This window comes from Aulonocara sp. 'chitande type north' Nkhata Bay, linkage group LG4, assembly GCF_057382095.1.
Source record: "Aulonocara sp. 'chitande type north' Nkhata Bay isolate Kocher_YH1m ecotype deep benthic linkage group LG4, A_spYH_male_GT1.1, whole genome shotgun sequence".
Lineage (NCBI taxonomy): Eukaryota > Metazoa > Chordata > Actinopteri > Cichliformes > Cichlidae > Aulonocara > Aulonocara sp. 'chitande type north' Nkhata Bay.
This window is the reverse complement of record NC_141347.1, coordinates 19,905,654-20,028,153: the sequence shown is the minus strand read 5'-3', so window position 1 is coordinate 20,028,153 and position 122,500 is coordinate 19,905,654. Positions and strand designations below refer to the sequence as shown.

Here is a 122,500-nt window from a genome sequence, read left to right as displayed (position 1 = left end):
TCATTTTATAATTGGAACCTAACTAACTACGCTTAAGCTTAATCTATGTAATATTTATGGCTAACCTTTAGCAATGTAGTCGGTAACTAGAGGAATTCTCAATACCTATCAGGACCAAAGGAAAGTGGTTCTCGATCATCTATTTAAAATGTTAACATTAAAATGTATTGTTAACATTAACACAGACTGATATGTTAGGTTTGTTGGTGACTAGCCTGCTAATGTTACAGTTACATTATATTTGCATTAGCATTTAATGTTAGCTGATGCAAACATTTTAGCCTGTGGAACAAAGTGGATTTCAGAATGGCAGCTCTCTTAAAATGTTAACATGTATTTCACGATTTCAACTGACATAGCAAATAATTCAAATAATTTGGATGTTGCTACTGTGAAGTGAAACATACTCAACTAGAATTCTTCAAACAGATCTGGACATCGATATTTTAAGTCCTTCGTTAAATTGCTCATCTTCTGCGTGTAGTTTTTGGTGCCCCATTCATGGTTTCTCCTGTGCTTGTGTGTTTCTTTCATCCTCCTGTGTCTCTTTAGCATGTAAGGACAGACAAGAACCCCTTTTTAGTTGCAGAAGAAAATTTGATCACATCACTCTGATTTTGGCCTCTTTACACTGGCTTCCAATTGAATTCAGGATCCGTTTTAAAGTCCTTTTATTGGTTTTTAAATCTCTAAATGGTCTGGCTGTCATGGTCCTGGGTCAGTGACCCAGCGCTTTTAGTTTGTATTCACTTTCTAGTTGATGATGATGATGATGATGATGGTTTGAGTTCTATGTGTTATATTCAGTCTGCCTTTGAGTCTGCGTCTGTGCCTCTGTCTATGATGTCACCCCATCTGTTTGTGAATCTGTCTGTTTAGTTCAATGTCTTGTCTGGTTCCATGTGTCTAGGGTTTCCTGTTTTACTTTGTAGGTCTGCCTCGTTATGCCCATTAGTTCCAGCTGTGTCCCCTCCTGTGTGCCATTTCCTGATTACCTGGTGTGTGTATTTATAGTTGGTGTCTGCCTGTGCTCCTCGTGGCGTCGTCTGCGTTTCTCTGTGAACCTCTCGTGTAGTCTGCTCTGTTCCATGTTTCTTCGTGTCTCTCTGCCCCTCGCCTCGTGTCCTCCATTTTGCATTAGTTTTCCCAGTTTAGGTTTATGTTCGGTTCTGTCCACACCTTGGTTTTCTGCACTGTAAATAAAACCCACTTGCACCTCCGCCATTGTCTGCTATTGGATCCTCCTTTCTCACCCTCCACACGACTGCCGCCCCAGCCGTGACACTGGCACCTGTTTATTTGTCTGACTTGTTGAAGCCCCACGTCCCCACTCCTTCCCTTCGGTCAGCTGAGCAGTTGCTGCTTTCGGTCCCAAATTCATGGCTGAAACTTAGAGGAGACCGAGCGTTCTCTGTTGCTGCGCTTTGGAATAACCTTCCTCTTCATATTAGACAGGTTACATCAGTGCCAGTTTTTAAGTCTTTATTAAAAACCTATTTTTATTCCCTGGCTTTTAACTCTGTGGGTAACTGATATTATTATTGCCTTACAGTCTTAAACACGTGTTTACTAGTATAGGTCCCTCCTAAAGGGAAAGAAGTCCAATTTAAAAATTTGAATAAAATTTACCCGACAAATAGACTCCTTGATGATAGATTCAAAATAGAAACTGGTAATTGTGTATTTTGTGAAACAGAAGAGGAGGATTTGGACCATCTATTGTTTTTGTGCAATTTTATACAAATATTTTGGTTGGATTTTCATACCTGGCTTTATTCCAGTGGGATTCAAATTACCCCATTTACCTTAAATATGATATTGTTTGGCGTGTTGTTGAAAGAAAAAAAAAAGCTAATTATGGTGTTAATGTGTTATTAATCTTGTGCAAGCAATTTATACAAAGCTTGTCGTTTTTATAAGACCAAACCAACACTAGCTTACTGGAGAAACAACTTAAACCTGTTGGTTAAATCTTTGACTTTAGTTAAAAATAAAAAGGCTGCTTTTTTTTTCCTTTTTGGAAGATTTTGATTTAGTGAGTTGATTTAATCTGTTAAATTATATGACCCCATCTTTATATCTTCTTTTTCCTATGTATGAAAGTTGCTAATATGTAAGGAATGTCTATTCTTTGAATGTGTAATATATGGTGCATTTTGTTTGTATGTTGATCTTGCTAATTTAAAAACAAACAAACAAACAAACTAGTATCCGGTTGTTCAGTCTGACGTCACTAGCCGTGTCTGGGTCTAAACTCCGCTGCAGGTCCATATATCAAACGATCACTGTGGCATTACTGAGAGTTGAAAAACTGTCTAAAGTCTTTCATCTTTAATAAAATGATCAGCGTTTTGCTCTACCAGGTGTAACAATTGAGTTTAACATCCAGGCATCCATGAAAACGGAATTTATGACATTTAACGGAGTTAGAAGTTAGCAGGGAGTTAGCTCGCTAGCTTCTATCTAAATACAATATAGCATGTCCTGACTGCGGGGTTTTGGAAACAAATTAAAACATACAGCTTTCTTATCACTTCCAGCATAAATGAAGACAGAAAACTAAACAGCAGTGACGTTTGTAGGGTTACTGAAGTTTGGCTAGCTGGTATATAATGATGTGCTACGTGACCGCTAGCGACATAGCTATGTTAGCATAATATAAACAAGCTAACTTTTTTCCACTCTATAAAAGTTAACGTGAGTTTTCTCGGTGGTCAGAAACAAATGTAATCGCATGGCAGGATGCTGTAAAAGGACCAAACTTCAGCCAGGAGAACAACTGAGATAATCCATCCACAATACAAAGTTAGTCATTCATATACTGCAGCATGGGCTGGGCTGTAGTTATATCCTAAGGTTTTAAAAACTGAGCTTAAATAAATGATTAGTGGTAATAAAAGCCGAGGGAGGTCAACAGGGATCACTGACTGTTTTAGGAGCTTTTTGAGATCAAATAGAAGAAAATACATAGCAGTTTTTAAGTCTTTATTAAAAACCTATTTTTATTACCTGGCTTTTGACTCTGTGGGTAACTGATATTATTTATTTATTTTTTTTATTATTATTTATTTTTTTATTTTTTAAATTTTATTGCTATGTCTGGTTTTATTACTATGTGCATATTAGTATTGTACAGCACTTTGGTCTACCAGGTGTGTTTTTAAAGTGCTATATAAATAAATAAATGATGATGATGATGATGATGATGAAGAAATGCCGCCTTAACGCCAAGACTCACTGAACATGTTGTAAAAAAACAAGACGAAACAACACTTGTTGTGTCCCTTAACCTGCTAAGACCTGAACTCTTTAATAGCATGTATTTTTAATTTCTCTTTGCCATTTGGGCTGATTGGGAGCTGATGAATGTAAAAACAAAGAATTACCTGATTTTTTTAAAAGAAATTTTTAACTGAGTTTTGTTTCTGGGAAAAATGAGATACATATAAGAGGACATGCGTTTTAAATTTCCATAGAACATGGTTCTATAGAATTTCATGGTTTGATCCAGGAGTTGAGACTGTGTCATGACCACATGTTTCAGGATGTCAGTGGGGCAGTTTGAGCTCTTGTTGGCAGAGTTGGAAACACATCTGAGGGGGCAGGGAACTAATTTCAGAGCATTGTCTAGCTGTTTATCTGAGGATGAATAACATTACTTTACTATTTATATATCCAGTACTAGTGTGGGGTTTGAGCTACAAGGACACTTGCAGCTGTCTGGTCAGTTTATTCAGATCTGAAAAATCGAGCTTTGTTTAAAAAGAAAAAAATGAATGAGAAACTCTCCAGCGCTTGTCCTACGTTTATGTGACGCTAGTGTGAGCCTTGATGTCATCAAGAGGTGCTGTATTGTTTAGATAAAACTCCCTCTGTTGTTGAGCTGGCTGGATGGTAACACAAAAACAGGGTTTTCTGACTAAACAGACTGTTACTTTCACAAATATCCACTGATTTGTCTCACTCATATTAGCCACAGATAAACATTGAAATATATTCTTCTTGCAAAGAACTAGATTTGGATTTTGTTTTCCATCACTTACATTGGAAGCACACTAGGAACAGATTTCAGCCAATCTGGACAGAAGGATTGATTACAGCAAGCAATAGCTGTTCAGTATTCATATGGCACCTAATTTTTTATTTTATTTTATTTATTTATTTATTTATTGCTAGATATTGAAAATGTGATATTTATTGGGTGCTAAACAAAACTTTTGATGGCGATCGCCAGAAAAACAGAGATGCTATTTATTAGATACAAGGTTTAAAGTATACATGCCTGAAGTGAATGACAGGGACACATCAAGTACAATGAATAGATTGATTACGGCACAGCCATATTATATATATATGAATAGCATGTTTTCTTTGTTCCTATTAGTCTTTTTTTTTCACTATTTCTTGCTCTTTGTCACCTCCCTGCTCGTTAGTCTTGTGTCTGTTTCACATTTTATGTTTTTCCTCCATAACCTTCCTCCCTCTCCCTTCCTCTTCTATACCCCCTTTCTTTGCCCTCTTTCCCTGCTTTAGTGAATGCAGACATGGCAGATGCAATTCCAATATGGATACATCCTGTGCATGAAGTGTTGGCTTCAGTTTCACTTCCTGAGCTCCTGTGGATATACAACATATGTTCAAAAGCTAAATCTGGCCATTTTTTAAAAAGTCACCGGTCAAGTGGCTGTATAGCAGTGTGACACACTCAGTTTTACTTTGCCACACGGATGCTTTTCTGAATGTTTTTGGCATGCTGTCGTCAGTTCTTTCTTTATTTTGCTTCGACCTCATTCATCTTTTCACCTGGCTTTGTCTGCAGCGCAGTCTTTCAGTCTCCATCTGTCTCTTTCGCTCCTTCCTTGCCTCGTACTCACCCACCAAACTAGCTCTGTCTGTCAGTGATATTGTCCTTGTGTAGATGCAGTCACAGCCAGGACAAAAGGCAACATTTGCTACAAAAAAGAGCCAGGATGGCTTCTTGATCCGGCCTTCAACAAAATGCAGGAACATTTGACAATCAACATGTTTGCAGCAAAGATGACGAAGCGTCTCTTTCTTACCCACATGTGCAGTCCCACACATCAGCCTCCTAGGTAAACAGGACAGACAGGCTCTCCAGTGGAGAAGAAATGCTTTTCCCAGTGTGGGCCTACATGCTTAGCAGAGTGAATAATTACAGTGATAAAAATGAGGTGATGGAGAAGGGAGATAAAAAAAAAACTCGTAAGATTCAACCTGGCGAGGCAAAATTCATAGAGATTAAAGTAAAAGGCACCAAACGAGATAAAAAACACAACTTCCAAGCGCAACCACAACGCATGACAACGTGATATTGCTTCTAAACAGCGCGCTGATTCCGGCGTGTTAGTTTCAACATGCCTGTGCATTTCCAGATTTTCCAGAAGTCTTACACATTACATGATACGAAAAATAATTGAAATCCAGCCTCGAGAGGTTTTATGGGTATAACAGGAAAAGGTAACATAATTGAGAAACATTTGAAAAGGAAGCACTGAGTAGCATAGAGCAGATGAACTGTAAAAGTGAAGCAAAAGGCCAAAAGAAAGGAGGATTAGGAACATTTGTACATTAATAGTAATTCCTTCACTAGGTTTTATCCTTTCAGAATGACTAAACACATAAGTTAGTAGTTACATTAAATGAGAATTTACCATGGACACCTGGTGCAGTCTCTTTATATATGAGGGCAACAAAAAGTTCACGTTTCTGAACTGCAGTTCTGATTGTAATTAAATGAATAAGCATGATGAAGACTATATCCCATTCCGCATGTATGCATGCAAACTTAAGGTGTTTGAAATTCATGAGCATCTTCATAGTTTGCCCTTCACTGCAACCTTGTGTCACGCGTTATGCAAATTCACGTGTGTCTGAGTTCAAGCTGATGTTCTGCCCCGTACTTTCACTCTCAGTGGGCTCATATCGCTGCATGCATGAGAGCGTACAGCTGAAAGCTCTTAACACCAAGGCCCAGGTGTAAAAAAAAAAAAAATGAAGCTTTTCAAAATGCAACAGGCATCGAACTGAAACGTCATTAAATGCACCTCTGGCATGTTTCAGTAATACTGGCTCAGTATTGCTTCACTTTAACCTGAGACAGAAGGTGGGCTCATGCATATTGATTTAACTATATTCAGTGCATAGAAACACAGTTCAGTCGTACATGTTTACAGCACCGGAGGATGCTGAGATAAGTAAAATGTCAACAAAGCTAAAACCAAGAGGTCCCAGTTTGTAGCACGCCCGACTTTGAAACAACTTTCATGTGCGATTGCTTTGAAGTGCATAATGATTGCCAAGGTTGCCATAATTAAAGGTTCAACTAAATATGAAATAAATACAATGCATGAATAAAAAATAAAACAAAAAACAACTGCCGCCTTTGTTGCTCAGGATGCGCTGTGATGTGGAGAACTTTTTTTATTCACCAGTTATTCATTTAATTAATCTTTTAATCAATTGTTATATGCGTTTCTGTATATTTTTCTTCTGATGCTTTAGCTTCGTTAACAACCATAGAGACTAAAGGTAATGTTTTGCTTGCATGCAGTCATCTGTAGAGTAGGTAAGCAGTGTCAGTGAAAAGATGTAGGACGTTTTAGAAATGCAAAAGATGAAGGACACACTTCCAAAGTATTTCCGATGAAACATCTAATCATTTTCACACTACAGCGAAAGACTTTAGCTTTTTTTTCACAAAATATTTGATTTGGACAAATGAATTACAAGTTTTGGGCAAGTTAAAATCATTTGCAGATTATCTAATGGTTTTCTGAATGTTTTGGGAAATGCAACTGAACTGAGAAATGTGCCAAAGAAACTGAGATAAACAACGACTGCACATTATTGCAAACTTAAGCTTTAATCAGCATTCTTAAGAAAGAAAGAATGAGACTGCACTCAGACATCCTGTGAAACAAAGTCTTCGAAAGGTCACTGTGATTTCAGCTTTTCCATTTACTCATGAAACCGCTACCCAGAAATGTTCGTCTGAAATTATAGCTTGTATTTCCAATCTTTTGGCTCGTCCCCCCCCCCAAAAAAATCCTCCTTTTGCATGCTGTTTAAAGGCAATATGTGAATGGCTCGAAACTGATATCGTGAGCTTTGCTACATGTGAAAGTAAAGAGATGGAAAACAGTCTGTGTTTATCTAAAATTAATCTCACATGTTGTCATAAGAAAAACACCAAATCGCTTCTAATGCATTAAATTGTGGAAACAAAGGAGACAAGGCAATAACATATACTTAGAAATAAAATATTATATTTAAATTTTGTTGATCTACAGAAAAGAGAAAGAGAAATTGAATAACAAGCTCTATATAAAGGAAGGCCTATGAATAAATACATTTACCCATTTTATAATCATCTTAGTCTTTGAAGAGCTGGATTTGTTTATAGCTCAAAAACCTTTAAGGAAGGCTCCTAGAATTAATAATTTACCCCTGACTTTTGCAAACACTTGGAGCTTTCATTTTTCTCTCAAATCAAACTGATGTTTGTAAAAGAGTGAGGGCATACCATGAAACCGTTCCTGCAAGCGGCATCACACAGTAGATAACCTGCAAAAAGAGCCCAAGTTTTTGTCTCAGTAAACATTTTGATGCCGTCAGGGGACAAGTCCTTGTTCGGTTGCGTTCAAGCAAGACAGCTTAGCAATGCTGTCAATATATCAGTGTACTCTGTAAGTGTGAGTTTCGATGGTAACGACTGCAAATGAACAAGGCTGCCTGGTGCATTTTGAGTCATATGACAAAGTTACCCGTGTGTGGGAGATTGATTGCAAGAGATTGGATAAGATTCACATATGCCTTTCCTGCTTTTGCTGTAATTTGTCAACAGACGCTGTCACTGCGTTACAGAAGAGACTGTTTTGCAGCACTGTGAAGCACAAAGAAAAGTAAAGCAACACAGCTGACACATGCAAAAGCTACATTAGATACAGTCTTTTAATGGTGCGTTGCAAGCGAAAGAAATTGGTGACCCATCAAACTACGCTGCAATTCACAGTACGGCTCAGCTTGCAAAATTCTGCCTGGGAGTGGTACATTTTACATTTTACATGTTTCATTTATTTTATTTTTTTGGCCTTTGCACTACTGTAAAGCTTTCTTTTTCCTGTCAGCAGGACATGTCTGCAGCACAGTCTAACAGAAATATGCAGAAATCATGTTCGACAGGTTAAGACAGTTTGTTTAGCCATGTTGCAATAGGTGGACCTTTTAGGATGTCAGACTATTCAACAGCCACTAAAATAGACTTCGATCAGCATGGGATAGGAATGTAGGAAACATTTGCAATTTCCAATAAATCCTTGTATGCACAAGTGGTTATTTGATATTGTGATTAAACTGCTCACTGATTTGAGAAATAGACCAAAACGTTAAAAATGCTAAGAGAAATGGTATTAAACCCAACAAAGAGATGTTGCAATAAGATACCTGGAGCTCTGTTGCAACATTTTTTGTCATTCTAAACTGCTTTCTCACGTCTTTGTGCACTTAAACCAGCACTATGTAGAACCACTACATACGTAGAACTATACAAAATCGCACATCTCCGGTTTTCACATTCGGTTTTCACATTTAAATACGGCTGTGTTGCCCCCACGCTGTGTGTGTTTGATGCCGCAGCTACAGACAGAAGAGTAAAAAGGCATCCAACCACTCGACTCAACAATGAGCTTAAACTTACTACATAATTCTGAGTGGGTTTACAGGAGTGGAGACAGATCATCTGGGGCAAATGGAGCAAAGTAAAAGCATCTGGCTTCAGAAAAATTATGCAGTTAGAAATCCCAATTAATATGTGAGAAAAGAAATGTCAGTCCCAGTCTAAGAAGATCAAATTCCTATAAATTTTTGCCACAGGATCCCAGAAAGAGAACAACTCTGTCCCAAAAATGGACATCAGGGAAGAGCTGGCTCTTACGGAGCCCCGCAAGGGACATGGGAGGAAAAAAAAATTAAGATGAACTTTTGCGAGTTCTCGCAAAACAAACTCAGGATCTCGCAAAACTTTTGCGAGAAAATATACTTTTAAGATATTTTGAGGCGTGAATGTAGTTGTGTAAACATCAAATATCTGCTCGATTTACAAGACATCACATATTTGCAAAAGTGCTCCGACGTTTTCGGAGACGTCTAACACCCACCATCGCGAAGCTAACGGGAGGTCGAGACCTACTATAGCCGCGGGGAACACCGCTCTCCCGGCACATCGTGCCTCGACCTCCCGGTCGGCTTCGAGCTGGCGGCCTCCGAATGTGGCAAAAACTTTTGCGAGATCGCGAAACTCGGGATCTCGGAAAAGATTATCTTAATTTTTTTTCCTCCCATGTCCCTTGCGGGGCTCCGTAGGGCACTTATTATAACAAGAATGGAGTCAGAAGGGGTGCCTTACAGTCTTAAACACGTGTTTACTAGTATAGGTCCCTCCTAAAGGGAAAGAAGTCCAATTTAAAAATTTACCCGACAAATAGACTCCTTGATGATAGATTCAAAATAGAAACTGGTAATTGTGCATTTTGTGAAACAGAAGAGGAGGATTTGGACCATCTATTGTTTTTGTGCAATTTTATACAAATATTTTGGTTGGATTTTCATACCTGGCTTTATTCCAGTGGGATTCAAATTACCCCATTTACCTTAAATATGATATTGTTTGGAGTGTTGTTGTAAGAAAAGAAAGCTAATTATGGTGTTAATGTGTTATTAATCTTGTGCAAGCAATTTATACAAAGCTTGTCGTTTTTGTAAGACCAAACCAACACTAGCTTACTGGAGAAACAACTTAAACCTGTTGGTTAAATCTTTGACTTTAGTTAAAGATAAAAAGGCTGCTTTTTTTTTTCCTTTTTGGAAGATTTTGATTTAGTGAGTTGATTTAATCTGTTAAATTATATGACCCCATCTTTATATCTTCTTTTTCCTATGTATGAAAGTTGCTAATATGTAAGGAATGTCTATTCTCTGAATGTGTAATATATGGTGCATTTTGTTTGTATGTTGATCTTGCTAATTTAAAAACAAACAAACAAACTAGTATAGGGCTTTGGAGCGTGATGTCACGGGAGGGGGCGTGACCAGGATTTTTGGTTGAGGCGCCATGTTTCTGGACCAAACAAAGCCCTAGCAAAAGAGGAGCGAAAGCAGACGGATAACACCAGTTAGTACTTGCTGCGTGGTCGGTTGTAATGTTAGATCGCATGACCGGCAAGAGAATAAGCTTGAAAATGGTTTATCTTTTCATTCTTTCCCAACTGGAAGCAACATGAGGCAGCTCACCTAGCGGATGTTACCAAAAGAAGGAGTCTAGCCTGGATAGCAGCTGTGAGATGAGCTGATATCCAGTTCTCTTCCATCTCCAAATATCTGTTGGTGCTCCAGACATTTTCATTCCGGTAAGTTCTAAATATGTTCATATCACTCTTTATAGCCTATTAGTTTTATTTGCGATGCGCTCTAAGGTCATAGCAAATTAGAACAAACATCCTACTTCTGCAAAATCATTTGCAGAACTACATTATATTTATAGAGTTGCTAATTATTTGGCATTATTGCAGGCAAACCAACCTATGAAATGGATGAAACACATCGTGACTGGGTTCCAACGCTACACAAGGGCCACTCCGAAATCCCTGCTTCAAACAAACCACCATGCCAATCAGATTACTTCTTCCATGTGAGGATGAAGAGGTGACCCTTCTGGATAAGATGGTGAAGGTTTGCTGCGTTTTGGTGAACAGTGTGGTAGTAAAACCAGGGAAAAAGGAAACTTGCTCTTGTTAAATACTCTTAAAAGTGTTGTGCTGTGTGTATATATAGCAGTAGAGGGGAAAACTCCGACCCTCCTCCTCCTGCTCCCTTTTCTCCTCCTTCTCCTCCAGCAGACATTCATAGTGGAGGGAGGGTCTGTCAGCTACACCCCCCTGGGATCTGCTCCTCCTCTGCCCGAGTACCAACTTTCATATATGGCTGCTCCAATCACCATGCAGCCATCTCATATGTACGGCCAGCCAGGCACAGCTAGATAAGGACAGGTGAGACACTCAGACAGTTGTCGTTAGATATTTATTGATAAAGGTGCTTGAACCTGTTGGATGCTTCAGGCTAATGAAAGAAAAACTGTTTTGCTTACATGTTTCTGTGCTGTTTATCATTATTAGTCTTTGAAATGCTGGACTAAGTGTCAGTATTATGGATTTTTGGAGCAGAGGCCAAAGGTCAAAGCAGAATTAAATATCAGTGACAGTGCAGCTGTGGGAGAGAGAGTAAGTGTGTAACTCTGAATACATTTATACATCTGTTAATGTTCTATGCTCTTGTTTGTGCATGTGTACCAGCTGTCCTGTAGTTATGTGTAGCAGCAGTGTGGCTGTGTATTTATACGAGCTGTGTGTTCTGGTGATCTTATATCCACAGTGGAAGTCGCTCTCAAAGAAGGAGCAGAAAAAATATTTTGACGAGGCGGAAACACAAAGATGTCATCACGCCACAGAACAACTATGTATGTCCAAAGTGCCAACATACAGTTCATGCATCTGCCTTTCACTGCACTGAATGATGAAACAGTCACTGCAGAGAGTTTGTATCAGCTCAGGAAAATTCTGATGTGTTTGTTTTTTTAAAAGAGGAAGAGAGTCAGAGATCGCAACTGCACCAAAGGTGAGAGAATATTTCGGGGAATTGTTTTCATGTCAAATGTGATGAAAAAAGTCAAAAATCTATTAAAAAAGAACCATTGTGTTTTTGTTTGTGTCCTCTGAACCTGAAGAGGACGCTCAGCAGGCCAAAACGCCTTGTATGAGGCCAAGTCAAGCAGAGCCCTCTTCTAATTCAGCTATGAAGGAACCGCATCAGCTGGATAGAGTCTGGGTGTGCCAGTGTTACGTCCCCACATAAAATTCAGGAGGCCCAGCTGGGGCCGTAACAGACAGCCACAGACCAGCCAGGTGTTAACACCCTTATCAATCAGAACACAGTACTGGTGCAAATGCCAAACACACTGAACCCGGTCAGTGTGCCTGTGTGCAATGTGCCACAATTTTATTAGTCCCTCCTGCCTCTCATCTGGAGTCCCCTCCATTCACACCACTGATCTCCTCTACTGCACCAAGTTCCTCAAATAGAATCACTCAGCATCATTCCTCTTGGCGGGAAATTCCCTAGACTGGTCCTCAAGAAAATCAAACCAACCCTCATGGATTCATTTGCATCATAGGCCTCCTCTGTGCATTATGCCAATTATCAGATATGCAATGCAGTGAAATCACTCTGTATGCAGAGCATATGCACACAAGGAAGAGCATCAGATATTCTGGATCAGCTGTAAGCGAATGGTTTTCAGTTTTTCTTGTTTTGCAGGTGAAATAAAGATCAGCAACATTTGTTTACCTTCCTGAAGTTCTGTATCACTTAGTTTTTTTCCTGGTGCATATAATCCTAAGACTAAAGACTAAGTAAAGCGCTATACAAATACAGGCTATTTACCATGTGATAGTTGGGGGTTTTAAATCTGGCTGTTGCAAACAGAGCTACAATATGAGAGAACTGTCAGCGCTTGCGTCGAATAAGTCTTTCAAAGCCGTCACTGAGCATTGTTACAGTATTATTTTTCACTATTATCTTACAAAACAGCAGTCCAGGTGTTGAGGAAACCAGTCAATCATCCATCACAATGAAAGCAAAGCAAGGCTAAAACTAGCAATGTCAGCGCTGCTCCCAATCTCCTAGTTTCAGCTGTCACAGCTTCTTTCTCGGCTAATGGCTTTAAGTTGCAGAGAAAAAGTGAAAGAAGCAGGGAGAAGAGTGAGCGGGTGGGAAATGGTGTCTGTGAAGGGATAAGATTTAGGCATTAGCAGTGACAAGTCAGCTACCTTGCAGGTTTGGTGGAACCATAGGCTGCATTCAAACATAGCTGCTGGGATGTCACCCATTGGTTTGTGAAGCCCAATTTGAAGGCTCAGTCACTATAAAAGTTTTTTGGGGGAGCCAGAAATGACCTTGCTAATATAAGGTTTGAAAAACTGTGCTAATTAGTGCTAAATAAAAATAAAACACAGGCTTTTCTCGCACTTAAATGCACAGAAAACCATATCAGGTAAAATCTAAATCCATATTACATTTTCCAAATTCTCCAAAAGACACCACAAGTATGGCTGATGAGCCCTTTTTAGTGGTTCAAATTAGCAAACGTAAAGCCTCATAGACAGCTCCTAGAGATTTCTCGAATGATGTCATGGGCACATTAAGAGTTTTCTGCCATATTGGATGTGATGCAACCACAAGGAACGAACTGGCCATATTTAGCCAGCTGGCTGGTCAGTCATCTCTGGAAGGTGCTGGTTGATTTGGACGCTAGCAGTTTGTCGTGGTCACCTGTCGTTTCTGCATAAGGCAGCCGACTTCTCTGCAAAAACTTTCCAACTACTTGCTGAGCTGTAGTAAAACTTGAAAAAGTGGTGAGGCCAGCGTAGACCTTCAAAGTAAAAGCTATCCATCACATTTCAAAAAGAACAAATTTGACTTCAAAGGTGAGTGGTCTCTGTTTCCAGTTTCTCTAGTGCTTGGAGTGTAGTTTCCAGGTGTCTGTAGACAAGTCAGTGTGTTCCATGTAATCGTCGAATAGCAGCAGTAATCTGTAAGTAAAGCAACTGACGGACAGTTTTAAAAAGTGGTTGGGGAATACACATTGTCAACTAGCAACCAATGGTTGCCAAGATGACTCTGGCCAGTCTGTAGGCCTGGGACTTTAATAATCAACCTCCAGCAACCAATTGCCAACAAGTTGGAGAATCCATATTTTTGCCTCCCAGCCAGTGGTTGCCAGATGGTTGCAGACTCTCTCGGCCCATGTGACTTCAACCTTACTAACTTCAAAATTGCAGACAAGTTGACATAGCCTGGTTAGCGGTCACATATCTGCAAAACCTCAACGGGCTACAATGCTTTTAGTCTCAGTGAAACTCCAAACTTAAAAAATGTTTAAAAAGGGGTTAATTAGCTATAGACATCAAACTATTTTTGTAAACGCATTAAATTCAGCTGTAAATGTGGGCATTTACAGCCCCTTTAAGCAAGCCTTCAGTTTTTGGCAAAACCCTTCAGTTACTAGGGGTGTGGAGAAAATGGAAAGGCCTGACACACACAAGCACTGATGCAAATTATGTAAAAGTTCATAAAGGCCAGAGAGCTGCCTATTTGAATTAGAGCAGATAGGGAAAAGCGTTGCTACTGTGCCTGTTTAATTCATCCTCTGAAGTCACAGAGCGACGAGCTGGGAAAGAGAAGACAGAGAAAAGAGTGGGCACAAACAACAAAGAGACACTCAAATGAGACAAAACCTAAGAACCAGTTTAGATTTCTGAAAGTTTAAATATTGTCTGGAGATTGATAGCTTTTTTCTTCTGATCTTACACATTCAGCTCATTTTACTGCCACTTTATTCATCGTTTTATTGTGCCACCTTCACAACCTGCCTTTATCTGACTTTCTCCCTCGAGCCTGTGATGCAATCAATGGGTTTGGACAACTCCCATGGGCAGTTAGCCTTGACAGCTGACAGGGGCTGGTTTCAATGCCTGCCCCTGATGTGTGTGCGCACACGCCTGCATGTGCGTGTGTCAGGAAAGACTCAGGTGTGGACTGAGAGTAAAGGATTCAGTGGCTGATGTGATTAGAGAGATGAAAAAAGAGAGAAGTAAGGGAAGTGGACTTCATTTTTACAGTAATAATCCCATACAGCTGCATCAGGAAATGGAATGGCATTCATTTATCATCATTTGCCGAACCTTCAAAGGGAAGAAAAATTTCTCTGCACAATTTTCTGTCTTTTTTCTGTCACATAGAAATGCCCACACTGCTCTCTAACCCATCAGTTTGACTTCTCTCACGACAGCAGCTTGTGGTCTATGTTAGTCCCCTAAAAACAGGCAGTTAGGTCATCTCCTTGCACATCAAAAACATTCTGCTGGCTTACGTGAGTCATTAAGTGACAGAGCTTTAAAAACACATCCTAATTGACTTGCTTTTTTTTTTTTTTTTTGGGAATGAAAGGCTTAACACTTCTCTCCTGGGGTAAAAGCAAAAAAAAAAATCTGCAGTTTGAAAACAAGTTGGATGTTGTCAGAAGTCTGTTGTTCCTCCCTTTCTTCCTCCTGCCCAGAGAAAAACTCAGTAATGAGACACATCTTTGTGGATCTTGTTTATCAGTTTGACAAAACTCAGGGGTAAAGATTGCTTTGACGGCACGCCGTTTCTCTCAATTTTTTCGACTACCTTCTGACCTAACGTCTTTGGCAGACAAATTTGAGAAAGATGAGAAAAGATTTTTCCCCCCTTTTTTGAAAAGAACCCCTCACAACCAACTTTAATACATTTCATCCAAGACACTGAAAACAGCTCGACTGAGGTGTTTGGAGCATTTTCTTTCTCATCAGACATACTGTAAATAAAACAAGAGCGAGCTTTGACAGTCTGAAAATCTCCCTTGTCCACAGTGTTCTCATGCTGCACAGAAGCACAGTGAAGTAAAGCAGCAGGTTTCTAGGCGTGGTGAACATTTTGTCTTTCATTTTTGTTTTTTTAACCAAACAAGGCCTGATGTGTCAGGGGACTTGTGCGCTGCCATGGGAAATAATCAATCAAATAAGCACACCAGTCCCCCAAAGGCATGGATATTGACCTTTGGAGTTAATGTTGCAAGAGGCTACTTGCACTCATCTGGCATTGGAAGGAAGCCACACAAAAAGCTGCAAAAATTCCAGATGACAGAACCTGGAGATAACCAAAGCAATGACACTACCACTTGCATCCACACATAGTCTTGGAGACTCGTGCACTTTTGCCACTCGCCACACAAACACACACACACCTCCACTCTCCTGCGGTGACATTTGAAGGACAGGGGCCTGGAGGGAGAACAGGTTTTGAGAGGTTAGATGAGGTGGAGGGGCTGGCTGGTTGAGGGTGTGAGGTAAACAACACCTCTGAGTTCAGCGTGCATGCTTAATGTGCTCTCTCGCGCTGACGGCTCCGCTGGGCAAGACTGCCGATGACAAGCTGTCTGGAGAAGTCTCCTACTCCTGCACCATCTCACTACCTCGGTCTCTCGCGCTGTCTGTTAGCTTTACTCTGTCCAGCTGTCCATGTCGGGTGCAGACAGCTTTTGGTGCAGTCTCGTTGGCTTTGTCTTCCCTGCCTGACACAATCCAACCTCTTTCCTCCTGGCTGTCATACCACAAGCTTAATCATTTAAATGTGGAAAAAAACAAAACACAGGCATAAAAATGAAGACTGGATGTGTGTGATTTTTTACATAAAATGTAATATTTTATCATTTTATAGTTTTTGTTGGAGGAGAAACATTTTTTTTTTTGTGACTGATTCTCCAGTGGTCTCATAGCAGCAGTCAGAAACATCCGGGGCATTCCCTTCACCTTTGTACAGTTTTATGAAATGCATACTAACGATATATTCATGATCACTGGCAGCAATGCACACATGCAGATCAAAATACAAAGATATGTACAAACGTGAAGTGTACACTCTTAAGGTGTGTTCAGACTGAAGGTGAAGCAAATTTTGAAGAGACGGACATGACTGCATACAATACAGAGTGTACAGGGGGACGCAGGCTTGATCAAGGCAGCTTGGACTGGAGCAAAAAAACACGTTAGGAAAGATGTGTGCTTTTGCTGAACCTTTGTACTCATAAATATAAAAGGAGACAAGGGGGGTCTTGAACATCAGTCTAAGTGAGAGCTGTAGCACACACACACAGTACATGAAGGCACACTCTGCTGACGCACAAATTTGGTGCACTGTTCTGCTTGTTGTATCTGACGTCCGGCGCCTGTAGTGTGTGAGCGCACAGTGCACAAAACACTCAAGCTGTCAAACTTGTGCGAATAAAGCAAGGCGAGAATTTGCTTCGCTTTCTGTCTGAGCACAGCTTTACAGCTATCTTTAAAATTTAAACTAGTGGTTTTTACCCCCCGACCTGAGTTCGTTAACCTCATTTACTCATGTTATCCAATTGGAGCCCATCTCTCTAGCGACTGGTTTTGGAGAGGGCAGAGGTGCTATCCGACCAGTTGGAAGTTTAGACGTGCAGAAGCAAAAACAGACAAAAATGAGTACTGTTGTAATCCGAGGAGATAAAAATCACATTGACATCATTTACTCAGGGCATACACATAGAACATTTATTGCTGTGTAGTCAGGCTTTAACCTTTGATGCCATATTCACTGACACAAGGATTTGTCTCAGAAAGATAAGAGGATATATCTTTAATGCTAAAACAGCCCTTGGTTGCTTTGTGTTTTTTCCCTCTTCGACCTTTAACCCCGCCAGCTATCCTTACTGACAAACAGGACATTTCAGGAAAAAGGCAAACACTTTACCTGAAGTCACAAACGCACATGCACACACAGTCCCTCACACAGACACACGCGCACACGCAAATGCCTCACTCGTTAATACCCAACACCATATGCTAAAACATAGTCATCAAAGTGATTTTGCATGATAAAAAAGGTCAAACCCTCAGATTTTCTCACATCACCTCATTCCTCTTGAGAAATGGAAAAAAAAAAAAAAGGTAATGATCGAAACGCCAGGGATAAAACAGTCTACCTCTTAGAAATCAGGCTTAAAGATGAACGTCTCCTTTTTGGATGGAGCAGTTAATCGAGTGGTGGAAGCCAAAAAGACGCCAAGTCTCGTTCCGCTCTTACAGTTTCAGCTTTTCGCATCAAATCTCCGTGCGTGAAAAGTTTGCTACAACATACTATATGTGTGAAAAGATGGGGGGGGGCTGAGTGCATCACTGTGTCGTTTCAAGAATAAGCATACTGTATTGCAATCCCAGAATCATGCTTAAGGAACACTAATGTGCCCGTAATCGATATGTTATGGTGTAACGCTCAAATTAAAGCTTTCATAGAGATGGTGTACGCTGTTTGTGTGGTTTTTTTTGTTGTTGTTTTTTAGCATAGGAGACTAAAAGCAAACAAAGTCCCCTTTTGTGCAGGGAATGTCCGTGAGCTAGACAGTCCCCATGTGGTGAGTGAGTATGGCTGTTCCCACCTCTGGTTGTCCTCTGAGACTCCAACATCTAGAAAAATCAAATCGCGAGGAACCAGCGTTCCCAAGGAGAAATGTGCTGGAGGGAACAATCACTTCAGCGCACAGAGTTTGTTTGAAATTTTTTGCTTCGTTGTTTTATACACTGTCCACACCTTAGAAAAATGTTAGAAAACTTGGAAGCCACTGGCAGACCAAAAAAAGTCCTAGACAACAAAGTCAAAGACACTGCATGGGTTAAATTAAATCGGGACAAATTAACGGCAACACTTGCACGTGCCTATTCTCTTTTCTACAAAAATAGTGGAATAGAAATCACATGGTTATCACCCAACATTGACATGTCAATACACTTCTGTATATAGTTAAAAATCTTGGTTAAATGCAATCCCATCATGCAGTCAAGGACCCTTGCAACACTTTTGTGTGAGGGTGGTTTCTTTTTTTTTTTGTCCATTCGCTTTAAATCCTTAAACGTAGTGAGAGGAAGTGGCGTCAAAAAAGGTGTGTGCTTGAAGTCTCACTTGAGCGAGGGAGCTGCAAACCACATTTTCCAGTGCAGGCGTAGCTGGGCCGCTCACACGACGCTGTTTCTCCTGGCCGCGTCTGTGAAGCTCCATCCAACCTAGCTTTCCGTTTTATACTATATTTCTTCATGTTCACGAGTGAGAGATGCTGGCAAGAGAAAGGAAAATAACCAATTTCACGAATCACTCCATGCACAGTTATACCTCCACAGTCTGTTAATTTATTTCCATTTCCCGGTGCCACTGAAGACCAAGCTGAAAGACGTGCGAAACTTTTCCTCAGTTGATACCTCTCCCCCTGGTTTCAAAAACACAGAGGTGCGGTGCAGCGGTGAGAATGATTTAATTCATTGCCTTAGATACCTGAGGCGGTGCTCTCTCACACACACTCACACACACACACAAACGTGAGCACACATTCCTGAACTTTCCTCCACCCTTCACATTTTACTCTGATCTCAGCAGAAGCTCCTGTGCCAGAGTGAGTAAGACCTGTTGTTTCCGTCTGCCAGAACAGATGGACATCCGCTTTCTGCTTTTCCAGCCAAACAAATGACCTGCCTTCTCCTTGCCCCAGTCTTCCTCCCGCCTTCATATATTCCTCCATCACAAAGCCTCCGCCCGTGTATTTGCCACACTGCCTTGGAGACATAAGCGAATCAAAACACCCTCTGTTGGCATGGATTGCTATTTCTTGTTTGGTTACTTCTGTTTTTGCATTTTTAACCTCAGTGAACCCGAGCCATCAGGAAAAAGGAAATTACAGTCGAGCAACATGAAGATTCTTTGTTGTATCTTTGAGTTCAAACCCTTTTGTATCTCCTTCTGGGTTTGCTGTGTGATCAGAAGCTTCCATGGCCTCCCATACTGGTACAGCCGCCAAGTTGGTGGAAGCTCTTGGACCTTGAAAAGGCCACTTCCACACCAACAGACCATAACCAAAACCACTCCCATAGATAGCACAAAATAGGACATGGGCTTGTCACGAATGTATAGAAATGGGTTAAGGGGGCAAGATGAGGGTTTGGTTTTGGAATCGTGTGTCATCAGACCTTTCTCTCACCGATGAGGCAGAGAGAGCGAGAGGGATAGCAATGAGTTCAGATCCAAGGAATGGAGAGACAAACAAAAAGGAAACATTGGGTTTCATCTGTTTTTTCGACAAGGCCCTACTGTTGTTTGGCTTGAGCTCTTCCCCTTTAGTCCTTGATCTCCATCTCCTATTTCCCCTCTTCCTTCTCCTCTTCTTGTATCAACCCCAGTCCAGGGGTTGGCCAAGAAGCCTTGGGGGTCCATAAGCTCCAGACCCATAATCTCCCTACGACCCTCCCTGCTCCGGGAAGACAGCAGCATCCCCCCTTGGTCCAGGCTGCCTGTGCTGTTGCACTTCTTTACTGCTCCTCCTGGGTACACCAGGGAGCTGGGTGATAGCAGTGATGTCAGCGACAAGCTGCTAAGTGTCTCTGACAAGTGTTCACTGTTGCCTGCTTGGCTGGAGCCACAACCGCCAATAGACGATCCAATCCCTATGCCCAGGTCCTCATCTGAAGGGTCGATCGAGTCATCGCGGGTGTACCCAGGGCTGGTGCTGCCACGCCCGCTGCTCTGACTCCGCTGGTGACCCCTGGTGGCCAGAAGGGTTAAACCAGACGATGGGCTCGGTCTTGGTCTCAGGGTCTGGACTGGGGAAGAAATGGAGGTGGTGTCCTCAGGCAGAGGGAGAGGACACATAAGCGGCAATGGAGCTGATGACAGTGGAAAGTCTAAGTTCTGAGGTGGGGACACACTGAAGCTCAGTCCTTCTTCCAAGGTGGTCTGAAGGCTGCCTTCAGAGCTGCCTGTAGCGAGGGACGAATCACTGTGGGAAGGGTACTGAGGGAGATAAGAGACAGAGTGGAGAGAGATAATGAGCTCATCAATCCAACTCTCTTTTTCATTAAGACTTGTAACAGTACTGATTACAAGCCTGCCTTTATTATACTTACTTGATCATCATTTGTTAGTTAGCAATTACTGAAATATATTTCAACAGAACCTCACAACTGTCTTTTTATGTTTCCACGTCAAACATCATCTAACTTACCGTAATCTATCTATTTGGTCCCTCGTCCCCTCTTACCTGTGTGCAGAGCTTCTTCCTATGGGCTCCAGGGGAGCGGAACGAAGCCCACGAGGCTCTGGAGGCTCGGGAGGCCAGCCTAAGGCCTCTTGACAAACGTAGGCTTCTACTGCGGGGAGGTACTGGGATGGCTGCTTAAGAGACCAGCAGAGGACATTATTAGTCAGTTCTTACAACCAGATTTTATTTTAGGGTTAAGGATGTATTAAAAAGACAGATTTTATATACAGAAGATGGTGACGGATTAATCTGTAGTCTGGGCCTGAATACACCCAATATGATGCCATTTGATGTAAAAACTAACTGTACATGTGCATATATAGAGCTAATCCTACTGCAGAGGTCAGTTTCTTCCTTAGACTCCCCCCTCGTCACCTCTTATAGGCGCATTTTGAGACTTACTGTACGTGGACTTCTCTTGTTTATTTATATAATTACTTGAATTTAATTTATTGCCTTGTTCTTTGATTTGAAGTGCTGTTTAACCAAATTGTGCAGCATTTTGTTGAGGCTGTCACTTAAGATTACAGCATTTCGTTTACACAATATACACACACAGAGCAACAAGCAATTCACATTATTGTGCTTATGTGTTTGTTGCGCTGTGGATTTACTCACCTGGGCTGCACTGAGGTAAACAAACACGCGGTTCGTGTGTTTGCATTTCCATCTCCTGCAGTACGATCTCCATCTCAATGCCCGTGCTGAGGGCTCTGCATGGCTGGCTCTGCACCACAGTCTGAATCTGGTGACCTCCTCCTTCGACCTCCTCAGAGCTGGGAGAGTCACTGCTGCACTTTACCTACAAGACAGAAGATTAACAAATATCCAGAACAGTGGATGCTTTTTCCTTCATATCTAAATTAGACATATGGGCTCAATTTGTGACGCAAACTGCTGCGACCTGTTTTGGAAAAGCTTGTATGATTAAGATGATTAGATGATCATTAAGTTAGCATAAAATTTTCTTTAAACTCTCATTTCATCTCCAAAGCAATAATTAATCCATAATTCATGTGATGTATTTTAAATTGAGGGTTCCTGGTTGAGGCAAAAAAAAAAAAAAGCCCCTAAGGTGCTGGGGAGATATTAAACATGGCCTCTGAGTCACATCATTCTCTTTGGCTTTTCATTTCAGTGCAATTCAAAGTGTGAACATGAGCTCTTAATTGTTATGTTAATCCTATATTTCGTGACCTTAAATGTTTAGGTTTGAAATTCCCGAGCATCCGCAAACAGGCCGCGATGGCTTGAAGTGAGTAGCAGGAGGCGGATGAAGGCAAGAGTTCAAAAATAAGCTGGTACACGTGTGAGAGTGGGTGTGCAGGAATGCTTTTGTGCTTTCATTAGTGTACTGTACCTCTGAGTCATTCAACCCGAGCCCCTTAACAGCCCCATTTCAGGTGAAATCTCAAATAGCCTTATCAAGCATTCGCTTCTACCCCTGCACACACATCTCTTCAGATACCACCACCATAATTACTCCTTGTCACGGTCCGTGGAGATAGACCGTGTGGGAATGTGTGTGTTGGACCCAGACGCGAACACAAGCGAAGATGCAGGAGTGGATTAAACAAAAGCGAGCCTTTTATTATGGCTGATAACAGAACAAACCAGAGCGAGGGCAGTACAAGGGTAATAGTTCAAACAGAAAACCTAAACTGGACATAAACTAAGAAAAAGCTATGGCTGGAGATACGGAACACAGGGGGTGGTAACACAGACGACGCGACACAGACTGCATGAAACACAGAGACTAAATACACATGAGGGATGATCAGGGGAAGTGGATGCACACGGGGAACACAGGTGACACTGATAATCATAACAAGACACGGCAGGAGTGAACGCAACACTGATGGGAGATGGGCAAAGTAAAACAGGAAGTACACAGAGGTTCAAACAGGAGGAGAGAGAGCACGGGGAGAACGCAGACATAACGGGCTGGGGAAAACATAGAATAAAACACAAAGAGAGACGAGGGCTCATAAATACACAGAGGGGCACACAGGGGGTAAGAGTCACGAAGGGAAAACACTTAGGGAACAACACAACAGGGCAACTCAGGAAACATGGCCTAAATAAGGAACGAAATACAAAAATACAAGGAACTAAGAATACTGGGCCCACATGGCCCAGGACCATGACACTACTAGCCCTAACCCTAATGTTAGACAAGCTTTTAAGTAAAAATGGTGTGCTTTATATTGTAAGGGCTTGCTTTGGGCAGAGATGTGACTTCCCTCAGTGTGACTGTGTAAAACGGATTTATTTATTTATTTGACACCCGATTTCTTTTAATCAAACAGCGCTGGGCAAATTAAAACCCTAACCTTACGTCCTTTGTCACCTTCTCTCTTTCCCTCTTCCCCTTCTTTTCTCATCTCCTTCCCTCTCCTCTAATGAGCACTGGTTCACAGCCATGCTTGGTGACGGCAGGCTTATCTAGCTCTCCAGAACCAAGGAGCATTACCCCATTACAGAGGAGGATATCTAGGATGGATGGATGATAAGGGATGGAGATAGTGAGGCTAGAGGGAGGTACAGAGCAGGTGTGCAATTACCAGAGGGGGAGCACTGTCAAAGGAGAAGCATAAAAGATAAAGTCTAAAGCAAGCTTTGGGCGGGTTCATAGAGAGCCACCACGAATTGTGATTGAGGGGAGTTTGGTGGAAAGATTTATTCACGAGAAGGACTGTAGAGGATAGAGACTGTTGACTCTCCAAAGACAAGATAGTTACCCTGATACATAGAAAGAAAGTGATAAAGGCATCTTTGGAACCTAAAGGTTTATATCTGCAAATCGCGAGAGAGCCTAAAGCGCAGCCATGAAAATGATTTTATGAGGGTTCATTTGTTTTGTGCTTCCTGGAAGTAATAATAAAGAAATCTGCTGCGGGGTTGGAACAAAGTGCTGGTAAACTGCTGTATTTACGTCAAATATAAAGCAGCTGGTGGAACCTATGGGCTCTTATCCAGTGACCTAGCCTCTGGGGACAATGAGCGTTGATTTTCTTCTGACGCTTGCGTATAACAAACACCAGGTTGGTGACGTCCTGCTCCATGTGTTGGTGATTGCTTACCTCCCAACTATCAGTGGAGATAAATATAAAAAACTACAATAAAAGCTAACTTGTAAATCGTCTTTTGTCAGCCTGCTTTGTCAGCCAAAGTCTGATTGGTCAATACTAGCCTGACACAGTTTTCCTGTACTAAATGTTGTATCTTGTTGAATTTGTGGTGCAGTATTCTCTTTCTATTCATCTTACTCACATGAAACTGGCTTAAAATTCCGTCTAGAGATGACAACCAAGTGTGCAGCACGGCAAAATGATAATAGTACTAATATCCTCCTAGTGACATTTAAGCGGGCGCTTACTCTGCACACCTTTGTAACTCAGAGCTGTGTAAAGATGGCTCAATGTTGTAAATCAGAGCTAGTGTACAAAACCTTAGTGCCCCTAAAATGACAGGATTACTAGAGCTACCTATCATTAAAACAACCCTAAACGTTCATACACTGACTTTTAGATTGGCCTAGCTGAAAATGAGCCTTCTTATGGACACACTGTAAAGCTATAAAATCCATATTTAAAGTGAAAATCTTTATGGTGTCTTTCCTCTTCACTCTGCTTATACCCACCTCGCCCTCTTGCGCCAGCAGCTGGTAGGCAGTATGCTCATCTAGGCTGAGGTCATCCGGCAGGGCAGGGGATGAGGACTTGTCCGAAAGTTGCTCTGACTTCAAGGAAGCCTGTTCAATCTCTGCCATCCTGATCTGCTGGAAAGAATATACTTCAGTTATCCATGCTTTTAAAGGCATAGGGAATAGGACTGGCAACTGTTTCAGACTTTCTACTTCATAAAACATGGTCTCATCAGTGCTCAGTAAAATTTTACATGTTTAGCGCAAGGTTCATAGCAACCAGCCACGACTTCAGTGGCTTACATTTTGGTGGATATAGAAATGAAACTTTTAAAGGTTTAGTTTATTTTGATATCTATCTATATTATTTATATCTTGCATGATTTTTTGTTTTATTTTTTGTTAAAAGGCCAACATGAGCTACAGAGACGAGTTCGATAAAACCTCCACCAAGCTGGTTCACCAGATGCTGACAATTCAAAGTTGCCAAAATGCCATGGCGCCTGTCTGTAAAGAGAGGCAGGATGAGAGATTTCAAGAGAGCAGTGACATTACTTCATCATCATCAAGTGAGCAATTGTTTTTTAGTGGCATCAATATATACGCAAATAAAGAGGCTGGATGGGAAGCTGGATGAGGCGGGTATCCATGCAACGTTTTCGTGTACGTGTCGGCGCCGTCTTCATGTATATGCAAAAGAGAGTGAAGATGTTTATTTTTCCTATCAAGCGTGGTGATGTTAACAAAAAAGAAAACATTACCAAGCACACTGTTGTCACTCAGATGTGACAACAGTGTTACTTTCTCTTTTCTCTGCTCCAACACTGGCTCCAGCTAGGTTCATTTCATCAGAGCTGCGGGTAACGTGGCCCATATAGCTGCTGAATTGCTTTTAAATTATCAGCCACACGTGAGCATCGAGCCTCCCTGCTGGCACTTTTCTCTGCTCTTGTAATACTTTTCTTTTTGTGCACCGGTTTCAGAGCACAGTGCAAACCGTGAGCTGGAGTGGAACCTCAGTGTTGTGGAGATGCAGTGCTCGGGCAGCGTTTCTTTAAGGACACAGAACAATAAATGGCCAGAGCATGGGGAATTAAAAGGGGCCAAGTGAAATACAATGAAGTGAGAGTTTCATAGAGGAACGAAAGATTCATGGCTAATATGAGGCAGTAAATTCCCATTGCCCATGCCCCTGAGGAGAGAGTGAGCAAGAAAGTGAGAGAAAGAGATAACGAGATGGGATGAGGCAAAGGCGAGGAATCAAGACAGAAGCACAGCAACTCATTAATTTGAAAGAACACTTTCTGTTTTGCCTCCATATATTACTCCTCACTTATGTGAGAGCACCACATCTGTGACTTTTTAGCGCCTTAGAGGGGGGCTGCAAATAGCTGTGGAAAAAAGGTCCCTGTGAGTCAACTGGTTTATTTATCGACAGGTAAAAGAAACGGGAGCTTCTCTTTTTCTGTATTCTTGGCTGGGCCTCCAGAGATAACGAAAAAGCACAATAGGCACAGGAAGAGTTGCTACACCGCTGCTTCCAAGGTAACTGCAGAAATATCGAAGGCTTCACTAACGAGATAGGGGACTCGGGCAAGGACCAGTTGGAAGTGTCCACTGCAGCCTTAGAGCAGTGAAGGAAGGTATTTTTCTATTCAGCACTGCCATGAGAGAAGATTGCTGACTGCAGAGGAAATAAGCACAATTAATATCTGCATGAGTCTTAACAGTCAGAATATCATATCATAAGTGCACCAGCAGGTGCTCTTGCTCTTTTATCTTGCTGAACTATGACAACAAATGATCATTTACCAGAGTCTATGAACTTTGTCAACACGATACAGTGATCACTTAACTTCACGCAAACTGCAGCCATTAATTCTCCTTTTGTCACCACTGTCACCTGTTTGAACAGACTATGCCCATGATGCTGAGATCAGAGCTCTATGGCAGCCATGGCATCAGGTGCCGAACTCCTCTTCTTCCTAAATTATACTCCATCCATCCATCCATTCGCTTCCGCTTATCCTTTTTAGGGTCGCGGGGGGCGCTGGAGCCTATCCCAGCTGTCATAGGGCGAGAGGCAGGGTACACCCTGGACAGGTCGCCAGTCTGTCGCAGGGCCAACACATAGGGACAGACAACCATTCGCACTCACATTCACTCGCACATTCACACCTAGTGGCAATTTGGATTATTCAATTGACCTATCCCCACAAGCTGCATGTCTTTGGACGGTGGGAGGAAGCCGGAGTACCCGGAGAGAACCCACGCAAACACGGGGAGAACATGCAAACTCCATACAGAAAGACCCCGGCCTGATGGTGGAATTGAACTCAGGACTTTCTTGCTGTGCGGCAACAGTGCTAACCACCGTGCCACCGTGCTGCCGCCTAAATTATACTCTCTACATATATAGTCTTATAACTAATGACTGAAGGACTGTCTCATACTTTGTGGTATTACACATGGTACTGCATAATGAATAAAAATATATACGTATATAAGGTGCGATCAGAAGTTTTAGTGACTGCCCCTGATAAGCAAAACCTCAACATTGTCTCCGTGTGCACCTCTGGACAACTAACAGTGCTTCTGCTATTTTAAACTGCTCCTTGGAAGTTCTGCTCTCTTGCATTTAATCCTCCTCAGTCCTCTTTAGTTCTTCGTAATTATGCAGGACGAATTAGCTTAGATTTTTTTTTTGGAGCAAGTAAGATTTTTGCATTTTAATAAACCGATCTCACCAACTGCATTTGGCAATAAATGCACTCATAGCTCAAAATGCACAGCGTTACAGAATACACAATGATGTGGAAATAGTAAAATAATACTGTTTCACCTCAGGCACACACCCAGATGCCACTCTGGGTCAATTTAAGCACTGTGGATCAATCAGCTCTCTGAAATGATTTCTCTGCCTCCTCAGATGTGATGATGCAGATATGCAAGCACAAGTGGTCACAGTACATGTACAGTACTGTAAAAAAGAAAATAAGTGGTCCAGAGGTCCACTAAGTCTTTCAGGAGCCCACAAGGTTTCTGCTTTTGATGGGTGAGGTCACAAAATCTTTTAATTGCACCTTGAAATGTTTATGTCCAAAAGTTTTCCACAAAACTGTACACCATTTTTCCTTAACGGTGCATTGTGACCACAGGAACAGCTGATATCTTAAAATCAGTATCGCTATTATCCTTTCATTTTACAAACAGTGTTTTGCTTATTTCAATGAGATGCATTTAATATTACCATTAACAGTAGTTTAGTTTCAACTTTGAATTGCCTGTTAGAGCAACATTTTCCAGTGGTTTGATTAGTTGCAAAAGTAAATTCAGTGAAAATGATGTTGAGGAGCTTTCATATATATTGTTGAGCAGTGGCCTCTTATACTTGCAGCCAAATTAATAGCGAAGGCCTCCTCTGCTCCACTGAACTGTTCCCTGCAAACCAAAACTGCAGTCACTCTCATGCTGTGGATCGTCCCTCGTGTTTATTAGTTCCTTGATGAATATTTCCAATGTCACACACGCTGCACCCAGGTGTCCCGCTGTGTCTTACTGTCTGCTCAAACACAGTAAATCTGCACAGAACTCTCAGCAGCAAAAGACTCATCTGTGTACTCACCCATACTAGCTCTCTCTCTGTCACGCACACACGCACACACGAAAACACCCAATTTGCAAGTCTGATGTTTAAAGAAGGTGGCAAGTTAAAGGAGATCAGCACCGCATCAGAGAGAGTAAATCTGGGCTAGACAAAGGGATTGCCAGAGGAGAGCAGCTTCCGAAGGAAAAAGGCGAAGCGTATAACGGAGCGAGGAAAGATTGATGGTTTGACAGCATCTGCAGACAGGCAGAAAGCAGGGCTGACAGATGAGGAGGTGTAGAGCCCAGTTATTGCTTCTTCTGAGATGACCTGCTGCACTTTGTCATTGTGATAGACAACACCAGCACAGGACAGTATGTTGTGGGGGTGTGTGGTTTATGCAGGATCTCCTGTTTACAAAACGCCCCTAAAATATAAGAACAGGAAAAACAGGCTGTTGGTGCGTGCCTGCATGCATACAGCAACAAGAATGGCTGCCTGTGTGCCATGCATTAAGTGGGCCTCATTGAGTCACATTACTGCACATATGGAAAGTCGCTTTAATCTTATGCTGCTGGGCTTTTTTAGAGGCTTTAACTTTCTGTTATACTGTAACAAAACAGCACATAGAGCAGTTGACACACTTTATGAAGCTTGGACTTTGACAGCACTTTCCATTCAGACTGCTTGGTGTGATTAATGGACCCCTGTGTGTATCCACGAAAGTACGTGCAACCCCCTACATGCCTGCAACTTGTTGTGCGTGTGAATGTGTGAGTATTCAGGGAATCCTGTGTTTTACAAAGTAATTGTATGATTTACCAAATTTTGGTTTTTGATCCAGCCTAAAATTAGATTTTCCAGAGTACACAATCCCACACGTGCGCCAGTCAGTGAAACCGCAAACTGAAGGTTAGCAAATGCTGTTAGCTTTATATTTATACACATTTGCACAGCTACAAAGAAAAGTAGATGTTTTCAGGAATTAAATTTCTACCTCTACACTTATTTGGCGCTAGGGTGCCAATTTTTGTTTCTCCCTTCCAACACCTGGAGGCATTTTTATAAAGCATCTGGAAGCTAGGAATTACATGTCTCAGGATGATGTTTGGTTTTCCCTTCAGAGTGCAGGTGTAAAAGTGTTTTATTTGTAGACGGGCTTTTCTCTAACAGGAATGAGAATAGCTATAATCTGGCATGCCCAGCGTACACGTTTTTTTCCACTCTGTTGAAATCAGCATTTTAAAATGTGAAATCAAGAAACTGCACTTTTAACAGCCTTATCTTCCTTCAATTGCATTTTTACACTGTCAGAGCTGGTCTGCTGAACACAATAAGGAAAAAAGACTTGGTTAGCCTGGTTTTGCCAAAACAAAGTAGATCCCTTCATAGACATTCTGGATATTTTCCTGTTGATTTATATTTCACTCTGTCCTTTCTCACAGAATGCAGCTGAGAACTGCAGAAACCGTGAACGAGGAGGGCCGAAGATTCACCCGCGACTCTCTTGAAGCGAAAGTAAAATGCTTTCCCAGAAAGTCAGTAGATTTGTTGTTGGGTTCACTGTGAAATAACATTGCTAATGGGTTCATTAAAGTGTCCAAACCTTGCTAAATTGGCAACGCAGGGGTAGCTTATTTAAAGCCTTAATGTGATGTGGAACTTTTTTCAATACTAGTAAATTATTCAGAGTGAGATCCTTGGATGTTTGTCCTGTAAGCCTGAGCCTATCACAAACAATTGTGTTGACTGAATTCCGAAACACGTTACGCCAATTAAATATTTGACTGAAAAATTAATACATGTGTTAAATTTGTCTTGCAAATGTGACCAGATCTGAGATTATTTCACCCTCCCCTTGGTCCCGTGTGTGTGCTGTGGACATGCTTGTATTCATGTGTGTTTAGGGTGGTACCTCTTGCGGGTGGCCCTTGCAGTCTTTGCAGATGAGCTGAGGAGAGGAGTAGTGGTGGAAGACAGAGCCGGAGAGGTTGTCGATCATCAGCATCTCCCCCTCTAAGGTATCCTTGATCAGGAGAGATACACTGTCCAACCACTGGCTCTCCTGGAACACATACGCACACGCGCACACACACAACACGCACGCACACATACACGGACACATACGCAGGGGACGCGGGGGGGCGGCAGACCAGAATGCACGCAGGCGCAAACATGTGCACATGCGGACATGCGAGGACAAAGAAACACGCAGGGAAATGCATACACCATCGAAAGGGTTATAAAAGTGCCCATGTGCACACGCTGGTATGCTTTTGCAGTTTTCTCATACTCTGTGCTCACACGCAAACACACACTCATGTCACTCATGTGCATATTCACCCCCACGACAGTACATTTCACACTCCATACGCCTTCCTTTCTGACATTCCTCAACTGAAATAATAAATAAATAAATAAATCTCTCATACACTGTCAGATATTATGTATAAATAAATGAGATTTTGATGGCCTTTAAAGCTAAACACTTGTTCTTTTTTGGGAAGGGAAAAAACTAAACAACAACAAAAAAAAGCTCCTCAATAATATAACTCCAAACCATTAGCCAAGTAACACATAATTTTACTATCAAAGCCTTGAGCAGTGAGAGCGGTGCAATTATATTTGATATATCACCTCAATTAGGCTGTTCAATACCTTGTTGAAACAATTTAAGATTTAAGCATTTGCTTTGTGAGTTGGATATTATTAGGTTTAAAGCAATTTAGACTGAATCACTCAGGGCTTCTTTTTTCTTTTTTCCCTGTGACTTAAATGATCCCTCCTTGCTTGAATCTCATCTGCCAGATTGGTTTTCCCAGAAACCAATCTGGCAGAAAAAGGAAACTACTGACAAAAAAAAAAGGTGGAGGGGGGACTACTTTAAAAATGATGTCTGTGATTCGCAGCGGGACTCTGTATTTCACAATGATGTGTGATTGTGCCCGTAGCACATTCTTAACAGCCAAAATAACCGTATTACATCAGCAGATCTATCCCAAAAGATGCTGTGAAACAGGGTCACTCCTCTTCAATCCCCACGCAAGCCTACTTTCATAACACGTTTCTACAACGCCGCACATGCCTATACTTAGGCCTCTTATGCAAACACACATTTCTGACTCATGTGGTTATATTACAATCACTCATGGTTCATGTTTTGAAAGTGAGTGGGCTCGTGATTCAAAAGACAGGTTACTGTACTCCCAGCGATATAAATACACCTAAATCATGCTGGGTTTTGATACAGAGCTGCAGTGCCGCATTTTGGCACAAAGACAAACTGACTCGGCTACATCCAGCTCGGTGTATGCACATATAAAAAAAACATACTCTTCTCTCTCTCTCTCTCTCTCAGAGAGGCCCTGAGATAGTCCATTCTGTGTAGGTTGAGAGCTTAATATAAAAATAATGTTTGATTGACTGTGGTGGCCTATGTGGTGGCCTCCATTAATAACTGTATTAGTGGACAACAATAGGGCTCGTCTGCAGGGAATGGAAGTTGAGAGAGGGGGAGAGGAGAGAGCTGAAATTAATTACTGCCTCTATCTGACTGTCACTGGCTCGGCTATTATCAGTCCTCTCTTATGCCCGTACTCTCTCTCTCTCTCTCTCTCTCACCGTGCATGTGTCAACTTCCTCTAGTGGCTCCTTTAGTCCCTGTGCAATGCATTACTGGTGTTGCACTATTCTCTAAAAAAAGCACTTTCTTAGTGTTTAATATAGCACATTATAGATTGCATTAGTTGCACCAAAAATCCAAGTTCAACTGAGCTGTCTGCTCTGTATAAATAACGTAAATATCAGCTTTGTAGATGAATACAAAAGATGAACACTGTAGCTCTAATTCTAAAAATATTAGACTGTGCAAAAATCTTGAGCCATCCTTCATCTGTTTATATTTCACCTCTATTCTTTATCACAGAGTGGACTCATTTGTTTAAGTAGTCTTCAGGAATAGTTCTCCAGGCTTCATGAAAGACATTCAGAGCTCGTCTTTGGATGTTGATGGTTTCTGTCAAGATGATCCCACATCTGGAATCTGAAAAGGCCAATCCAGGCCCAATAGTGTTCCATTGTGTGTTTTTCTCTATGTTTTTCTGTGTGTTTGGGATCTTTGTCATGTGCTCAATCAGATGCTTTCCAGGTGGTATTACATGATGGATCAAATCCAATGGTAGTTTCTGTGTTCATAATTGAAAATTTCAACACCGCTGGATGATACATAACAAACCATGACAGAGCCTCCTCCGTACTTTACAGAACATGTATCTGGCTGCAGATGCTCACTGTTGTACCCCACTCGTTTGATCTGACAATTAAAAAATCTAATTTGGATTCTTAATCCACAAGTCATTTGTTCTGATGTAATTGCAATACCTCAGCCTTTTCTCCCTGTTTCCCTTCCTTAAGAATAGCTTTTTGAAAGCCATTTCTGATGAGACTTCAGTAAACAGTAGATGGTCTTAGGTCCTGTATCAGGTATTTGCTGGATTTCCCCCCCTATTTCTTAAGGGCAGGACTTTCAGATACTGATCATCTGCTGCGGTAGAAGTTTTTTTTTTTTTTTACTCAAGCCAGTTCTTCTTTGTTCTTCACTTGTCTGGTTTCCTCAGATTTTTTAAGGACAAAGTGCACACCATGTTGAAATAGTCCATTTACTATTTACTTTGTTGATTACTTTGTTGGTGCAAAAAAATATTTTATGACTGTTAAACTGTGTTAACTTTGGCAACTAAAGAAATGGGAAAAAATTACGTGAGAAAAAATTTAAAATGAGCTTTTTGTCTGTTATATGTAGACACTGCTTCATCTGCTTGAGTTAGGTGTCTTTTTTATGTTTGAATGATTCATATGTACATACAAAAAAGAAACAAAAAAGAAAAACATACCTCTGAAAATGGTGAGGTACAAAGACTCGACTTGGGATGTCTCAAGATTTTTGATTAGTACTGTAGCAGTATTACTAGCAGTAATATTACAGCAATTTATTTGACAATGTTTTTCACAGACATACACACACTCATCCTGGTACGAACAATCACACACTCAAACCCCAGGACCCGTGCTCTGAAGATATTACATCGCACTGCCAGATCCCTCACTGCATCGCTTGTGAGAAAGAGAAGCAGAGAGAAAGACAGAGAGAGACAGGATGCTGCCAGTTTATTCTCCCTGGTCTGCATTAAGTTCCTTCGTCAGCCAACGCTGAACTAAAAATGGCTCCGTGCAGCCAAGTTTAGCTCTACAAAGGTGAAATTCCTCATGGCAGCCAGTGAGTCATCTTCATGTGTGTGGTTCTGCATGGAAATCTCAGACTATCATTAATGATTTCATAATGAAAGCGTGCGTCTCTGCTGACTGCGAGGAGAAATGAGGGACCCTTCCACTCGTTCTCTCACAAACACACACACACATTAGATGTAGGCAGTGAAATTATGATTTCCAAAGCGTAACCTGTGCACATATGTATGCAAGCTCACATAGTCTCAAATGAGCATTGAAAGGTTAATAAAGCCTAAATGAAAAAAAGCTTCAGTGAATAAGTGATTAACATTTTTCACCTCTCCTCGCTGACTGCATTGGCTACAGAGAAGATGGCGAAAAACCTTCATACACAAAATCGACATGATATCACTTTAGTTGTTTAGCTTGATTTTGGAAAATGCCTTTAATTTCTCCCTAATGGTTTAACACTTCTATTACTCATCTTATTCAAACAATTGGCTTTGTGCAAAAACTCCTGCTAAGTCACTGCTTAGCATCTCTTTCTTCTTCTCCTTTTATCTGTTTGTGTAAATGTTTAACCTTCCAGGCCCTCGCTTCCATCTTTCAAAATCGCTTAAAGAAAAAGAACAAAAGTTCTAACAACTTATACAAAGAGATCGACTGATTGAGTGCACTCAAGAAATGCGGGCTGTCAGTGAATTTTTACTAAAAAAGAAATCAAGCAATGATTCTCTCTCTCTCTCTGACATCAGAGCCATTTAAACAGAAATTACTGACATTGTTTATCACTTTTGTATTCTTGCAGCTTGCTCGTCAAATATGTAATTTTCCCTGCATGAACTAATCCATTGACACCGTGTAAAGAGAAGCAAACTGACAGACAGCCAGAGAGACAGAAATATCGCAGTAATAATATATAATAAGTCCTTTCATGTGCACTGTCTGCTCGTAGTCTGAGCTGTACCTGTGTATTTTTATTTACCTGCGTAATTCCCACATACTCAGCCCTGAGGAAGCCTCCATCAAAAAATGATAGCAGCTCTTACAGTGGAATATATAAAGCGTGCATACAATAACAACTCTGTTTCTAAAAAGAAACATTTAAGACTTTTGTGCAATCGAAAATGGCACAAAGAAAACAAAAAACATGTTGAAACTGAGATTTTTTTTCAAAGACGCTCATTTTAAAGTTAATTTAAGCAACATGTGGGCAGGTTTTTATCATCCCTTCCTCACAAGTTGCATGTACATGTCTTCCTTCATAAAGAATTTCATCAGTTCACAACCTCTTTGTCATATTCTTTGTTTCATAATAAGAATTTTTCAATGAGTTTCAGGTCTGGACTGTAAAAGGCCAGTTTAGCATTAATGCTGCCTCCACATATTTTTTGTTACCTGTGTGTTACGCCCCTCTGCAGCCCCTAATCTCTTTGCAGTGGAAATGCAAGAGTGTTCAGCTGTTGCTAATTGACCACACCTAGTCAGGTGTGGATAAAGGAATACCTGAGGCAGAATCATGTTTACATGCTTTTTCTTTGCATGAGGTTTTAACTACAGTTTTACAGTGAGAAACTAGGTTTACCAGCAGTGCTTTTCAGCATTTCTTTGGTCCAAAATGTTTTGTTGTTGAGCTGACGGGATGGTGATAGCAACTCAGATAATCAACAGGCTGCAAAGCTAAAAGAAAATCGACACCAACTGTGTCATTATGGACTAAAATCTCTGAGGAAATTTTCCAACACCTTATTGAATTGATGTCACAAAGAATTAAGGCAGTTCTGAAGGCAAAAAGGAGAGTCTGATCAGGTACTAGTAAAGTGTAACTACTCACCAGGCCAGTCTTTTTTACCCAGTTTCACCATTTGATATATTTTCTTTGTACCAGATTCAATTAAATTCAAGTTTTAAAAGATTTACAAACTATTAAATTTGTTTATTATTTTCCTTTTACACAGCATCTAAAAAGAAGGTTGTACTTCATCTGTGTCAGACCTGACGTTTGTATGTATTCAATAGTGTCTTATAGTACTATTTATATTGTTCTTGCAATAAGCGGTGACCACTCGGGTAGGGCTGCTCGATTATGGCAAAAATGATAATCACGATTATTTTCACTGAAATTGAGATCACGATTATTTGACGATATTTATTTCGTCCGCCAGAGCTTATATTATTTTTTTTTACATGCTGTAGTGCCATTTGTGGGAGCATTTCAAGTTGCTATACATCAATACAACTGTTATAGCCCATATTTTAAAAATGTGTATGCATTAAGTCCATAGTAACTACATTAATTGCAAAAAAGTGCAATAAACTACAAAAAAATTGAAAATCGTTTTTGTTTTGTTTTTTTACATATATTTCTACTTGGAGAAATTTAAGAGGTTTATCCCTCAAAACTTTAAATACAATAAAGTTGCAAAAAATCGTTTACAACAACAGGAAATTTATTTTGAGTGTCTTCATAGTTTTATTTTTGGAGATACAGCAATTTTTATATACTGCAGGAAAAACAAAAAAACAATCCTATGATGCAAATTTGCAAAGAATGTGCATGTGCATCAAAATAAACTATTTCCAGCAGTGCAATTTGAGTTCTAAGGCCTACAAGTAAAAAACTAAATTTTCCGCAAAAATGACGTCACTTGCGATAGTTCACGTTGACGTCTTTTTCAATGTGGGAAGTGTTAAGAACAGCTGATCGGATCAGCAAAGCGTGTTTCTGGAATATTATGTTTTTGTTCCTGCAAGCGCTTTTTATGCAATTTTTGCAAAGCTATATGTGGAAGGAAACCGTGACCGAGGACAAGCTGATGGCATAAGATGTAAGTACAACTCCTCTGGTTTCATATGGAAAAAAATTTATTGTGCTAGCTTAGCAGGATTTAAAAATAGTTACACAAAACGAGCATGCTGCTCTGACCGGCTTTAAAGGTTTAACAATAACAATATATTGAATAATGACTTTAAAAAATAATATAAAATAGTGTGCAAATACTGATAACAGTGCAAATGTTTGCAATATAAGAAATAAATGAAAAATGTGAACTTTGCAGTGTTGCTCTGTGGTGCAGCTACGACACCATAGCAAAGTTTACACACTGTGTCTACTTGATCCACGTCTGACTCCGCGAACCCATAATGTTTCCACACCACTTAAGTTTTTTTTTTTTTTACCTCTCTTTTCAACCAACGGCAGTCACTCTCCTCTCCAAATAACTTCTGCTTAGCTTTCCGAGCTTCCCTCGGGTCCTCTTAATTGTTGTCACGCATGTTCGAAATGCAGAGCAGTGCGCTTGATTTGCCACACGGAGCAGCGCGAGAGTAAAGCATGAGGGAGGGGCTAATAATCGGCTCAGTCATTTTTAATGATCGTTGAAAGCCCAGATCGTAATCGTGATTAAAATTCGATTAATTGAGCAGCCCTACACTCAGGTTTTAGACAGAGTGGACACTGCAGAAACATTTGGGCATCTTCTCTTTATCGCTATGAGAGACGTAGAACTATCAGAGTACTACTGCAGATTGAGAACATCAGCAAGTCTCCTTATGAGGCTCGACACTGATGCTAAAAAAACTAAAAGTCATAGATATCTCATCCTTACTTTCAGGCACAAAGACACACGCATGCTTATTCAATCAAACACACAAAAATGCCTTTCACACTCCCACCAAGCAAAAAGATCCTCATGTACTTTCTTTGTTCTCTCTCTCCCTCTCTCACACATACACACACACACACACACACACACACACACACACACACACACACACACACACACACACACACACACACACACACACACAGACAGACTCACTTGTGCTGGTGAGTACATAGTCTGGCTGGAGTCACTGGAGTTATATGGTCCCTGGTGCGCAGCAGTGACTGCGTGTCGCAGCTTTCTCACTCCTTCTCCTCTCTCTCCTCGGGCACTTCCTCTGTCTCTTCCTCCCGCTGTGCCTCCAGGCCTCGATCCAGCAACGACTAGTCCTTTATCCACCCCCCCACCCCCGCAACCGGGGGCGCCCATGCAACAGAGGGTGCCCTGGGCCAGCTCCAGCTCAATTTCTGCATCCATCTCCGCCTCCTCCTGGGCCTCCTTGTTGGAGTCGTCCAGGTGCTTCATCAGCACGGCCACCACCACGTTGATGAGCACGAACTGGGCGGTGAGCACGAAGGAGACAAAGTACATGGGCGAGATAAACTGAAGGCTTGGATTGCAGGCATAGTCCACATCAGTGCCGTGGTCTGGTGGACACTCCCGCAATGTATCCTGGTCAGACAGAGGATGAGGAGAGGTTGGTCAAGGGTAGTTTTGGGTGAAAGGGAGCAAAACAGATAAGATATCACAAATGTCACTCTTTGGTTAAGAAGCTTCTTCTTGAATATTTGGAAAGTGGCGGAGATGATGAGAAGAAGTCTCGAGTCAAAATTTAAAAGTCGTCATGTATTGATGCGAGCTCAGCCCTGAAGCAACTTAATCATTCACAACAAAAAGTAATTTTACTGCTAGAATTATCTTTCTCATGCTAACAAGGCTCTTTGTAGTCATGCCTGCTTGTATTATCTTCATACACTTGCTTCTGTGCAAAATAACAAGGGGACGATATTTTTACTTTTGTCTTTTGAAAAGTTATTAGTGGTTTTCCAGTCTGGTTAACACGCGCACAGCGGAGTTCAGGCAGAGAAGAACCAAAGTGACAAGTGTTTTCTGGAGGAAGTACACATATCTCACCCAGGCTGTGAAAAAACATAACAATTTTAGCCCTCTGAGCTGAAGCTGGTCTTTTCTGTCTAATTTGCTTTGACATTTACAGACCCTGTGCCCCTTCACAAAGCTCCCATCATTTCTGCATCCTTTTCCATCTTCTTTGCTTAAATATTTCCATTTTCTCCTCATCCGAGCCTCCGTTTTCAAACGCACTCTCTTCCCTGTTTTGCATTTTTGCTGTAATCCCACACCCACAGCCCCTCACCCCCTGGAGAGGAGAAAGCATAATAACTGGTCAGTTCTCTTAACCCCTTTCCTTTCCTCTCATCTTCCCTTTTATTACAGTCGGCTAGTGCCTCCTTTTTCTCCCCGCTGCACTCTCCCTCATTATTTCCTCCTCTCTATCGTCACTGCATGACTAATTACTGCTTTCCTTTCCACTAAAGCAGAGCAGGTCTAACCTCTCTCACAGCCCAGGTAGCAAGTTGATGGATAAAATGGCTAAGATTTACTCTGAGGGGCACCATCTGTGGCCCGCTGTCCTGCTTCATGGCCCGCTATCATCCACACTGCCTGCATCGAGTGTGTGCCTAATGGTCCACACCCAACACACAACAGCATAATCTCTGATTCCCGTGCAGCCTCAGAGCGTGGAGGAGATGTGATTATTCCTGGTGGAAGTGGATGTGATTTCAGAGGAAATTGGTGGGGTTTTTTGTTGTTTTTTTTTTACATGTGCACGAGGCAGTCATCTCTTTCCATCAGTAGGGAAATGTGTGCTTCCTGTGCTGAGCTAACACATCTCCTTTTCATTGCTGTCATTAGAGAGAAGGCCAGGATGGTTGACAGTTTACTATTAAAGAGTCTATTTTTAAATAGTGTTTTCTCTCAATCACAGTTAAAAATATACTTGCATGTTTACCCTGTGTAGCATCAGACTGAAGCCTTTCACATGCACTCAATCTAGTAAATAAGACTGACTCAAATATATCTTCATACTATTGCCTTGTACCTTCATAATGCCATTCCAGTTGTCACCCGTTGAGACTTGAAACAATGTAAGAAAGGCCATGCCAAAGTTTTCAAAGGTAGCGTGACGACTCATACCCTCACATGGGTAATCTTCATTGCAAACTGAGAATAAGAGCGAGAAGGATCAAGAGAAGAAGAAGTTAAAAGAGGGGTGAGAGGAAAATGGCAAGCAAAATCTCTCCAATTAAGTCCATCCTGAATAGATACTGTCTGTTACTGAATCGATAGCAGTGTGACCAAACACTATCTGATTCTGAGAGCACAAAATATTTAGCTGCTATCTCAAGGCAGTCTTTAGGATGTTATATGAACTCACCTAGTTCTCCAAAAAGCTCTACTCCTAAGGCGGCGTAGATGAAAAACAGCAGCATGAAGAGCAGGCCCAGGTTACCCACCTACAACGGGCACACAGAAGGAAAAAGGTATTATTGCGTGTTTGTCATAAATTCATAAAGAGTATTTTAATATCTGCAGGAATGAAGAACTTTGTAGATGGCATTATGGTCGGGTCAGTGTCTAATGCACAAGTTACAGTCCTTTTAGTGAAAAACAAAAGCGTATTCTAAACACTAATATATGCGCATAACTAAATGCACTCACCAGACACTTTATGAAGTACAATTGTTTAACTGACTGTTATTGCAAATATCTAATCAGCCAATAACATTGCAGATTTTGAATGTGGCATGATTGGCCCGACAGACTGGGCTGAGTATTTTGAAAAACTGCTGATCTAGTGGAATTTTCCACACACAGCCAGAAAATATCCAGCGAGCTGCAGTGCACTGGGTAAAAAAGCGTTGTTGATGCCATGTCAGAGGAGATCAGGCACACAGGCAACGGTAATTCAAATAACAACTCGTTATAAGCAAGTTACACAGAAGAGCATCTGCAAATGTACAGCATGTTAAACTTTGAAGTAGATGGGCAACAGCAACAGAAGAGCACACTGGTTCCATTGCTGTCAGCTAAGAACAGAAAACTGAGGCTACAACAGAAGATTGTAAAAACTTGGCCTGGCCTGATCAGTCTTACTTTCTTCTGCATTATTTGAATGGTAGGGTCACAATTTGTTATAAACACAATGAAATGTTTATATTGTCTATCCTGTAAAATAGTCAGATGTCTATTCATATTAATGTACAGAATTCACCTGCTTGCTGCTACTACTGCACATTTACCCAATGTATATACTATATATATGTGTAATGTTCTTCCTCTACCCCCCATTTTTGCACATGTCGAGGAGCGTGTCAGGCTACATTTCACTGTGTGTTATACTTGTATAACTATGCATGTGACAAATAAAGAACCTTGAACCTTGAAAGCATGGATCCAACCTGCCTTGTATGAACAGTTCAGGCTGGAGGTTGTGGTGTAGGAATTTTTTTTTTGTATTAACTGATCATCTTTTAAACACTACACTCGACTGGGTTATTGTTACTGACTGTGTCCATCCCTTTATGATGTACTCATTTTCTGATGGCTGCTTCCAGCAGGATAGTACATCATGCCACAAACCTCAAATAATCACCTCACTTTGGGATGTGGTGGAATGGAAGATTCACATTACTAATGGGTAGCAATTGCACAATACTGTTATGTTAATATAGACCAAACTCTTACAGGAATGCTTCCAGCACCTCGTTGAAGCCATGCATGAAGAATTTAAGGCAGTTCTACTCCTTGCGAAGTGTAACTAATGAAGTGTCCCATGAGTGTTTTTCTTATGACTAGAAATAAATCGATCCCTGCTTCGTCTGCATCCATAAAATATGTTATTGCAAAGTAAAACACAAATTGATGATAATATAGTACGTGTATTATTACAGTCACACATTATGTTAATTCTAATGATTTTTGTTCCTGCTTTTGAAAAGGTCTCATACAATACAATTTCATTTTTACAAGATTTCCAGTATCTATAGGGCTTCGGAAGAAAACTCCTTTTCATTATATTTTATCATTAAACAAATCACTGAGTGATGGATATGCACGGACCTAATCCAATATTCCAACTTGTTCTGTCATGCTCCTCTCACCCTTCTTGGTTCTGTAAACAGACTTTGACACGACTAAAGCCACAATGCTGTGAATTTTTCAGCTTGGGCTTTTGGGACTTGGCTTGGATCCATGCCACGAAACAGCCTTCTGTTGCTTCACCCTAATAGTGATGATGTTGTATGGTTAAAACATTTCTAATCCTATTAAGGAGATGCAAAAGCTAGCCTCCTATTCACCGCCTTTAATGCTCTGCAAGCAGCACTGTTCCACTGAGAATGAGGGAATATTCAATGTGTGCCTCAGTACTCAGTGCACAGAGACTTTTCAAGGAAACTATACTTGTGATTTGCTGCCAGTTCAGCTGAAGAACACTGCACCAACACTACAGCGGCTAGGGCAGAATTTGTTCACAGGAAATTACACATCAGCTGTTGTGCAAGTGAACTTTATAAAGAAAATTACATTGTGGTGCTTTGCCAGGCTTTTTTTTTGGCTCTGTTTGAGGCAGGATCTTTAATGATGCCATGCTGAAGAGGAAAATAATTGTGAAAAAGAGAACTTTGATAGTAATATCTGGTTTAGTCGGAGAGCTCTCAGTAAATGGAAGCCAAGTCAAACATTTCTCATTTAGTTTAGCTGTCAATGAATTTCAGACAAGGACTTTTCCAGCAAAGAACAACAAATCTAGTGGAATACATTAAAAGTAGCTCTTTCATGCTCAGGGTTTAAATATGTTCAGGGTTTGTCTTTGTTACTATATCTCATGAAAATGATTTCAAAAAGTGTTAAAAATGATAATGACATACCATATAATACCTGATGTACTTTATCTGCTAAGCCAACAGCATTGATTAAAAGAGATTTAAAATATAGTGAAAAGTAAAAGGAAAAAAAGCAGAAGAAGGAGTTCGTTCAGGTATGCCACAACGTCAAACTCAGCTTCAATCCCAGCAAAGGAGCTGCTCTCACAGCCAGCTCACAACAGCTGATGGATCAGCTGATAACATCCTACACAGCCAATTGATAAATCTATGATAAGGCCTGTAATTAGTTAAGTTGCTTTAGCCTGGTCACATTTGCTGTCCATTGCAAGCTCCTGCGCCGCCTCCAAACCCCAGCTCCACTTTTCACACTGTTTTTGGCTATTGCTGACTGTCAGGTGTCACTTACCACCCATCAGGGACAACTGTAGCATCAGAGAACCATGAATATACTACCAAACTTTCACATGAACTCTTTACTCTGCTGCCCTCTGGAAGGAGGCCCTGAATCAGGGGGGAAGGGGTGAAGACACCTTGTCCGACCAACGATCATAAGCTCATGTATTTCGTTCTCTTACAGAAACTTGTCTCCAAACACAAATTAGCGGTAGAGAAACTTTGAAAAGTGCAACAGAAACTTGAAGCAGAGAAAATTTTGAAATATGTTGGGTTCAGGATAAGGCAGAGCTTTTAATTTGAAGGCGACCTTTGCCCTTTTGTAGTTTGCATCACACCTTTTCAAGTTTCACTACAGCCTGCAGGGTAAAATGAGGAGTGTTTGTAGACAAGTGGTGTCTTGCATACAATCTACTGGCTACAGCAGCAACCTGCTAGTGACCAAAGCATCACCAAAGGTTTTTGGTGCAGCTCCCTCTTTGCAAATTTTACTCACTTTTAATTTCACTTGCAATCACTTGCTACCCAGTTAGGGAAACAGCCATTTTTCCCTAGCCCCTTAGACTTGCCTCACATGTAATATGAATTATATAACAGTTAAACCCTCCCAGTCCTCCTTTGGACTGAAAATAATGGAAGTAAATGCATCACAACAGAGGAACGTGTCTACACAGTTTGTATCTCTGTGTTACTCTTCCTGGATTCCTCAGCCAATCAATAATGATGAACTAACAATAAAGTTTTGCTAGTCTAGTATTAAGGCTAATCATCTGTTTGGTGAAAATTATTGACTTTAATCTATACTTACAAAATAACATGCAAACTACTTTGCTATTTCTTTAGACTATATTTTGCAAAGATGAGAAAGATGAAGCTATCTTTTATTATTTTAATGATTTAATTTGGCAGCAAACACGCATATTAACTGCTCCTTTTCAAAACTTGATTGTATTCTTAAGGGAAAGTGGCTTTCTAAATGATTTCTACAGTTTTCACAGGCATTTCTGGAGTTTTGTCAGCCATTTCCAGACAAAAAAATAAATACACATCTGGCTCGGCTTTAGCGCTAACGTGGCATAAACTGTTAGTGACAGGTTGCAGCCGTTTTGCATCAGTTAAGGAGGAAAGCTTAACAGAGAACGCTTCAGGGTAAATGACTTTGTCTCACTGCCTATTTGTAAAGACAAGCCATGAAAATACATTTCTTAACATGTCACTGAGCTATTAAGCTTACACACCCTTTCAGTTTATAGATCCCTCATTACATCTCCATGTCTTGTCATGATCTATTAACGGCAGAAACCGACTGTGTAACTTGTGGAGTGCTGAAATGATGTTTTATCTCATAAATTATTATTGTAGCAGCCATCTGTCGCCATGTGCCACGGTAGCGTAATTCATATTCTGTGGCCTCCCATGGCATTATCAAGCGTTTGACTCTTCAGCTGAATTCTTAAGCCTTTGTTGAAATGTCAATAATCTCTTCAATGTCCTATGTGATGAAAAGCTGGCAGCTAGCCATTTCATTTTCACTGTGGAATATAGCGTAGTATCACCTGAGGTTAAATCTCTCACCAGGTATAATGCAGTCACTCTGACTGTTTCAATACCTCACACACACACACACACACACACACACACACACACACACACACACACACACACACACACACACACACACACACACACACACACACACACACAGACCTCCTGGAACTGTTTAATTAGCCCTAGTTTTAATTACCTCCCTTGTTGCCCTTGGGATAGAGTGAAGGGCTCAGTGTTAATGAGAGCGGGATCAATAGAAAAGAAAGACAAGGAATCTGTTCTCCCTCACCTCTGCCTGCCCTCCTTTCAACACGCCACCTGTTTCTCTGTGCTTGCTTCATCTTAGTTTTGATGGTCAATGGATCAAACTGTCTGTATGTGTGTGTGTTTGTGTGTGTATCCTACATAAGGCACTACACGTCTTTATTTCATTCATTTATTTTTGGAAAACCTGTTGGTCTGGACCATTTGTTCTGAAAACTTTTTCTGTCATGCCCCACTTTTCAAAGCTGAAAAACGATCCATAGCCCACACCCCATTATTTTATCATTAACAATTAAAAGGATTCATGTTGAATTTGAAGAGACTCAAGGTTAGAACAATAGCATCTGCACACTAACGGTTTATTTTCCCTCCTATCCATAAATTATGTTAATTTAACTTAGCTTCACTCCGTACATTTCCCCTGGTGCTCCCCAAAACACCTGCAGTAGCTCCACGCCCCTCCAGTGGTGCCTGCCCCACAGTTTGAGAACCACTATTTAAAACACAATGACTAAAAGGAGACAAAGGCCTGCAAATTTTGTGGGTATTTATTTTCTTTCCTGTAAGGTACAAATTTATAATACGATAAAAAAAGGTATAGTTGAATAATAGAACATCCATCTGTTGAATATTAAATAAAGAAGTAAAAAAAAGATGTAAAAAGGCAAAATTTACCCACTACAAAATACGACCTGTACCGTGAAAAGCACAGCATATTTACGACGTTAGACGAGAAATATTATTTCCTAGTGTCCTGTAAAAACCTGACTTTTTGTGCTTGTTATTCTAGTGTCCCTACCTTTAAGTACTTGTAGTTAAATATAATTACATTAGAATTTCAAATAAAATATATTAAAATTCCATTTAATTTGAGGGGAATTATGCCCTTACTGTGGACCATATTATAAAGTTACTGAAATGTGAGAGTGGCCTCTATCTTCTCATTTAATTTTCCAGAATTCTGAAATTATTGTTTCACTTTTTGCTGGAAAAATTCTGACAGTTTTGATGGAGTTAAAAAGTAATGCTCCAAAAAATGACACCAGCATACACCAAGAACATTAACCAATAAGTGTTGAGACACTGGGGGAGATGGCATGCAAACAGAAACATCATACATACTTTCTACAACATGTTTGATGTGCCGTTTCACACTTCATGTTCTAATGAGTACAGTTATTCTAGAAAAAACAAACAGAAATAGACAGGCAGCTGAATATTAGGTGCCCTGGAACAGTGAGAGACGGCCTGGGCACTGTTTGACTCTGTGGACAATTCGCCACTAAATGAACTAAAGACTAGTTTACAAGCTGTTTCTAACACACTGCGGTCTCAGTGGGAATCTGGGAACTCTCCGTGGTGCTGAAAGTGAAAACAAGCAAAAACCTGCCTGTGTGTATATGTACGCAGATGCATATGTGTGTTCCAGGCTCCCAGTGTGTGTGGTAAATGAGTCATCCATTAGAGTTGCCTACAGGCCAACAAAGAAAGGGAAGAGGGGCTAGTACCCCCCTTGGCTATTGATTGAGACTGGCCAACTTTCTCTTGGGGGACTGTGGAGTGAGTGTGTGTGCGTGCGTGTGTGTGTCTGAGCAGAGGAAGAGAAAGACTAAGTGTTTTTTACCTGAGGCAGGGCTTGGACTACTGTATCCAACAGGGCTCTCATTCCTGTTGCCATTTTCAGCAGCTTCAGCACTGAGAGAGACAGAGAGAGGTGGGAATTTAGAAGGAAGTCCCTCAGGTTCAATTACATGCTACATGTACATAGAATGGGAAACAGTGATCTGTGGAAACATCAGTTCATGATTTTGCCTTGTAAAACGAAAGCATTCACGTCAAGCCTTTTCCTGCATATTAACAAAGGAAAATCTCTGGGAGTGTGGTAACAACATTTCTACTTGTATTTCCTTTAAAGTTGGGTTTAATTTAATCAAGCTTAAATTCATTTTTGTTTATCAAATGTCCAAAAATCCATAAACTTCTGTTAACTTAAGTAAGAAATCCTTTTAATACGACAGAATATTAGGGCCACATTAAGAAAAAATAGAAGATTTATATCAATTTTTTCATTAATATTGTTCATTTTGAGAATAAAGCGAAAATTTCAAGATTAAATCCAGGGTGAGTCAGTGAAACACTTTGATCAGCTTTCTTGTAATACAACACGTTCCCTCTGTACTGCACGAGGGTGTAACCATCGATGTCCTTGCATCGGTCCACTGCCAGTTTTTTCCTTTGTGTGGGTTTTTCTTCTGACCAGTTATAGCTTTCTCCACCATCTCGTCCTCTGTCCTAATGCTTAACAATTATCACCAAACTGTGTTCATGTGCTAAAAGGGAAATCATTTCTGAAGTACAATTTCACTAACTCATCTAGACAATTTTGTAGAGGGTAGAACAGCTGGGTCACTTGTTCGCCTTGAAACAACAACTTTAATCTCCACATTTTGACTTTTTTTCCTTAAAATTTAGAGTTTAATCGTAACATTTTGAACCAGTATGTGAGCTGAAATGGTTATATCAAAATATAACTGTAACCCCCCCCCCCCAAAAAAAAAAAAAAAAAAACAAAAACAAAAAAACATGTATGTGATTATTCACAGCATATTTACCTCTTGCTATCCTCAGTACTCTCATGATCCTGATGATGGTGGGGTTGATAGGCAGAGCAGCACTGATCTCAATTTCTTCCAGCGTGATGCCCATCAGTGACAGGAGCACTATGGCCAGATCCAACTGGTTCCACCTAGTACAAGTTCACACGTTCACTCTCATGTGGTGGAGTAAAAAAAAAAGCATTGCACTAAACTCGAAATATAGAGAGTGACTACAAAACACAGACGCTCTGGTTCACTGGGGGAGTAAATAAGTCACACTTGTTAAAACTGCTGCAGACTCAAATAGGCTGTTCACCAAGTTCTGAGCTTTATTCTTTAAGGAGGCATCTACACATTAATCTCCTTTGAGATTTACACATTGCTGACATTGATGCTACAGTTCCTCAGACCCAAGAGTCCTTAAAGACATCATCTTGTCAGACAATTTAATTTTAAGGCTTGAGGACAGATGGGAAACAGATGGTGCCAACAATTTGAAGAAAACCATTGCCAGCGCAACATCTGACTTAAAGGTGCGGTACGTCGTTCTAATCCAATACACTTTTTGTCAAATTCAGCTAATATTTCCTCTGGGTCTGCTCGTTGTTGTTGGTGGTGTGTGTGTGTGCACTAAAAAAGTGTTTGCACACAGTCCTGGTTCTGCAAATTGGGAAAAAAGTAAATCCCACGGATCAAACCACACAGCAAAACAACAAATCTATGAATTTAGTGAGTAGACATTTGGGAGGAGATTGTTTTTTAGAATGTCTCCCTTAAATTTAAAGGCATTTTATTTATTCTGATGAAACTGCACCACATTTGCAAGGCTTCCAACTTTTCAAGTCCAAAAACAGCCCCCGCGCTTCCAACAGACTGTCCAACCAAATGTGGGCAACAACTGATTGAATTTGTTTAGGTTCAGGACTGTGTGAGTGTTTATGAGAGACGGTAAATACAATGTAAGATCACAGCGAGGCACCCAGCGCGGTGAAACATTTAGATTGGAAATCTGGAAAACAAGACGGCAACAACTTGTGAAAAGGTTTAATTAAAGTTGCGCTTTGCTTTTCTGTTATCGACACTGTTAAGCTCAGATTTCTCTAATGAAGCACGCTCCACTTAACTACCCGTGTCTTCAACTGTAAGACCTTGTCATGTGCCGTGCGTTTTACCTGCTACTCCACTGACCCAATTCTAAAGCTGGCCCGAGAGTCACCCCAGCGTATACCGTAAATCACACTATGCACAATGAGTGCTCGCGGCTGTTGCTGACACTACATAAAAAGAGACAAATTGCCAGCTGATCATTGCGTGATAAATTCTCTCTATATCCGCCCATCTCTTTCTCATTTCATCATTCATTTGTCCCCTCCATTTTTTTGTCTTTGATCACTGCAGCTTCCATCTTCTATATATTATCTGTCTTTTTTCTGCATCTCTCTCTCTCCGTCTTCCACCTTATCTCTTTTACAAACCATTTTTTTTGCTATTCTTTTCCCGCTGTCTGGTCTCTCTTCGGTAACTGAAATAGGTCAATGACATTAAACTACCATCAGTATAATATGAGCTCCCAAATCTGGTTCTGCCTAAATTAGTCACTGCATAGCTCTCAAAAGACATGAGTGTCATCATTGTGCAGTAACAGATGAGGCTGTAAATAGAGAAGCGCTGAGCTGATTTTCCTATAAAAGTCAAACAAAGGTGAGTACAGTAAGATGGAGAGATTTTCAGTGTATTCATTTCACATCCACACAATTGACAGGCACATTTCATTTGGTGGTGAGATTGTTCTTTTACAGCTTCATATTTTTATGGATTATACCACATTAGCTTTACTTGGTTCATAGTTTAAAATGATCCCTTTTTATCTTACATTTAGTCTTTCTCCTGCCCTCGGTTCATTCTTTCCTTGTTATTTTAGCTTCTCCCCCTTTAAGGACCACTTAACTGATTGGCTGCCATTTGTCAACAGAAGATCATATTAAATATGAGCATTTGTGAGCTACTGTACTTAAAATTGATCTCCAGTATTTTACCTGCAGTACTGGTAGTGTCCCAGTGTGTTGCAGTGTGTTTGAAACCATGTCATGCTGAAAAATGAAGCTGATGCCAGTCAGATGCTTTCTAGATGGTATTGCATGGTGGTTTAAAATCACACACTACTTTTTGTGTTCATAATTTCATTAATTTTGATGAGATTCTTCAGTACTACTCGTTCAAATGCAGCTCCAATCCCTGACAGAGCCCCTACCGTGTTTAAGGGATGGCTTTAGGCTCTCACTGTTGTACCTCTCCTGTCCTGACCTCCAAAAACCAAAAGTGTCACATTTGGATTCATCACTCCATCAGACCTTTTACAACTGAATTCCAGTCCAAATCTTGTGCAATCTGCCATACCTCAGCCTTTTCTCCCCGTTTCCCTTCCCAAAGAAGGCTTCTTGACTGCCAGGCTTCCACTGAGAGCATTTCTGATGAAGCTTCAGTGAACAGTAGATGGATCGGTTGAAGGGCTAGATGCATCTCTTGTGTCCTGTGTCAGGTCTTTGGTGGTCTTTTTCCCTATTTCTTTGACTTGAATTTCATGACTTTCAGACACTGTTCTGCTGCTGATAGTGTTTTTAAGGACACACTGCACACTACGCCAAAATATCCCACAAAATACGTCCTTTTTCAGTTAATAGCTCTTTGCGGTGCAAAACTACAAGTTCATTCCAGTCAAATTGTGTTGTCTTTTTTAATTTTTGTAAATTCAACTAAAGAAATGGGAGCAGATTACATGCTTATATGATAGGCTTCTATAGCCTATCAAGTCCACTAAAGACACAATCTAAAATCAGTTCTTTGCTATATGTGAGGGCTGGCTCAAGACATTTGCATAGTACTGTAATTATTATATTATTATGCACCTTAAAATAAGCCTTTTAACTGTAAGCAATTTAAGGTTTATATTTGCACAGTATAGCTTGATGGAATAAGGGCATGACAGAGGGCTTAAAAGAAACAAAGTAGGAAAAACAAACCTCTTTATTATTTAAAGCTTTCTTAACTTCCAGCTAAGCAGACTGAGGTACTATGCTCTTTATACTACTTAAGACATTATAGACAGAACCCACAATGTGTGCTAAGTGTCATATTTGTAGTGCTTATTATTTAGTAGACTTGACAACAGAACGTTTAACGGCAGCGCAAATATGTCAGCACATTCATAATCCTAGATGCCGTCAAAGCTGCTATTCCACTTATAATGATCAAAGCAAACGGCAGATTTATTTAGCCATTACACTTTGAACCAAATAACTGTTTATTGTAGCACTATTTATATTATATGTTAACTTGAGAGATTATAGCATGTGCCAAAAGCCCTAATAGTCGACTTAGTGGGGTTTTTTTCTGTTGCTTTTTTTCTTTTTATCATCATATATGTGATAAGTGGTTTAGCTGAACAGACAGTGACACAGGATGACATTGTAATTTTTGACTGATATAAATGTCCACATCTAATCCAAAGGCTGCTTAAGGTTAGACACTGTGGGGCCATAAGAAAAGCTGTCTGTCATTCAGAAACAGATTAATCCATCTCTGGACAGCAGATTTAACAAATCCACAGTGGAAGCATGAGATCTGCTGTGCTGCCAAGCTTTTTGCTATTCAAACACGCTGCTACAAATAAGCACTATTACACTTAGACAGGAAGATGGTTTCAAGCAGTATCACGTCTTGATCACAAAAAGTAGAAACAGGCACTGTACCTGTCTTTGAAGAAGCGACGGACGCCGAAGGCAATGAGTTTGAGCACTGCTTCCAGCACAAACATGGAGGTGAAGAAGTAGTTGCAGTATTTCAAGGCAAGATCCAAAGACTGCAAAGAGAGAGTAAAAAAGGGGCATGTGTGTGTGTGTGTGTGTATAAATAATGGGGTAGAGTGAGTTAACAGTTGCATCAGCAAATTGGAATTTGTCCAACTGTGTGTATCGTAAAATCAAACAAGCCAGAGGCCAAAGGAGAGCATGCTCCATTCATGGCACTAGAAACACACCACGCATTATGTCCTCTAAAGATATATAATAGTATTTAAATATTCCAAATGCAAACATGCTTTATTTATTTTTTTACATCCAATCCAGCTTCCAGTCACTGAAGAGGCTATTTTCTCCCTTTATAAATAGAGCTGTGTTTTCTAACAAGTGGGAGGCTCCCAAATGTCAGGACCAACAGCTGACAAACACAGCCGAGACCTGTGATATTTATCTGATGCTCGGTCAGTTTGAGAAAGCTCACTCCATTTTAAAGGTCAAATGGGCATCTTATCTCAAGGATAATCACTTTTCTCTCCCTTACAAAAGCGCTGACAGGCTTGTAAACCTCCATGTGCCACACAGATACTGTACCGGTAACAGCACTCTGACAGCAGCCCCTTGTCAAATCAGCAGTGCAATCACAGCTCCTTTGTACGGACTCCATATACTCACAATACATGCTATGGAGCCTGGAATACAGTTTTCTGATGCTTTGACTAGTCTGTGGAATTTAAGATGCTGCTGTTTGGAGAAGGGAAGAAGAGCGTGAGGCTGAAAGCTGTGGCGTGATGCAGAAAAGAAATTAGGAAGATATGACAGGCATTAATACTCAGCATAAAAAGCCTGCATACGTTCTTTCTAGTAAGATGCAGCTTGCAGCAATTTCTGTATTTCTGCTTATATGAAAAGCACACGTAAGCTGAAAACACCTGACTTGCATGACATACATAGCTATTCAATTAAATTAGCTATATGCACAACCAGCGTGCACTTTTCCACACACAAGTAAACTTCTGCTTACATGAGGTTGATTGTAGTGCTCTAAGGACATGGTGATGACGTTGATGCAGATGATGAAGGTGATGATGAGGTCCAGGTAGTGATTTGTGCACAGTGTGTGGATCATCAGTCGCATGTTGCCATAGCTGGCATAGTAGGGCAGCTTCTGTGCCTCTGTTAAAAAAAAAAAAAACGGGGGTGAAGACGCTACAATAATAGAGAGATAACATAGAAACCCCCCCAAATCATGTGACCCCACTATGAAAAAGTCCAGTCAAGCTTTTCTTTGTTTCTTGGACATTATTAGAGTAGATTTGTAGGAATGAAGTTTCAAAGTACAACCCTAGATCCAAAGGAGTTGGGAGGCTGTGAAAAACATAAATAAAATCTGAATTAAATGATTAATAAAGCCTCATTTTATTTTTAACAGAACTAAAAAGGCCATTTTAAATTTGATGGCAGTGACACATCTGCAAAAAGTTGTAATAGGGCCACGTTTACCACTCTGTAGCATCCACCCTGTGTTTAACAATGTTTAAAAGCTGGGTTCTGGCTACTATCTGGCTATTATTCTATTCTATATTTTTGTTTCATAATACAACAAATTTCCAGATGCACAAGCTGCCAGTTCCATAGGCACTAATGAACCCCCATACCATCAGAGGCTTCTGACCTGAGCCAGCTCCCTTTCCTCTTTAGTCCAGCGGATGTGGCATCCATGTTATCCAAAAAGATTTTAAACTTTCAGTTCATCTCACCAAAGAACAATTTTCCACTTTACCTCAGGCCATTTTAAATGAGCTTTGGCCCAAAGGAGACGACGACACTTCTGGATCATGTTCACATATGGCTTTCTCTTTACACAATGAGCTTTTTAACCTGCATTTGTGGATGGCACAGAGCAACTATGTTCACAGACTGGGATTTATATAAGAGTTCCTGAACCTATCCAGTGATTTTCATGACAAAATAATGCCTGTTTTTAATGCAGTGCTGCCTGAGGATTGCAGATATCCACTATTGAGTTTCGGCCTCATCCCTTGCACACAGAGATTTCTCCAGATTTTTGATGATATTATGAACTGTACTGTATACATTGATATATTCCATAATTTTACATTGAGAAGAATTATTCCGAAACCATTCCACAAATTGCAGATACAGTTTTTTTGTAGATTGAATACTCAATAACTCTTCCTCTCTAATGTGCTCTTTTATATCCAGTCCAGTCCTGCTGTCAGTTAACCTGTTTAGCTGTAGGGTCTGCACTCGCAGGCCCCGCTAGTTCAGAGACTTATCCCCATGAACGAAGCAAGACGATCAGAGCTCAGTCCATTCAACTTGCAAGGGAAGCCGGTCGGATCAGGATCTTTGAGCTACGAGCTCCTCACCTGATCCCAGATAAACATTCCTTACTAAATAAGGAACCCAGAATATTGCATAGAATGTGCCTGCAGTTAAAGGCAAGGTTTACAAATTTTAAGCACAACAGTGACAACTTTTAACACAATCATTCTAACAGTTTCTTTTGAGCACAACTTACTTTTCAAGTCACTGGTTGTCCCAACATGTTGCTACCATTAATTCATAATGAACTAATGTTTTTCATGAATTAGTAAAACGTCTGAGTTTAAACAGGTGTTTTCTGTGTTTTATTTTAAATAAAATATGGATTCATAAGATTTGCAAATCACTCTGTTTTTATTTATATCTTACACAGCTCCTCAACTGTTAGAGGAATCAGGTGTGTAATTTCTAATATAATCTATTGTTCTGCAGTTTACATCTGTCCAGCCTTGGTGCAGGCTCTCACGTCATCCAGCGTCTGAAACAAAGTGATTTAGCGACGCTCCTTTTCAGGTCACCCTCACTTTAAGCTCTCTTTGATTTAAGTTACAGAACTGGTTGTTTAATCAGACGTTCCTTAAAAAGCATAATTTCAGTGGCTTGATCGCTGTAAAATCAGAAAAAAGAGGAACTGGAGCAATGTTAGAAAACATAATACTTGCCGTTTATGTTTTTATTATCAATCTGCCTCAATTTCCATCTCTCTGTTTTTATAGCACAATTTTTCATCAGTGATGATCTCAGCTTAGGGTCTCGCAATGTGTCATAATGACAATAGAGCTAAAATGAGATAATAAAGTTCTTCTTTTCAAGCCCTTTGTGCATTATATTACTCTGTCTTGTTATTTTATGGTAATTGTCATAGTTTTCCATTTGATTTTACCCATTTTTGCTTTCTAAATGTCTGTCTGCTTCTGACTTCCCTTTCAATCCCTGCTCTTTCCCCCTTCAACCACTTTTGCGTTCTGCCTTTTTTTTAAATCCTCTTCTAGCTTTTAGCCTTTTTATTCTCGATCTCCATTTCCTGTCTAACTTCCATCTTACTCCTCCTCTTCTTCTCCATGCGCCGCTGACGTTTCTCCTCACGCCTCTTGGCTTCCTCCACCTCCTGGTGTTGACGGCACTTGTGGAAGTTCTCCACCACCACGCCAACAAACATGTTGAGGACAAAAAAGCTAACGATGAGAAGGAAGGAGATGAAATACAGCAACATCCACGGGTTGTTGTTGGTTATCGGCTGGGGTTGGAGATGTGGAAGTATTATGTTGTGATGGGAAAGGAGACAAAAAGAGAGTTACTGAGATTAAAAAAAATAAAAGGTTGTTTCCTCAAAAAATCATAAAAGCTTATATTCAGGTACCTGCTGGTCCACACCCACGGCGTCCAAACCGTGGTACATGATATTGACCCAGCCGTCTTTGGAGGCGAGTACAAACAGAGACATCAGAGCCTAGACAATACAGGGATGTGAACAAAAAACACTGTTATCCTTACCTCACCCCGACAACTACACACTTTTCTATTGTGTACTGTAAAACATGTAAGTGCAGGAACCGCACGTGGTACTCACCTGTCCCAGGTTGTCAAAGTTGTACTTATGGTGGACCCATTTATAGTTGGCTTGCACACAATCAGACTTGTTGGTGATGTTTTTGACATCAGGACCCAAGCAGTAGAAGAACTTGCCTTTAAAGAGCTGTCAGTTCAAGGACAAAGAAACCAAGATTTGGAGCTCTGTACTTATATATAAAACAGAGAAATACTCCTTAGAGAGACTGGACCTCTTTAAGGAGCTTAAAGCGTAAAATAATAAACTGATAAAACCTCACACCAGCTCGAAATGTTGTGCAGTGAGGGAAGAAGTAGTAGTTGAAGACAGCTGTTCCTACCTGGACCCCGAGGATACCAAAGATGATGAAGAATGCGCAGCAGATGAGGACAATGTTGCCAATGGGTTTGAGGGAGGTGATGAGAGTTTCCACCACCAGCTTCAGGCCTGGGGCTCTGCTAATCACTCTGAAGAAAGGAGAGGGGTAAATGGATGAAAAAAAAACATACATCAATGAAGTCCAGTGTGAGGTCTTTTTTTAAACCACAATACTGTCAGATACAAAGACTGAACCGTTCTTGCAATTCATTTTTGTCCTGTGCATCAAGACCTTTACGCCTACATGAACTTTCTTTTCAAAATGACGGGAACTGAAATCAGATTTTTTTTAAAAGCTTGATTTTCAGAAACTATTTGTTTAGGGTATGTTTTAGTGTTTGGACATGTTTCCTTCATCTTTACCTCAAATCCACGCAAACATGGAAACAATATCGTTACATCACAGCTTTGTGTGATCAAACAAGACCCGATGTCCTCTACAAGTGACAGAAGCTCAAAACACTGCAGGAAACATATCTGTGGGACAAAATAATCTCTACACTGGATTTTTAGATTGTTGATTACTAATTAGCCATTTTCAGTTAAAACCTTAAAGAACAACATTTTCACAGGTTTGTAAAAACTGTATGGACAGCAAAGATTGACAGGAAACATGATGATGATCATGCCTGACTTTCAGGAGATCAGGAAAAAAGATACAATAAAAACACAATGATAATAAAAAGAAAGAAAAATGCATGGCTTGCTGCCAACCTGAGAGGACGCAGTGTCCTGAGCAGCCGGAGAACTCTGAGCACACCCAGGATCTTGGCCCCTCCCGCCATGGACACGACAATGTCAATCAATGACACAAAAACCAGGAAACCATCCAGAATGTTCCAGCTGCTCCGCAGATAAGCCTGTTCTCCCACATACAGACCCATGGAAACCACCTGGAGATGAGAAAGCAGACATGAAGCGCCACATTACAAACTGGTAATATCCACCGGTCTAGTGCATAACACCCAAAAGACCAGTTCCCTTCTTACTGACTCGTGAATAAATATTAGCGTATATCATATTAGCATATGATGGGATTTAACATGTCTGTGAGTTTAAATGTTACGAGTGGTTATTGTACAGGCACATAATCACAGATGGATGCTGTTTTGGTAAGCAGCAGTGGGAGCATTATGTCTGCTTCGTCAAAAAATCTGCAGCTGATATTTGAAGCCGTTTGCTGAGTGTTTGCTAAAGCTTCAGAGGGACCATGGGGGTTATTGTGCAAACATCAAGATGGCTGAAAGATCAGTGCCTGGCACACATCTTAGCTCTGAATGCCAAAATGTTAACAGCCTTCGATAATAAAAGTGTCAATTAATTTATAACGAGTGTGCTATAGAGTTTGCTATTCTAATTATGCAATAGGACTGGTATTTACTCTATGAACAGTTTCTGTGTGAAATTATATCTTTGAAATCTTTCAAAATTAATGAATATATTATGTAATAATGCATCTGAAGAAACCTCAGACATGCTGACCAACCCTGCAGTGTTGTTCATTTATGTAGCTGCATTTTGCATACATCGTTAAACTACATGGCGGAGTCCTATAGGGACATTAAAGTTACACAAACAAACACCACCGGCACACAATGTGTAAGCCACACAAAAGTCCAGACAGACAGAGACATGAAGGGAGACATGTACGGCTCAGCCAGGGGGCTGACAAGGCTGTAGCTCCTCGACGTGCGGTGGTTGGTTAATAATTGATTGTGGGAGTGCATAATTGATGGCCCACTTGTGCCAGAGTCTTTCTCAGAGAATACAGACTCTGTGGTGGAGGGAGGAAGAGAAAATTAAAGAGGGAAAGAATGAGGAGACAAAAATATTTGAGAGTCAGGGAAAAAAAAAATAGGTGAGAACAGAAGGAGTCTCAGGAAGTGGAAAAAACAAACAGACTTAAAAAAAGAGGACCACTTAATATAGAAGTGGACTGGAGGAGGGACAGAGTGTGGGGGAGTGCTGAAGATGGACTGCTTCCATAGGAGTAGACTAGTCCCTAATTAATGACATTGCTTAATTGCTCTATTCTCCATAGGAACGGGGGAATTACTGAGAAAGGAGGGAGGAGAAGAGGATGGGCCGTGGGTCACTAAGGCAAAGGCAATTCAGAGCGAGAGACAACCCTGAACACATGGGAGGAAACACAGAGAAACGACGCCTCTGCGCCACCTGCATTGGCAGTAATAGAGAGACAGGTTGTAAAACGTTACCTTGAGTGTCATCTCGCCCACAAAGATGGCAGTAAAGATGTAGTTGGAGATAGTAAGAAACACTCTTTCCTGGACAGAAATAGGAGCGGGGGGAGAGAGCGGGAGAGAGGGTTGACAGTCAGAAAGTGAAGATGGGCCAATTAGGAGTAGTAAAAACAGCACTTACTGCACCTTATAGATCATAAAAGTGAATTCATCCTCGGAGAATACAAACAGCTACTGCACAGAAACTGCAGAAAGGAGCTGGAGTTTCAAACACACGCGTGCAAACAAACATTTTAGAATTACCAAGCTGCCCTGTAGTATCTTGGGCCTTTCCAGAGCCACTGTGATGCAGTTGGAGAAGATAAAGGCCAGTACTACGTAGTCGAACAGCTTATGGGCAATGATAGATTGGCACATCTGTCTGAACCTGGAAGAAGATAGCAGGGGAGAAGAGAAAAAAAAGTTAAACTGAAGGGAACAATGAAAGGCCTCAGTCTGCCCAGACGCACTTTTAAAACCCCTTCCACCCAATCGGAATGAGAGCCAAGTTCCCTGAATGTGCATGGGAGCTCCCTAACATCTTGGTGAGTAAATAGCTTCATTCAGCCCCTGTTTACATCTCTCCTAATTCAAAACAAATTACATTAACAACACTCTCAGAAGCACCAGACTCCTGAGTACAGTTCTCTGCAGGGGGAACAGAATAGAGAGATAAGAGAGAAACAAACGGAGTAAGAGAGACAAGTGTGTGGGTGTGTGGGTGTGTGAGGTGGGGGGGGGGGGGGGGGGGGGGCAGAAAGAGATGGGACGTATAAATACTGAATATGCATTTCAAAACTTAGCATGTGAGGCTGTGCACTGCCAAAAAGCAATTAAATGTCTCCGCTGCAGTGTTTATAAGGGATGGATGAAAAGAAACAGAATGAATATGAAAATGAATTGACTACGAGAGCGAGCGAGATCGACTTTATTCCAAACTGTTCGGGGACACACATGGACACGTTTAAATGGCTTTTATTGAAATACTCAACTGTGCCTAGTCAAACCCTTCCTCTCAGATTGTAAGATGGCATCACTACAAATTAATGCATAATTTAATGAACTGCCTACAGTATTAAATTTATGCCTCCCCTCTTGCTCTCCGACTAAAGGAGGAGATCGCTTTGCTATTTGTAAGGTGGCGATCAATGTCCTAATGCAGAGGTGCTTTCGCAGGAACTTGAAACTGTCCTTCACATCGATGAGCTGTGAAACAGAACTGGGCAATCCGTTCGTACGTTTGGAAGACTTGAGCACAGCATCGGTAAAGGCTTCGGATAAAGGCGAGGCTTACTTGTTCTGCGGGGAGAAAAGGAAGACGGACCAGTCTTCTCTGGTCTCACACCAGTCTGGTCTGTATGCTTCTAACATCTTCTGGATGCGGAAGCACAAGCTCTGCAACAAACACACATATCAGTGCAGATCATGGCACACACACACATGCACACACACACACACACACACAGAGCGAAACCGTCTGTTTGGATTCCATAATTAAATTATTTACCAAAGTGAAACACTTCTATGGCAACAGCTCGGAGCATCTTCCAACATTACCATCTGTATAGCTCTTTCCCCCGCTGTCTAAATAGTCCTTTCTAATTAACCTTGTTTCCCTCATACACAGACTTGTTTATAATGAAAACAATGAGGCTCCCATGAGGCCCAGGTGATAGGGAGTGCGGGCTTTGCACAAAGTAGTTGGCAATCCTACACAAGAGAGCGGGAGATTATTGCACATGTAAAGCCTTATACTTGAACATAAAAGCTAATGGTTTGGTTGTTGTGTATTACAAACCTAGATTGTGTTTCTTTGTTCTCTCTAAATGCTCTTACATAGTGCGTCTTAGAGCTGCTTCTGAGGAATATTTCCTCATGCATCTGTGTCTAATTTCCTTAACCGCACATGCACACAATAGTAGCCTACATAGTCGATGTCATCATCCAGGTCCTCTCGGTCCTTGCTCCGTGCGTTGACCTGGGGGAAGACCTCGGCCATCAGGTGGCTCTGGGGATTGGACCCTCCGGCCTGCTCGGTTGGATGTCTAGGCGGGGGCTGGAGGAGCTGTGACAGTGGAGTCTTCCCGTTACAGTCTTGGTGAAGCCCTCCGAAGTTGCCACCGCTGCTGATTATCATCCCTCCAGAGAGGCTCTTCTTTCTGTGGTTGGCATTAAGAGTCATGGAGGGAAGGGGGTGCTGCAGAGGGTGAGTTTGTCCAGGCACCTGGAGCAGGTGTGGCAGCTCTAGTGATAGAGCTCTTCGGTCTCTCCTGGGTCCAAAAGAACCTGGGAGCATGGGATGGGGAAGGTGGAGGGAGTGGGGAGCGACAACAGGTGGGGAGAGAAGAGACTCCTCCTCGTCCGGCTGGATACGATGTAGGTGGTGGTGTGGGGATGAGGAGGCACGGGGACCTCGGATTCGCAGGCTTCCTCCGACCACCCCTCCTAGACCTCCCAAGCCGTAGCCATAGAAGGGCCTTGAGGAAGTCGGGGTGAAGCCAGGACTAGCAGAGGGGGATGAGGAGGAGCACGGCCGGCCTCCTAGGCTGTTCCAGCTAGAGCGGCGGGTCAACAAGGCATGGTGCTGGGGAGCCAGAGGACGGCCCCAGTTGTGGTAACCTCGACCTGGATACTGAGAGAGAAAGACTGATATGATATCTGGAAGTAATATAACATCAGTGCAACTCTTATTACTAATTATTTTAATCATTTGCTATTCATTACAGTTCCGTTTAATTAGGCTAGCTGTAGCTCAGGAGGTAGAACAGGTCATCTGCTAATAGCACAGCTGGCGGTTCAAACACCACCGGCCAAATATCCCAAATATACTGGGACAAAATACTGACTCCAAGTTGCTCTCAGATGCATTCATCTAAGTATGAATGTGTGTGAATGTTAGATAGAAACGTGCTTAGATAGAAAATGTATGAATGGGCAAATGAGGCAAGTGCTTTGAGTGCTCAGGCCGAGTACATAAACGCTAAATAAGAACCAGCACACACATTTTCAGATTTATAAGCAAGCGTAAAACCTTGAAATGTGATGAAAATCTATGTTTGCGACTCTATAAATACTGCTGTTAAATTATATCGACCAATTAAATTTTATGTCATAAGAGCTAACGATGTAGCAGATATGCTCTTTGCTTGCGTTCATTTTTCTGCTACTTTATGCACAGTCCCATCAACTTACCACAGCCCTCTGCTCCAGGTTGGCTCTGCCAAGAGAAATGACACTATTCTTCCTGGAGCTGAGAGCAAAGGTCAACCTCTCTCCTGGAAACAAACTGGCAGGCAATGGGGACATGTCCAGGTGCCCGTTGGGAGTCAGGGTACATATCTTTGGGTCTGCAGGAAAGAAGAAGGAGGAGGAGGACAGGGGAAAAGAAAATAAACAGTGCTAAATGGTGGGAAGAAGAAAAATAAGACAGATGAGTGAGAAGGAAAACTATAAGACTAAATAAAGCCTTCCCTCCTTTTGTTTGCCTTGTCTTTGTTGATGCCATGAAAGCAGAAAACTCTACACTCTCCATCACTGTATGCAATTAATGTCTTAAAACAATGTTACAGTCAGCTCCAGGAGGAAGAGGAAGATTTCATTTACACTAAATTGCCTTACAGGACCAGGGAGGAACTTGTAATAGCGAAACAGAGGATATCTCAGAGTGCTTGTCCATTCTCAAACGTGTCTTTTGATGGAATAGGTCTCAGTAAACATTGTCATTCCAAATGTGTTTCCCTTCCATGTACCCTGACATTTATGGGCAAGATTTGTGATCAGATGCCATCAGAGGACTCGCTAATGCGCTGCTAAATGCTGCTCGCTGCTGCTCGCTGCTGCAGGATAGTGGTTCTTGGTGAGTTCGCTTTTGTTACGCCGGGGGATATGTGAGGAGAGAAGTGGATGGAGGAATGGCATCAGTCATGCATTATTTAAAGTTTGCTCTGCTTACATTCCAGACCGGGACAAGGAAAAAGAAAAAGGTGCTTAGGTATGTTTGTTGTGGAACTCATACCAAGTTTTTGATGCCCGAGGCACAACAAATCACCTGACGCCACAGAGCTTGAATATGATGGTGCCCCTCGAGCAAACAGATTTAAGTGTTGCAAAGTTGATGCTGAATAATAACAAGAATTTTTCAAAAACTGTTATATTTGCAAATCTGTAAGTTTTGCGGAGAAATGGCAATAAAATTCTACAGTTGAGAAAAAAATTGTCTGTAAAGAAAAATATGCAGTGAAGCTGTGGGAGGTAGCATTCACCTGATAGGTGCAGGGAGTCTTTCTGTTTGTCACTGTCATCGAAATTGCAGGAAGACCTGTCATCGTCTGAGTAGGAGCGATTTGCATCACCCTGTTTTTGGGGACAGTGAGAGAAAATAAATGGGCGAATCAGAGAGACAGAAGAAACAAACAACAAAGCAAAGAGCGTGTAAAAAAGAAAGAAAGAAAAGAAATAATGAGCAATTACAAGCTAACAATTACAAGCTTACACATTCCTAATTTTCAGTTCTTTCTTTATTACCTAATTATCTAAGACACATTTCCTCCCAGGGCTGTTTGTTAGCACTCACTTGTCAGATCTAGCTCTGAAACACTGATGTTTACTTCTCCGCTGTAACTGTGACACGAGTCAGTGACTGCAGTTTGTGGACGTTCAGTATTCCTACGTGGGTGAAAACCCAGCAGTTCACATGAACTTATGTGGATGTGGATTGTGTTAGATGACCTCACTGTTATAAAATCTGCATTTTTAGGGGTGCAGAGGACTTTTTCTTCATGATAACAAAAGTAATTGAAAGAGATCTGTCAGCATGACTCTTTGGCCTTAAAAGTAAATGTGCAAAATACAGAACTCCATAACTTAACTATTTTTGGGGAGTATGAATAGCCATGGGGGAGGTCTTTATAAGCAGGAAAAACTGTAAAACCTGCAAAAATACAGTTAAAAGTTCCAAGTGTGTGCCCTCCTTCACATTTTCTAAAGCCGTCTAGTGGTCCAGATGGGCCAACTCTGGCCCCCAGGCCTTATGTTTGACACCCCTGGCTTAAAGTGACAGCTTGTTTCTGTTATTCTTAAAGGCCAATGCTTGTCTAATTATTTCATATTCGTCCGGTTGTCTCAAACCTTTCAGTCAGGACTATTTTATTTGGAATTTGGCTCAATTAAAATACGCATGAGCACAGACAATTAGAGATAAAGAAAGCGGTTACATTACATTCATTATGCAGCAAATTAATAATGTATTTCCTACTGTTGTGTGGACATTGCTATTAAAGTAATCCACTGGGTCCTTATTTCCTCAGACACAGGAAGTGCATACACACTCTTGTGCTCACTTGTGCAGCCAACAACAGAAGATTTACTATGCTTTGGTTGGAGGTCAAACAGAAGAAGTAGCTTCAGCAAGAATGAATAATAATAATGAAAAAAATAGCTGGCTGTTTAATCAAGGTAGCTGCTTATTATTTGTTCAAGCCAGCGGTCCCCAGGCCTCGGACCGGTACCGGTCCGTGAGTCGTTTGGTACCGGGCCGCGAGAATTGAGGCTCAGGTGTGAAATGTGTGGTTTTCAGGGTTTTTATCGGTTTTCAGTGTTATTTTGTTATCGTTTTTATCGTTAACTCGGTTTTCCTGGGTCTTTTCACGTGTGTTATGAATAACTCTTCTATTTTTCAGTAGCGGTACTAGTTTTATTTTGTTGTATTTTTCCACGACACCTTAAAGGCCGGTCTGTGAAAATATTGTCGGGCGTAAACCGGTCCGTGGCACAAAAAAGGTTGGGGGCCGCTGGTTTAAGCCACTGTGAAGGCTGCAAAAGTCCCAAAAAAACTAAAAGACAGCCTAAAAACACATGATAAATCCCAAAAAGCAAAAAGGCAGTTATTTTCTATTGATTTGGCTAGTATGCTTGGTCATTTTCTCTCATCTCCATGCTGCCTATTCCCCTAAATCCAGGTGTCTTACCTCTGCTTGAAAACCCTCAACCAAGATGGCCACGAGCAAATTGAAGAGCACGTAGTTTCCGAACGTCATAAGAGCTACAAAGTAGAGAGCGGCGCAGGGAGAAGTGGACGCCATGCCATTGTACAGCACCATGTTCCAGTCCTCCTGGGTGAGAATCTGCAGCAAACATATGCACAGAGTGAAACAGGGGACACACAAAAACAGGCACAGACACTCACCTACACAAAAAAAGTGTATGTGCAGTCATAAGCGCATGTGTGTCTGAACTATTCTTACCTGAAAAACGGTGACGATAGCCCAAAGCAAGGAGTCAAAGTTCTTCCTGTCAGGCACGGTGTCCCCTGCTTCTGTCTTCAAGCTAAACTTACAGCCAAATATGTGCATCCCCAAGATGCTGCAACACAAACAAGGGTTTTGTCCTGTAATTACTTAATTCAGTCACAAATCCTATCGCAGAGTGAGAATGCAATTATGTTGTTAAACTGGATGTTTTAACAAGAATATGAAATCCAGACAATGCCATTAACATAAGTGCTGCTTAGAGGAATTATGAAGACATTTGATTTTAAGGTTAAAGTCTCTGTAGCTCTGTGATTTAACTGGTCACTAATGGCTATAGTAATTAGGAGTATGGGCCAAATGCCAGTGGCTCAGGATATCATTAGCTGACTAAAAGCTCAGATGTCATCTATTTTCTCACACTCATGCTTCACTAGAGAGATAAAGAAGCTGGCTGGCAGGTATGCATACACACATACGTAAGATTGGGTAACAATCAGTATACATGCATAACATCATTATGCAGCAGCATGTAAGTCATCTCTCAATGTCAAAGTGACTGGTGCCAGTTATGATAAATTCTCCTGTTAACACATCATTTTTCAATTATTTTAAAGTCATCAGCAGGTACATCATAAATATTTTCTTAGGTGTAATATGAAGGTAGAATGAATGTTTAAGGGATCCATATACCTGAGTAAGTAATTAAATTAAGTATTAGTGTAATTCACCCTTTCTGTGACTGAGATTTTACAGTTGACCTACTGGAATGATTGGTACCAGGAAAGCGTTGCTAACGGTAATTTACAGGCAATTTGAAAACTGTCCAAACTTAAATTAAACCATCTTATTAATATGCTGCACTAGAACTTGGATATGACAACTTAATACAATACAGTTTACCTTTGTCACTGTTCTTTGGCCAGAGACCTATCTGTCTGGTGTAATAGAGACTCAAATGTTTAGAGAAATAATTCTCATTACCTTAGTGGCAGAAGAAAAGTCGGAAAGGGACACAAGGTCCAAAAAGAATAAGCTTGATGTAGCGGCATTTGTGCTGTGTAGGTGCAAATGCTGCGGAACTGCATTGTTATAAATTAACCCCAGAAAGACTGATGCATGAAATAATTGCCAGAAAATTAACTTTAAAAAAACAAAACAAAACTGTGTTGAAAAAGTGTTGATTGAACCTTCTGACAAATTTAAAAAACATATAAAAAATTTAAAATCGTATCACTTTTGCTACATCTGGGATTTTTGAGCAGCGTAAAGTGTTGCTCAGTGAATCAGATCACTTTGAAGTGATCTGATTGGTGCACACGAGACAACATGGCGCCTGCGTTCGGCTTGGCTCCTCCGCTTCAGATTGCTCTCCTAAACGCTCGCTCCATAGCCAACAAATCATTTATACTGAATGACTTTTTTAGCAGTAATAGTCTGGACTTCATGTTTGTCACAGAATCTTGGCAGCGGGAGAATGAATTAATCCACCTTAATGAGCTCTGCCCGGTCGGCTGTCGCTTCATCGGGACTCCGCGCTTGGACCGTCGTGGTGGTGGTCTGGTCACTGTTCACCGAGACAATTTCGCTTGCAGGACTATGGACTCTGAGTTTTTCCCTTCCTTTGAGTCACAACTTCTTAAGGTTGGTTCTTCAGATATATTTTATTGTGTTTTAATTTACCGCCCTCCCGGCCCCGCTGGTGTTTTTATTCGAGATTTTACGGACTTTTTATCTTCCAGTATTAAACTGGAGAAAGTCTTAATGATTGTGGATTTCAACCTCCGCGTGGATGATCTTAGCTGTAGCATGGCCTCTGACTTTCTATCCATTACAGACTCTTTTCATTTTATTCAGCATGTCTCTGGACCCACCCATGTTAAAGGCCACACCTTGGACCTTGTGTTTTCTCTTGGCTTAGACATAACTAATGTCTGTGTTGAAGACGTACAAGTGAGTGACCATTCCTGTGTTACTCTTAGTCTTAGCTTCCCTCTGGACACACCACCTTCTAATCTCATGTTCCATAAGCGGTTCATAAATCAGGATGTTGCTTTGAAGTTTTCTAATATGTTGGACCCTCATGTGATCAGTGGCTGCACTGATGCTGATGTTGCTACACAGTGTTTTAACAATCACTGCTTGGAGATTTTAAATTCAGTGACACCTATGAAATCTGTCATTGCTGTCTCAAAAAGAGCTCATCCATGGATAAATGGTGACGTTAGGAAGGTCAAAAGAATCTGTAGAAAAGTAGAACGCCTTTGGAAATCAACTAAACTCGAAGTTCACAGGCTCCACCTTAGGGAACTTTGGGTTTCCTTACATGAAACCATAAAAACAGCCAGATCAGGATATTTTTCTCAGTTAATCTCATCAAGCAAGAGAAATTCCAAGGTACTGTTTGACTCCATAAACTCTATTGTTTCCCCCGTGGTCCACCCAGTACCCATGACCTCTATATCTGAGAGTGACGACTTTCTGAATTTCTTTGTGGATAAAGTTGATCATGTCCGTATGAGCATTGGTTCTTCAATACCATCTGTTTGTGTCTCTGGGCCACCACCCCCTCATTTACTGTCAGTGTTTAACCCAATGAACATACATGACCTTTCACTCCTGCTGGATAAAATGAAAATTACCACTTGTGCAAATGACTGGAGTGGTTTCGGTCATACCTCTCCAACAGATCTTTTAGTGTTTTTGCGAATTGGTTTATGTCACATTCTAACGATCTGACATGTGGGGTACCGCAGGGTTCAGTTCTGGGTCCTATTCTTTTTCTTTTGTACATGTTACCTCTAGGACTTATAATTAGGCAGTTCCCTGAGGTGTCTTATCACTTCTATGCTGATGATATTCAGCTCTATTGCTCTTTTAAGTCAATGGAAGTCCATAAACTGTCCTCTTGAATTAAATGTTTAGCTTCCATTGAACAGTGGCTTGGTGACAACTACTTACAGTTGAACTCTGAGAAGTCAGAAACATTAATTATTGCCCCCGACAACCAGATATCTCTAATCAAACAGCATCTGTTCACCTGAGCCTCAGGTACCTTGGTGTGATCTTTGATTCTGCCATGTCCCTAGAACAACACTCTCACCAGTTGATTAGGGACTGCCTTTTTCAGCTAAGAAACATCTCCAAACTGTGAACTTTGCTGTCTAAACCTGAGTTAGAAATGGTTATTCATGCTTTTATTTCTTCTCGCTTAGATTATTGTAACAGTCTTTTTCTTTGTTTGAGCAAAAGGAATCATGACCGTCTCCAGTTAGTCCAGAATGCTGCTGCAAGGCTTTTAACTAAGACACAAAAAAGAGAGCACATTACACCAGTGTTACGTTCATTACACTGGCTTCCAGTACATTTTAGAATTCATTTTAAAATCTTGGTACTGACTTTTAAAGCTTTGAATTGTGATGCCCCTGCCTACATTTCCGATCTTTTAGAACCCCACGCTCCCTCTCGCAGCCTGAGATCATCTAACCAAAGGCTGTTGGTAGTCCCACGAACTCGTTTTAAGACTAGAGGTGATAGATCTTTTAGAGCGGTGGCCCCCAGGTTGTGGAATGCTCTCCCTCCATCATTATGTTGCCTTGATTGTATTTATTCTTTTAAAAAGCAGCTTAAGACTCATTTATTTAGATTGGCTTTTAATTAGATTTGTGCTGTATGTTTGATTGTTAATGTATTTTATGTATTTCTGTTTTATATTACCGTGAAGCACTTTGTGGTTTTTATCCTGTGAAAAGTGCTATATAAAAAATTGCCTCTCCCTGAGCTTTCTTCCAGTCAAAAGGGAGATTTCTTCTCTTCCTACTCTCACCAAGTGCTTGCTCACAGGGGATCATCTAATGATTGGGATTTTCTTTCTGATATTGTAGGGTCTTTACCTTACAATTGGAAGCAGCTTGAGGCAACAGTTATATATATATATATATATATATATATATATATATATATATATATACAGTGGGGCAAAAAAGTATTTAGTCAGCCACCGATTGTGCAAGTTCCCCCACTTAAAATGATGACAGAGGTCAGTAATTTGCACCAGAGGTACACTTCAACTGTGAGAGACAGAATGTGAAAAAAAAATCCATGAATTCACATGGTAGGATTTGTAAAGAATTTATTCGTAAATTAGGGTGGAAAATAAGTATTTGGTCACCTCAAACAAGGAAAATCTCTGGCTCTCACAGACCTGTAACGTCTTCTGTAAGAAGCTTTTCTGTCCCCCACTCGTTACCTGTATGAATGGCACCTGTTTGAACTCATCATCTGTATAAAAGACACCTGTCCACAGCCTCAAACAGTCAGACTCCAAACTCCGCCATGGCCAAGACCAAAGAGCTTTCGAAGGACACCAGGAAAAGTATTGTAGACCTGCACCAGACTGGGAAGAGTGAATCTACAATAGGCAAGCAGCTTGGTGTGAAAAAATCAACTGTGGGAGCAATCATCAGAAAATGGAAGACATACAAGACCACTGATAATCTCCCTCGATCTGGGGCTCCACGCAAGATCTCATCCCGTGGGGTCAAAATGATCATGAGAACGGTGAGCAAAGATCCCAGAACCACACGGGGGGACCTGGTGAATGACCTGCAGAGAGCTGGGACCAAAGTAACAAAGGTCACCATCAGTAACACACTACAACGGCAGGGAATCAAATCCCGTAGTGCCAGACGTGTACCGCTGCTGAAGCCAGTGCATGTCCAGGCCCGTCTGAAGTTTGCCAGAGAGCACATGGATGATACAGCAGAGGATTGGGAGAATGTCATGTGGTCAGATGAAACCAAAGTAGAACTTTTTGGTATAAACTCAACTCGTCGTGTTTGGAGGACGAAGAATACTGAGTTGCATCCCAAGAACACCATACCTACTGTGAAGCATGGGGGTGGAAACATCATGCTATGGGGCTGTTTTTCTGCCAAGGGGACAGGACGACTGATCCGTGTTAAGGACAGAATGAATGGGGCCATGTATCGTGAGATTTTGAGCCAAAACCTCCTTCCATCAGTGAGAACTTTGAAGATGAAACGAGGCTGGGTCTTCCAACATGACAATGATCCAAAACACACCGCCCGGGCAACAAAGGAGTGGCTCCGTAAGAAGCATTTGAAAGTCCTGGAGTGGCCTAGCCAGTCTCCAGACCTCAACCCCATAGAAAATCTGTGGCGGGAGTTGAAAGTCCGTGTTGCTCGGCGACAGCCCCAAAACATCACTGCTCTCGAGAAGATCTGCATGGAGGAATGGGCCAAAATACCAGCTACTGTGTGTGCAAACCTGGTAAAGACCTATAGTAAATGTTTGACCTCTGTTATTGCCAACAAAGGTTATGTTACAAAGTATTGAGTTGTATTTTTGTTATTGACCAAATACTTATTTTCCACCCTGATTTACGAATAAATTCTTTACAAATCCTACCATGTGGATTCATGGATTTTTTTTTCACATTCTGTCTCTCACAGTTGAAGTGTACCTCTGGTGCAAATTACTGACCTCTGTCATCATTTTAGGTGGGGGAACTTGCACAATCGGTGGCTGACTAAATACTTTTTTGCCCCACTGTATATATTAGGGGTGCAACAATACTTGTATCGATATTGAACCGTTCGATACAGTGCTTTCGGTTTGGTACGCATATGTATCGAACAATACAAAATTTGTAATTTATTTTATCAACTTTCCTTCTGACGATGCTGTCTGTGTTGAGCGCTCAGTGGATCTGCGCTCGACAGTGCAGCCTAGGCGGAGTAGTCGAGTGCAGATTCACTGAGCGCAGGGCAAGCTAGCAAGACAGAAGTTAAGCTCTCCTTGCAACATGGCAAATTGAACCTCCCCCACCCTCATTCAGATCTGGCGTTTGGAACTATTTTGGTTTTCATGTGACGTATGACCCTGAAGGTAAGCGCGTCATGGACAAAAGTAAAACAGTATGTTGGATGTGCCACACAATGCTCAATTACATTGGTGGGAACTAGTGCATTAGCGCAGTTTGCTCGTTAACGTGTTGGCCGTCCAGCCCCACGCACGGGGCGATAGCTCGTTAACGGAGATTTGCCGTATTGTGGCATATATATATGAGTACAAGATCCATAGAGGCTGGGGTCTATCACACCAGGCAAGACCCCAGGTGCAGGCTGTGTAAAGATGCCCCAGAGACAATCCAGCACATAACAGCAGGGTGCAAGATGCTAGCAGGCAAGGCATACATGGAACGCCATAACCAAGTGGCCGGCATAGTGTACAGGAACATCTGTGCCGAGTATAACCTGGAAGTCCCGAGGTCAAAATGGGAGATGCCCCCAAGGGTGGTGGAGAATGACCGAGCTAAGATCCTGTGGGACTTCCAGATACAGACGGACAAAATGGTGGTGGCTAACCAACCGGACATAGTGGTGGTAGACAAACAGAAGAAGATGGCCGTAGTGATCGATGTAGCGGTTCCGAATGACAGCAATATCAGGAAGAAGGAACACGAGAAGCTGGAGAAATACCAAGGGCTCAGAGAAGAGCTCGAGAGGATGTGGAGGGTGAAGGTAACGGTGGTCCCCGTGGTAATCGGAGCACTAGGTGCGGTGACTCCCAAGCTAGGCGAGTGGCTCCAGCAGATCCCGGGAATAACATCAGAGATCTCTGTCCAGAAGAGCGCAGTCCTGGGAACAGCTAAGATACTGCGCAGGACCCTCAAGCTCCCAGGCCTCTGGTAGAGGACCCGAGCTTGAAGGATAAACCGCCCGCAGGGGCGTGCTGGGTTTTTTTTCTTTTTTTTAATATATATATATATGTGTGTGTGTGTGTATGTACATATATGTATGTACATGCCAAGAGTTACCTGAAGATGAAGATAAACAGCATAAGCAGCATGCAGAAGGTGGCCACATTGTCCATCGTCTTCATCAGAACCACAAGCTGCCGCCTCAGCGCAGGCATGAATCTCACCAGCTTAATGACCCTCAAAAGCCTGAATGTCCTCAGCACAGACAGACCACCGTCTGCCTGGCCAATGATCTCACACACACTGGGGGAGCACACGTGTTTAAAAAGGGGTAAAATGAGAATGGCAAAGATGTGGTGAAATTTGTAAAAATGTATGTGGTCATTTCAAAAGAAATATGGGGAAAGGAAGACCAAAATTAATAAGAGTCAAGAGAAATGAGGGGAAATAGATAAGAAAAGATTAGATAAGAGGCTAAGTTAGTCTTTAAAAAACAACATTCAATATTACACACATGAAGATAGAAAATTCTCATTCTGTAAGCACACATAATCCATACTAGGGTGATAAGGAACATACAGTATTCTCAATCAGCCACTCATATCACACACCTGATGATGACGATGATGCCATCAAAGATGTTATACGGATTCCTCAAGTATTCAAAGAAGCCAAAGGCAGTGAGCTTCAGGATCATCTCCAGCGTGAACATGCTGGTGAAGACGATGTTACAGATCTCCAGGACATTGGTCAGCTCCTCAGGCTTGGTGGAAACATCAAAACAAAATCAGAAGAGTGAGGATACAGACCGGTACCTCTTTTGTTGCACCATAAACCTCAAAATAGCTGGACCCAATATTGGAGTCACTGATTTCTCATGCTATTTGAGAGCTATTACAAAAAATGTACCATTAATTTCTTACCCTAAATTTCAACTGTGGAATACTACACGATGTGCACAAGCACCAGTGCCATGTCAGTGGAAAAAAGGTCAGAGTGACAAAACCAATGATGAGAAGGGAAGCGGTTACAGGAGCTCAAGCACTGCAAGTATTTGAAGTTAAAAACAGAGCAGTGCCAAATACACACAAAGAGATAAAAACAGTTAATATTAAACCAGTGCTTTTCAATCACAGCTGCTGTAACAATAGATACGGGAGCCGCTGCCAAACAAAACAACTGCGCTCGTATTACTTTTCTCTGCTTGCGCTGAAAAAGCTGCCAGTCAAACTGTCAGTCACTTGAAGACAGAATTTACCCTTACCTGGCACATAAAATTAACACATACATCTTATCTGAGAGAGGCAACAGTCTGAGATCAAGAGAAGAGGCTGAAAAGTGGGAAAACAAACAGTTTCCTGGCACAGCTGTTTATGTGAAATTGTAAAGGAAAACTCACATCAGGGGGAAAATAAACAGGAAATGAGAAAAGGGATGGAGAGTGTGCATTGCCTGTGTAGCACATGGTGTCAAACACTGGCTGAATAGGAAAGCCTGTTATCTGGAATTGCCAAAGCGACTCATACATATATGAACACGCCACACATATAGCACCCCCCCCCCCCCCCCCCCCCCGCACACCAGTCAATTCCGAGTTTATTTCCATTTCTATGCGCAGACTGGCTTTATGCAAGTGCGCTTTGTGTGCGAGTGGATGTGAGTTATGCGCGATATGGATCAGATGCTTTCTCCGATACCCCCTGTGAATTTTAGTTTCAAAAGCCAGTGGAGAAATAGCCAGCTCGCCCTGCCAAAGTTAGCAAACCATGTCAGGGAAACACACACTCTCACAGCCCTCCCCTCCCCTAATCCGCTTTGTCTCCCAGTCTATCTCTACAACACCCCTAGTTCTCCACGCCTTTTTCTTTCCCTTTTCTGAGTCTCATTATCAGGCAGACACATCTCTTCCCAATCAATATCCTCCTGTCGATCAGAGGGTGAATGAGGGAGAGAGAGAGGGAGAAGGAAAACCAAAAAAAAATAAAAAAATGGAAGGACTGTTTGAAACTAGATGATGGCATGACAGCTGAGGAGGGGAGATAGATTTGTCGTCAGAGATGAAGAAGAAAGAGCAAGAAAGACCTGCAAAACAGATTTGCTAGTTTCATAGCTTGAAGGTGGCTGTTATGAATTTAAAATTCGAAAAACATGTAAAAAAAAAAAAAGGCTGCAGATCAGCAATAGTATGATATGGATAAATGAACATAGATGGAAACACCCGCCAAAAACAAGTTGGATCGCTTAGCAGCTGCTCTAACCTTGACCTACGCCCATAACTCCCTTACGAGTCTTAAGTGCAAACACAGGATATAAGATTTATTGCTATTGACAGAACCATCACGGCCCTTGACACCACAGTTTAACTCAAACAAAATACCATCATCACTCCCTCCCTGTTGCTTTCTCCTCCTCCTTCCTTCTCCCCCTTCTTCTTGCCCCATTACCTTTCATTCCCTAGCAACGTTTCTCCTCATATTCTCATACCTTTGATCTTCCATGTTACTTTTTTGCCTGTTCCTGCCCTGCATATGTCCCCTGAAAATCCATCCCATGAGACAAGTGTCCTCTCTTGTTACTCGCCTGAAATGTGCCCTCAGTCAGCATGACTGTTTCATGAATATGAATGAATGAGCTACGCCCTCAAGTGTGACTGCGCATGTGTGGCTTCTTTTGAAAACTAATGAATTAGTAAAAATTATTAGTCAAACTTAAATATTTGAACACATAAATCGTCCGCTGTCACATGTGACACCTATCCAGAAGGATTTATTTGAAATCAGACTGTAAATACAGACCTTTTCCCTAAGCCCCTGTGGTGCTGTGGTACAGCAGCTGTGTGGTTAGTCATGTTTTGGGCTTCAGAGTTCTTGTTTAAGAAGAAAACACTGAAGTTAAGACTTCTGCACCGCAAAGCCAGCGCACACACCTGTGTAAGTGCTCCTGTCAGTCTTGCAGAGGGAGAAAGACTCAAAAGACAAGGCAAACGAGGCGTCTGCGAGTGTGTGCATGCAAACGCGTGTGGGTCCCTGCATACGTGCCCGCTTTGAAGTGCGCGCACTCACACGCGCGCACAGAATTGCACGGGGAATAGAGCTGAAAACTGCTGTGTAACCGGCATAAGCCTCACGCTTCCTCTCTCGCTTGTCTCCTCCTCTTCTTTTCCCCCGCACAACCCTCGTTTATTTTTAGAGTCTTTAGAGATGAGGGAGAGAAAGAGAGAGAGAGAGAGAGAGAGCGCAACTACCCTGTACGCTGTCAAAGAGTGCGTGGGCGGATGAGAGAGGGAGAAGCGGGGAGACGGAGGATGAAACTGAGGGAGGTAAAAAAGAGTAGGTGAGTAGATGAGACGCTCGGGGTAAGGCGGGAAGGATGGAAGGAAGGGAGACAGCGAGGAACAAAGGAACAAGTGGGGGAAAGTGCAAAGGAAAGGTGCACAGAGGGATTTGTGGGGAGAACAGGGGGAAGGTGAGGTGGAAGTAAAATTAGCAAGGGAGGGAGCATGAAAGACAGACAGAAAACAGAATGGGAGAGAGAATGGAGAAAAAAGAAAAAAGCTGTCTTATGTAACAGCTTGTGAGTCCATGTGTTTCTGTTGGTGCATGCGCAAGAATATAAAAAGATATTTTGTTTATGCGCCTGCACACGGTTTGCAAAAAAAAAAAAAGGATCTGCATTGTGTGTTTGCGTGTGCAACTATTTGTGTTCACGTGTGCGTGCGTATTCTTGGCAGGCTGCTCTCACTCTCGCTTTCAGACACCTGCCTTGTCTGCCTCTGAGGAGGCTTGGCCCATGTTAAAAGCCAGCTCGGTTATGTCTACTGCTAGGCTAAATGTTTACACCTCGATCATGGAACTGTTAGGCACTGATGCTCCTCCAATCCCGCACTCGTCGCCCTGAATGTCATCTGCCGTAACGCTGTTTCCTTCTGCTGATTTGCTGGGGCGGGAGAAATGATTACGGTAACACACTGTATTGATACTGTCACTCTCAAACACTCCAAAACAATCACTCACTTTGGTGGCTCATGGCTTTTGGAATCGGTTCAGACATAAGTAATGGCGAGGTTCATAATAAAAAGAGAGTCCTTAAAACAGAAGATGGGTCAAAAACTAAAACAAACAAACAAACAAAAACCTCTCACCACTCAGTGTGGATTTTTTCATGACCTGATGTGAAAGGTGGAAGTGCTGCATGAACTTGAGTGAGGTGAAGATGAAGGAGGTCTCTTAATCGAAGCTGATCTTACCTGGTTGTGATGCTCGATGCCCATACTGATGGTGTTAATGAGAATAGCAATCATAATGCCCCTGCTGAAGTACTTGCTCTCCACAATGCCCCAAAGTTTCCTCCTCATACCATTCCAGAGGTCCTTACAATGTCCAAAGCACGTCCTTTTCCGCTTCCTCTCTCCATCTCCCCTCTCCTCCAAGTGGTTCTCCTCTTTGCTCGTCTCCTTAACCGCATCCTCTTCATTTTCCTCGCCATTGGCGGAATCTCCCACAGCCCTCACTCCCTCCTTCAACGATAATGCACATATAGGGCAGTCCTCGGGATTTTGAGGGACAGACAGACTGATGGAATTGGCTAGTGGCTGAGAGTCATGGTCTTGCTTGTTTTGGTGGGGGCAGTGGAACGCTACAGAAACAGAGTGACAGGGGAAAAAAAAGATGTGGATACAGTCTCAAATACAGAACTTTTTTGTGTTTTTTTAACCAAGTATACAAAAGAAGTTCAGGAGATTTATTATCTAAGAAATGCAAGATCCAATCGGGCCATCATCATGTTTTGAAAAACCTAAAATTCAGCTCTTGCTCTTATGTAATTGTACATCTTATCTGAAATAGAACTGCCAAATGTTACATAAATAAGAATATTCTCATTGTTATTTTCTGAAACCCTCCTACTCACATCTCGGATGCCTCAAATGATGCCGTTCTCCGTTCACATTGCCTCCACCCCGCCTGTTACCCCTGCCTCCACCAGCCGGCGGGGGCTTGCCCCTCAGCGTGTAATAGAGAGCTGCCGATCTCCTCTTAGCCTTGCGGAGGACATGGCAGACCAGCTGGAAGATCTCTTCGTAGCAGTCTCCAGGCTCGGCCATGCTGGCCAAGGTGGAGGAGGACAGGCACTGCGCCCTTTGCTCCTGCATCAGCTGGTGCTCCCGCTGTTTGGTTTCTGAGAACTGGGTGGCGATAACCACTAGGCACAGGTTGATCATGAAGAATGAACCGATCTGGAGACGCAGAGGCAAAAAAGTTGACCCCGTGAGATTAAACCCAGTGCGACGGAAGACAAACTCCTGCAGGCATGTCAAAGTTTATTGTTTTGTTGTAAAAGCTCATAAATCAATGTTTGACAAAATTAACTAAAACAAAAACGCACAGATACGCCGCCTTATTTGAATAATCAGCCCATGGCTAAAGCAGATGTTGCTCATTTAGGAAACATGAAAAATGTGAAGAATTGTGGTCTTTCTTCAGTGGTAAATACACACTTGCCTATTCTAATACTGTGCTCTGTTCCTCCTTTAGAAATGGTAGCGCACATGCTAAAGGTCTCTGAAGGCTGGCTTCCCACCAAACCGAGACTGATTGGAGCAGACAGACAGAGCCAACACATGCCCAAAGCACAGTTCAGCGTCTGGCAATCTCTCTTTCTCTCCTTCTCTTTTTATTCTCTGACTCGACTTAATGCTCCCTCCCCTCCGTGCACTCAACATTAATTTTTACTTTTCTCACGCCTTTGCTTGACAAGCATTCCCTAACCACTCTCTCTCACTGCTTTCTTTCTTTACACTTGTTTTTCACAAAATAAGTTTGATTTTCTTATCATGAGTTAAAGTAAGGTTTGGCAGCAGAGAGGTGATGAGGTTACCCGTGAACAGTACATGCTGACTGACCCTTTTAGTGGCAGTAATGGGAATCACTATGGGACTGCTGAAACTGCCTTTATTGGTGTGCTCTGAGCAGGTTACAGACCAATGAATAGATCAATACTGGATAATGGTGAACAACTAAAAAAAGAACAGACTGCAGGATGGATAGAGCAGCTTTTACCAGTGTTTCAGTTTTGTGCATCAAAAATCTGAAGTTGTATCTCTCTGCTTCAGTGATATAAATACATGTTGAGTACATACATAGGCATACTGCACATACATATCTATAAAACTATGCATTTTGAGATGTGATGCTTAATAAATCATTCACAGATATAAAATCCAAACCTAGTGACATTCCACTTTTAGACTTTCATCCAAAGTGATCAAAGATGCAAAGGAAAGGTGAAGGAGAGAGCGAGGAAGCCGGAGGGAATGAAATAAAGCGGCTGCAGAGATATTTACAAAGAGAAAAAGAGAGAGGAAACATAGATGGGAGGTGTGTGAGAGGAGGAGAGATACCCATCTGTGGCCTGTGGGTCAAAGCAGGTCTGCAGGTGTGTGGGGCTTTGATTTCCCTCCAGGTTTGCATCTGCGTGTGTGTGTCTATTCTGTGATTCTGATCAGTAGACAGCTTTACGCATAATGAGCGAGGGCAGCCCAATATCATGCATTCAGACCATCACTGCATTATGCATGCATGCAAGCTCACACACACACACATACACACTCAAACACATACATATTCACATAGACAAAAGCATGTGTGATCACACACAAGTGTGGTCACCACTTAGATGGGCTTAGCTTATAACAGATTGCATATACAGCTGTAGGCAGAAGTTTGCACACACTCATCCTGGGCATGAATGTCATGATAATTTGGATCTTTTAATGATTTCTTTGAATGATTTCTGCTCTTTTTTGCAGAATGGAAGAACTTTAAAAAACTAGAATTGGGTGCACAAGTTTGAATTTATTTTAGATTTTTTCTAATACACATGGGGTCCTCGACACCTCGACTTCATGCTTTTGGTAGTAATCAAGAAGAGTCTGGCATAGTTAAGGTTGGATATTAGACCACTCTTCTTGGCAGGATTGAAAGAGTTCATTTGAACTGGTTGGTTTACTGGTATTAATCAATCTTGGACAAATTTTCATTACTGTTGAGGTTGGAGCTTTGGAAAGAACATTTCAGAAGCTCTTTTGTTTGCCTTCCTTATCCATCTGTTTTACTGCATCTATGTGATCATTCTCCTGTTGGAACATCCTGTGTGTACACACCTGGGTACAAATTGTAATTGTGTAGCTGTGGATTTAAGGTTAAGTTAAAAAGATTGAAGGTAATCCACTGATCCAATTTGTACAATGTATCAGTACCACTGACAGCTAAACATGATGTTACCACCACCATGCTAGTCGGTTGGTACGGTCTTCTTAGGTTTGAATACTTCACCATACTTCTCCAAAATTGTCAGTGTGGCTAAATTGCTCAATCTTTGCCTCATGTTATCATAAAAATTTTCTCTAGAAGGAATTTGTCTTATCTATGTGGGTAGCTGAAATGTCAGTCAAGCTAGAACATGTTGATTTTGGAGCAGGGCCTTTGTTCTTGGTCAGCACCCTCTCAGTCCATGATTATGTAAAGGTTCCTTAAATGTTGACAGTAATGCTGGTGTTCTAGCAGTTTCTAGTTCATGGCAGGTTTGAGCCTTGGTGGGTTGGTCCTGAACATCTTAATATATTTTGTCTCATCAGAGGGTGACAGGTTTGGTCTTATTCCAGACTTTGTGAAAGTGGTGACACATTTGAATAACTTGTACTTATTGAAACATGTTAAAACTGATGATCTTGGACTCTGTTGTTGTTTGGAAATGTATGTAACTACAACTGTATGCGCTCCTATGCTGGATTCATCACATATATATTGGTAAGACTTTTTTCATATACACACAGGTAACTGCCTAATAAATGCCCTCTCGGGAGTGATTAGCTCTTATACACTTACTCCCCCTCAGTTCACTCTGATATAGCTACTTTGGGTTCCACACTTGACAGTATATCAAGTTTCAAACAGACAAAGATGAGACTGTGTGATTGACACTGTGGAGGTTAAACTTCTTTTTGTCTCTCAGTTTTGTACCCCAAACCACACACTTACATGACTGATTAACAGACTTTAAAGCGCGGGGTGCTACAACGTCATAATGACACAACAGACGGAGAGATGGGGTGGATGAGGGAGTGAGAGTTTGATGAGTAAAAGGCAGTAAATGGAAGGACTACAAAGGAAAAGAATGAAAGCATTCAAGGTGACCCTGACTGTGTGTAGAGCACAATAAGGGCCCATGGAAGTGTGTGGCTGAAAACTTCTCATGGTGTCAGCAATGCTTCCACGGCATCACTTAAAAACGTTGGGTGGCTGCCAAACAGAATGGAGCTTTGCAAGGAAGCTCAAAAGGAGCAACACATTTGCGTCAGTTAGTTACACCAAAACTATTTGGGCATTTGCACCACAAAGGGAGCAGTCTGTCTAGAGCAGTTAGACGATATCTCTTAATCTCTGTAGCTCTTATACTGAACCCGAAAACAAAGGAGCTTGTTTTGTTTGGTCAGTTCTTAGTGCCAGATTGCAGCAGTTTGGGCATGAACTCTGACTGCAAATCAGTGCGATGATGTAATCATCTGTTGGCCCTTAATGTAATTGGAACAAGAGGGGTACGTGATATGAGACTCTAGACAGTGGGTTAGTACAAACCAGGAAAAAGCAATTATGCTGTAATGTGACACCACATCCATATCTCGCAAAAAGGTGATTCTTGCACTGACAATGCTAGCCTGAGGTCTCATCTGCCACAGTGGATGGACTTTAGTCAGCAATCACATCAGCAATAACAAAGAATTGGACGCAGGATTAAAATTCATATACCCCCAAAACATTTCCCTTCCCTCTGATTATACATCTTTTTACATGTACAGCAAGTGTTATAAGATCTTTCTCATAGTAACATTTTTTAACGATTGAAACTGCTCTTCTACTCACGCCTGGAACTCAAAGTGCATACTATACGCATCAATAACCCATTCACAAACATCTGACTACATCAGGTTTAACTCAGGTTTCAGCATCTTGCCCAAAGAAACAGGTCAGAAGAGCCAGGGATTGAACCATCAACCTTCCACTTAGCAGAAGACTTCCATTACTTTTAGAAAGTATCAGCACTACAAAGTTTCTCATCTCCTTTCTTCTGCCATGTTATCTTCCTGATCTTATTTTGTCTTTCTTTTACTGTTCACCTGCTGATGGGAAAGTGTAAAATCTGTGACTTCTGTGGCACTGTCTATTGTACTGACACAGTGGGAATGAACAGAGTTTACAGGCAGTCAAAAGCATGTGAATGCAGCACAAACAATCCAACCCTCATTGTGTTGCTGACACTGTATTTCCCATATAACCTTTGCACAGAGCATGCACATGATAACTTTTCCCTTTCGGCACTTGATTTTTTGTGTGTTTTTCAGCAGTCCATCAACTTGTACTTGTTTTTTTACTTGCATTTTTCTACTTCTCACTCAAAAACAGTTCAATTAATCACTCAGAGGGTGTTTACTGACATATAAATGTATCAATATACTCACACTAGGAGGCAATAGTTTGTGTTTTTCTATAGTTTATCCAAACGTTTATAATAATTAAACATGTGATACACTGGAATGTTAGTAGAAAGTACTTACAATGATGAGTAAGATGAAGTAGATGAAGTTGTAGAAGGAGTGGGCATCCATAACATAATACATTATCTCAACCCAGCCCTCTAGAGTGATCACCTAGGAGGAAAGATTTGACTCAAAGTTAACATTTGCAATTTGTGCTCCAGGGTTTGCTTAGCATTATATAATTTTTTTAAAAGACTTACTTTGCCACATATTTATCTACTAGTGAAGGACAGTTTTTTATCACCTTGAAACTCCTCTACATAAATAAATACATATATAAAACCAGCGATTTTTTATTTAAAAAATAACATGGAGTTAAGAAAAATAAGTAATAGGAAAACTAAGGAAAATAGACAAGTAAATGCAAAAAAAGAATGCAGATATCTAATTAAAAACAAATAAATGAACAAAAGAACACTGAATCATCAGCACCAAATAACCACATTCCAAAAAGAAGGTTATTATTACTACTCATTACCCTTAGCACGCAAACCTACCTGGAAAATTACAATCCAGGCGTAGACAATGTTGTCAAAGTTGATGGCACCTTTGTGGGGGTTAGTACTCCCAGTGTGGCACCGAGTGTAATATTGGTTCCAGTTTATGCATAGCCCTATTGCTTCACCAGCACCACTACTGTTAGCCAGAGGCTCAGGACTCAGGCCCAGCGCCTGTCTGTGGAGAGCGTCCTCCTTATCCAGGCAGCATATGCGTCCTCCTTCGCGTCTCGCTGGCACGTCAGTACATGACATTATGCCATTATCGGAAGCCAGGGAGCAGATGAAGGGTCGTTCATCATCTTCCTCTGGCCGGTAGTATGGCGCAGGCAGGGTCATACCTGATGGGCTGGAGAAAGAACAAATAATAACGAAGGTAAGATGTTCATGGTATTTTATCCCAATACATAAAATTGTACATGAACTTAAATGAAGTATTTTACTTACTTCATTTAAGGAGCACTGTACCAAGAGGTGGGCGGGGGGGGGGGGGGGGGTATGAGTGATGACTTAAGGCAAGCATGCTATCACAGGAAATACTCCCTTGCTTTCCTTCTCTCTACTGCACACAGTCACAAATATATACACACATGGCTGTGTCTTTTGACTAATTTCTTTCCAGTTCAGACAAAAAAAGCTTAAAACCTTGGATGATTGGATTAATAAGAGCTTTAGGTGATATGTACAGTATATCTATAGAGGCCACACCTGGCAGACACCTAGCAGACAGTGCTTGAAGCTGCTGCAGTAGACCAAAGCTGTGCTGACAGGTGTGGTAGGGAGGGTTAGAACATGTGTTGCCAGGATATTACCAAAAGAAATGATGTTAGGAATTACATAATATCCTTTTTTTGTGCATAATTTTGGAGAAGTGTGCGAAAAATTGTCCTTTCACCTTTAGTTTTCCAGCAGAAGTGGTTATTAACTGTTTGTTAGCTGCTACTGGATTTCACTGGCATGAATACAGAAACCAGATAATGACAATTAACTTTGTTTGCTTTTTATTTATTGGGTTTGCAGTTTGAGTAGTTACTAAATCCTTACAGCAGTATCTGTGTTTTCTGTTTTTATTGCGATTTCTCCTGTTTGGTGGAGTAGGGGTGGCTGATGTAGCTAAAATAAGGATACAAAAGATGATTCACAGTATTAGCATATGTTTTTCACCCAACAAACTCAAGACAAAGCATGATACACAAATAGTTTTAAAATGATATAATAGTTTATATAAGGCGAGCATCCTTGCTTTATTTTACAAAAATAAAATGACAAAGCTGCTTTTCTCCATAACAGGAAACAGTGATAATCTTCAATTCAGTTCTGCTGTTGTTTGAGAAATCATGGAGGATGCACTTTAACAATTCTCTGCTGAACTATCAACACAAACATTTTGAGGACTAAACATTTTATATATTTGAAGACTTGTGATTCAAAAGCCTGTAAACATCAGAAATGAGAGGACGATATATATATAAAAAGATCTCAGTGCATTTTGCTTCATGCCCTGCAAAATTAGACAAAGCACCTTTTCCAAGACATTGTTTTTGCCACTTGCCTTTTCACTACAGTATGTCTACCAACCACAGCACTACCAATCAGAAGGTACAAATCACATCATGAGATAATTAAACAGGCGAAGTGCCATTTATCAGTTTTGGAGACTGTGATCATAATATTTGCCACCTTCAGGTGCTATTTTGCATCTTTACTTACTTGAAATGACACCAGTACACTCATTTTGAAGCTATTTAATTTTGGTTCCACATTTTTATTCTTTTTTATTGACACAGCATATCATGTTATATCCATCCTACATTTGTCTTTATTTATTTTGAGCACAGTGTAGTTACAAAAGTATGAATTTACTTAAACCTTACATACTGTTTGGATCTAATTTGACATATTTTGGCATGTGACAGCAGTAAAAATTCTGTTAGCCTGAACTTAAAATACTTTTGTACAGGTGCTCAAAATTTCTGAACAGTAAGGTTGTTCCAGGTGGTTTTAGGAAATCTTAAAACTGTACAAGCCATGATGATGTGTATAATTGATGGGACAGTGGTGACACAGTGCAAGGGGGAAATTGACACTGTCACGAGAAGTGTCTGTGTTATCGCCACATTCACTCAGGTTCCCACAGAGACAGGCGCCTGGTGGTCTCTGAACGATCCTGATGGTATCTTGAAACAGCGAAACAGCAAATCTCCTTTCACATACTATATGACAATGGCACCGCTGCTCTCTGAAACCCATTATATCCTACAGTTTAAACTGCATCGTTTGCTGCTGCGTAGCAAATAGCAACACAAGTAGAGCCATCCCCATCTGGGGAGCACTCACATGTGCAGCGACCGTGGCACGCTGAGACATATATTCTCACAACCAACAGAAATGAACAACAAGAGAGAAATGTACACATAAATATAGTAAGGAAAAAGACCATGAACAGGTGCAAAGATGTCACACTACATCTGCAGCGCAGCAGTCAGTGGTATATAAATTTCAAGGCCATTCACTTAACTTAGTGGTCAGCTGCCTTTTATGTGAATGAGCCACATCGAGGCGACTATATGAGAGATCACAGGTTCTGCACGTAATGCGAACTAACATTCATTCATAAGCTCACACTCTAATCTTGGCCAAGGACACTTTTACATGCAAACAATATTTTATGTCTTTAATGGTTATACATGGTTATTTAAAACAAATAAAAAATTTTTTTCCTTTTTTGATATTTTCATTAAATCTAGGCTTCATATCATGGGTGAAACAGGATATTACCATTGTGTGAATAGTAGAGTTTTATTCCTGCTTTCTGAAGCATTAAGTATTAAGCATTCATTGATTATGCACCATATGTGCTTCCAATGCAGACCTGCAGTTCAAAATTTGGTATAGACAGTTTTTATGAAGGAGTTTCTGGAACTTGTTCAAAATTAACCTGGCTTGACTGTTATATAATAATGAAACTCCATGTTTGAAGTTAAGACAGTTGATTCAGTGACTAATTTACTGAACCTGAACATGGGAGCTTTGAAAAAAGGGTTATTTAAAACAAAACATGCCAAAACAACCCTTTTTAATTTGTCAATATTCATTTTGTTTTCATAAAAAACAGAAATAACATAATTTCAGTAATATTCTCCTGCCACTACACTTTTATGGTGACAGCACAAAACTCAGTTTGTTTGCAGATATTACAGAAAGTTGTACAAATATCATTAAAAAAAAGAAACCTGAGTTTTCCTTTATTTTATACTGAAATAAGATCCAAATATCTTAGCAGGGTAGCATTAACCTTATTCCACGGCTCTCTGGATAAATAATTGGTCTGGTCTTGACAAAGCAAAAATAACAAGTGAGGTTTGCTATTTGAAGCAGAGACAGCTCTGCACTGTTGCCCTGACTACCTTGCTAAAAACAGGGACCTCATTTGACCAGGGCTGTGATAGGTGGAGATAATCATGCATCACTTTCTCAGATGCTCAGATGGTTTTAGAAATAGGATTTTAATGAGTGCAAAGAAGTCATGGAAGGGGAGCTCTGAAACGAATGTGTCCACTTACTGTTTGTTGTATGAATAGTAGCTTGTATTGTTGTCACCTTGTGTGTGTGTGTCATCATGGCAAAATGTGGTACTGAAGGCACCTATTGAAGCAGGAGCTGCCTAAAAAAAGCAGTACTTTGGTGGGTGTTTATATCTGCTTGTCTGTCTGTTTGCCAACATGACAGAATCACAACTATGCAGCCATCAAACTTTGCATATGTAGGAGTTAAAAAAGGGTTTTGGCAACAATGTAGTAATGATTACTTAGTACTTGTTGGCTGAAATGTCATCACGTTGACAGGCATTGCAGCTTATGTAATCCTATCTCTGTTTTTATCTAGAGAGCAGGATCGCTGCTCTTTCATTTTGTATTGATTAAGATTGCTTTTGGATGTCCTGATAGAACCAGCTGTATAATTAGTAGTCCGAGACAGAGGCAACAAAGAAGACAATTAGACTGCGTGGCAAGTATCTGCTCATGCATGTACAATTATTACACATGTAAACTACATGCGCCATTACCCCCTGGAAAGCGACTCTAATGAGTAGGAGAGTGTTATCTTTGGTTTCTGTCAGACTTAATGGTATTATTTCAAAATTGTGACTCTTCGATTGTCACCATCTGAAGCACCTGATCATTTCCTAACGTGTTTATCATACTTGTTATGAAAAAGCATGCCAAATCTTCCCAAGTGGCTTAATTTAAATAAAATCTTGGCCATCAGTTCAGTTTTGCATGAATGTGGTTATTTTAAAAACAAGTGCCAAAAAAGAGGAAAAATAACTTGTTAATTTCAATCAAATGACTAAAAGCAGAAAACCAGGGAATGCACCTGAAAGAGAGCGGATAATCATCCAGTTTAAAATATAGGTAGGTTGAAAAAGCATTAACACACTCAGGTTTTGCAGTTGCATGTGTTTTGACTTGGCTGTGGAGTAATTGAGGGCAGGGTGTGGACGCTCGTGCAAAGGTCTGGGTCTGAGAAGGATAAAAATAGTCCCTTTCCATCAGCAGATCAATTACTGAACAAACACATTCACTGCCTCCCGACCTATACCGTTTACTCGCTGCTCCGTCTATATGCGTCACTTCAGTTTCCCTTTTTGCTTCTCGCATTTTACTCTTCTAACAGGAAAAGGTTAGCTAAACACCAACTGCATGCAATGCAGTCACAGTTGTTTTCTCACATGCAACCAGAGCATGCTATATGCACTGAGTGAAACCTTGCCATACGACCTTTCATTGTCATTTTTCTGCCAGTAATTTATCTGCTTTATTTTAAAAGGAATACTACTGGCATTTCTATAAATTCACCGGGTGGTTAAACAATGTGGAAAACATTGGTTAATAATAAGGAAATATGGAAAATTCCTTCTTTTCAAAATCATGCTGTATTTTTCCTGATTTCTTTTCCATCTTCACAAGCTCTTTATGCTGTTTATTTCTTGTTTTTATGGTTTCTTTCTCAATTTTTTGTATTTTCCCTCTGCCCTTCCTATAATCCTTTCTTCTCCCTTTAACAATCCCCTATTTCCCAATCCTCTCTCATTTCTCTCATCCTGCTCTCTCCTCTTTAATTCTCTTGTCCTTGCCCTCTATCCTGCAGTCAATAGCAAGACAGATACTACTGACATATATGGCGGCCGAATATCTCCTTTTAACCCCACCACAAACCACACACACGTGCACACGGCACACGCGTGATCAATAGAAACAGTGGCCTTCCCACTGAGAGTCGCTTACAAACCATGCATTGATTGGGTGGCACAACAAAGTTTTAACTTATGCGCTGACACAGTGGCTTACAGTACCAGTAGAGTTAATACTCCACAACTGGGGGAAAGGGACTTACAACAGAGGACATAGAGGACAGAATGGAAAGAGTTTGTCAAAGTAATTCAAATAGGTGTGTTGCTAACTGGATAAATACTTGAAAGCAAGAAAAGGAAGAAAAAGACACAGAGCACTGTCAGAGTAGTGAGGCATGAATGAAGTGTGTTACCCCCTGCTGGTGACTTTGCACAGCGTGGCACATGAAAACCAAGCATCACACTGAGAACACACCTGCCAATGGAGCACAAGGTGGCGGGAAGGCTAAAGAGTAGCAGGAAAGAGTGGCAGTTTACAGAAACTGAATTAAGGGGCGATTGTGGCTCAAGAGTTGGGAGTTCGCCTTGTAATCAGAAGGTTGCCGGTTCGAGCCCCGGCTTGGACAGTCTCGGTCGTTGTGTCCTTGGGCAAGACACTTCACCCGTTGCCTACTGGTGGTGGTCAGAGGGCCCGGTGGCCCCAGTGTCCGGCAGCCTCGCCTCTATCAGTGCGCCCCAGGGTGGCTGTGGCTACAATGTAGCTTGCCATCACCAGTGTGTGAATGGGTGGATGACTGGATATGTAAAGCGCTTTGGGGTCCTTAGGGACTACTAAAGCGCTATATAAATACAGGCCATTTACCATTTAAGTGCAACTGTGAGATACTGTGGTCATAAACATGTGGCAGACAAAGCCTAATCAGGTGAGGAGGTTTATACAACGTGCATGTGCAAAAAATTGTCTTGTCTCTCTGTGGCCATATGGCACAATATATCTACTGTAGTTTGGAATCTTGGGGGCAATGACATCGTTGTTATTAAAAACAGCAGAAGATAATGGAATTTAATCAAGAAGGTAAGCTGGCTGATACGGGCTGAAATTCAAACACGTGCCAAGATTGTATGAATAAAGCAAAACAAATCACAAAGAAATGTTGAAATCAAAAGAGAAAAGGAGCAAAACAGTAAACTGAATGCTGCACTTGACTGCCCACTTCATTATAACCTCTCAAAGAATTAATATCAGACCTTTATTTAGCATAATAGTCCTTAAGCACTAACACACTAAGACCTTTCTAATTAAACACTCAAGCACTCTGATCAACCTGAATAATATGTTAATACACCACTCTAAAAAAATATGCAAAATAATAGTTTGGTTTAAAAATAAGCAACACTTTGACTGCTAAAAATCTGCTGTTGCATAATCAGCAAATGTGTGGGAGTCAAGTGTGTACTGGCAAGTACAGCCATGGTAAAAGAAAATACACCCTTTGCCAATTCCAAAGTATTACATATCAGGAAATAATGAAAAATGATCTAGTTCTTACCAGATCTTAAATTTAGGCAAATGCGACATGAGATGAACATTAACATACTTATTTAACAAAACTTAAGCCAAGTGTGAAAAATGATGTACAACCCATTATTAAAGCTTGTAGAACAACCTTGAGTAGCAATAGCGCCAAGTAATTTTTCTCTTTATGATTTTATCACTCTGTCACATTGTTGTGGAATATTTTCAGGCCCATTTTTCTTTACGATGTTTTGATTCATTGAAGTTTGACTGGTCCAGTGCAACAACTTGATTCTTTTCTCTTTCAGCCATTCTGTCAGAGGGTTGCTGCTATGCTCAGGATCACTGTCATTTAGCTTTAGCTGTCAGACAGATGGCCTCATATTTGACCCTAGAATACTTTACTTGCTTAATGTCATGAGGTGTCTGTATTGATATCATTTAATCAAACATGGTGCTGTGTGTATATATTATGGCCAAACATCTCCACTTTAATCTTGTCTTATCAAACTTCTGTTTTTATAGAGTTCACAGTTGTTGATGATCAGTTAATCAAGTGAGACATGCCACTGGTAAATACTGTGCCATCATAACAAGAGACAATACAAAGAGACTCCATCTGGTATACATGACTTATCCCTTTAAGACCTACCATTGAACCAAGTCCGCCAGAGCTTATATTTATATTTTTAGATGCTGTAGTACCATTTTTGAGATATTTTAAGTTGCTATACATCAATACAACCATTATATCCCAAATTATAATAATATGTATGCATTAAGTCCATAGTAACTACATAAATTGCAAAAAAGTGCAATAAACTATAAAAAATTGAAACATTTCTAGTTAGAGAAATTTTAGAGGCTTATCCCTCAAAACTGTAAATGCAAAAAAGTTGCACAAAATAGTTTCCAACCACAGGAAATTTATTTTGAGTGTCTTCATAGTTTTATTGTTAAGATACACCAATTTTTATGTACTGCAGGAAATGCAAATTTGCAAAAAAACAGCATGTGCATCAAAATAAACTATTTCCAAAAGTGTAATTTGAGTTCTAAGCATCCCAGAAACTATACAGAAAGGCATAAACTCAAACATTAATTTAAAAAAAACCAGCATATCTTTGTAAATGCCCTTGTTCTGATATCAAACGTTTTTAAGGTAGACTGTTTTCTTGGGTTTGGTAAATGTTTAAATATGCAATTGTAACTCTCTGGTGCCACCTTAAAACCTGTAGTCTGTAATAGGACATGATGTCGTCGGTAAACAGGAAGTAAGTCTGTGAATTAAGGAGAAGGCATGTGCCGCATGGTGGCCTTAGCCAGATAAATCCAGTGGCATCCACATACATCCAATGCCTTTGGTATGTGGGTATGTATAGACTTGTTTTATATTTTATGTGCATGTATAGACCACTTTATTTCAAGTAAGTTCATTTTTCTGTAAGTTTAATGATAAAACCAATCTTATGCAGTTTACGCTAGCAATCGCTTATGGAGCTAGTTAAAGGGGAACGACAAACAAATTGGAGGCATTCATTATAGCAAGACTTGTTAAAATCATAATTTGATGTTTGTATTTGACTTAAAAAGGGAAGTAATTCATATGAACATTGCATGTTGACATATTAAAAAACTGGGTTAATATATTTTCATTGCTATATATGTACATGGTGAATAAGTACAGTGATTATGCCTTGTACTGTTTGTTACAGTTTCACCTTTCCCTGTGTCAATAAACCTGTGAACCGGGAATCGTGTCATCAGAGTCTTGATGTGGGGAAGGAGTTTAGCTGACTGCCCAACCATAGCAGAGGCAGTACAGCCCTATAGGAAAAAACTACATTTTCCGTGAAAGTGACGTCACTTCCGGTTTCGGGCAGGTACTGGTGGACATCAGATAGATCGTGCTGACGTTTATTCCAATGTAGGAAAGATCGGCAAAGCGTCTTTTTTGGAATATTATGTTTTTGTTGCTGCAAATGCTTTTTTCGCAATTTTTGCAAAGCCATATGTGGAAGGAAACCATGACCTAGGACAAGCTGAATGGATAAGACGGAAGTACAACTCCTCCGGTTTCATATGCAAAAAAATTATTGTGCTAGTTCATGTGGTTGCAATTCTACTGGGCTTTAAAAATAACTATGCAAAACGGAGTGTGCCCGCTCCGACCGGCCATAAAGGGTTATATATTGTATACCTTAGAACACACACATCAGAAGTGTGTACCTAATACGCTGATGCCAGCATAAAAGAGGAAACCAAGAAAATGAAATCAAACACTGCTGATCACTGGTAAATGTCACTCACACAGCCATAGACACAGTGGGAGATGCTGTCATACAGGGTCATGAATATTGAGGCATGCAGCTGGGACCTAATCACCTTCTCAGCGGCAAAGTGGGACAACTACTGTTACAGTTGTTTCCTAACTTGAAAGCAAAATGACTGTAGGAAAGATTTATGATAATCCATCCATCCATCCATTTGCTTCCGCTTATCCTTTTCAGGGTCGCGGGGGGCGCTGGAGCCTATCCCAGCTGTCATAGGGCGAAAGGCGGGGTACACCCTGGACAGGTCGCCAGTCTGTCGCAGGGCTAACACACAGGGACAGACAACCATTCACACTCACTAACACATTCACACCTAGTGGCAATTTGGATTATCCAATTAACCTATCCCCACAAGCTGCATGTCTTTGGACGGTGGGAGGAAGCCGGAGTACCCGGAGAGAACCCACGCAAACACGGGGAGAACATGCAAACTCCACACAGAAAGACCCCAGCCTGATGGTGGAATTGAACTCAGGACCTTCTTGCTGTGCGGCAACAGTGCTAACCACCGTGCCACCGTGCTGCCCGATTTATGATAATGTATATAGTAAATTAAAAATTTCATTTATCTTGTATGAAATCCATGAAATTGGGATTATTTTGCTAGTATGCGTGAAATGGATTTTTCACAAGCATCACTTGAAAGTAGAAAGCAATGCGGTTTGATGCTGGGCCAAATCACTGTCATATCTGTCAATAAGCACAGTCCAGTTTCTTCACACTATACACACACAACCGTAAACACATGCAGATGCACAATTTAACTCACACAGTGAAGTTTTCCTCAGGGTAGCAACGGTTTCTCAGGAGCCCCGCCCACAGCTGCACCCCGATGATCCCGAAGATGAAGAAGACGAAGAAGCACAGCAAAAGCACATTTCCCAGCATGGGTAGAGTGTCTAGCAGCAGGTTCACCAGGATACGCATACCTATGTAAAGCAGGAGAAGAATTAACCAGTAACAGATTATCACAGTCTTGCAGCACTTGTTAAAAAGGCATTCTATTCTTTGTATGGATGGTACTTTGCATTGATAATCATCTGAAATGAAAAAGAAAAGATACCCTTTGTCAATTCTAAGGGTTTACATATCACAACATAAAAATAATGTTCTAAAATTATTAAAATCCGAACTCAGATAAATAACTGTGCATAACATACTAGAGCAGGTCATTTTTTAGTTACCAAAAAGTAAACCAAAGTCCAGAAGGAGCGTGTGAAAACTGCACATCCCATCTTTAAATAGCTCATGAAAGTAATTTTAGTTTTTCTGTGTGAGTTCTTTACAACGTTGCTTCCGCTGATTGAGGTTACCGGCACAGATGCAGCTTTGCAAACCTAAGCTGTGCTGCATTTCTTTTTAGAGAGAAGAAGCTTTCTTCTACCAGCCCTTCCAAGCAAGCCATACTGGTTCAGGCTTTTTCTAATTATACTGTTGTGAACTTTAACATTTAACATGCCAACTGTGACCTGCAGAGCCTGAGATGTACGATTTTAGCAAATTCCCTGAGCATTGCATGACCTTGAGGCCAGACCATTTGACCATTTTTCTCTAAGATCGTTGCAGATCTTTCCTCCTTTGCTTTCACACACCTAAATCCTCCAAACCAAACTGCCAAAACTTCTACTTTCATTGAGCTGCTCACACTAATGATCAGTTAATCAAATGCATTTGGCTTAATTACCCTTTTAATGGTAAGTGTTTTTCCACACACTGCTTCTGCATTTTGGAATTACTGCATGTTTTTTTTTTTAAACTAAATAATGATATGTTGCAATATGCATGCACTGTCATCCATCTGAAGTTTTATTTTTTCTAATGTTAAGATCTAGTAATATTTTTATTATGCTATTATATGCAAAACATCATAATTTAATTGGAGATTACACATCAGAATTACAGGAGCAGCACCACGACTCCAAACACGCTCCTTCCGGTTCTTATCTATATATGTTCCCCCAGTTCTACAAGCTTTTCATTCTCATTTATGTGCCTCACCCTGCCTCCCCATTTCAATTCTTTAACTCCTTCACTTCTATTTAGTACATGTGGATCTGTCAGGCCCGGGAGCCGCTGCCACTCCCCTTCCCCAAACCGCTGCTCAATTCACATCCAAGCCATTCACCTTTACCTACTTAAACGTTGCCAAACATAAAACGAGGATGTGGGTCCAGCTAGTGAAAGATGGTACACTTCCTTTCACACATGACTTTAAATTTTGACTTGTAAATGCAACTAATGAACTTAATTCTAGGCACTATGTCTTAAATGATGTCCTAAAGAAAATATTACATGTTACATGTCTTTCTTTGTGATCCTTTTGCAGTTTTTCATGGTTTTACATGGTTTGTAACCGGAGTCTGTCATGTATTTGTTTTTAAATGTCTGTGTTTCACAAATATATCGTATAATAAACACTTCATTGCAGATATATTTATACCTTTACAAATCTTTGGAAGTAATTCAATAATAAATATATATATAATTTCCACACATTGATGCTTAAAGCATTGTTTTCTTACACATTTGGACATTTAAGTCAGATAACCACAGCATCAGTAGAGATTCTGCTTCTGTACATCCATGTACATGCACTGGACACACATATCAAACAGTAGCAGATACCAGTTGGATTGGAAGTTAACAACCTCTCCATAGGAGTCAGTTTGTAAGACAAATAAATCTTGGACCACTGTAGGAGACGAACTATTTCCTGAAAGATCAAGCGCTTGAAAGGTTGCATATCAGTGACACAGCAGCGTAATCAGGCTACGCGAGGTCTTATTCATGATTAGACAAAACCTAATTGCAGAAATACAAGCGCGTCTCCTGTCGAATGATGATGACCTCATTCCCCATGGATTGGCCTGTCTTGCTGTGATGACACATTGAGACTGTGATTAGCGGAACATAATGACAGCTGATTGGACTAACAAGAGGGAGAGGTGAGACCCACTGATGAGATCACAGTGATCCCACACTGACACCTGAGAGTGGTTTGCCTGTGTGTTGGTGTTACTACGAGCGTGATTGCCTGTGTGTATGTCTCTACTTTTCTGATGGCGGGTGCATTAGTGTTTTTCGGTGGCATAGCGGGATTCGTGAATAACAACTCTGCAGTAGGTTAATGTGTCACAACAGTGCATCTAAACTGCCAACAGACTGTATGACAGGAGAGAAGCTGAGAGAGATGATGACGATAGCTTTACACAAAGACACAAGCACCTGTAGCTCACTGATGACACAAACACAAAAAGATGCAAACACAAATGTTGGTGCTGAAAACAAAATGTTCTCTTTAAAAATCTTTATAAATGTCCCCATTTCCATAAGTTGTAATCATTATTATCACAATTTTTTAGAGATTTATTACAGAGAACAAAGAAAAAGATGCAGGGATGTTTTGAAAATACACATGAAAATGCAGTGTATAAGGCAAAAACACCGTTTGTACAATTCTAATGAGTTTGAAAGTCAATATTTGGTATGAACACCTTTAATCTTCAACATAGCCTTGAACTTTCTTCAGAAAGCTTTTTTGTAATTTCTGTAAGTAGCATTCACAAATAGTTCTCCAGGTTTCTTGAAGGACATTTAAAGCTCTTCTTTGGATGTTGGCTGTTCTGTTCTTAGTGATCATGATCCCATACTGCTTCAATAACGTTGAGGTCCAGGCTCTGAGGAGGCCAACAGACAATAAATGAAAATGAAGCCATTGCCAATCAGATGTTTTCCAGATGGCACTGTATGGTAGTTAAAAAGAGCCTCCACCATCTTTTACAGAATTCTGCAGACACTCACCCTCTGTACATATTGAAATTCAGATCCATCACAACAGAAGTCCTGTTGCCATTTATGTTCAATCCAGTTCTTCTGCAATTTGCCAGACATTAGCCTTTTCTTCCTGTTTTTCTTCCTTAAGAATGGCTTCTTGACAGCCATCCTTCCACTGAGACCATTTCTTGTGGGGCTTATCCAAATCAGCTGTAGGGCATCAGTCGGGTCCATGTCAGGACTTTGCTGGACTGATTTTCCCTAATTCTCAAGTACACAAGCTTTTAGGGCTGCCACTTTTTCTTTTGTCTTCCACATCTTTTTTTTTTCAAGGACACACTGTACACCGTGCAGACATAGGCCAATGAGTGAAAAATGAAGCTACTGTCCAAAAAAACAATGAAAGACCTTCAGAATACCTGGAGAACTCTTGTGAAAGGCCAAGAAAGTCTGGATCCTTGAAAAGAAAATATAAAGAAATGAGAGGTGGCTCAGGATTTTTACACACTACTATATTTGATATTTGTTTGGTCATCATGCATGGGCTGCCAATTGGTACAATGTGCTTCATTGAGTTGAAGTCTAATGTGATGTGTCTCTAATCTTTCTAGGAACAGAAAGTGGATTTTCTGTCTGAGGAGCGCAGATGAAAGAATTTTTCTTGAATGCACATCCGTTTTCCTCCCCTGGCTAATTTGTCTCATCAACTGGTATTAAATGGAAAGTAGTAGTGTTGCTAGCATATATGTGTCTCTGCTGGTGGCTGGAGGCGAGTCTAAATGTATTTGTTCCCCCGGGTCCTCGTCATTAGGCCACTCTTCCATTAGGCCTAATTGGGTGATGAGAGGGAGAGATGGATGGAAGGCAGAAGAAGAACGAGAACAAGACAGGGCTTGAGGGGGTGTTAAAAAAAGTGAGCGTTAAAGAAGAGAAAAAAAGCAAATAGAAAAGAAAGGAAAAATATTCATGCAAACTAAAGAGAAATGCTGAATGGAAGGAACACAAACAAAAGTAACTAGAGAAAAGAAAAAGTCCTTTTCTAAGCCTCTCTATATATTTACTCCTTCCCTCTCTTTTTCTACCTGCCTCTATCTCTGTCCCCTCATGGCGACTCTGCTGGTTTTCCAGCTCCTGCTGTTCCCAAATAAAGATGGATGCCTCCCTTTGCGCCACAGAGGAAACACATTCAGAGCTACCTGCCTGTGCTATTCATTCAAGACCATGAGACTTCTCTTCTCTTTCATTTCCATACTATCTGTTGTTTTTTTTTTCCTCTGCTGCCATTCGATCTGATACTCCCTCTATCTCGCACCAATTTCATCCAAAAAAGTCTAACACAAAAGCACACATTCTTACGCACACATACGCAACACACACAGGACTATTATCTGCCATTTTGTTACAAATTGTTATGTGTGAGGGGTCAGGATGTGCTCATGCTCCCTGTGTACCTGTGGGCAAAGTAGCGATCCCAACAAAACAAGTAACAAATAGCTTTATCCCCATGCTTCCTCTTCTCTAATGGGGTCACAAATAGGGGACAGAATCAAGTTACTGCTTGCTCATTATGTGCAACTTACTGATAACCAGATAAATAACAATAGTATCCATTTCCAGCACACAGAAGACTAAAGTATGAAAAAGTAGAAACAAGAGAAATGAAGAGTGTGGTCATGCATGCATGCATAGCTACATATGCATTCATCTGCTGCATTTCAGTAAAGCAATGTAGCAAGAGATTCATGATATGGTGCATAATTATCTCCTTAAAGGCATATTTGTTACAATCTGTGCATTTATCCCTGGAACAACATATGCAGTCTGCTGCATATATCTTCTAACCATACTGCTGGAAGCATGATAAAGTGAGCATCTTCATGTTCTTTCTGCTGCGAGTGTTGTTGTAAGATATTCTGCTTAGCCAGTTCTTCATTTGTGGCCCCACCTGTAAGATTGCTTCTCCGTCAGACCGTGTAGGGGAACTAATATTAATTCAAATGGGTACATGAAAAATAACAGGAGAAGTGAATATATTAAAAAGAAAGAGCAAAACAGATATTTGACATGCTGGCTCTGCAAAGCCACATATCAACTATTTTCCATGCAAGCCCAAAGAACTGCTCACCTCTCTCTATCCTCTGCATCTTTCTTCCCCAGCTATTATATCACAATTATCATCTAGCTCTGAAATGTCCATTCTTAACTGTAATGGCATGAAGTTCAAAGTTCAAACTGAGCATTACAACAGGGAAAAAAGGTCATTGTAGTGAGTTTGAACATCATATAGATGCCACATGGGGTGGTCTTAGTATCTGAAAAGCTGCTGATCTACTGGGATTTTCCCGTATAGTCATCTTGATGGTTTGCAGAGAATGTTCCAAAAAGGAGAAAAGAGAAAATATTCAGTGAGCAGCAGTTCTCTTGGGTAAAATGCCTTGTTGATGTCAGAGGTAGGCAACAGTAGCTCAAATAACCATTCATTACAACCAAGCTAGAGCATCTGTGAATACACAGGATATTGGACACTGAAGCAGTTGGGCTACAGCAGCAGAAGATCACAACAGGTGACACTCCTGTCATCTAAGATCAGGAGGCGGAGGCTACATTTCACATGAGCTCATCAAAACTGGACAATAGAAGATTGGAAAAATCCTGCCTGGTCTGATGAGTCTCGATGTGTGCTTTGACATTCGGATGATAGGGTCAGAATTTGGTGTAAACAACATGAAAGCCTGGATCCATCCTGCCTTGTATCAAAGCTTCAGGCATGGTGATGTCATGGTGTTGAAGATATTTTTCAGGCATACTTTGGGACCCTTAGTACCAACTGAGCCTACCTGAGTATTGCTGACTACACCTATCCCTTTATGCTCAGATTGTACTATATCTGTTTCCAGTGAAGAACATGTCATAAAGCGTAAATCATCTCAAAGTTACTGCACACAAATGGCCTCCACAGTTCGCAGATCTCAGTCTTAGAGTGCACTTTCAAAACATATAGGCTAATAAAACTAATAGTAATAGCTACTACAGTAACGTTAGAAATTAATCTGGTTCTCTTGATGAGTACTGAACACAAGTGCCTGACTACTTCAGTTCATGTTTATGACCTTTAAGGACTGATTTCCTATAATATCTTTTTTTTCTCAAGTACTGGAACAAAGTGATTGGACTGGTCTGAAATTGGCCCAGGGAGGCTAATTGCTCGCTTGCAATCATTAGGAGATGTCAGTCAGGGCTGCAGAACAAAGGAATCAATTGGAGTTAAAAAGTTTGGCCAAGCGCTGAGTTTTTGATGAGAGAAACAGGGTTATGGTCACACGCCGATCAGTGAAGCAGCATTAATGGACGGTTTGTAAAATCTGATAAAGCCGTGACTCACGGTTTGAACTGCCTGCATGATTAAGCATACGATAAATGTTTAATGATGCCCGCAGGGAACAGGTGGCATGCGAATGCAGGAAAAAAGCAAAATATGTAATACATATACATGAATTTCCATGTTGATGCATTTGGACTCTATGTGAACTGACAGAAATACAGATCTACAAAGAGAAAGTACAAGCAAAAGTATACCTCAAAGGCCACATGGAGACATGAAACATTAAACAGCAAAGAATTTGCCCAGAAACAAACACACACAAAATGTTAATGACGATCTCACTTGGCACTCTGTTAATGGCTTTGAGCGGCCGAAGAACCCTCACTGTCCGAATGGCTGACAGGTTGATGTTCTGCAAGTCCAGCGAGTACTCTACCATCCTGAATATACAGACAAAGAAGCAAAAAGGAAGAGAGAGATCAGTTAATCATTTAATCATGAACTGTCACTGCCTTGATCGGTCACTGGTTCAGCCTAGGAGAAAAACCGATTAGCATAGCCCCAGCTTCAACACAGATCTCTGTCCGCGATTCAAAGCCACTGGTCTCTCTTTGATCTAATCTCACCGGTGCCCTCCCTTAGCTCCATGAATCTCAGCTGTATGGGAAATTTACTGCACATGGAGGTGCAACCCTCCAGAGAAAACGCTCAGTTGGGGTGGGAGTGCAGGGTATAAAGTGACAAAGCATCAAAAAGGGAGAATAACATGAAAGAGAGGTGGGGAAGAAGAAAAGAGCAGGGAAAAAAGGGATTCATTCTATTCTAAGTGTTGCCTGCAGGATGTTGCGGCTCAGTCAGTGCCTGGCATCTGTTAGCAAGTCATTTCCACAGCATGGCTAAGCTGTTTGTGCCCCCAAACCCAAACCACTTTCATAGGAGAACAGTCACGGTATGAAAGCACTGTGTACGTCTGAATGTGCCATACACTACTACATGACTGTAATCACAGAGTGAAGTGAATGTATGAAATTTACAGTATATGTGTAATAAATGACAGAATAAATAACACTGGGTGCATGTATATGCGAACAAACTGTGTGGATTGTGTAATACTTACGTGCGTTTGTCCAAGAGCGTGTACAAAATAGATATGCCTGGGGCTACGACAGTGTCGGGACAGCATGATACCAACAACAGCGCATCCAACACAAGCTAATAACACCCAAAGCACATCCGCTGGCTTTGTAAAAAACAAGCCAAGCTCACTGTCTCTCACATAGATAGACTTATGAACCGTGTCATTTCCAATAATGTGAAACTTTATTGATCCCAAAGGGAAGCTCTCTCCGTTTGCCCTTCAACAACAAGCACAGAGTCACTTAAGTAGGATTACTTGTTGTACAAGGGGTTTAACTGCTGCACAACCTACAGGGAGTCAACTCTAACCACTAGCAATTTATTCATATGGGTGTGAAATATTTAAAAACTAGGACTGCACTTTTAGGTGAAATGCTTACTTGTGTTTTATTTTAAACTTACTCCTATAGTTGTGGGTTTTTTGTAGTTTTTGAGTCTTATACTGTAGCTGGACGAGACCATCATTGCAAGGGAGAATTTTCTCAGTCGAAAACAGGCCACAATGCCAAACCACAGAGAAGAGCGGAACAGTTTTAGGGGTGGGGCTACTAGCTTTTCTACCAGTTTTAATGCAAAAAAGGATTTGATAGAGGCTGCTGGGAGCCTGAATAAAGGGCTAAAATGCCAAAATTTAAAAAAACACAGCTCTTAGTTAGCTCAAGGACAAATACTAAATGTAAATGTGTTGATTGAATAGGTTATAGGCTGACTGATACACTATTAGATAGAGACAGCCTACCCAAAACACATATAATTGCTTAGATGAGTTCAGATATTGCAGCTTTGTTAGTGATCCAATTACATCCTGATCACACACAGAGCAACAAAGAAATTAAAAACGAGAACAGAAGATCATTAATGTGCTTGCATGTGTGTGAGTCTTTAGACATGTACGTCTTTGTATGTGTGTGTGCGCATGCATTCTATCTATAGAAGTGTCTCTTCCTGTGCACATCAATCAGGCCGATGTGTTTGGGAGGGTAATTAGTGGACTGCCGCAAGCAACCTTTTTATTATTGCTTTTTTGCTCGCGATACCTTCATCTCATTCATGCTTTTATGTAACCACACTGTGTGTGTGTGTGTGTGTGTGTGTGTGTGTGTGTGTGTGTGTGTGTGTGTGTGTGTGTGTGTGTGAACGTGCCTTTCTATATCAGTGTAAAATGTAAAATGTAGCGCTTCAGCGGAAACCTAGTGTGGGCCTAGTGTCAGAGATCAGGCACACTTTCAACATAAAGGATGATGAAACACTTGAAACAATCTAGATGTCAAATATGTCGTGACTTGAGAGGAAAGTTAGCAATTAGCCAAAATCATAAAACCCAAAAGTTTAAGTTCTGCATTGGGAAATATGCGTTTTGGCATCATTTATATATGAAACACAAAAAGAGACTGCTCAACTGTGATGATCTCCTCGTAAAATAATGAAAACTGAACAACAGCTGCAGCGCTTTCTTGTTTTTGTCTCATGTAATTGTGAATTTCAGCTGAGCCTCATAAAGGCTGTTAAGCAAATTTCTTACTATTTATATCCTAATAGATTTATCTTTATAGTGTCATCCACGGTGACAAAGCTTTTTAGACCTAGTCTCTCATTTTCATGAAAAGGTCCTAAAGGGTCAAACCTACTCTGTAACTCATCACGTTACAGGCTGTAAAGTGATGAGTGCGCTCTAAGAGAAGATAAGATAAGATAAGATAGAACTTTATTAATCCCTCGGGTGGGTTCCTCTGGGAAATTCGACTTCCAAAAAAAGCACAGCAACGACCAAAGTTACAGTTACAGAACTGTTATATATATATATATACACACACACACACACACACACACACACACACACACACACACACACACACACACACACACACACACACACACACACACACACACATATATATAAATACAGAGACAAATATAAATAAAATATACAAAGGGGATAAATAGAATAAATAGGAATAAAAAATAAAAATACAAGTGAATTGCACATTTCAAGTATTGAGTCTACTGCACTGTTGACTATTTACAAAAAGTATTGCACAAGGTATTGTACAGTGAGGTGCAGAGGCACTACAGCTTAGTTGTTCCCCCCTCCTTTGTCCTCCTGTTTCCCCTCCCTCTCCCCTCCAGAGAGGAGTTAAACAGTCTGATGGCGTGTGGGACAAAGGAGTTTTTAAGTCTGTTAGTTCTTGTCTTGGGGAGAAGCAACCTGTCACTGAACAGACTCTTCTGGTTGTTTATGGCCGTGTGCAGAGGATGCCCAGCATTGTCCATAATGTCCATCAGTTTCTTTAATGTCCTTTTCTCTGCCACTGTCACCAGAGTGTCCAGCTTCATGCCGACCACAGAGCTAGCCTTCCTGATCAGTTTCTCCAGCCTGGATGAGTCCTTCTTTGCTGTGCTGCTCCCCCAGCACACCACAGCATAGAAAAGTACTCCAGCAACCACTGACTGGTAAAACATCCTCAGGAGCTTCCTGCAGATGTTAAAAGACCTCAGCCTCCTGAGGAAGTACAGTCGGCTTTGGGCTTTTTTATACAGGTGCTCTGTGTTGCATGACCAGTCCAGTTTATTGTCCATCCACAGCCCGAGGTACTTGTACTTGTTGACCACCTCCACCTCCTCCCCCTCTATCTGAACCGGCAGTGGACCTGCTCTAGATCTCCCGAAGTCCACAACCAGTTCCTTAGTCTTTGAGGTGTTGAGTTGCAGGTGGTTTGTGTGACTCCATGCGACAAAGTTCCTCACCAGACTTCTGTACTCCTCTTCCTGATCATCCCAGATACACCCCATGATGGCTGTGTCGTCTGCAAACTTCTGAATATGGCATAATTCAGAGTTGTAGCAGAAGTCAGAGGTGTACAGGGTGAAGAGAAGAGGGGACAGCACAGTTCCCTGTGGTGCTCCTGTGCTGCTGACCACTGTGTCAGACGTGATGTCCTTCAGCCTGACGTACTGTGGTCTGTCGGTGAGGTAGTCGGAGATCCAAGCCACCAGGCAGGGGTCCACCTCCATCCTGTTCAGTTTTTCCTGAAGCATACAGGGCCGGATGGTATTAAAGGCACTGGAAAAGTCAAGAAACAGGATCCTGACCGTGCCTTTTCCCCCATCCAGGTGTGAGTGGGCTCTGTGTAGGAGGTACAGGATGGCATCCTCCACTCCGACACCCACCTTGTATGCAAACTGTAGTGGGTCCTGGGCATGTTGTACCTGTGGTCGGAGGAGGCTGAGGAAGAGCCGCTCTAGAGTCTTCATAAGATGTGACGTCAGTGCCACCGGTCGGAAGTCATTCAGCTCATTGGGCCGGTTCTTTTTGGGGACCGGGACGATGCAGGATGTCTTCCATAGGGCGGGCACTCTCCCCAGTCGCAGACTGAGGTTGAAGACTCGTTGTAGCGGCTCCCCAAGTTCAGCAGCACACGCCTTAACTCTACTGATGACCTCCGAGTCTTGGCATAGTACATCTTACTTGCATAAGCAGAAACACAAAGGTCAGAAACCTGAAGTGTAGACCACAATGTCAACACCTTATGGAATAAACATTGACTATCTGTCTGAAACATAGCAATCTTCCCCATAAAAGGGAGCCTTGAGAACCAAAGTGCCATTATAAACTATGGAAGTGCAGTTTCCTTTTCACCGTTGGTGCCAACACAGAGTAAATGTTTCCACAATTTACAGCTGAGTCTCCTTAATAATCCTTTCTGGATGAGGAAAACCTGTCTCATCATGTGTTTTGTAGGTTCTTAGTCATGCAATTTAGGGTAGTCTTGTGAGCTTGAAAATGTTTCAGCTCTCATCCAAGAGTCTTCTTCAAGAGTCTCCCAGGTAATAAACCCTTAGTGGGAGTTCTTCATTTTGGACGTCCTTCAGGTGATTCTGGGTCTTTAACCCACTATTGGTCATACCAGTCATCACATGAACCACAGTGCATCATCCAGTTGCCTTCTTTTTTAGTTTTCAAGACTGGTCTCATCATAATTGGCATCAGCTTCAGTCAAGATTAGGGTTGCCAAAAACTGATACTCAGGTATTAATCAATACTAAAACTAATACTGAATTAAAATACACATTTGCAAAAATATTGATGCAAACAGTGCCATCAGAGCTCCTCCCCTCACTAACAGCTGAAGTAGTTAACAGTTATGACGCTGGACAACACTTTAGGAGGAATACAAAGAGGTCAGTGAAGCTCCTGCTTCAACAACATTGAAGTATCGAACAGTTATCAGTGTTAACTCAGCCAGCAAATGCATTAACAGTAGCTGTTTAACTGTTAGCAATTACCGATAGCCACATTAGCCATCTGTTTTTATTAATGTAGTGATTAGCTGTCTGTTAGAAAAAAGATGAATAATTATTGCCGGCTGAACGGGTCATGGATCGAATGTTGAGCCATGGCAGAGCGGATTATGGACACATGGTGAACTGCCTGTAAAGAGCAGCAGGGAACTAGAGTTAAACGGAGCAGAGAGTCCAGAGTGTGGAGAACTAATCTGAGCAAATAAAGAGTGAAATTCGGAGTAGAGCAGCCAAATCAGTTTGAAATGTTTGTATTGTGACAATACAAGAGCACCTAAACAGCTGTGCCTAGTCAAGGCACAGCTCTTTAGCATACTCCATAGACCAGCATCATTCATTTTTCCATGATTTCTTTGACCTGTTAATTTTTTTCAGCTTTTTCCTTGGCATCCGTTCATCTGTCCATTCATTTTCTTCCACTTATCCAATTCAGAGTCACGGGGGAGGGGCTGGAACCTGTTACAGCTGTCATGCAGGACAGGTTGCCAGTATGTTGGCATCCTTGGTGTACATTAGAAAAAGATGCAGAAGTCAAAGCTGACTTTCAATAAAAAGGGTCACACTTCTTTGCTGAATCATGAATTTCAGTGATATTGGCACAAAGATACGGAATTTGCATGCTGTCACTGCAGATACCACACAAAGTGGGAAAAAAATTAATGTCAGTGCAGTGGAAATGAAAAAACATTATTTCCTGTGAGGTTTCTGGTGTTAAAGACAGAAAGGGAAAACCACTCTTGACAAAAGAAAGGAGTGTATGGGGCCAAAGGGTGGATGTTCGTCTGAGCATGTCAAGAGGAAAGAAAGAGCAGGGAGGTGAGTCAAAAAGAAACAAAAAAGAGGTGTTGCCCGTAGGTAACAGGCATGGAGCTCATAGCAGAATGTTGACTGTGATTTGGCCCAGAAAAGCTGGCACTGCCCTCTGCAATTAGCCTAGACGCTAATCTAATGGGTGCTGCCAAGAGGCAAACGAAGACCGAGGTGTTCGCACAAATGCATACACAAACACAGGCAGGCGCACGCACGCAGATTAAACACAGCAAAGGCATAAGCTGACAGACTGTAATCTGTGTGGGTAATTCTGTGCCATAAACGTGCACATAGACTCGCGCGAGCTGTGTTTGAGCATCCGCTGAGGATAAACTGATTCAGCTCAAATGAAGATGAATGTCCCTGCACCGACCCTGGAAAGTCTGTAGCTTTATCGTTGTTTGTGCGCCATTATACCAGCCACTCCTCCCATCCATCTCCCTCTCCTTCACATAGTCGTCACTTCGGAGGACATTATATTTCCTTATGCTCATTTTCTGGAGACTTTTTAAACCAAGTCTACATACTAAAAAGCTTTATGTATTTATGGTACGAGGGCTTCATTTTTTCCCCCTCAGAATAGAGTTGAATCCCCGAGATGTGGGCATCTCCTCACCCCCCGCACACCCCCCAGGACCAAAACAAACACAAACACACCACACACGCATACAGAGGGACTTTATCACCTGGCATGTCTGAGCCTCGCATTTCACTTGGGTTAAAGCAGGTGTTTGAGCAGGTGTGTTTACTTTGGTTTTGTGCACATGCATCCATCTAGCACATCTGCCTTGTATTTTCCTCACGCATTAACAGCATGTGTGATGAATACTTGGAAGAACAAGTTAAACCTGTAATATATGAATATATGACCAGAGACATGCATGTTGTTGCCAACATGTAAGTGTTACATGTTGATCAATATCTGGTGAACACCCAATACTTTACCTAGCAGTATCTCGGTCTGTGATACTGTAGTGTCTGTGGCAGAATATCAGGGACTCTTAATACCATGACTTTGATTTAATTATTTATCTTTTTTTTAATTCTTTGAAATTAACATGTAAGTGCTGATAGCTTAACAAGAGCTGATGTCTCACTCTGCTGGAGCTGCTGAAAAATACAGAAACATTTGAAACGGCTGCACAATCAGAGCAAACTGGATGGCTGTTATTGCATAGTGGTTTTGCCGCTTCGTTCACACCACAGAGTGACTTTTTCTGGCCGAGTGTTATGTCAAATCCTGTTTTCCAAGCAGTTTTTAAAGACACATCAATGACAGCAAAGCTTTTCAGTGGCCTGCCATCAAGTTTAGTCAGTGGCAGGTAAAAGTGCAAAGCTGCTACCTGAAGGTTTTCTACACCGACCTTTGCTTGTTTCATAACACAAGAATCACTCAGAGCTGTGCCACATCCACTGTTACAGTTTTGTGTGTAAAGCAATAAAACATCTATTTGTAAAATGCCTCCATAGCTTTATTTCACAGTTTTATTTGTTTCTATACCATTTTGACCCTGACTCTGTTCCACACAGGGTCATGCCACAAATTTAAACTGGTTCTAATTTCATAACTTTAACATAAATTAATGCATAAAACTATATGACCTCCATGCAAAATAATAGCCATTTACTTGTCATCCTGCTGTTAAATATACACATAGTAGAATATGTGAACATATCTAGATTAACTGAAAATCATATGGGTCACATTTAATTAATCTTCCCTCTAATTTCTTTTAAGATGCTTAGAAAACAAATATTATTTCTAAGTAAATAGTAGTAGAGACTAGACCCGAGTAATAGAGACAGATTGCAATAATTAAAGCTGGGTAACAGCAAGCCAGTCAGCCAAAAAGTCATTCAAAATAAATGACAAAATAGGCTGTTAATCTTTGTCTACAAAACTTATTAATGTCTACAAAACCCATTATAAAAAATATTATATATGCTTCAAATCTAATCTTGTGGTTTTAAAGATTTAAAGTTGTACGTGCTAAAAGTCATTGCCACTTGCGCTATAACATTTTATCTATTGCTTCTGCAGAAATTGTCTGCAGAAATTGCTGATGGGGGTGGTTTTGCTGGTTTTAATGTTTTGTCGCTCAAGATCTTTTATGATAATGTTTTTACCTTTTAAAGTTATTCACAGAAAGTAAAAAAGACTCGAGATTTTTAACATTGTTCTCATTTTTTGTTTTACATCTTCCCAAAGCCTTGTCAGATGAACTAAACAACACTTTCATTAACATCACTTCTCATATTCATATTCTACTTTATTCATGTACTACTTTAAGTGATGTTTGGCTAAATGCCCTCTTTTATCCTATAGCCCACTATTTCAGTTCTTTTAATCACTGTTTGGTACATTTAGTGATCTATTTAAATTGCTATCAAAACTTTTAGCTAGTCATTTCCATCTGTCAAACATAACCTTACCTTTTTTCCCAGCAGACACTGTTTAGCTAACAATTACATTAGCTATTTATAAGTTTGGGGAAACCACTTGGGGAAGTCACTTGGATGAGTGACGAAATTTTTTTCCTACTAAAAATACTACATTAAGATGAACAGAATAAACTTTTTGGGACTTATATTAGCTTACGTTAGCTAAATGCTATCAGATGACATTTTGCCATATGTCATCTGATAGCATTTATCTAACTATTAGCCATTCTTTTAACATGTATTTTTATCACTTTGACAATCACATATCTACTTTAGTTATATAGAGATTTCTGTCTATTTGTACTATTTAGCCATTACTCCCCCCCCCCCAACATTAGTTTAGCATCTTTATCCATACACCTTCTGGCTGCTGCAGCAGGTATGCAGAGTTCCTCTTTTTATGAATCATTGGTATATTGTATATTGTCTAGTCCAGTATTAAAATGGTTGATTTTATGCCTTTATTTTTTTAAAGAATATTTTAAACTGTTTGTCCTTATTTTCTGACAGGATAATAGACAGGGAGCCTTTCAACATATGGGTTACCTGCTCAGACCAGTGATCAATATTAGATCACTGGTCTGAGAAGTATTAGAAGCCTACTGTATGAAAGAATGCTTGCATAATAATTTTTGCTTACCCTGTCATGACTATGAAGAAGTCCAGTCTGTTCCAGGTGTCGCCCAGGTAACAGCGACGGCCAAAGATCCCCAGAGCCACCATCTTTACCACCATCTCCAAGGCGAAGAAGATGTAGATGAATGCATCAAAGGCCTATGAGCAATGGGAGGGAGACAAACACAAAGGAAAATGAGCTGAAGATAGAAAAAAATTAATGCTTTTATATATTTTACATGAAACACATGGGCCAGACATCTGTTTTATCTGGTGTGTTGAAGAGATTAGTGGGCTCAAGCTGTTGATAAAGCTCCCTCTTGATTTTTTTCAACTCTGATTTTCAGTTTTGGAAGAACAGTCATTCTCTAATAGAAAAATTGTCTGAACTTTAAAATTTGGTTGCTTGTAATTGCTAACGGTGCAATTTGGTAAAAAAAAAAAAAATCACTGATAGTACTATGAAAACTGAAAGATTAAAACGAAATGGTACACGTGCCCTGAAGCAAGCTTCAAGCAATTCCTTAGTTCAGCCCTGTATCTATTCAAACACTTAAACCAGTGCATGACCTTTTATTCTCAACAGCAATTTTAACACTCTAAATACGGCACAACACAGTTGATTTCAAATGATCACTCACAAGCAAAATAATGTTCAAGAATGATGTATTCTGATCTATTTGTGTGTGTGTGTGTGTGTGTGTGTGTGTGTGTGTGTGTTTGTAGTTTGCTGGACTGTAAAAAGGCTTAAGAGCTAAATGTGTGTATGCACTGCAAACATAGTCTGTACTACCATAATAGAGCATCACACAAAACACACACTGCTTTGTTTGAACCTGCCTACTCTATAATACTTAAATCACAAAAGAAGTAGGAAGTGATCAGGAATAAGAAAGAGGAAGATCCAGGTCAAACCTCAGAGAAAACAAAGATGAAGAGCAAAAACATGGTGAGAGATAACCAGAACGATAGAGACAGATAAGAGCACATGTCCTGATTACATTATTTTACACAGATCGCTAGCTAAACCACCTATTGTATTTTGGTAGCAAAAAATCTTTCCCACTGCCTTGCCGAAGGCTCTGTGACTGTGCTTCCTGCCGAGTCACATGTTCCTACACTATATAACTCAAGCTGCTACATCTTCACATGGAGATTACAGGACCAAGACCAAGAAATTCAAATGAAGTCATGCCTGCTAATTAAAAAACATTGAATATAATTTGACTAAGTTCAAAATCTCAGGAAAGACACAAAAATTCTGTAGTCAACTTTGTAGTCACTGAATATGAGAGCAATGAGCAGACAAATAGAATAATAAATGGTGTAAAGATACATTACAGATACAGTACCTGATGACTTTCAACAACCAAGACATTTTATATAGAAATAACAGGACAGTTTACCAAAATAAACTCTAAGGTTATTACCTTCCCTAAGTAACATAAGACATAAAATGGATTCAGTGGTAGAAACAACATTCTTTTCCACTCAGTAATGATGAACAATTGCAAGATGGTGTTTGCAGCTATAGACCAAATAGAATGAGACAAATGGTGTGTGAAATTTTGAGGATTTATTCATGCTGCACCACTGGCAGAAGCCTGGGATGTTGTTTTTGTCTCCATCTAGAAATAGCAAGAGTCAAGAGATTGGATTCAGAAACAGTAATCTATTCTCTGGTTGGGCACTGTCTGTATTGTTTGTTATTTTCAAAGATCAAAATCTCTAAAAGCAGGGACAGAGGTGAGCTGGTACAAATTTATGCACTGCAAATGTATAGATCTCTGCTTTTGGGTATGCATGGATGGTTTTGTTTGTAAATATACAGGCACGACTTTGCCTTGTAATGCATCGGAAACCAACATGTGTGTTCCATCGCTGCTCATTCAAACGCATACAGAAAAATACACACACCAGCTCATATACAGCTAGTATACAGAGCTGGCAGCTTTCAATGGGAAAGATGAGAAAATCAGGCTCACATGCTGTTTAAATGATGTTTTGATAAATAATGCAGCCTGCACGCTTCATATGTAATCCGACATTGGCTGCACCAGTTGAATCCCTGTCGTGCTCTGCTTTGAGTGAAAGGGGAATGAATTCATCATCGTTATTTGTCACTACCGCCAGCTTCCTCTTCAGTCAACCTATCAGGTTTCATCATCAACATGATTTGTATAGAGGTTGAGGCTGTCTTGTGATGGGCCCTTTCATGATTTGAAATAGGAGCTGGTGTGGAAGCCACTTTATATGCTGTCATTGTACCACTTATTTGGCAAGAGGAAAGGACATGGTAAGTAGGTCGTAAGGATTGTGATGTTGGACCATTTAAAAATAAAATTATGTTGTGTGTGTGGCTTACTCTACTTGTGACTGACAAAATTAATCAGTGTATAAAACCAAAGGCACCACAGGGACAAATACTCACTTAACAAAATAGGGCAGGAAAGGGAATACCAGACACAGTGATTTATAAAGCGTACGTGTGTTTTCTGAACATCTGAAGCGCTACTAAAAACTATAACAGGTGCAGAGTTGAAGATATAATGAATCGAAATCCATGAACCATCCAAATCAATAGATGAAAAGAAAATAACTTTTTTCATGAGAAATAATTGCAAATGCAGACTGGAGTTTTTGGATTTGATTTGTAACACTGACTGCAGCTCCTGAGTGGGAGTCCTTTGACTTGTGGTACTTAAGAGGAAATATCTATTAAACAGTTATAAAGAGTTTTTATTGGTGCTGTCAGCGTTAATCTTTTTTAAATTACGTTAACACCATAACCGCATTAATGTGGCAAACCTCCGTTAGCAAGTTAACGCAGCTCCCCCATGCGAAGGCTGCACAGTGTCAACGCATTAGCACGGTTAGCTCGTTAACGCGTTAGCGCCGTTCAGCACATCGCACGGGGTGATCCTCGTTAACTCGCTAATGGAGGTTTGCCGCGTTAATACGGTTATGGCGTTAACGTCATTTTAACGAGATTTACGCTGACAGCACTAGTTTTTACATTTTTTTTACCTGCCTAACCCGGTCGTGTTTATTCATATTATTTACAGGGGCATATGTTTTTTTCAAGATTATCACCCTACATCCAGTCGCCAAGTTTGAGTTTAGAATATGAAACAAACTCTTAACTGAAGCAATATCTGCCAGACAACTATTTTCAAACTCAGTCTGGCTTTAGATTTGTACATAGAAGCAAAACTACATCTATTTTGGCAACAAATTATGCTCTTAATGGTTCAGACAGGATGCAAGATTGTGCTGCCTTGTTCATTTGAATCTGTTGGCCAGTTTCTTTATGGTCAATCAGTGATACTAGTTTAGGCAACAGGGTGGATTAGGAGCTACATTTTAGTTTATACAGCTGGATGTAAGTCTAGTTTGTAAAGGAGTCCTCTAAGGCTCAGTTTTAGACCCTGTTTCATTAGCTCATTGTGGACTTCAGGAGAGAGAAAAGAGACACCCATGCCTCCATCTACATAAATGGCACAGCTGTTGAACGAGTCTCCAGCTTCAAGTTCTTGGGGACCCACCTCTCTGAGAATCTGTCCTGGTCAACTAAGACCTCCAGCCTGGTGAAGAAGGCACATCTGCGCCTCTTTTTCTTTAGGACACTCAAGAAGAACCACATGTCTACTGACATACTGGGTAAGTTCTACTACTATGTGATAGAGAGCATCCTGACCTACTGTGTCATAATTGCTCTGTTGCTGACCACAAAGCACTGCAGTGGGTGGTGAAAACTGCCCATTGCATCACAGGGACTCCACTTCCTGCCATTGAGGGTGTCCACAAGAAAAGATGTCTACGCTGAGCACACGTCTTTATCAGGGACCCCTCTCATCCTGCCAATAAACTGTTCCAGCTCCTCCCCTCCAGAAGACGCTACAGGACCCTACTGACTAAAACCATCAGGTTTAGGAACAGCTTCTTCTCCACAGCTGTCACCCTACTGAACTCAGTCCCCCGTTGAACCCTTCCATCCACACTCACTTAATCCTTCTACACTCCTCCTATCCCTCCAATGACCATGATCATGACTGTCATTCATTCTCAACATTTACCATATGCTGACATTGGTTACTGCCATAGTTTTAGGACACTGACATAGCATAGTCTCTGTTATAGTGCGTACACTGTTCACTATTATAGATGTTCAGAGTGCTACACTTCCACTACTGCAGATATATTCATAAGACTCTGTAGATCTGTTTACCACACACCGGTACATCTGCATATATGTAGCACATCTGTGTATATTTGTTCATAGTACATCTGTATATCTGCCTGTCTGTATAGCAATATAGAACATATGTATGCTATACAGATCATCTCTATATCTGTACATATGTATACAATAGTGCATCTGTATATTTGCTCTCTACTTAACTCATCTGTATATAATCTGCTCTTTTTGCACTTACTCCTCTTATACTTCTGATTAGATGCAAACTCTATTTCCTTACCCTGTATTTATACATGTGTGTAATGGTAAATGGACTGGTTCTTATATAGCGCTTTTCTACTCTTCTGAGCACTCAAAGCTTTACACAACTTGTGCATTCACCCACTCACGCTAGCACATTTTCTTAGTGCTTTCTAAATAACATTTACACTTTTTTATCTTTACTCTATCACAGTGCTTCACATTTCATATCAGTGTAAACAGCCAACACCTTCAAACAGCTTGTATGATTTGCACTTGTTTAGATGGCGCCTTTGTGGGGATCCCTGGATTTTGTTTCAGAGGTTGGTATTTTGCACGTTGGTCATGGAATAACCTTCAGTGCACATTAAAGCTGAATGCTTTAGTCTCTCCAGGAGAGTTCAAAGCTTTTATGAAGGCTCCTGTAACCAAAGAGTGCAATTACTATTCAGAATATGTTATATCTGGTTTTATAATTTATAATTTTTCAATGGCATGCCTTCTTGGGCAGGTCTCCCTCAAAAAAAAAAAAAATGTTGGAGGGCAGAAAGGCGATGGAAGAAGACAAATCTTCAGGTACATTATCAAGAAATGAAATGAAAGAATTGAATGATTTAATGGTTGATTTCAATGAATGGGTTAAGACTGCAAAGTGCACTTATTTCTCTACTTCAGTACTAATAAGCATAAGCCTGAGAGACTGCCTTTTTAAATCCTGTAAATTTAAATTGGATTATGATAGGAAATGACAAATTTCTCCAGTTTCTGAGTTTTTTACAGGAAGAAAATTGGCATCAAATCCAAAACAGTAGCTTCTGATTCTTTTATTGATGTCCAGTAACTTAGTCATAATTTTATCTTCTTCTATGCCAGTCTCTTTGGATGAGCTTTTAAGTACTGTGTCACAACTGAAACACTCATCAAGCAGAAATGATACCTCCAAAATGTCTGTGTGAAGTTTTGGATATCACTGCCCCTTGGTTGCTTTCAGTAATTAACAGTTCTCTGTCCTCTGGCTGTATCCCAATATATTTAAATAGGCCTGTGTGCAACCACTCATCAAACAAATCTGGCCTCACTCTTTCTGATGACAAGTACAGCTCAGTGTCAGAGTTACCTTTTATACGAAAACTTTTAGAGAAGACTGTCTGGCTAAAACTTCTTGAAGGATTACATCAGAACATTTTGAAGTCCTGACATTGTGCTTATTAAGGTGACAAACTTATGTCTTATGACTGCTGATGCTGATGGATATTCTGTTCTTGTGCTACTTGATTTAGGTGCAACATTTGATGCTGTAGACCAGGGGTGTCAAATTCCAATCCTCCATGACCGATGTCCTGAAACTTTTAAATGTATCCCTGCTGCAACACACCTGAATAATGGCAAAACTCTATAGAACTTGATTGCATGCTGAGGTGGCAACCCCTAACTCTACTCAAGTACATTTAAATAAATGTAAGTAAATGTAAGTGTTTAGAAAAACTTCTAAAAGTACTTTTATCGCACCATGTTCATTCACCAATGAGGTGCTGTAACATGTATCAAATGGCTGAATTGAAACCTCAGCATGCAGGCAAGTTCTATAGTCTTGTTAATGACCTACTTATAGGTCTATACTGGGACCTTTCCTACTTTAATTAAATATGGTACCTTTGGGCCTTATTAACATTTCATGTATAAATAATATTTCTTTTCACTGCTATGCTAATAATACACAACTTTATCTCCCTGTAAAATCCTCATTTTCAAACATGTGTGTAATACATGTGTGCAATTGAAAAAAACAAACAAACTCAGAAACTGAGATTTCAGTTATTGCTTTGGACATGCTGCATCCAAGCATCAAATACTTCCTTTGTCCTTGGCCTGTCAATATGAAATCAGCTACCAGAATCCTGGGCTTGCTATTTGACTCTAATCTCACCTATCGGCAGAGATGGGCAGTAACGCGTAATCCGATTACTTTTTTCACGTAACGAGTAAAGTAAGGGATTACTACTGCAAAAACGGTAATTAGATTAGTGTTACTTTCCCGTAAGCACGTTGTTACTGGGTTACTAAAACCATGATTTATTTAAATATATTTTTTTGCGAGAGTGTCTCATGACAATGACGCAAGCGAGTGTGATGTTCGTGGCAACATCTGTGTGCAGATCAAAAATGGATAATATAACGAGTGCGGGAGAGAGTATGAGCGTGCGGCGTTTAAAGCGTGGAAGTACTGACCTTATTTTGAGTTTGATTCCGTAAAAAGTGACAAAAACATTAGCGTCCGCTGCTCACTGCGTGGGAAGAAAACGTCTTGTTACAGCGATAAAGCCCCTAAACGTCCGAGCAAGCACCAAATACGCTGGCTGGAATGTGAAATTCACAGAGAAACTGCCGTATCCTTCCACTGACCGCTGCGGCACACCTGCCCCACTCCTGCTATACAGGTGAAAATAGAGCAACAGGACCGCTGATTCTTTGATTTTATTTATTTTCTGCTGTGTTTTACGTGCATCTATTTGAAAGAGTGAGTGTAAACACAAAAAACTATTTTATTTTATGTGCTGGAATGTGCAGAAAATAGGTTTAAATGTTAAACAAATTTCTTCCAGTCAGAGAATATTGCATATCATTTAATGTTTGCTTGATGCATAAAGTTAAAAGATTAAAACTAATAAAACAAGTTTTAAAAAGAGACTTTTTATAATATTATAAAATAATATTCAATATTTAATATTTACTGCTATATACACAGTATCGCGATGGTGTTGTGTTTATGATATTGCTGTTTTTGTTTGCTTGTTTCCTCTCTTTTTTTCTCTCAACAGGTGATCCAGGTGATATATATAAAAATATGTAATTTTTTTGCCCCCCCCCCCCCCCTTTTCTTTTCCCTTCATCGCTATTCCTCTTCCCCGCTGTCTTTGTTTCCCTCCCTCCCCCCGGTCATGTCTGTCCAGTCTGTAACAACTGAAAATAAAATAAATACATAAATAATAACAGCAAAGGTCAATCAAATGGACCAATACGGCAAGGCAGGGATGGTCCACTTGGTAAAGTAATTCCGTTGGGCTTCTGTCTTTGCCTTCAGACAATAATTCTGATGGCAAAAGAACCAAACGGGACAGGCGCCCCCCCCCAAAAAGAGACTTTTTCATTTGATTACATTTTATATGAGGGATTATGCAGAAAACGTAGAATTGGGCTAAAGGATCTATTGCTTTATTACCTATTTAGGGGATAAATCATGTTTTAAAAAGTAACTAAGTAACTAATTACTTTTGAAAATAAGTAATCAGTAAAGTAACGGGATTACTTTTTTTGGGAAGTAATCAGTAATTAGTTACTGATTACTTTTTTCAAGTAACTTGACCAACACTGCCTATCAGACACATAAACAAGGTCACCCAGTCCTCACACTACCAAGAAAAAGAAGCACACAGGGAGAGAGGACAGAACACATACTACGGGAGAGAGAAAACATATAATCAAAACATCTCATTTTTAAGTTTTACTCATTTGGTGCACAGTTGTTTGGTCAACTGTCTACCATCTCCTAGCTCACTTTGGAAAGATGAAGTTAAAACAAAACATAAATAAAACATTGTTGTATTCACCTTTAACCAGACAAATCATCTCGTTGTATTGCGCTTCAGTATGCCACCATACCGAACTTGGAGACACACATCATTCTAATTCTAATTCATTTTAGAATGACTAATTACAGGGGCATGGTGTTTGAGATCTGATATCTTTTCATACCTCACAATTATTATTGGATATTGACTCCAGACCACGTTATACCAAGCCCTTCAACCTCTGAGGTCAAGGACATTTTCTTATTATATATCACAATTTAACCCCTACAGATGTCCAAATCGATTTTTTACTGTTTGTGTCCCTCTTTTATTTTTCCTCCAGGAAGTGAGGCAGGCTCGCTGTATTCTCAGAGACTCAGAGAAGTATGTGAGGGCCACTCTTAACTATCTAAGCCCTGTCAGCAAAATCCCTCCTGTTACCATTAGCAACCACCAGAATAGGACCCCTCACACTACCTGGGGAGAAAATATGCTTGTTAGAGAGACAAAAGATGCAGAGAGAGAGAAGGAGTTTGTAGGAAGGGGGAATGGGAACATAGGGAGGGGTAAAGATGACATCTGGGTGGAGGATGAGAACAGGAAAAGAGGAGAGCGAAGCAGAAAGATGTGTTGCACAGCCTCAAAACAATACTAAATAAATATTTATTTTAAATCTCTGCACAATGAAGGGAAAATCCGATGAGATAAATAAACCTATTACAGTTTGGTCTGGAGGGCTTTATTTGATGTTATAATCCACCCTAATGTGCTGTAGGCAAGTGAGATATGGCGAAACAACGAGCCAAAACACAAGGACACACAAACAAGTGACAGAAAGCTCATGTGCAGGTTACTGTAGAAAGATTTTCAGTGTCAATGGCCATTAAAAAATCAACAAGCGAAAGCACACGAGGCAGAATCAGGTTGTCCTTGTCGCACCTGAAATTGAGCCTGCCAAATTTACTTCAGTGCAAAGCAGTTACAATCCCAGAGGAACACAGTGAGTCTTCAGCCAGCTGGCAAATCACCCATCACTCATCAGTAACACATCACACAGCGCAACATGGCTTACAAAAACAATGGGAACCTATTTGAAAAGCACACAGTACTGAATCTGCGATCTGACGTCAACCTGCGAGTAACTTATTTGTTAATGATGATCTAGCACAGCTCCCAGAGTGAGCAAAAAATCTGATTTTGCCTAATAACAAGCACTGCACTGTATTTTTATCAGTTATGGGGCCTACTCGTGACCTTCTGTAGTCAGCTTATAAATAAGTCAATATAGAACAATGTTTCTCACTTAAACCATACTCCCAATGACAAAGTTGTCAGAAGGATCCTCACTTCTCACCTTTGGTGTCAAAGTGGCAACTTTCCAGATAAAAACTAATCCTCCCTATTCGAGGGAGAGGCCATGCTGTGACACAGTAATCAGTTTAACAGCCTGCCCACAGAACCACATGTTACATACTTTTCAAACTATATCTTCATATGGAGACAATGGGTTTGATCTACAGTACAACACAATAACATCAACACTGCTTAACAAAATATAAAACACTGCTGGGCTATGTTATAAGGAGAAGAGCCAAAGTCTAATGTTCCTATAAGAGAGTGTAGAGTCTAAACAGGATCAGCTCAGTGTCCAAACAGCAAAGCAACACTAACACAGCCTTACACTGACAAACGTGTCTATTCATGGGTTAGATGATTTATCCCATAATAAGCCATCACTAAAAAAGCAATTTTAGAGGTTTTTCCTTTGGTACCAGTGAAATATCTATTTCTGTCTTAGTCCATTTTTCTTAAAGGTGCCTATAAATAAAATGTATTATTATTATTATTATTATTCTCTAGGACAGCTTCAACAAGCATTTCACTTTCACATTCTACTGCATCAAAACTCGGTTTCTTTTGCCACCTGTTATTTCTTTTAGTGTGCACTGTTTATTAGAGTGTAGTAATATTATTGTGGATCAATTCTTTTGCTGTTTTTGTGTATTTTCTGCTTAATAATTCTGATCAACACCATATTTTTCCAAACTAAGCTAATTTCCCTACTTGAGCATGTACAATTCAAACAGCTGGCACTTTTCTTCCCATATGTATTCTTCAATTCTTGAACTGACAAATTCACATGTGGCTCCACAGCACTATTTTTAAACAAACTGAATCCCATTTCCCTGCTCAGAGAGTAGGAGAAAATATAAACATTACAGAAGGGAAAAAAACCAACAAAAAAAAAAAACTGTAGTGTGCATGAATCACAGCTTGATGAATAGCAATAGGAAGCGATACATGAGCTGCTTTGAATTTGTGGCAAATAATTGAAAATTTAGTTCCATCTCATCCTCAGTGCACACACATGTGCACACATAAACACAGCAGGCCAGCTTACCTGTAGTATCTGGCAGCGGTCCGAGGTGCAATCGATGTTCTCACAGGGCTGGTACATGCCCAGTGTCACACAGTTGAGCAGGATCACCATGATGCTAATCCTCTCGAACCACGTATTAACAAGACTGGGGTTAAGGAGCATTGCAGCTGAGGAGAAATACACACCTATACACATTTAGGCCTTAATGGATGTTTCAAACAGGGCTTCCGATATTAAGGACATTTTAAAAAAAGGAAAAGAAGAAACAAATATACGACACGCATCAGTTTCTCAAAAGTATTGTGTTTAAAGAACCCTTAAACACCACAAAGAAATAGTAACTTCATTGCAGTTGTTCCTTATTGCTGAATCATTTGCATTATTCAGTATGATTATTGGAAAGGTATTGTCAGTCTCAGCCTGTCATCTTGAAATTACACTGTAACACAGTCCTGCACTATTTTCACTTTTCTGTGAACACATAACGTAATACAGTATGCATGTTTACCATTATTCAGCAAGGTATGCATAAAAACTAGGAAATAAATAATCACATAAACATTTTTTTTCACAGGTTACTGACTCACTAACAGCAGCTGACTCATTCACTGCATATATGCAACACATCAGAAGTGAAGGCATCGTTCCGCTGGGGTAATTTATCAATGAAAATGAAGATAAAAATACATTTTTCCAGCTGAGCTACTGTTGCAGTTTGACTGTATGAGTCTTAAGATGTATGACAGAGTGAATATGTTTATTATTGCCTGAGTCTGCCAAGGCACATGACACCTTTTTTATATATATATTGAAAATGATGACTCACCCAACAGTATCTAAAAAAACAACTTCAAAACAGTGCCAATATAATTACGACGGTAAATTACTGTTTTGCAAGTAAAGATAGTAATGTGTTTCCAGTGCCACCTGGCAGCACGCTATTTAACCTCAGTCTCCCTCTATATTGTTTCCTGTTTCTTCTCATTTTAAAAAGCCAGTTTTTCGCCCTGCGGGGTGCTTCGCACTGCTGGTTTCACCTGCTTTGCCAGACAGCGTGCACATACAGTAAGAGGACAAACCATCTTCACACATTAATATAATTACTTCATGCATGTGATGAATAAAAATGAGCTCACACACTATGCATATGTTGGTGGGGGGTATGTAATGTATGTGTGTTTTAATCACTGTAATGCAATTTTAAAAGTCTTTCCCAGCCTTTCCCTTCTTCTAATATCTTAAGCCGTCAGCTTATGTTCCTTTAGTTGTGTTGCTCTATCCTCTTAAGTCTTTATTTTCTGTCTTCTCTTCTGTATTTGTTCCCTTCACAAAATGAGCTTAAAATCTTTTGTTCTTATAAACCTTGATGCTGACTGAACTTACTTTCTTTGGTACTAAGATTTAACAGTGTGTCTGTGTGTGGTATTGTTAGAGCCCAGTTACCCATGTACAGGAAGTCTGGACCAGATCTCTTTTTAAAGGGTCAGAATTTCTGGTCTTATGAATAATAGGCTATGCAGAAACTTACTTAGACTGAGACACGCTTAGCTCTGCGTGCGTCTGGATGCCAACCTCAGTATCCTCTGCTGATGCAACTAACTAACAACTCTAATAGTCCAATCAGCAGCCACGCCTCTGCTCCTTATGATCGCTGCTCTCGTTAAAATGTACTTTCAAAGCCAGGAAAACAGGCCCCAGGAATCTGTTTTATGGACTAGAACAACCTGTAAAAACCATTAAAATCTGTAATACTCATACACAAGTTTTGCCTTTACTGCTAAACAAAGACTCAAGAAGGGAGTGTCCACAAGTTTAGACTTTAAATGCAGATAGGAGCTTTTATTTAAGCAATTTAGAAGCTCAGTCACATAATATGAACCATAGTTAAATCACTTAAATCATTATTATTACCTAACTAATCAACTCTTTGCTGAATGAGGGTTTCTACCACTCTTGAGAGGAGTGGAACAGAGAAGAGGAAGTACACCCTTGCCAATAATGCAATTCTCTCCCAGCCGGACTTGACAGAGTCCAAATATGGAAGCAGTGACTCAGTATAGTCCACCAACTTCCTCAGGGCTTCAATCCAACACAGCAAAATGAGCAGAGAAAAGAGAGAATTGTAAATCTAATTTTAAGATCGCAGTTGCTTGGTCATGGTTAATCCTCCTGTACTCCTCATTTTAAAATCTGCGAAACTTTTCTTTTAGATAAGCCAGCTTCTCATGGTGAGGTCCAGAGAACCCACACTTTTATTTTTTAATTACACGGAACATCACTTTTTATCAACTTTATACTTCCTCTCTCCACTCCTGCTGCGATCACTCTTGACGTGAGTCCAGAGGTGCCACGTTTACTTCTTATTTTTTCCCACGCACAGAAAGTCCTCCTGTTTGTGACATCATTGCACTTCTCAGCACAGTGATTATACTTTAACCAATATACTTTTACAGTACTCTGTTTATAGTAACCATTGTCCATATGTAAATATGTAAGAAAAATTGTGTATGTTTCTGTCCTGTGTACTGTTTGTTTGTATATGTGTCTTTCTGGCTGCTGTTACAACCAAATTTCCCCTTGTGGGACAATTAAAGGATTATTCTAACTCACACAGGGCTAGATATAAAGTCCCTAGGACTCAGACAGCCCTACATGTATGAGGCCTTGGGGATCTCAATCTCTTTGATGGCATGCAAGTAAAAGCAAGTTAGTGTAAGCAACTTTAACAAGTTAAAATAGGCCTGATTTGCCCCAAGAATTTCATTTTTGACACATAATTTACTTTTATAATGCCTGGATAAGCTGTAGTTTTCCAAAACAGGCTGTTTCAGTGCCCGTTGCATTAAATCCATCAGAAGCTATATTTTGTTAGTCAGTGTTTGCTAAGTTTAGTTATATCAAGGGTAGGCAACTCCAGGCCTCGAGTGCCGGTGTCCTGCAGGTTTTAGATCGCACCCTGGGTTAACACACCTGAATCAAATGATTAGTTCATTACCAGGCCTCTGGAGAACTTCAAGAAATGCTGAGGAGTCATTTAGCCCTTTAAATCAGCTGTGATGGATCATGGACACATCTAAAACCTCCAGGACACCGGCACTCGAGGCCTGGAGTTGCCTACTCCTGAGTTATATTGTACAAACTTGCTCATACAAAGGGTTGTTATTAGGACATCCAAAACAAAAATTATGCAGTGGTTCTTTAGACACTCAGAAGTCAGGAGTAAATTCACTCTTGTAGTAAACATAAAAAAGAAAGCATTTGATGTGCTTTGTTCAAAGCAAAGACGTTTCACTTAGCATAACCTGAAGCTGCTCTAGGATGGAAACAATGGAAACGGCTGACTGCGGCTGCTGCCGCATACTCGTAAATGTTTTGTTCACAGTGAAGACGTCCCCTTCAGGAACGCACGTTAGCTTCCTTACATATCCTTACATATTCCTTACATTGGGGGCAGGGATAGCTCAGTAGGTAAAGTGGTCGCCCCATGATCGGAAGGTCGGCGGTTCGAATCCACTTAACGGCTACCCTGAGGTACCCCTGAGCAAGGTACCGTCCCTACACACTGCTCCCCAGGCGCCTGCTTAGTGGGCTGCCCACTGCTTCACTGAGTGAATGGGTCAAATGCAGAGAAAAACAAGTAATTTCCCCATGGGGATCAATAAAGTATCCATTATTATTATTATATCCATCATTTTATATCCACCACTTGTTTTATCATGTAGATGAGTCGATGAAGCTGCTTCCTAGACCGACAACAGCCAGTGAGAGCCGGTGAGGCATGCAAAATACCGTGACAAGTGACTGGAAACTGGACTGAACATATATGAGAGTTTAATGAGACACACCAGAGCTGAGGGAGTGACCCAGTTGAGCGAGTGAATGAGTGGAAAAGATGTTACTAAGATTTCATGCTTGGTATTTTGATGATTTAGACTGGCAACAAGAAAAATGTAGCTTTTATGTAAACAACATAACTACTAGCTCAGTGCAGCAATTTCCATTGGGGTCGGTTGGTGGGGAGGGGGGTGCAAATGAAAAAACACAAACTCAGCAGTACAGAAGACTGCTTACATAACCAGAGAAAGGAATGAATGGGAATCAAAGGTAATAACAGCTTTAATTGGATTGAGGCGAGCAGCTAACTACAAACAGGTTTTGCAGCAGCTTGTATGTGTGAAGAAGGGTTATGTTTTGGTGATAATGCTAAGAAGGAGCATTGACTATCAGGGCTCACACCTTTAAAAGTGCCAGAAGGAATGCAGTGTTTTTTGTGTGACTAAAGGCAAAAATAATAAATGATTGTACCTGTTTGTTTTTTTCTTTTATTTTGCATCAGAAGTTTTATGACTTAGTGAGCATAGATGCTCCAGCTCAACACCTGATGTAGAGTATTATTCAAAGTCTTGTGTCATACCTCATTTCTTTATATTTTGGCCCCAATGAGTTAATTAAGCTTTTGTGCAACTTCAACAATAGTTCCCCAGGCTTTCTGAAGTTCTTTCAAACTCTTCCTTTGGACATTGGCTGCTTTTTCACTTATTTTCAATGATATATATATATAGTGTATTTAGTTTTTCTTTGTTTGTTTAGCAAATTAACACTAACTTATGAATTCTTCGAGCACAAAAAAGGGATGCACCAGTGTGTCTACAGATAATAGATAAATGAACAAAGAATCAATTTCAAATTGTATCTTTAGGCACTTTGTTAGTAGTAGCTTGTCATAAACAGAACTTGTTTCCATTTCTTTAGCTAAAGTCACAACAAACATAAAAAATAACAGTTTGGCGGGCATTAAATGGTATCTTTCTTTTCTTTTCTTTTTTGCATTAAAAAGGTGATTCCCAGAGAGCTAATGAGACAAATATTTGCTTATCTTGGGCTTGTGATTGGTGTTTCCCTAAAAATTTTGAGGAAACTGGACAAGTAGAGTTCAAAAGAAGAAATGCCAGGCTATCAATAGGACATGAAAAGTCAAACAAAGACTTTAAACAGCATCCAAGACATGCATTCAATTCAATTCAATTCAACTTTATTTGCATAGCACAAAATCACAACAACAGTCGCCTCAAGGCACTTTATATTGTAATGCAATAATGCATACAGAGAAAAACCCAACAATCATATGACCCCCTATGAGCAAGCACTTTGGCGACAGTGGGAAGGAAAACCTCCCTTTTAACAGGAAGAAACCTCAGACAGAACCAGGCTCAGAGAGGGGCGGCCATCTGCCGTGACCGGACATGCATCTGTCTCTTCAATATGTCCAGCTACTGTTGGCTAAAGTGTCATAAGAGATGCAAAGGGAAACAGGGAGGAAAGGCTAAGACATGCCAAATTACACAAAAAAAAAAAATGGTTCTTGGTTCAAGTCGTCACCAGTATAGATAGAAGAGGTCAGGAGAGAGGTACAACAGGGAGTGTCTACAGCCATCTGTAAACACAGAGGCTGTCATTGTCTAGGGGAGCAATGCATTTCAGACAGCATTGTTGGGGAGCTTGTCAAAGAATTACTGGAATTATAAATGCAGAAATGTACCATCCGATTTAAAATAGAGATGGCACAATACCACTTTTTTATGTCTGATACCGATATCATAAATTTGGATATCTGCTGATACCGATATAAATCCGATATAGCGTATTTTATAATCAATAAAAGTTTTTTTTTAATATCTTGCTACATTTAGTATAAGTTCATACTCAACTAAACAAAACTAAAGCTATTCTGTCATACCTGTATGCAAAAAATACACTGCACCCAAAATATTTCATAGTTCAGCAATACTGATCAATCTAATAAACTTAAACCTACACCGTCCTTCCTATTCTGGTATTTTAAAGAGTACTTAGCAGAAATATTGAGCAACCTGACTAATAGGGTTACCAGCAAAAAAAAAAAAAAAAAAAAAAAAGGAACCACCCTCCACCTCATAATGCTTAATTGACATAATCGACTTTAATTTAATACACGTGTAAAAGAAAATGCACAGAAATCAATAATTTTTCCACAATAATTAACTAGATTCAACATCTTTCTTCAAAAGAATTGCAGACTGCACACATGGTACCTTCCCAAAGGAAAAAGTGCTACAGCTTACTAGGTATATATTAGACTTAATAGTTCCTATATACAATAATGGATTTCTATACATTTTACATCAGATGAAAAATTGTGTAAGATTCAGATATTTATTTATTAAAAGCTAGACATGAGAATAAGAAAGAAAAGCATGTCTTTGTGCCCCCTTTTCCCTGTTAATGCCCTACCTGGCCCCCTGGAAAAACTTTCCTAGACCCGCCCCTGCACAGTTACCAGCTGTCAGCTACATAGAAAAGGATCCTGTAGAAAGTAATACTAAATAAATACTAACAACAGTGCATCAAGCTTAAACATTCTGCTGTTGTTCAGCCGATGGTTTCTTCTTTCTGGCGCAAAATGGGCGATAAACAAACAAGAGAGATGGGAGTCACGACAGAAAAGCCGATCAGCTGATCATTGATCCATTTCATGATTGAAGTAGCAACAGGAGAGGGAGAGAATGAGAGGCAGTCGCTCCATATGGCTAAGCCTAACGTGGCAATGCTTTACAAACATTCAGAGATGAACTTACACACTTGCTTTACTTCTCTGGGATAGCTTTCTCGGAGACGAAATGCCGGTTTGGAAGCATGTAGCGAGGCTCCAAATGCTCAACCAGACCGCCAACAGGTCTGGCACGCCACAGCCGCTCTATCACGTGACGCATATTCCGCCGATGTGCTAAGGTTATGAGCTGGGTTACGCCATGTCGCAAGTGTTGTGAGGTGCTTTTGTGATATTTAATGGATCG

The 122,500-nt window shown here is 40.7% G+C and overlaps 1 protein-coding gene and 1 long non-coding RNA gene across 5 annotated transcripts; one reads left to right on the top strand and one right to left on the bottom strand.

Moving 5' to 3' along the window:
* Positions 1-9,960: 9,960 nt before the first annotated feature.
* LOC147332426 (uncharacterized) lies at positions 9,961-12,413 on the top strand. The gene is made up of 6 exons (XR_015128811.1): positions 9,961-10,424; positions 10,587-11,063; positions 11,190-11,294; positions 11,446-11,530; positions 11,655-11,688; positions 11,798-12,413. It is a non-coding gene; the product is annotated as an uncharacterized LOC147332426 (long non-coding RNA).
* A 2,948-nt stretch (positions 12,414-15,361) lies between these two features.
* On the bottom strand, positions 15,362-115,820 carry LOC147332425 (voltage-dependent T-type calcium channel subunit alpha-1I-like). Of its 4 annotated transcripts, none has more exons than XM_086288951.1 (35): positions 115,689-115,820; positions 105,306-105,439; positions 96,320-96,417; positions 89,651-89,810; positions 79,899-80,247; positions 79,420-79,512; positions 74,718-75,042; positions 74,056-74,444; positions 70,421-70,572; positions 69,927-70,112; positions 63,083-63,200; positions 62,807-62,962; positions 61,103-61,193; positions 60,033-60,187; positions 58,768-59,472; positions 58,135-58,235; positions 57,105-57,228; positions 56,817-56,885; positions 55,315-55,493; positions 54,563-54,689; positions 54,244-54,369; positions 54,034-54,123; positions 53,718-53,910; positions 51,349-51,500; positions 50,280-50,389; positions 46,546-46,679; positions 45,558-45,628; positions 39,277-39,355; positions 38,941-39,062; positions 37,035-37,490; positions 29,903-30,052; positions 24,399-24,536; positions 21,374-21,557; positions 20,756-20,889; positions 15,362-20,508 (listed from the first exon to the last, which is right to left on the bottom strand). In XM_086288951.1, the coding sequence occupies exons 1-35, from the start codon at positions 115,776-115,778 to the stop codon at positions 19,783-19,785; spliced, it is 6,666 nt and encodes a 2,221-aa protein (XP_086145077.1). In that variant the 5' UTR covers positions 115,779-115,820; the 3' UTR covers positions 15,362-19,782. The 4 variants fall into 4 exon arrangements, with proteins under 4 accessions (XP_086145077.1, XP_086145080.1, XP_086145078.1 ...); XM_086288954.1 differs by having other exon boundaries at positions 20,756-20,886; XM_086288952.1 differs by having other exon boundaries at positions 24,399-24,533.
* Between the last annotated feature and the right edge of the window lie 6,680 nt (positions 115,821-122,500).

Bases quoted from the DNA above. Each gene is read 5' to 3' on its own strand.
- LOC147332425 (XM_086288951.1), bottom strand. From the start codon at position 115,778: ATGGTGATCCTGCTCAACTGTGTGACACTGGGCATGTACCAGCCCTGT. The intron at 61,194-62,806 runs GTAAGACACCTG...CCCCAAAAACAG, and splicing joins TTGAGGGTTTTCAAGCAGAG to GGTGATGCAAATCGCTCCTA. The intron at 20,509-20,755 runs GTAAGAGGGGAC...TATCTCCCTCAG, and splicing joins GGAAGAAGCTCTGCACACAG to TACCCTTCCCACAGTGATTC.